Raw genomic sequence first — 144,179 nt, 5'->3', positions numbered from 1 at the left:
AACGACCCGCCCTATAAAACTTTCCCATTAGTTAACCCCTTTAGCGAACCCCTTAAAAAATAAAAATAAAAAACAAAGCAAAAAATAATGATTTATTATCATACCGCCAAACAAAAAGTGTAATAACGCGCGATCAAAAAGACACATATAAATATCCATGGTACCGCTGAAAATGTCATCCTGTCCCGCAAAAAACGAGCCATCACACAGCATCATCAGCGAAAAAATAAAAAAGTTATAGCTCGCAGAATAAAGCGATGCAAAAATAATTATTTTTTATATAAAATAGTTTTCATTGCATAAATCCGACAAAATATAAAAAAACGACCTAAATGAGGTATTGCTGTAACCGTACTGACCCGAAGAATAAAACTGCTTTATCAATTTTACCGCACGCGGAACAGTGTAAACGCACTCCCCCAAAAGAAATTCATAAAACGCTGGTTTTTGTTCATTCTGCGTCCCAAAAATCGGAATAAAAAGCGATCAAAAAATGTCACATGCCCGAAAATGGTACCAATAAAAACGTCAACTCGTCCCGCAAAAAATAAGACCTCACATGACTCGGTGGGTCAAAATACGGAAAAATTATAGCTCTCAATATGTGGTGATGCAAAAACTATTTTTACAATAAAAAGCGTCTTTTAGCGTGCGACAGCTGCCAAACATAAAAACCGCCATAAATAATAAATCAAACCCCCCGTTATCACCCCCTTAGTTAGGGAAAAATAATAAAATTAAAAAAATGTATTTATTTCCATTTTTCCATTAGGGTTAGGGTTAGGGCTAGGGTTAGGGGTAGGGTTAGGGTTAGGGTTAGGCCTAGGGTTAGGGTTAGGGCTAGGGTTAGGGCTAGGGTTAGGGCTTGGGTTAGGGCTAGGGTTAGGGTTAGGGCTGAGATTAGGGTTAGGGGTGTGTTGGGGTTCGGGTTGGAGTTAGAATTGGGGGTTTCCACTCTTTGGGCACATCAGGTGCTCTCCAAATGCGACATTGCGTCTGATCTCAATTCCAGCCAATTCTGAGTTGAAAAAGTCATATGGTGCTCCTTCCCTTCCAAGCTCTGCCATGCGCCCAAACAGTGTTTTACCCCCACATGTAGGGTATCAGCCTACTCAGGACAAATTGCAAAACAATTTTTGGGGTCCAATTTCTCCTGTTACCCTTAGGAAAATAAAAAATTGGGGGCAAAAGTATCATTTTTGTGGAAAAAAATGATTTTTTTATTTTCACGTCCGAGCGTTATAAACTTCTGTGAAGCACTTGGGGGTTCAAAGTGCTCACCACACATCTAGATAAGTTCTGTGGGGGGGTCTAGTGTCCAAAATGGGGTCACTTGTCGGGAGTTTCAATAGTTTAGGTACATCAGGGGCTCTCCAAACGCACATGACACCCGCAGACCATTCCATCAAAGTCTGCATTCCAAAACGTCACTGCCTCCCTTCCGAGCCCCGACGTGTGTCCATACAGTAGTTTTCTCCCACATATGGGGTGTCAGCGTACTCATGACAAATTGGACAACAACTTTTGGGGTCCAATTTCTCCTGTTACCCTTGGGAAAATGAAAAAATTGGGGACTAATTGATCATGTTTGTGGAAAAAATACGATTTTTTTATTTTCATGCCCGGGCATTATAAACTTCTGTGAAGCCCTTGGGGTTTCAAAGTGCTCACCTCACATCTAGATAAGTTTCTTGGGGGGTCTAGTTTTCAAAATGGGGTCATTTGTGGGGGGTTTCCACTGTTTAGGTACATTAGGGGCTCTCCAAAGGCAACATGACACCCGCAGACCATTCCATCAATGTCTGCATTCCAAAACGTCACTACTTCCCTTCCGAGCCCTGACGTGTGTCCATACAGTAGTTTTCTCCCACATATGGGGTGTCAGCGTACTCAGGACAAATTGGACAACAACTTTTGGGGTTCAATTTCTCCTGTTACCTTTGGGAAAATAAAAAAATTGGGGACTAATTGATCATGTTTGTGGAAAAAATACGATTTTTTTATTTTCATGCCCTGGCATTATAAACTTCTGTGAAGCCCTTGGGGGTTCAAAGTGCTCACCTCACATCTAGATAAGTTTCTTAGGGGGTCTAGTTTTCAAAATGGGGTCATTTGTGGGGGTTTCCACTGTTTAGGTACATTAGGGGCTCTCCAAAGGCAACATGACACCCGCAGACCATTCCATCAATGTCTGCATTCCAAAACGTCACTACTTCCCTTCCGAGCCCCGACGTGTGCCCATACAGTAGTTTTCTCCCACATATGGGGTATCAGCATACTCAGGACAAATTGGACAACAACTTTTGGAGTCCAATTTCTCCTGTTACCCTTGGGAAAATAAAAAAAATGGTGACTAAAAGATCATGTTTGTGGAAAAAATACGAATTTTTTATTTTCACGCCGGGGCGTTATAAACTTCCGTGAAGCACTGGGGGGTTCAAAGTGCTCACCACACATCTAGATAAGTTCCTTGGGGGGTCTAGTTTACAAAATCGTGTCATTTGTGGGGGGTTTCCACTGTTTAGGTACATCAGGGGTTTTCCAATTGCGACATGGTGTCCGATCTCAATTCCAGCCAAAAACGTCAAATGGCGCTGCTTCCCTTCCGTGCTCTGCCATGCGCCCAAATAGTGGTTTACCCCCACATGTGGGGTATCAGCGTACTCAGGACAAATTGCACAATAGCTTTTAGGGTGCTGTTACCCTTGGAAAAATAAGAATTGAGGGTGAAAAGATCATTTTTGTGGAAAAAATATGATTTTTTTAATTGTACGGCTTTATGTTATAAACTTCTGTGAAGCCCTTGGGGGTTCAAAGTTCTCACCACACATCTAAATAAGTTCCTTAGGGGGTCTAGTTTCCAAAATGGTGTCATTTGTGGGGGGTTTCCACTGTTTTGGTACATCAGGGGTTTTCCAATCGCGACATGATGTCCGATCTCAATTCCAGCCAAAAACGTCAAATGGCGCTGCTTCCCTTCCGAGCTCTGCCATGCACCCAAATAGTGGTTTACCCCCACATGTGGGGTATCAGCATACTCAGGACAAATTGCACAATAACTTTTAGGGTCCTGTTACCCTTGGAAAATAAAAATTGGGGTGAAAAGATCATTTTTGTGGAAAAAATATGATTTTTTAATTGTACCGCTGTACGTTATAAACTTCTATAAAGCCCTTGTGGGTTCAAAGTTCTCACCACATATCTAGATAAGTTCCTTCGGGGGTCTAGTTTCCAAAATGGGGTCACTTGTAGGGGGTTTCCACTGTTTAGGTACATCAGGGACTCTCCAAACGTGACATGGCGTCCGATCTGAATTCCAGCCAATTTTGCATTGAAAAAGTCAAACGGCGCTCCTTCCATTCTGAGCTCTGCCATGCGCCGAAACAGTCGTTCCCCCCCACAAATCAGGTATCAGCGTACTCAGGACAAATTGCACAATAACTTTTGCAGTCCAATTTCTCCTGTTACCCTTGGTAAAATAAAAAAAATTGAACCTAAAGTATTTTTTTTGGGAAAAAAAGTTAGATGTTCATTTCTTTTTAAATATTCAAAAAAATTCCTGTGACGCACCTAATGGGTTAATAAACTTCTTGAATGTGGTTTTGAGCACCTTAAGGGGTGCAGTTTTTAGAATGGTGTCACTTTTGGGTATTTTCTATCATATAGACCCCTCAAAGTGGCTTCAAATGTGATGTGGTCTTAAAAATAAAATGGTGTTGTAAAAATGAGAAATCGCTGGTCAACTTTTAACCCTTATAACTTCCTAACAAAAAAAATTTTGGTTCCAAAATTGTGCTGATGTAAAGTAAACATGTGGGAAATGTTAGTTATCAAGTTTTTTGTGTGCTGTATGTCTGTGATTTAAGGGCATAAAAATTCAAAGTTGGAAAATTGTGAAATTTTCAAAATTTTTGCCAAATTTCCATTTTTTTCACAAATAAACGCAAGTTATTTGAATGAAATTTTACCACTATCATGAAGTACAATATGTCACGAGAAAACAGTGTCAGAATCACCGGGATCCATTTAAGCGTTCCAGAGTTATGACCTCATAAAGGTACAGTGGTCAGAATTGTAAAAATTGGCCCGGTCATGAATGTGCAAACCACCCTTGGGGGTGAAGGGGTTAAGTAGCAAATTGGCTCTGTCACTAAGGGGTTAATATTAATATATTATAATCATTATATTATTGATAATTATATTATTATGTGTATCACTTAATATTGAGCAAAATTAAGCATGCTGATATTCCCCTATATATCGTTTGAACCCCAATACAGCACCTTCTATCGTGTAAGCCCCCCTTATATATTGCATGAGCCCCACACAGCCTCCCCATATACAGCATGAGCCTTATATAGCCTTCCCATATACAGCATGAAACCCATACAGCCTCCATATACTGTATACAGAATGAGCCGCACACAGCCTCCCCATATACAGTGCTGTGCAAATTAATTGGGACAAAGAATTTTTTTAAGTAAAATCGTAAGTTGGTTACCAGTCAGTAATTCAAACAAGTTTTCACTGCTTTGAACAGGTGTGAGTGCCTGTTCAAAGCAGTGAAAACTGGTTTGAATCACTGACTGGTAACCAACTTACGATTTTACTTAAAAAAAATGCTTTGTTCCAATTAATTTGCACAGCACTGTACAGCATGAGCCCCATACAGCCTCCTCATATGCAGCAGGTGCCTTACACAACCTTCTCATATACAGCATGAGCCCCACACAGCCTCCTCATATACAGAATGTGCCTTACACAGCCTCCCCATATACATCAAGAGCCCAACACAGCCTCCCCACATACTGCATGAGCCCCACACAGCCTCCCCATATACTGCATGAGCCTCACATAGCCTCCCTATATACTGCATAAGCCACACACAGCCTCCCTATATACTGCATGAGCCCCACACAGCCTCCCCATACACAGCATGAGCCCCACACAGCCTCCCCATATACAGCATGAGCCCCACACAGCCTCCCCATATACAGCATGAGTATTACACAGCCTCCCTATATACTGCATGAGCCACACACAGCCTCCCTATATACAGAATGTGCCTTACAACAGCCTCCTCATATATAGCATGTCCCCTACACAGCCTCTCTATATACAGCATGAGCCCCTCACAAACTCCTCATATACAGCATGAGGCCCCCATAACAACTCCTCCATCAATGAAGTCAGCGCGGATGGAGACAGCCAGCGAGCAAGCGCTCAGGAATGGGAGGGCACGGTGCAGCCCGTGGGCAACTGTTTTCCAGCCCCTCAGATGTCGCGGTCTGCAGGCCGGACTGGGATTGCCAGAGAGCCGAATGTGACCCGCGGGCCGCACTTTGCCCAGGTCTGGTCTAAGGGGTAACGTTTCTCATTATAGTGAGTCATTTGCCTGACATGCCGGAATAAGGAGGCTTTTAGGATTGCTACTTCCAATAGGCGGCACTAGAATTGACATCCTCTTCCTCTCTGAAGAAACAATTTGCATAATTTATTTGCACTGATGTGAGTAAACAAAGAAACAATGATATGAGGGGCAATAAACCGTTTAGCGGCCAACGGTCCCTGGGACAGTGGAATATTGTTTGTTTTGTGTTATTTTTTTCATCTTACTTTTATTATGCTCCGGGGTATAGAGACACCGCAGAGCATGATAAAGAAAATTCAATTCATGGAGAATAACTTCACCTCAAATAAAATTTCCTGTTAAAATTTGCTTAATGTGGCTAATTCAAATTTTGCCAGAACCGCTCATCTCTAACATATAATATTGTATTATCCTTGGCAAATAGATGTCAATTGAAAAACACCTGTAATCCTCAACTGGATGCAACTGAGAGGACCAGGTTTCACCAGGAGTCAAGATCTTCTAGAAAGCAAAACCCTTGCTGAATACTGTATCTTGGTTTTACATGTTCTTATGTAATACGGATAGCACAGAACAAATGCAACAACAATCTACGTGCCCCCAAATCATGCTATGGACGTTCTGTAGCTGGAAATTTAATTGAGACAAAGTCATGAGCTTTTGTAGACACCAAGTGGTGGTTCCCCTCTTTTCCGTCTCACGCGCCTTTTCAATCCTTCTCTACTTAATGATGCGGCTAAAGTAATTTGCAATCCGTGTCTACATATCCGCCATTGTATCACATTTCACACAACACAAGAGGTAATGGGCAAAACTCTTTATGACTAGCAGTAGTTGGTCTAGAAATGTTGGAGTGATATAATTGAAGTTCCCGAGAAATAAGCTACAAATATTTCAGAGGGTCATCCAATAGTCAACCAAATTTTTCAACATTTGTAACGTGAAGATCACAATTGACCAGATGTCATCAATACATTTGTCTTGTGTGTTGTATGGAGTGATACACTCCATAGAATTGTACTACAAATTGTTCCTTCCTGATATCTAATGACAATGGAAGACAAAAACAAAGCACCTTCATGAGCGTCCTTGTCTGTGTATAATAAAGGAACAGTGTGGCCTCTCTGGTGATGACAGGTTGATCTGCTAAATTTAATAATCTGAGATATTTAAAGATCTCTGCTTATTTCTTGATTACAGAACAAGTCTTAAAATAATTAATACATGGTAATGAGTTTGTCTATTCTTTGTATTCGACCTTCTAAATCATCAGCACTCGTTTGTCATAATGTCCTTGCCTTTTGTCTTCTGCTAGCTAAGGAAAAAAAGTAAAGTTGAATCTGTACTCAGTGTGCACGCCGCTCAGGCTAGAACCGTGCGTTTCAGTCTTCTGAGTCGCACACTGTACAGGGGTTTTTGAGCAATCGGTGGGGGTTTCAAGAACCCAAACCCAACCAATCTGAATCTGTTGTCATTTGAGGAGAAAAAATATAACTTTTTTTTAAGATAATCTTTAGTTTTTATATAAGGGGTTAAAGTAACACCTTCTGTGATAAATACAAAAAAATACAAGTAACGTTGATTTTAACTTCCATCTAAAGTTCCACCTTTTCAAATAAAAAATGTGGAACATGAAAAAAAAAAGTGTTTCTATATGTTCCTCAGAAGAAATTAGTCATGGACGATGAAAGTTAAGCTACCCACATTCAACTAAACTCTGCCAAATTTTTACCATACCGTTTGCCTTAAGAATTGGCAAAATGTTTTTTTTTCATATTTAGGTGTGGTGTTGCTGTACGAAAGCAAGTAACAAGTAAAAAAAAAATCTTAAAGGGGTTCTCCACTACTAGGACAATCCCTCCTCATTCCCCATGCTTGATCCTGATAAAATAAAAAGGCCTATACTCACCTCCTGTGTTGGTGCCATTCCAGCAGTGTCGGTCCACAGACTCTTGTGCGGTTGTATGTCACGTGACCCTGGCACCTAATCAGTGCTTGCGTTACTGTCCCCACCTTTGGACAAAACTAACAAAAAGAGGAAGTCCGAGCTGCAGCTGACGTGCCCCAGAGGCCATGGGATACTCGGTACCAGGCCGTTCGCCTTAAAGGGATATGTCACAGTGGCAGTGACCCGGTCCGTGGCCTCAGGCGGTCATGTAAACGGGGAGTATTGATTAGGGATAAAGTTTATGTAGTGATTCGTGATGCCAGTTGGAGTGTTCGACTGTAGTATAGCCCGCAATGCAGATGATCCCTGGGGGAGTAGATGGTGATGGCAGTGCAGATGCTTAACCCTCTCCAACCAGGGCTGACCCCCAGAGATTGTGATGGAAGTAGAAGGCATGGAGTAATAAGGCAGGAGACAAGGAATGTCCCTTTATCATTTACTGTAGTTCAGGTGCAGTTCAGAGGAGATATTACAACTCTCAGCAGGTTACAGTCTGCTCTGCAGAATCGGAGTTATCCTTCACTGTGCTGTGACTCAGTGTAAGCTTCCTGCTATTCTAATCCCTTCTGTGACTGAGGCTTCCCAGAGTCTAGAACTTTCCAGTATAGCCTCTACTCCCTGTGTTTTCCTCCTCTGTCAACTTGCAGCTTGGATCCTGTGTGAAGCTCACGTTCATTCTTGCACAATCCTCACTGATCCTAGTTTGCTGCTGTCTTCCTGGGGAAAACACTCCACTGTTGGTTGTATAAACTCACACAGTCTCTCAGCTTACCACCCTGCTCTGAAAACATGGATGGCATAGGGGCTGACTCCCTGATGCTTCTTAGCTTTACTCCTGGAGGGAGCACTTTGCATGGCTTCGAAGAGCGTTCTCCATCTTTCCTCCACCTTCTTCTTCATTGAAAACAACAACTCTCGACTTCTCCCCCTCCCAGTTAGGGCATGTCTGCAAAGCATCAGACAAGTAAGGGAGTGAGGTAAATTGTGTGTGTTATGGTCTCTAGCAGAGAAAGCATAACTCCTATTGCTTATAAAACACATACAAAACAGTACATATTTAACCCTTTTGTAGCGGTAAAGACACAGGGCACCACATTCCCCCTAATTAAAGGTAGCACGTCCTCGGCTACACACTGAACATAAGCATATAACAAAATGACAACACTTTACCTTAGTTGAGTCGTGGATTACAGCCCAAAACCACTTCTGATTGGTTGGATAGTCCCTGAGTGCAGCTGCAGGGCACACAGACCATAATAGAAAATTCACTGCACTGGCTGTTTTAGATGGCTTCCTTCCAAGGCACGATGAACAGGTTTTTCTTCTCAAGTTTAAGAGTCTTTACAAGATTTATTGAAGTAGAAAAAGGCATAGTAACTACTGAAATCTCACATTAGTCCATGTGGGCACAATTTCTTTATCATTTTTAGTAACGTTACCTAAGGCAAAGTTCAATGTAAGTACAACTCAAAACTAACTTATTAATCTTAGAATATTTTTACAAATCATTTCTATAGCGAGAAGAGGTTTGACCCTGTGTGCTACGCAGTGATCTGCGCACGATAGGAATGCTATGCAGCTTCCTACGCATCTTTGAACCTACCATGGGTGCAACAGGTTCACTGTTGACTGCGGGCAATTTTTCTGATTCTTCCACATGCAAAGCGTTAGTGGTTGGCATTAGCGACTCATCGCTTCCAGAACAATTTGGTGTCTCTGGTAAAGACCTTTTTGGGAACACCATCACTGGAACTACCACTGCGTTGTTGACTTCAAGCCAAGAACTAGGGAATTCACGTAGAACAGCGCAAATCTTTGCATCTGTCTTTTCTTTTAACTGAGGATCTTCCTTAGTCTCAACTCTTTCACGCAATTGTGCTGGACATACTTTCAGATTGTCTCTGGATACGGTAGTACACGTTTTTCCGCCATCTTTGGAGATAGTACAGACATTGCTTTTGTCATAGCTAGATGGTTGAATAGTGTAAGGCTGAGCCTCCCATTGGTCATCTAACTTGTGGTTTCTTCTCTTTTTCTTCAGCACCTGTTCACCTGTTGGTAATGGGGTTGCCACAACATGTCTATTAACGTTCCTTTCCTGTTTTTGCCTAGCTTGAGCAAGACTTTCCTCCACACATTACTGAACTTTTTGATACTGCAGTTGTCTTTCTGTATTCCAATCCATCTCCAAATGGCTGGATATGGTTTCAGGAGTTAGGACTCCCATTTCCAGGTCGATGGGGAGTTTACCTGGACATGCACGCATCAAGTAAGCTGGGGCATATCCTGTTGCGCTGGTTGGGATATGGTTGAACATTTCAATCAAATCAGGTAATTTCTCAGGCCATTGGTTCCTTTCTTCCAGTGGTAGGATCTGCAATAAATTGATCACCAGATGATTTAGTTTTTCGCAAAGACCATTGCCTTGTGGATGGTATGGTGTTTTTCTGATCTTTTTACATTCATAGAGGAAGCAAAATTCTTGGAAGACCTCTGCTTCGAAGGCTGGACCTCTGTCTGTCAGCACTTGATCTGGGTAGCCATGGGGTCTGCAGAAATATTCTTGGAATATAGTTGGTAGAGTTCCTCTCAGTAGGACGAATCTTCCAACTGGCATAAGCAATGACTTTCTCCTTACTCTGCTGCACTTGAGATTGGACAGCTCCTAACCCAACATTGCTGGCATCGGTGTGCAGGATAAATGGCTGATCATAGTCTGGATGAGCTAAGATCTCTTCTCCAGTAAGCGCTTTCTTAAGGCTGTTGAAGGACTCATCCAACCTAGCATTCCACTCAATCAGGGGACTCTTGCCTCTGACCTTTTTGGGTTGGCCAACTAGGAGATCTTGAAGAGGGGCTGCCAATTTAGTAAAGTCTTTGATAAAATGTCTGTAGTATCCCACTAGGCCTAGGAATTGTCTGACCTCTTGGATGTTGGTGGGTACCTGCCAGTCATTGATGACAGTCACTTTGTCTGGGTCGGGTGCTACTCCTTCTGCAATCACGACATGGCCTAAATACTGCACTTTGGGCTTTAGGAGATGACACTTAGATGGTTTTACCCTTAAGCTGAAGTTGGACAACGCCTCCAAGACCTCTGCCAGGTGTTACAGTGTTCGTCATAGGTCCTGGAATATACAATCACATCTTCCAAGTACAATAGCACAGTCTCAAAGTTCATATGTCCCAGACAACATTCCATAATTCTCTGAAAGGTTCCAGGAGCACTGCTGAATCCGAACGGCATGTAGTTAAATTCACATAGCCCCATGGGAGTAGTGAATGCAGTTTTTTCTTTGTTTGCCTCAGCAACAGGAACCTGCCAGTATCCACTGGTTAAGTCCAAAGTGGAGAAGTACCTAGCTGATTTTAACGCTGCTAGAGACTCCTCTATGCGCGGTAAGGGGTATGCATCTTTTTGAGTAATTTTGTTGTCTATAATCTACACATGTGCATTGTACCATCTTTCTTTTTGACTAACACCAGGGGAGCTGCCCAAGGACTTTAGCTATCCCTGATTACCCCTGCTTGTTTCATTTCTCTTAGCATACCTTTTGCACGCTGATAATGAGCTGGAGGTACAGGATGATACCTTTGTTTGATAGGTGGGTGATCTCCTGTGGGGATGTTATGTTGAAGCCCTTTTACCTACCCAAAATCCAAGGGATGCTTACTGAAAACCCTCTCGTATTCTTGTACCACCCGCTGCACTCCATTTTTCTGATGTACATTAGTGGAATCGGTGCCAACATGTATCTTTTGGAACCATTCCTCCGTCTGAACAGAAGAGCCATTGCCATCCGTCACTTCTGATGGAGTCAAGGGTTCTACAGCCTGAATGTAGTTATTGCTGACTGTGAATAGTTTGGCTACGGTTGCATAACAGGGCAAGCAAGCTTCCTCCTCTCCACAGTTCAGAACACGTACGGGGACCCTGCCCCTTTTAACATCAACAATTCCCCTGGCCGTCAGCACAGTAGGTCTGCTATCTGAGTAGACTGGTTCAAGGAGGGCTTGGTAGTCCTGTCCTCTGATGCCTATGGCTGCTCTGCACCAGATGAGAGTCTTACTCCTACGGGGAAGCATAATGGAGTGGGGATCTCTCACCCTTACACTACCAGTCTCTCCACCAGTTAACACCACCTGCTGTTGCTGCACAAGGGCCTTGATATCTTTATTGAGCGCATGCTGTTCTTTGTACGGGGCCAACTCGGCTATGTCTTTGAAAATTGTTTAAGTGAGGTCATCACAATTTTGAATCACATTTGTGCCTAATGTTATGAGAGGTTGACACTCTCCTCTTTCCACCTCTACCACCACGAGACCTTGAGCTTTGAGCTCCACTTTCCCCACTTTAATGACAGCCTCTTTGTACCCCACCTGTGTCAGAGGTTGACCATTACTTGCTATTAATGACAAGTCACCATTAGGAAGTTGGGTGAAATCAGCATCAGTCCAATATCTCTGGTACAGTGTGTGAGGCATTGTGGTTACCTGTGACCAGTGTACACGAGCGCAGTGAAGGGGATACCATCCACTACCACGGGTAAAGTGGATGTCCTCCAACATGTTTCTCCAGTTAGTTGGACCAGATTGTCTTACTCCTGGGTGTTGGTCCTCGACCCCAAGGGTCACCCATTTAAAGGACATTCCCTTTCAATATGATCAAACTTATGGCACCGTCTGCAGATGGGTCTCCCAGAAGAGTCAAATCGGTCTGTTGTTCTCCTGCCGGTACGAGTCGGTCGTCACTGATGTTGTGGCATCCTCTTTGGCCGTCGCCATGGAAGATCATCTGAGCTTGATGCTAGCTTGATCCTCTCTGTGGGGGAACAAGTCTGGAGAGTCTGAACAGGTTTACATAGGGCAGCCATACTTTTAGTCAGTTCCTGTACTTGCAGCCGTAAATCTGCAGTAGAATCATCAAATGGAATCTGCACATGCTGTACTGCAGGCACCTGGGGTGAGGATACTGCCCCCTGGTGGTATGTAACTGCTGGATGTTTAACTGGCTCAGTACAGAAATAGGTAGATTCTCTTAAGATACGGATGGATCTGTCCTTAAACTGAACAAAGTCCATATCAGGGTTCTGCAATGACATCATGCGCAGTTGTGCCTTACTGGAATCAGACAAAAGACCCTCAATGAACTGCTCTTTCAGCATTTTGTTCTCATCTCTTACACTGTCTGGATCAATTTGTTTAATGGCCTGCAGCGCCTCCTGCAGGTTAAGAGCAAAGTCTCTAACAGTGTCCTGTGGTTTCTGTCTGCAGCTGAAAAATCGCATCTTTATTTCTGAAGTAGTACGGGTGTCAAAAGTATCCTTTAATTAAGCAAAAATGTCTTTTACAGTCTTTTTATCAGTCGATGGCCAAGATTTAACTTCTCTCTGAGCAGCGCCATGGAGCTGACTTGTAAGTATACTGGCTTTCTGCTCCTCTGACATAGGGTAAATTTCAAACATGCTGCACAGCTTCTCTTTGAAGTCACCTAAGGTGTGCGATTCGCCAGTGTACTGTGGCAGCCATGTCGCACCTGGTATATAAGTGTATAAGGAAAAGAACAGAAGCGCAGGAACCAGTGCACACTCAGCCGAAATGAAAAATACAAAAAGCTTTATTGAACATAAATGCCTGACAGACAAAAAGACATGCAATATAAAAACACAAATAAAATAACAACACGCAAAGGCAGATCAGACCTGACATACTAGGTAGATATAAAATTGACAATTGTACAAATAATAGTGGTTAACAAACCACTGAGTGGACACCGCACATAACAGCATGGGCAAGGAAATAGATCTAACCAAAATTGTATATCGTGCCTCACATATATAAAGATCCTACAAAAAATCCTCACATAAGAATAAACTGGCGTAATGTAATCTAGTTTAATCCAAAATTAAATGCCAAAAAGGATGATATAATAGATCATGTTATATAAACTATAGCTACTGAACAGATGAATAAAGTGCAAAATCTCTATTTGACATGCCCCCTAGCTATGCACACGTGTCCACTCCGCGGTAAATCATGTATGTTATATGCAGTTCCCTGTTGTGAACTCCCTTGCTCGGATTTCTGAGACGAAGCTCCCTCTGCTCCCTCTGGTTGTTACTGGGAGCACTGGAGCTGGCCAGGTGGATGGAGGTTCTCCACCTGATGATGATAATTGGGAATCTGTGATTGCTGGCTGGGAGCATATAATGGAGCTAGCTGCTCTTGAAGGTTGCTGGTGATTTTTTCCTCTGTGTGCATTTGGAGCTCTTTTGTCCCCTGCCTGATGTGCATGTTCAGCTAAGTGATTCTTTTGCTAATCCTTTGCATCTAATCTGGTTGTGTCTTTTTTTGCTTTGCTGCTAGGGTTCAGCATGCTCCCTGCTGGGGGCAGCGCTGGGCCCAGCTTCATATGTTGCAGCTTGTTCAGTCCCCTGTTATGTTAGCATCTTTTTGCTTGCTGCCAGTTTATACCAGAGTGCTGATCTAGCAGGGGTGAGATCGTGTGATCTCAGGTTTTTTTGTATATCTGAAGTGTTGGACTTTTTCAGGGCTTTGTGCGTGATTGCAGACAGTATCTTTTTTTGTCCTGCCATATCTAGACAGCATGGGCCCCACCGTTTGCTCAGTCTGTTTTCTGCCTGTGTTTGTGTCTCATCTTGTCTCACCGACAATATATGTTTGGGGGCTGTCTATTCCTTTGGGGATCTGCTCCGGGGCAGTTTAGATTTCATCTTTCTGTCTTTAGGCTTAGTCAGTCCTCCGGCAGTAACGAAGAGTCCAGGGCATCGTAGGAACGCTCCACGGCTACTGCTAGTTGTGCGGATAGGATCAGGTGTCTGCAATCCGCTTAGTTACCAACCTCTCTGGTCTTCTGGTGGCTTAGCCTGTTCCTGCCATCCTCCTCGGTGACCCATTCATAACAGAATCACCAGCCTAACCGCAGACTCTAGGTTACTCAAAAGAAGGAAAAAATTGTAAAAAAAAAAAAAAAGTGTCAGAATTTTTTTATATGTATTTTTTCCTCTTTTTCTCTGGGGCCGTAAGAGGATTTTTTCTTTAATGGAGACTAAGCAATTATCTGATCGTGTTGAGCAGCTCGCTGCTGAAGTGCGGGGAATTTCTGCCTATCTCGCTCAATCATCTGCTGTAGAACCAAAGATCCCTACTCCTGTTTTCTGGGGATCGGCCTAAATTTTTGAATTTCAAGAATAACTGTAAACTATTTCTTGCCTTGAAGCCTAATTCATCAGGGACCTCGGTGCAGCAGGTTAAAACTGTCATCTCACTGCTGCACGGTGATCCCCAGGATTGGGCTTTTTCTCTGACACCTGGAGATCCTATTCTGGCTAATGTGGATGCGTTTTTTCAGGCCCTGGGGTTGTTGTATGATGAACCTAATACTATTGATCAAGCTGAGACCTTATTGGCATTGAACCAGGGTCAGGATGCTGCGGAGTTATACTACCAGAACTTCCGAAAGTGGGCGGTCCTTACTAAATGGAATGATGATGCCCTAGCAGCTCTCTTCGGAAAGGTCTGGCAGAAACCGTAAAAGATGTTATGGTGGGATTTCCTGTCCCCTCTGGTCTTAAAGACTCCATGTCATTAGCCATTCAAATTGATCGACGTTTACGTGAACGAAAAAAAAAGTACGCGAGAGGTGGTGCTGCCTTTTGAACAAACTTCGGAACCCATGTAATGTGATTGGGTTCTGTCTAGGGCGCAACGTCAAGAGTTTAGAAGGCGTAATAAGTTATGCTTCTTTTGTGGGGACGCCCTCTCATGTTATTTCTGTCTGCCCTAAATGAGAAAAATATTTTGCTCACGCATTTGCGGTGGGCAGTGTACAGCCTAAGTTGCTTTTGGCGGTTACCTTGATCTGCTCCTTGTCTACTTTTTCTGCTAAGGCCTTTGTGGATTCAGGGGCAGCTTTGAATCTGATGGATCTTGACTTTGCCAAGCATTGTGGTTTCCCCATGGTGCCCCTGAGAACCCCTATTCCCTTGAGGGGGATTGATGCTACCCCTTTGGCGAAGAATAAACCCCAGTTTTGGAACCAGGTGGTAATGCAGGTCGCCCCGGACCATCAAGAGAATTGTAAATTTTTGGTGTTGCACAATTTACATGAAAGTATTGTACTGGGTTTTCCTTGGTTGCAAACCTATAATCCTGTTTTAGATTGGAAATCTCTGTCTGTGGTGAGTTGGGGTTGTCAATGTGTTCTTAGTGACACTCCTGTTTTCTCCACCTCTCCCCAGTCTCAAGACGTTCCTGACTATTTGGCTGATTTTTCTGATGTATTTAGTGAGAGTAAGTCCACGTCTTTGCCTACTCATAGGAGTTATGACTGCGCAATTGAGTTAATGCCGGTTGTAAATTTCCCAAGGGTCGGCTTTCCAACTTATCTGTACCTGAACATGATACAATGCGATCATATATCAAGGAATCATTGGAGAAGGGTTATATCAGACCATCCTCTTCGCCTTTGGGTGCTGGTTTTTTCTTTGTGGCCAATAAAAGATGGCTCATTAAGGCCATGTATTGACTATCGTTCCCTTAACAAGATCACTGTTAAATATCAGTACCCATTACCCCTGATTTCTGATTTATTTTCCAGAGTTAAAAGTGCTTGTTGGTTTACCAAACTTGACCTCAGGGGGGTGTATAATCTTATTCGCATCAAGCATGGGAATAAATGGAAGACGGCGTTTAATACTCTGGAGGGACATTTTGAGTACCTGGTGATGCCTTTTGGGCTCACTAATACCCCTTCCGTCTTCCAATCTTTTATGAACAATATTTTCCGGGACCTTGTGGATATGTTTTTGACCATTTATCTGGATGATATTTTGATTTTTTCCAGTGATTGGGATTCTCATGGGGAACATATCCGGACTGTGTTCCGAATTTTGAGGGAAAATACTCTGTACGTTAAAGGATCGAAATGTCTTTTGGTGTACAGAGGATTTCGTTTTGCGATTCATTTTGTCCCCGTCTGCTATTGAAATGGACCCGGCAAAGGTACAGGCTATTAATGATTGGGTTCAGCCCACTTCTCTGAAGGCTCTTCAGAAGTTTTTGGGTTTTGCTAATTTCTACCGTAAATTTATAAGTAATTTTTCTGGTATTTTTAAACCTTTGACGGATTTAACCAAAAAGGGTGCTGATTTGGTAAATTGGTCTCCAGAGGCAGTCTCGGCATTTCAGGAGCTTAAGCAGAGATTCACTTCTGCTCCGGTTCTACGGCAACCTGATGTTTCACTCCCTTTTCAGGTGGAGATAGATGCTTCTGAGATTGGTGCAGGAGCCGTTTTGTCTCAAAGAGATCCGGTAACCTCTAAGATGAATCCCTGTGCCTTCTTTTCTCAAAAATGTTCTCCATCTGAATGTAACTATGATGTGGGGAATTGGGAATTATTGGCCATGAAGTGGGCATTTGAAGAGTGGAGACATTGGTTGGAGGGAGCTAGACATCAAGTTGTGGTCCTCACCGATCACAAGAATTTGATTTATCTTGAATCGGCCAAGCGCTTGAATCCTAGACATGCTAGGTGGGCCTTGTTTTTTACACGTTTTAATTTTGTGGTCTCCTTTCTTCCGGGCACTAAGAATGTTAAGGCGGACGCTCTTCTTGGAGTGTCTTTGCGGATTCTCTTGATGTGACTGAGCTTACTACCATTCTAAATGAGGGTGTAGTTCTTTCCGCCATGTCTCCTGATTTGAGACGTGCCGTGGAGGAATTTCAGGAGGCTAAACCTGAACGATGCCTTATGGGAAAATTGTATGTCCCTGACCAGTGGAGGAAAAGAGTAATGTCTGAAATTCATTGCTCGGCATTGGCTGGTCATCCAGGTATCTTTGGTACCAGAGATTTGGTGAGTCGGTCTTTTTGGTGGCCTGCTTATCTCGTGATGTCAGGAATTTTGTGCAGTCCTGTGGGACTTGTTCTCAGTCTAAGCCATGTTCTCGTGCTAGTGGTTTGTTGATACCCCTGCCGGTGCCCAGGAGGCCATGGACCCATATCTCAATGGATTTTATCTCTGATCTCCCTGTGTCTCAGAGAATGACTGTTATTTAGGTGATCTGTGATAGATTTTCTAAGATGGTCCATCTTGTACCACTCCCAAAGTTCTCATCTTCTTCTGAGTTGGTGCCCTTGTTTTTACAACAAGTGGTTCATTTGCACAGGATTCCTGAGAACATTGTGTTGGACAGAGGGGTCCAGTTTGTTTCCAGAGCTTTTTGCTCCAAACTGGGAATTCAGTTGTCTTTCTCCTCTGCATTTCATCCTCAGACCAATGGGCAGACTGAGAGAACAAACCAGGCGCTGGAGTCCTATTTGAGATGTTTCATAGCTGCTGATCAGGATGATTGGGTCTCATTTTTGCCCTTGGCCGAATTCACTCTAAACAATAGGGCTAGCTCTGCCACTTTGATATCTCCTTTCTTTTGTAACTTTGAGTTTCATCATCGATTTTCTTCGGGGCAGGTAGAAACTTCTGTCTGCCCAGATGTACATTCTGTGGTAGAGAGAATGCAGCAGATTTGGGACCAAGTAGTGGATAAGTTGTCCCACTCTCAGGAAAAGGCCCAACGGTTTTCCAACCGGCATAGGACCATTGGTCCCCGGTTTAAAGTGGGTGATATGGTTTGGTTGTCCTCAAAAAATAAGGTTGCATCTCCAAAATTCAAGCCAAAGTTTATTGGACCTTATAAGATTTTGGAAATCCTTAACCCCGTTTCTTTTCATTTTGCTCTTCCAGTTACTTTTAAGATTCATAACGTCTTTAATAAATCTTTGTTGAAAAGGTTTGTGGAGCCAGTCGTTCCCATGACAGTGCCCCCTGACCCTGTACTGGTTAAGGGTAATTTGGAGTATGAGGTAGAGAAGATATTGGATTCTCATCTGGCTAGATGGAGGCTTCAGTACTTGGTCAAGTGGAAGGGTTATGGCAAGGAGGATAATTCTTGGGACTCTGCTTCTGACATCCATGCCAAGAGATTGATTCGTGCCTTTCACCGGGCCCATCCTGATCGGCCTGGTGGTGTGGATGAGGGTTCAGTGACCCCTCCTCAAGAGGGGGTACTGTTGTGAACTCCCTTGCTTGGATTTCTGAGCCGAAGTTCCCTCTGCTCCCTCTGGTGGTTACTGAGAGTAGTGGAGCTGGCCAGGTGGATGGAGGTTCTCCACCTGACGATGATAATTGGGAATCTGGGATTGCTGGCTGGGAGCATATAATGGATCTGGCTGCTCTTGAAGGTTGCTGGTGATTTTTTCCTCTGTGTGCATTTGGAGCTCTTTTGTCCCCTGCCTGATGTGCATGTTCAGCTAAGTGATTCTTTTGCTAATGCTTTGCATCTAATCTGGTTGTGTCTTTTTTTGCTTTGCTGCTAGGGTTCAGTGTTCTCCCTGCTGGAGGCAGGGCTGAACCCTGCTTCATATGTTGCAGCTTGTACAGTCCCCTGTTATGTTAGTATCTTTCTGCTTGCTGCATGTATATACCAGAGTGCTGATCTAGCGGGGGTGAGATGGTGTGATCTCAGGTTTTTTTGTATATCAGAAGTGTTGGACTTTTTCAGGGTTTTGTGCGTGATTGCAGACAGTATCTTTTTCTGTCCTGTCCTGTCTAGACAGCTTGGGCCTCACCATTTACTCAGTCTGTTCTCTGCCTGTGTTTGTGTCTCATCTTGTCTCACCAATAATATATGTTTGGGGGCTGTCTATTCCTTTGGGGATCTGCTCCGGGGCAGTTTAGATTTCATCTTTCTGTATTTAGGCTTAGTTAGTCCTCCGGCTGTGACGAAGCATCTAGGGCATCGTAGGAACGCTCCGCGGCTTCTGCTAGTGGTGCGGATAGGATCAGGAGTCTGCAATCCGCTTAGTTACCAACCTCTCTGGTCTTCTGGTGACTTAGCCTGTTCCTGCCATCCTCCTCGGTGACCCATTCACAACAGTTACCATCACATAGGCCCCTTAGGTAGATGATACATTAATACATAATGAAAAATTCCAATTAAAATTAACACATCTTTTTTGGCATTTGATTTTGGATTAAACTAGTATCGCCGAACCACGCGCCTTACGGCACGCAAATTTTTGCCTCTAGGACATTATTGCAAGAAAGCTTGCCTGATTGAGTACATTACACAAGAAGGAAGACATGCAGCAAGTCAGCAGGATCTAGGAGCAACATGGCAGATGTGACAACCTACATGGTGAGCTGCAACATGTGATACATGTTCACAGATCGACCAGAAAAAGAATCCAACTTCACCTGCCAGAAGTGTAGATTAGTGGCCCTTTTAGAAGAAAAGGTGCGTGGTCTGGAAAAAAGAATTGCAACTTTGAAACTCATCAAAGAAAATGAAGACTTCCTAGACAGAACAGAAGCATGTCTACTGGTCACAGAAGGTGAAGAAAGTGTCAGAGAACCTCCAAAAGCAGACGAGTGGAAGAATGTGACCAAAAGAAGCAAGAAGACCATAGAGACATCACCAACCACACAACTGACAAACTGATACCAAGGCCTTGCGGAGGATGACGATGGTACACCTAAGGATGAGGCACAACCAGAAAGCAAAGAAGAAAAGGGCACACAGCAACACCCAGAAGTGACAACAAAAAGTACACCAAGAAGCGAAGAAGAGTAGTAGTGGTGGGAGACTCACTACTGAGAGGCACAGAAACAGTCATCTGCTGACCGGATATAACCGCAAGAGACGTGTGCTGCCTCCCAGGTGCGAAGATCAAGGATGTGACCGATAGGATACCAAAGCTCATCAGTTCCAAGGACGTCCACCCATTTCTTCTGATACATGTTGGCACCAATGACACGACAAGGAAGGACCTACCGACAATCTGCAAGGACTTTGAAGAGTTGGGGAAGAAAGTAAAGGAACTGGATGCACAGGTAGTTTTTTCTTCTATCCTTCCAGTAGACGGGTATGGCACCAGGAGATGAAACAGGATCCTTGATGTCAACAACTGGCTAAGACAATGGTGCAGACAACAAGGATTCTGATTCCTGGACCACGGTGTGAATTACCTGTACGATGGACTCCTTGCCAGAGACGGACTACACCTCAACAAACCTGGGAAACACACATTCACCAGAAGACTCGCTACACTCATCAGTAGAACGTTAAACTAGAAGAAGAGGGGATGGGAAGAAAAACGTTAGACACGAACATGAAACCAGATATTATACTGATGAATGATATGAGGTGTGGCAAAGAAGATCCAAGACAACATACTCAGAAGGGAGGTAAGAAAATTTCTAAAACAATCAACAGGGAGGAGATTGGAACAAGGCAAAATTCTCTAAAATGCATGCTCGCAAATGCCAGAAGCCCGACAAACAAGATGGAATAACTAGAAGCAGAAATATCTACAGGTAACTATGACATAGTGGGAATAACCGAGACATGGTTAGATGAAAGATATGACTGGGCAGTTAACTTACAGGGTTACAGTCTGTTTAGAAAGGATCGTAAAAATCGGAGTGGAGGAGGGGTTTGTCTTTATGTAAAATCTTGTCGAAAGTTCACTTTAAGGGAAGATATTAGCGAAGGGAATGAGGATGTCGAGTCCATATGGGTCGAAATACATGGAGGGAAAAATAGTAACAAAATTCTCTTTGGGGTCTGTTACAAACCCCCAAATATAAGAGAAATTATGGAAAGTTTACTACTAAGGCAGATAGATGAAGCTGCAACCCACAATGAGGTCCTTGTTATGGGGGACTTTAACTACCCGGATATTAACTGGGAAACAGAGACCTGCGAAACCCATAAAGGCAACAGGTTTCTGCTAATAGCCAAGAATAATTATCTTTCACAATTGGTGCAGAATCCAACCAGAGGAGCAGCACTTTTAGACCAAATACTATCTAACAGACCTGACAGAATAACAAATCTGCAGGTTGTTGGGCATCTAGGAAATAGCGACCACAATATTGTTAAGTTTCACTTGTCTTTCGCTAGGGGGACATGTCAGGGAGTCACAAAAACACTGAACTTTAGGAAGGCAAAGTTTGACCAACAACGAGTATACTCGCTCATCACTAGTAGTAGTTTAATGGAATGGAGCTAGTTCATTGTGGTGTAAAAAATACCTTTATTAAGAAATCTTTCAGAATTTTGATATTTATTATATCACTTTATGCTTTGTTTTCTTTCACAACTAGGGGGTGTGATCCCTTATATTTCATTTCATTGTACTTTGTTTTTGAAGCGCTTTCAAATTTCTTTAGTTTGTTCTTTACAATGTTCCCTGAAAGATGTTCAGAATGTAATTGTTTGGACTTTTGTTTCCAATTGTTAAATTATAGAATTCAATAAAAATGTACAGTTTAAAAAAAAAAAAAAAATCCAGAAACACTGCTGTTTTCTCTGGGCCAAAGAGGATTTAAAATTGACTGAGGCAAAATGGAAAACTGTTCTCTAGCCCGTTGAATTAAACTTTGACATTCTTTATGGAGTCCTGAGGACTGAAGCGGAGAGGGACCATCCAGCTTGTTATTAGCACATGGTTCCTCCATCTCTGATGGTTGGGGCGGCATTAGTGCCTATGACATGGGCAGATTACACATGAGAGGCGCCATCATTGCTGAGCTTTACATAGAGGTGTAAAGCCCCCATCACACATAGCAATTTTTGTGATGCAACAGCGATCTCACCAGCGAGATCACTGTGTGTGACACTGACCAGCGACCGGCCCCCCTGCCGGTTATCGCTGATCGTCCTGGAATAGCCAGGACATTTTTTTGATCGCTGGTCTCCCGCTGGCCAGCACGCATCGCTGCATGTGACAGGCGGGAGATCAGCGATCAGCGAGCTGGTAACTAAGGTAAACGCAGGGTTTCTAAGCAGCGTGCGTCACTTAGAAACCCGATGTGTTCCTTAGTTACCAGCGCGCTGATGCAGGGAGATGGTAACCAAGGTACACATCAGGTTTCTAAGTGACATGCCCTGCTTAGAAACCCGATGTGTACCTTAGTTACCAGCTCCCTGCATCAGCGCGCTGGTAACTAACGTACACAGCGACGCCGCGCGCTCGGCGTCGCTGGTGCTGATCGCTGGTGAAGCTGTCTGTTTGACAGCTCACCAGCGATCATGTAGTGACTCACCAGCGCGCTCGGTGTCGCTGGTGCTGATCGCTGGTGAAGCTGCCTGTTTGACAGCTCACCAGTGATCATGTAGCGACTCACCAGCGATCCTGACAAGTTGATATCATTGTCGGGATCGCTGGTGAGTCGCTACGTGTGACGGGGCCCTTAGAGCAACATTTGCTCAATCCAAACATCGGCTGTTTTGGGGAAGATCTTGCATAGTTCAGCAGGACAATAATAAACTACTGTACATACTGTGTCAATCACATCACTGCTTCTCAGAAAACGAGTTCAAGGAATGAACAGCCACCTTCAGTCCAGACCTTTCACCAATAGGAAATGGAGCATTATGATACAAAAAAGCATTGAGAATACTACATCAGATAAGAACGGGATGGTATTCCTCTCCCGAAACTCCAGCTATAGTCTTCTCACTTCCTAGATGTTTACAGACTGTGGTGAAAAAAAGAGGGGAGGCTCTACAATGGTGTACATGGCACAGGTTGAACTTATTTCAGATGTGTCGCTGCCATCAATTTCTAAATTAGTTATTTTTTCACATGAAATGGAAAAATGTCCGACGTTCACCTTCTTATCTGTTCTATGTTCTGTTGTGAATAAAATGTGGCTGTAAGAGAGAGATTTCCAAATAATTGAATTCTTATTTCTTTACATTTTCCACAGCGTTCCAACTTTTTTTTAGAATTGGGGTTGTACAAGGCTTAAACTCCTGCTGTGCTGAAATTGTAGAGATCAGTGAGAACCTTATTCTCCTCATTTTAACCTTTTAGATGTCACAGTCCATAGTGTCATAGTTTCTAATCATGTCATCTGTTCGGTTACATAAAGAAAGGGTTCTCTTTCTGCCAACTCCTTCCATCTTTGCTGTAGGAGGATTTAATGAATACCAAAATTAAAAAGTCATCAACCCTACATAGGGTATAACACAGAACTTCAGTCCTTCCAGAGTGTTCCTTTAATGTTTCACAGCGCAGACTATAATGAGTTCTCATACTTTGGTCATGGACACTTATAAGGACCCAAAGGCAGTTCAAGTCTTCCATGATTCAGATTTAAGTGAAGAATTTTAAAATGGTGGTTTCCAACTTCATTGATGACCAGAGTCGTGACAACCAGGGATGGACATATCAGTAATGCAATATATGTGGCCACACAGGAACCCAAGAGGTAAGGGGCTCCACTTTCACCTCTAAACCAGCAAGGACAACAAAGTGTCTCCTTTACCAAAGATCACATGCTTTATCATTGGATGGTTTAGGAATTAGTGACTGTATTCCTGTAGTCTCATGTGGGGAAGAGCAGTTTAAGGTTACTATCTCTGGTGGTCGTCTATCGTGGTAAAGGGCTTCAACCAAAGAAAAAAACGTATCCCCATGTTTTAAAATTAAATTGAGCAATACTTACCCTCCCGGGGACAGTTGTGAGTCTCCTCCACTGCCTGTGTTGCCGGTTTATGCGTGCAATACTGATATCATGTTGCCACCACTGCAGCCAATCTTTGAGGTCAGTGACTCTGCTTTTGAGATGATGCCATGAGCTGCGCAGAGCAACAAACTGAAGCTGGAGGACTGGTATTTCCTGACACCAGAAAACCCCTTTAACAGTAATATCCGGTACAATATTGGAAGGTTATGGCTTAATATCTAATATCGTTATGTTGGGTTATAGGTTAACCATCATGTGGTCTGATATAGGAAGGTCCGTTCTGTCTCCTTGTCTGTCTTTGCTATAGATACTAGTGTTACGCATCCTGGTGGGGGATTTACGGGTAAGGTAACACGCTGACTTCACAGGATGGAAGAAAAAAAAAGTAATATCTCCACTTTTGCATTAAAACTTTTATGATAGCGGAGGATAAAAAAAAATGTAGCAATGTTAATAAAGCGACTTCTTTTACAGTTTAAGAAGCGCAATCCAACAAATCTCCAGCGGCACTTATTTCAACTTCACAGCCTCAAGAAATGGAAGATTAACCTTCTCCATGGCTGAGTGGGATAATATCTATAAAAATATATTACAAGACATAAAACAGGATATTATGGTAAAACTAGAGAGAACAGTTTTATGGACTGTTGACCATCCCAGCTGGCTCTATAATAACCAAGGCGGGTCAACAGTCCATAAAACTGCTCTTTATAGTTTTATCATCTAACTAGAATTACACTATCCACTAACTAAAGTAATAACATAAAAGTACCCAACGGCTATGATCATACTCTGTGCTGCACAAGAACAGTGCAGGAACACACTAGCGTTCCTGGGGAACATATTTCACAGGTTGAGGACCTAGGTTGGAGGCTAGTCATTCACACGTAGGTTTTTTATTAGGATTTTGGAGAAAAATACACACAAAAAGCCAATTTAAATATTCTTTTAATACTCTTGATTTCAATATGGAAATCCTCATTGGTGTTCATATTTTTCTAATTTATTTTTGAAAACCTCGCTATGGAAATAAAATTAAGTAATACGTCACTTCTTTTATATAAATTCCTTGTGACATCCCCGTGCAGCATGTATCAAACAGGGACTATGACACGCCCCTGAGGCCGTGGGATACTCGGCACCGGGCCCGTTGACTTCAATGGGAAATGTCACAGTGGCAGTGACCCGGTCCGTGGCCTCAGACAGTCATGTAAAGGGTTTGGATTGAATGGGGATAACGTTTATTAAGTGATTCGTGACGCCACCTGTGGTTTCTGGCCAGATTGACCAGCGCTGCAGTGTTGCTTCTCTGGGACAGATGCTGTGGTGCAGCTGAGATGTTGAAGCACTCCACAGGTAGAGCTGTAGTCCCAGGGCAATAGAGATGAGTTGGTAGATAGTGAAGTTATGTAGAGAGGAAGATGTAGCAGTGCTGGATGAGTGGCGCAGAAAGAATGCGGAGGACACAGTGGCATGTAGTTCAGTGGCCTTTACTCACAGTTCTGCTGTACACACAGATGCCCACTTCAGTGCTGAGTCCTCCAGGTGAGGGGTCCAGCCAACTTCCAGATAAGTTGAAATGCACCTTTCCCAGTCAGTGTGTGCCTTTCCAGGCCGTCTCCACAAAAATGCTGCTTTTCCCGCCTGACTTCCACTCCAGCACTTCACAGTTATCGTTCTGGGCCAGCAGCTGTGAATCCTGTTCAGACAATGCCTCACCGTTTCTGTGATTCTATATAGCCACCTTTTCAGTCAGAGTAACTGTGGTAGGGGCGATGGTCCGTAAAGTAACCAAAGCTGTCTTGCTAGTGGAACCCTGAAGAATGCGATCTATGCTAGGGGCCGTTCCCTTTGTGACCAGTTTCTCCCTCCACCTGACCTGTAGTCAGCGTGGAGAAGGGACCCACGGGGAGTATGCTCCAGCCGTTTCCCAGAAGAACCTTCTTTCCTAGGGAGCTTCCCTTGTGTTCCAATCCATCCAGCAGCCTCTAAGCAGTAGAGCTGCTGCAGACACGTCCTTCTGTTTTCCCTCCCTCAGAGGGATCTGATCTCACTTTCTATCCTGCTCCCGCTCTAAGCTAAGCTCCGCCCACCTCCCAGCACTCTTTGTGTTCCAAGTAGGGAGCCATAAAGGGTGCTCTGCTACACTACTGGTGTGTGTGGGCTGTGGGTGTTGGAGTCTGGTCGGGTGCATCCACCTTATCTGGTTGTGGGGTACCACACCTCAGGGTGAGGTGCAGTACCTCTGTGGTGACTGGACCCTCAGGGGCACCACAACTGCACAATTCTTGCCATGTATAGTATGTTTAACTTTGAAACTCTGCAGCATTTCTGAGAAATAGCCGCCGAGGACCGAGCAATGCTTGGCATTAGTCCCTGTCCTGTGTCCTGTCTCTGACGGCCACTGGTCTCTCCCTGTGTGCATGTTTAGGGAACAGAGTTCAGCATATATGCCTGAAATTGTGCAGCCAGGGTCTGATACATGCTGTCTATGGATCAGGCAGCATGTATCAGATATCGGGTTACCTTTAAGACACTAGTAGACCCCTAAGGTTTTTTTTAGGCAAATCTGCTTGAGGAAACAGCTCATAGTCTTTTTGTTTAAGAGACCTCGCTGATAGTCCTTTTATCGTTTGTGTAGATGGTGTCTTTTTTTCTATACTTTAAATCTGTATTGGACGCCCTCTGAGGAAGCTGTATATGCAAAATACAAGTTGGTGATGCCACCTGAGGAAGCTGTAAATGCGAAACACGTGCTGGAAATCCACATAAGGAAGCTGTATACACAAAACGTGCGTTGGGGTACTATTCACTCACACATGGGTGAGGATTACATTTTATTTTATGGGAATTACCATCCATATTATGTAATATTCTTTATTTCAATTTCTTATATCTAATGATCATTATATGTATGAGATGTTTCATTTACATCATTGCACTTACTCTTTGATATGTATCTGACTATGTATGGAATTTGTCATTCACATTAGGTGACATTCATTGATGTATATTTACCTTGACATGCATTCATCTACATTCCAGTGCATGTCAGCAATAATTGTCATTGTAAATCCCAAAGTGTTTTGTATGTATGGTATATACTGCATTATAACAATTGCTGGAGATAACATTTATGAGATATTTGTATATTAATTCAATTACTGTTTATACATTTTGCATTAACTATATATACAGGTGCTTCTCATAAAATTAGAATATCATCAAAAAGTTAATTTTTTGCATGGCCTTTTCTTAACAATACTTGTTTTTAGGCACCAGGATTCTCCCTCTGCACGGGGTAGATCCCAAGTCTTATCTCCCTCTGCAGTCCCCCATTAAGCTTCGACCGCATTGGGTGCTGCTCATCAGAGACATCGGTCTCAGCATCTTGCTCAGACTCATGCTGTGCGCTTTGTTACTGCTGGCTCTCCAGGTTCAGCTATAGTAACAAGCAATATGCAGTGGAGAACAGATGTTCCTGGGGCTAAGTCCAGGAATCACCCTACCGGGCATGCTCGTGAGGTGGCGACCTTTCATTGGTGGTCAGTCGTCAGCTGCATCGGTGATGTGGCAGTCCCGCATTGGTCCATGAGCAAGGTCCTGTTCGACTGGTCTTAAGCGCAGTCTTTAAAATGGTCTCTGGGGTGCCCGTCAGTTTGCTAAGATCATTTGCGTTCGTGTGTGTGTGGGTGGAGACTCCGCCGCTATGTCGGCGTGTGAATGTCTAGCTTTCCTTGGCTTGGCCTAGCGCCTGTCTTGGCTGCGTGTGCTGTTAGCACGGCACGGGTCAGTTATGGGGCACAGCCAAACCCACGTGCTTTAACCATTTTGTTTTGGGTATAGCACACACCTCATTTGGTACCACTTGGCGATTAGCTGGGCTTTGTACTCTTGTTTTTGCGCCGCTCAGTGGAGCTGAATTAGTTGAATTTTCGTTGCTACTCAGCGTTTAGTTGAGCTGGTTTTCCTCGGCCAGTGCTCACCCCTCTGAGAAGTTATCAGAGTAGGGTAATCTGCACTCAGTCCACACAGAGTGACGTTTAACCCCGTGTGTTCTGTGTGATCGCTCGCCGCACTGCTCCGCCATTACTCGCTAGCAGCAAGTTTTAACATCTCTGCATGGTGGACCCCGGGTTGCGATCGCACTAAGCAAAATAACTAATAAAGTGCGATCCGCCAACCCTAACATTTGTGCACCTTTTTCTACCACACTTTTTCCTTCCACTCATCTTTCCATTAATATGCTTGGATACAGCACTCCTTATAGCCAGCTTCTTTAGCAATGACTTTTGTGGCTTACCCTCCTTGTGGAGTGTGTCAGTGACTGTCTTCTGGACATCTGTCAAGTCACCAGTCTTCCCCATGATTGTGGAGCCTACTGAAATAGACTAAGGGACCTTTTTAAAGGGAATCTGTCACCTTTTTTTTTGACTATCAGCTGCCCTCTGTTGAGGGCAGAGCAGAGTCCCTGCAGTGCGCACGTGCCAGATCTCTCCCAACGCCTGCGCACTGCAGGACTCTGCTCTGCCCTCGGCAGGGCAGAGCAGTGGGCCTGCGCCGGAGCCACTACAGGAAGGGAAGAAGAGGACGACATTGTATGAAGATGGGTGGAGCCGGACTGGACCGCGACGCCCATCAGACTGGACCGCCCCCTCCGGTGAGTATAATCTAACGTGTTTTTGTTATCTTTCAGGTTTCATCGGGGGCTTATCTACAGCATTATAGAATACTGTAGATAAGCCCCTGATGTCAATGCCAGCAGCTGATAGTAAAAAAAAAAAGGGTGACAGATTCCCTTTAAACGCTTAGGAAGGCTTTGCAGGTGTTTTTTGTTAATTATTCTAATTTACTGAGATAACGACTTTTGGGTTTTCATTGGCTGTAAGCCATAATCATCAACATTAACAGAAATAGACACGTGAAATAGATCACTCTGTTTGTAATGACGCTATATAATATATGACTTTTCATATTGAAGAACTGAAATAAATTAACTTTCTGATGATATTCTAATTTTGCGAGAAGCACCTGTATAAGATAAACTGATCCCTAAAAGGCCTAAAGTTAAAGATGACACATTTACCTTACCGGCCGCGGTGGAGCAGGGTCCCAAGGTCGCTGTTGGAGGAGGCAAGAGTGGAGCGTTGCTGCAAGCCACAGGTTGGGACGGGGGGGTGTTCCGATGTGCGCCGCTGTGGGTGTCCATTGGTGTGGGGGCTCTGCCGACATTTTGTGAAAGCCCAAAGCCCCCACACTTACATGGTTTACTGTGCAGTGGACTCTGCGAAAATGGCTGCCGGGGCGGCACATGCGCGGTCGGAGACCTCAGCGCTGATTGATTATCTGCCTGTGTATATTGATGGCAACGAATATTATAATGAAATAATAAGTGCACGTCTACATGTCCTGTATAGATATTGGCCAGATCTCTTGGTGGATCCAAGGAACCCTAATACTTTTCAACTGGAAGTTTAAACTTGATTTAGCCATAGATACTTCTGCTTGTTTTCCTTGATGGTCTAAAAACTGTTTTGTAACTTTAATTCAAAGCCATGAATAATTTTCCATTTAACTTTTGAAATTTTGCAATAAAATGAAAAGAGAAAAAAAAACTTTCTTCTACTCCACAAAAGATCTTGGAGCCATTCATCACCTGAAGAGAGTCTAGGTACAGAATGACAATTCTTTGTAGCTAGTGTAAACCAGTGGTATCTCAGCCTGTCAGATGTGTTTGTCACTATTTATATCTGCCTTATCTGGCTGTGAGATATTGAACCTGTCCTAGCAATGTCAAATATAATATTGCCTGTAACATTAATAGCCGGAGTACATCCAGCTATCTCTATGTAATCTGCATGTAGAGCATCACTTCATGCTTAGTCTGTCTGTCAGATGAATAATGGATTTATATAGTAACTGAACAAATATGATTTTATCTGTGATTAATGTGGATGCAGATTACTACATAAACCGCACAAGAATTTGAACTTAGATCTAAGCCAAAGAATATATGAGCGAGTCCAAGCATGAAAAATACACATGACTAAATGATTGGACAAACTCTGTCCTTGTGCCATATTGAGCCTCCAAAGACCTCCTTTATGGGCTTGGACAGAAAACCGCTAACTTGAAGATCTCTTTATTGGATTGACTTGGCCATCCAATCATTTAATTAGCCGTAGAAAATCCCTGTAGGGGGCACTGTGGGGAAAGCGAGCAACTTCCTCTTGGCAAAATTGGCTTCAATAAGAAAGTTTTTACAAGTATTTTTGCTTTGGACAATTCCTACTTTTTAGAAGCATCTGTTGTCACAAAGTGTCCTCCATGGTGGGATCTCAAGCGATCAGCTGTGGGGGGGATCTTGGCAGTAAATGTTCAATGTCTTCACAGTTCCACTACAGGAGGAATAAGGCACTGCACAGATCAACGGCTATATAGGACAGGCGAGAGATGAGACGAGCTGCTCCGCATCATCTAATATATTACATTAAAAAAAATAGCTACGATACTGTAGCTTAAAACCGAATCAGAATTGTAGCTCAGTAAGGGCCCCGTTACATTTAGCGATGCACCAGCGATCCCAACAACGATACGACCTGGTCAGGATCGCTGGTGCATCGCTAAATGGTCGCTAGTGAGCTGCCAAACAGGAAGATCTCACTAGCGATGCAGCAGCGGTCGTCACTTACCTGTCAGACGCGGCGATGATAAAGTCCTCCGCCTGGGTCCACACGTCGCCCAGGACGTTCTCACGTGATCAGCGATAGCCAGCGGGGGAGCCGGTCGGAGGTAAGTATCACACATAGCGATATCGCTAGTAATATCGCTGCTGTGTCACAAAATCGGTGACACTTTAGCGATATTGCTAGCGATATCGCTATGTGTAAAGCCCCCTTAAGGCTAGGCTCGTTAAAGGGACAATATTGACTTTTAGGATTGCTAATTCCAGTAGGTGACACTACAGTTCTGGTCCACTTCCTCTTTGAAGAGGCATTTTGCATATTTAATTTCCCAGAGAAGCATTGTATGGCCAATAAGTTCCTTACACTAGGCATGTCAGGCATGTTACTCTCAACAGGAAGAGATGTTACCCCTTAGACCACAGTCGGAGGCCTCTCATCTAGCCAAATCATATCATTTGCTTTGCACTGTGAAGTGGTAAACATCCTGATACACGTGTCCGCAAATAGAGTATCTGGTATGGCTTTTATCATAAGTCATGTGGCAATAGTCATTAAAGGATCAATACTGACGTTTAGGATTGCTAATTAAAGTAATTGGCTCTAGAGTTACTGTCCACCTCCTCTCTGAAGAGGCAATTTACATATTTAATTTAATAGATGAGTATTTGCATGGCCTATAAGTCTCCTTACACTGGTATATCAGGCATGTCACTCTCCACAAGGAGAGACATTACTCCTTAGACCCCAGCTCAGTGGAGAGAATTTATAAATGCTTTAGCACAATATTTCTTGCATCCAAAAGTGGTAAAAGTTTATTGCATGTTGTATTTATGGAAGCAAAATGTTTTTTTCCTTCGTTTAGGTGGGAAGAAGCACTGAACTGTTTGGATACACCAAGTGTGCGCCGAGTGTCTGTGCTTGGTTGGAACAGCCATTTTAAGCTAACAGACTCCCTTTAAAGGTATGGGCACATGACATCTACTGTATTTCAGGTGCCGCAAAACTGCAAAAAAAGGGAACATAATGCAGGTCCATGTAAAAACATTGTTGTTCACATTGTTCAGTTTTTTGATACTTTTTTTAACCTCTTCAGTGTTCAGAAACAGTGAAACAGTGAAGCTGTTAAAAGTAGTAATATGCTCATTTCTTGGGCGGCTTTCACTAGCTATAATTTAAAGTAAATAAATAAAGAAATAAAAATAAATAAATGAAGAGAAAAGGGAGCAAACAAAGCTATAAAACAATTGTATTAATAATTGAACAAAACTGGAAACGGGAAAATAATGGCAAAGGATAAACCTCGCGGGAAGTAGACGTGGGTAAAGATGTATATTTTATACACTTCTGACAACAAGATAATGCAGAATAATGTTACAAATACATCATGTATACATGGAGCTGTAAATCCATATAGATAAAGATATACATATGTATACAGTGGCATGTAAAAGTTTTGGCACCCCTGGTTAAATTACTGCTTTTGTGAACAGTTAAGCCGGTTGAAGATGAAATGATCTCTAAAAGGCCTAAAGTTAAAGATGGCACATTTACTTTGTATTTTAGGCAAAAAATATATATATATATTGTCATTTTTTACTTGTTAAAAATTACAAAAAGGAAAATGGGTCTTTGAAAAAGTTTGGGCACCCTGCATGGTTAGTACCTAGTTGCACCCTCTTTTGCAAGTATCACAGCTTGTAAACGCCTTTTGCAGCCAGGCAAGAGTCTTTCAATTCTTGTTTGAGGGATTTTCATCCATTCTTCCTTGAAAAATGTTTCCAGTTCTGTGAGATTCCTGGCTCGTCTTGCATCCCCTGCTATTTTGAGGTGGTGAGGCCCACATAGCAGTGCATACCACTATGAGCCTCACCTGATTCAAAAGCATTCGCTCCAACACACCCTCTCGTCAAGCCCGGCGAGACAATCATACCCAATATCAATGCTTAAGATGGTTACCTGCTTACTAGATAACAATTTAGAGCTGTTTTCTAGGTTGATCGGAAGGAGCTGAGTTAAGAGGCATCAGAGTTTGGTCCCACTTCTTCATCATTGGTGCAGCAACTATTGTGGACACTTGTGTACTAAGAGAAGAGGGCATTAAAAATTTGAAGAGATGGTGTTTGGTATTTTTCCTAGTCTTAAGGTACTGTCACACTTAGAGATGCACCAGCGATCCCGACAACGATATGACCCGGTCAGGATCGCTGGTACATCGCTAAGTGGTCGCTAGTGAGCTGCCACACAGGCAGATCTCACCAGCGACATAGCAGCGGTCAGCGGTCGCTACTTACCTGTCAGACGAGGCGATGAAGACGTCCTCCCGCCCGCGTCCGCTCGTCGCCACAGCAGGAAGCTGACGACGAGAAATGGCCCAGGCCGTTCTTGCACGATCAGCGATAGCCAGCAGGGGAGCCGGTCGGAGGTAAGTATCACACATAGCGATATCGCTAGCAATATCGCTGCTGCGTCACAAAACCAGTGACGTTATAGCGATATTGCTAGCGATATCGCTTAGTGTGACAGGCCCTTTATGTTAGCGCAGTCTTGCTTACAGATTAGGATCTGTTGTCTTCTAGTACATCTTCTAGTGTTAGCTACAGTAGTATTGTTGCCCTCTCGAATAGTGTTGTTTTCGCCATTGGCCATTCATTTATTCCCTGGACAGAGAGAAGAGCTGGTATCTGGCCAGGCAGTTTGCAGATAACATGATTTTATAAGCAGGCATCAAAAGGGCAAGACCTTTGCTGAATGTACAGGGCTCAAAACATATTCTGTACGTTTTCCTCGATGGTGTAGTGGTGAGGGACTTGGAAGGGCACAATGGAGATTTGCGGTTGGAGTTCACCTCAATCCCATTGAGCTTGAAATATTTTTGTCAGGCCTACAAGATAGGTTAGAGAAAGCGTAATTCTTTTGGGTAGGGTTGGTCAAAAGACACTGTAGGAGTACACTGCTTCCTCCATGGTGTAGTTGTTGCACACCTGGAGGTATAGTTTTGTCACCAGGGCCTGCTGTTTCCCACCGGTGGCCTTTCATAGAATCATAGAATCATAGAGTTGGAAGGGACCTCCTGGGCCATCTGGTCCAACCCCCTGCTCAAAGCAGGATTCGCTAAATCATCCCAGCCTCTCATTGAAGACATCTATTGAAGGAGAACTCACCACCTCTCGTGGCAGCCTGTTCCACTCATTGGTCACTCTGTCAAAAAGTTTTTTCTAATATCTAATCTGTGTCTCCTCACATTCAGTTTCATCCCATTGCTTCTAGTCTTTCCTTGTGCAAATGAGAATAAAGATGATCCTTCTACAATGTGACAGCCCTTGAGATATTTGTAGACAGTTATTAAGTCTCCTCTCAGTCTTCTCTTTTGCAGGCTAAACATTCCCAATCCTGCAACCTTTCCTCATAAGACAGGGTTTGCAGACCGGTCACCATTCTGGTCGCTCTTTTCTGAACTTGCTCCAGTTTGTTGATGTCTTTTTTAAAATGTGGCGCCAAAAACTGGACACAGTATTCCAGATGCGGTCTGACCAAAGAGGAGTAGAGGGCAATAAGGACTTCACGTGATCTAGACTGTATGCTTCTGTTAATACATCCTAGAATTGCATTTGCCTTTTTTGCTGCTGCATCACACTGTTTACTCATATTCAGTCTGTGATCTATTAGTATACCCAAGTCTTTTTCACACGTGCTGTTGCTTAGCCCTCTTCCTCCCATTCTGTATATGCTTTTTTTCATTTTTATTGCCCAGATGTAGTACTTTGCATTTTTCCCTGTTAAAAACCATTCTGTTAGTTGTTGCCCACTGCTCCAGTTTATTTATATCTTTTTGAATCTTATCTCTCTCTTCTCTAGTATTAGCTATCCCTCCTAGCTTTGTGTCATCAGCAAATTTAATCAGTTTACCCTCAATTCCTTCATCTAAATCGTTGATAAAGATGTTGAACAATACAGGGCCCAGGACAAAGCCCTGTGGTAGTCCACTTGAGACATTCTTCCAACTGGATGTGCAGCCTTTTACGACCACTCTTTGGGTCCGATCACTAAGCCAGCTATGAATCCACCTAACAGTTGCCTTGTCCGTTCCATACTTAGTCATTTTTTCAATAAGGATTGTGTGAGATACTTTGTCAAATGCTTTGCTGAAGTCAAGATATACTATATCTACAGCATTTCCCTGATCCACCCAATCAGTGATTCTATCATAGAAGGAAATTAAGTTAGTCTGACATGACTTATTAGTTACCAAAACATGCTGACTCTGTTTAATCACTTCATTCTTATCCAGGTACTGACATACATGTTGTTTAATAATTTGTTCAAAGATCTTTCCTGGTGTAGAAGTCAGATTCACCGGCCTATAGTTGCCTAGGTCCACCTTCTTCCCCTTTTTGAAGATAGGGACAACATTTGCTCTTCTCCAGTCTTCTGGGACTTCTCCTGTTCTCCACGAATTTTCAAAGATTATGGAAAGCAGTTCAAAAATTTCTTCTGCTAACTCCTTCAATACTCTGGGGTGTAATTCATCTGGTCCTGGAGACTTGAATTCATTTAGGTTAGCTAAGTGTTTCTGTTAGGAATCTGGTTTCTACCATGCCTATGCAGGAATCCAGATTCTTACATCTATCTCCAGAGGCTAAGTCCTTTGTTCCATCTTCTGAGCATGCTCACGGGACGAGCTCCCATTGGCGTTCGGGAGTCAGGTGCTCAGGTCCCGCTCCGGATCCTATCGGCTCCTTTTGGAGACCTGGAGATTTCCGGCAGGCCCCGTACGCTATAAAAAGTATGCATGGCCGTTCCGCCATGCGCTAGTATTTTCATACTGCTGCTGTGTGTATGGTGATGGATGCTTGGACTGGTGACTGACTTATTAAGAAACCCCTTCCCTCTGATAATACGTCTGTGTGTGGGATTCAGTCAGTAGCAGCGCTAGCGTCAGCGCGCTCAAGCTCCATCTGTCTCAGCAGCTAGTGTCCTGCATTGCGCTTGCGATTTAGCGGTGCCTTCCTTGCGGCTTAGTGTACGCCGCGCTGCGGTAGCAGTCCTGCCGGGCGTTCGCAGTTGCGACGCCACGCTACTTAGTTCACGGTAGGTCTAGACGGAGTAGTCCTGACGTCTAAGGCTACTCCTGTGACTCTTAATACCGTGTCTGCTTCGCTGAAGTCTGTGACATTGAACAGACTCAGCAGTTTTGTGTGCTTTAAACCAGCAGCTCTGTGACCATAACAGAGCTTGCTTTAGTGCACTGGGTGCAGTTAAACCCTGTGCACATTACCGCCACAGTGCTCTGCCTCTTTAGTAGCGGTTTTTCCATCCACCGCACGGTGGACCCCGAGTGGCGAAGGCACTTTATTTATTTTTATTTAGTGCCTTCCGCCACAACTAACAGTTTCCTCATTATATTTATGTTTATAATTATCCGGATTCTTCTATTCCCTTAATAGGACAGTGAAGAATAGTTGATGTTACATTTCCTTTCTGAGAGAAAACAGATGCAAAATAGGAATTTAAAAGTTCTGCCTTCTCAACATCCTGTCTTACCATTTCATCATTTTCATCCTGTAAAAATCCTATAGCATCTTTGACTTTTCTTTTACTTTTGACATATCCCCAAAATCCTTTATTATTGCTTTTAACATCTCTCGCAAGCCTCAATTCAATGTCAGCTTTAGATAATCTGATTCGTGCCCTGCAGGTTCTGCAGACAGCATTATATTCTGCTTTAGATATGCCTCCCTCTTTCAGAAGAGGGAACATGTTTAAAGCTAAAGTTTATCAGTGGTCATCAGATGCTTAGCGAGTGAGTCATGTGGATGAAATAAAGCTGTGGCCCGTCCTCTAAACCCAACCGAATTGAGGAGTTTGGTTTGCTCATATCAGAGTGTCATGGTTTCATGGCTACCAGGTAGCTCTTTGATGTGGAAGGAGATAAGGTACTCATGCAGTCCTGTTTGTGCAGAATTTTCATAAATTTATGGATGGTTGGCTACAGGACATAGCATTAGAATTATATTACTATATAATGAGTATTATTATTACATTTGCAGGATAATTATGACATATGGTTGCTTTTTTACATGCCAGATAAGCAGGATTTCGAAAACCACAGGTGTCAGACTTTTACTGTAGTTTAGGAATAACCCGCAGACATGAGGAATATGAAAAGACTCTCAATTTATAGCTTAAATGTGTGCAATATGCACAGTGTGGCTGAAGATTTATGGAGAAGTAAGATGATTTTGTCATTACGTTAATCTAAGCCCTTTTGAAGCACCCTTAATCTTCTTTGCCTTGGCTGCTGCTGCCTGGCATGGGTTGCTATGGTTTTATGGTAATGACTGATATTTCTTAGTCTGTATTATACATCAAATAGCTGATCTTAAAGAATTCATCTGTTAGGTAAAGAGAATAGATGAGCAAACCTTTCAAGGTTCGGTTCGGTGAACGTCCCAATGTTCGCCTAACAGGTTCGCCGAACATGACCAAACCCCATTGAATTCAATGCAAGGCAAAATCAAACGCATAGACAAAATCTTAAGGGCAGTAAAAAAGGCTTCCAAAACAGCTCAAGTTAGGGGCAAATACCAGGAAAAGTGCCATCAATTGACCCAGAGTACAAATAGTCTAATTTGGCAGCGTGGATGCATGGGACAGGGCCTGGGACGAGGCTTGGATCAGAATTTCTAGCTTAAACATTGATCAGTAACAGGTGGATGAGTGACATGTGCAGGTGTAGATGTGGTGCTCTAAGAGGTATGCCAAGCTCAGGCAACACACATGAAGGAGATCCAACTTGGAGTTCAAACATTTCCAAAAATTTAAGGCAGACACCAGGAAAAGTGGCATTAATTGACCCACAGTAGAAATTTGATAATGGCACAGCAGCAGTCAGCCATGGGCCATGCATGAGGTATCAGGGTGTGGGCCAGCATTTAGAGCTTGAATTGAAACTTCAATGAAGAAGAGGTGGGTGAAGGATCAGTGTAAGCCTTCGTTGTTGGGAGTCCTGATACCTCATGCAACAGCTGAAACTGGATTTTTGCTCAGCCACACTCAGGTGGCACAAATATCAGCTTGGTAGACTACAAATGTTCTAAAAATTTAAGCATAGTATCACAGGTATTTGACTGAAAGTAAGTACAGCCCTGCTGGTCAGGGAGCCCTACCACAGGCAACACACATTATGAAGAGTCAACTTGAAGTCCAGAAATTTAAAAAAATTATTGCCACACACCACTAAAGTGGTATCAATTTCCCCAGAGTAGAAATAGTATAATGGGTCTCTGACACCCCTTCCACTAATGGCAACACACATTAAGGATACCCAACTTGGAGTCTCCATATTTCCCAAAATTATTGTCACACACCACTAAAGCGGCAAGAATTTTACCAGAGTAGAAACAGTATAATATGCCTCTGACACCACTTCCACAACAGACAAGCCCCTCCAGCATGCACGTGTCCCTGTCTGGGGGGAAGCATCTAGCAAAATTTACTATTGTACTGTGGATCTAACAGAGTGGCAACCCAGTAGTCAGCACTATTTCTAACTCTAAGCATCATGTTGCAGCTAGTGCAGCAAGAAGGCGCTCATGTATCAGCGCTTCTATGAGGTCCAAGTCCATGATGTGTTTATGGTGAGTTAACACTCCATCCCCTCCAGTTAACCACTGACAACAAAGAGGGGATCATTATCCCTTCATTTCCTGACTGTTGTGCACCCATTACCTCTTCCTCCTTCATTTGTTCCTCGGCTCCTGCACCTTCACTAACAGTTTGTTTGGTACCTGGATCCCCCCTCGATAGCTGTAATCCACCCTCCCATGGCATCCGCCTGTGTGAAGACAGTCCACAACTTAGAGATAATGTTATCCGTTCCGCATCCTCCTTTGCTTCCACCTCTTCCTCTGGATCCACCACCTCTTCCTGCAGACTATTCAATGTTGTTTTCAGCATGTAGATTACCTGAATAGGGATGCTTATGATAGCATCATTAGCGCTAACCATCTTAGTAGCCATTTCAAAACTGTGCAGAAAGGTGGAGAGGTCCTTCATCTGTGCTCACCTCCCAAGCGTGATTTCCACCACATCCGTAGTGCGTTGGCCCAGGCTATGCAAAAAAAACATACTGCACCAGGGCTCATCACTGCTGCCACAGTCACTGCAACATGTGCAGAGTGGAATTCCACCATGTTGGTGCATTGCATATCAAACAGTTAACCGGTAGGCTGAAAGACCCCTGTAGCGATATGAGTTGGTGACCTGCGGGGTAGGAACAGCGAAAGTGAGCACACAGCAACTGAGCTTTCTGCAGCAGCACATCCATGCCGAGATAGTGGTGGTGAAAATGCTGTACCACCAAGTAGAGGACTTGAGCCATGCAAGGCACATGTGAGATGTTGCCCAGGCATAGGGCTGCCACCAGGTTCTCACTGTTATCCCACAAACTTTCCTTTGCTTCAGGTTTAGTGGAGACAACCATTGCTCAAACTCAGCCTAGATAGATTTCCACAACTCTTGACCTGTGTGACTGCGATCACCTACACATATTCATTTAAACAGAGCCTTATTACGGTGAGCCTTGGCTGCATAGTGCAGAGGTGGGGGGATTCTCTCTGCACTGCTGGAAAACGTGTCTGATTAAGGGAGAGGTTGAGGGCATAGGTGGATGCTTCTAGAGGAGGTGGAGGAAGCAGAAGCAGTGGAGGAAGTGTTAGATAGAGAGGTTTCTCCAGCAAGTCTTGGGTATTCCAAGACTTGTGGAGCAGCCCATTGCCCTTACCCTGCGCCCAGAGCCAACACAGTCAACCAGTCAGTGAGATGTAAAGTCCCTGCCTATGTTTGTTCATCCAGGTGTCAGTGGTGAAATGCACCCTGGAAGACATATATATTTTTAAGGAACGGGTGATGTTGCCTGCAACATGCTGGTGTAGCGCAGGCTCAGCTTTCTTAGAGAATGGCGACTGGGCAAGTGGTACTAGAGGACTGTGACAGCCATCAGCTTTCAGAAACCGTCTAAATTCACCAGGCAGAAAGGCAGCATTTCCAAGGCCAACAGATGTGAGATGGTGGAGTTTAAGCTCTTAGCTTTGGCATGTGTAAAAGGAAACATTCTTTGAAATGACCACAACTGCGAGACCGAGGGCTGGATGCTCTGCTGAGAGAGGGTGGAGTAGGGTGAATACAACAAAGTGCTGGACTGTGAGTGAGGTGCAGGCGGAGACGTTATTATGATGGATTGAGAAAGATGTGGTGTGCTCGGAGAAATAAAACAGCAGGCATCGCCACTTCCGTAACAGCTGACGGGCTCTCACTCAACCCGATTGTAGTGGGTAAACAAGTAGAGGTTCTGCGGCCAGAGACCTGAGGGAGAACACTTGCCATGGTGACAGAGGAGGAAGTAGCAGCAGATGCTGTTGATGGGGCATTTTAGCGCCGTGAAATTCCAAGATTAAGGCATGTTGTCCAACTTTTGTCTTTACTGAGTCGTTTGTTGCTAAATTGGCAGATAACGTGTGTTGGGTCATGCTTTGCTGTTTCAAAAAAGGCCCAGGATAGGCAATCCTTTCTGTCCCTGTGCACTGCACACTGGTGACAGCTGATGGCCACAGTCAGAGTTGTGACTGAGGATGCAGTGCTTGTTGTGGTTGCATCACTTTGTGTCTGCGGGTAGATGCAACATAACCTCCTCATCTTCCTCCTCCACCTCCTCTACTGAGCTACTCAGCTGCATGCCTCTGGGATCACTACAAGTGGAATCTACAACTTAATCACCATCCTCTCTGTTCTCCCACTCCTCATCTTGAGAGTCACTCTCCTCCTCTTCCTGCCCTGACAGCTCAGTACAATCCACGTGCGCCTCAGGTATTGTGAGCATCGGTGCAGATACTTTCCTCCTCTGGATCTGTGAATCTTCAAAGCAGACCTCTGATGCCCATGAAATAGAATATGTGAAGATTCGCCCATCTGTGATCCCCCACAGTCAGTTGGGTTGCTGGAAAGTTGTGACAAGGGGGAAACAAGGGTAATTAAGGTGCCAGCTCTGAGGCTTGTAATGTGTGAGATATTAAGGTGGAGGAAGAGGAGGAGCGGCCACTTGATGCAGAGCTTGCCATCCAATGGAGCACATGATCTTTCCGGCCCTCATCTATAAGGTGTATCACTGTGCAGCTGCAAAAGAAAGGACACTTCCTTCAGGACATCTTTCTGCAGAAGCCAATAGTAGTATTAACAACAAACTCATTAAGATGTAAAAAATGAGAAAAGAAGGAACTACCAGTAAAATAAAATATTAATTTTTATTGCAATATTTTCTAAAAAACAACAAGTAAAAAACCACTAGATATAGATAGCAAAAGGTACCATAGGGTACCCTGGGCAAATAAGAGAGGGCAAGCAATTAAAAAAATGGGAAATGCGTAATGCAAAATGTAAATAAGGGGAGATGATGGGGGACAAAAAGAAAATAATCAAAATCCAATGCCAATCACACAATGTCCAACCCCATAAAACACCACACTGCCCAAGAATGTCTAACATTGCTGGCTTAGAGGCAGATTAGGTAAAACTGCGTCACCTAGTAAAAAATGTATCCAGAGTACATGTGTTCCAAAATAAGTATTGCAGTGGCCATAAGGAAGACTTAAATCAGTTGATCAGAGACATATAAATACTGGAATAGTAATTACCTAAGTGGTTCTGCCACAGGACCAGAGCCTGAGTGTCCCTTCACCCCTAGAAACCAATAGTAGCCATGTCTGCATCGCTGGTGCACAACCTGAGACTGGAGGTTGGTGAGTATTAGGAGAGTGGAGGACTAGGGTATATTATAATTTATTTCTGGAGGCACAGTTCATTTTAAAGTATTTTTAGTGGCACAGTACAACATATTATAATTTATTCATAGTGCATATTGCCTCTTCACAAGGAAGAGGACTTGATCTTTGGAGTTGCCTATTGAAAGTAGCAATCCTGAAAGTCAATATTGACCCTTTAACAAGGTCTTGCCATATTACTGTACTTAAAATAAGAAGTCAAACCAGAAACTTAGTTTGCAGACACATGTTTCTGGGTGTTGCCCCTCCTCAGTACAAAGCAAGACATCTGATTCATTTATAGAACTCCGTGATTACTATTATATCTTTCAGGAGACACACTGTGTGTTACAATTCATTTTATAGTGCACTGTAAAGAATTAATTTTAGGGGGCACAGGGTTAGTATAATTATTTATTATTATAGCGCCATTTATTCCATGGTGGTTTACATGTGAAAAGGGGTATACATAATAAAAAACAAGTACAATAATCATGAACAATACAAGTCACCTACTGATACAGGTATAATACAGGTTTAATATAATTTGTCTTTTTTAGTGAAAAATAAATATGTAAATAACTATTTACTTTGGGCAACGGTGTGACACAGGAGGCACAGCTTGTGACATTACTTATAGGGCATGGTAAGTGAAGCTATTAATTACAGGAATCATAATGTTCATCAGTTTACAAATCATGTATTCTCATATACAGTAGGATGAGTGAATAGTAGAGTTGGGTGAACCAGAACAGTAAAGTTCGACGCCCGTACTGAGCACCTACTGTTCGGGCATGGACCTTGAACACTGCCTTCACCAGGAAATCCGTGTTAATGTTCGGGTTCGTCACCCCGAACACCGGGTGTTTCTCACTCTGTCATGTGTAAAATCATTACCACTTGTCAGACAGCCGTGGTTCCCAGGCAGCTGCGATAGGAGGTAAAAAGTTTACCTCCGGTCACTGTCATCGGCTGATGGGACTACTACTCCCATTAGCCTATGCCTGCTGCTGTTAAGAACAGTGAGGGCAGGCAGGGGCTGATGTGAGTATAAATAAATAATGGGTTTCCCTGTAGTTTTGATAACTAGTCAGGCAAAACTGACAGAAGCGGGCGAAACTCTCAGCTGTCTGCTTTAGCAAGGCTGGTTATTAAGAATAGAGGGGAACCCACACCAGATTTTTTTTGGTAGTCCCATCAGCTGACGCCAGTGACCGGAAGTAAACGTTTTACCTTAGATCATAGCTTCGGGTTCATGATGTTCCTTTTCTGGGCTGCTGCAGGCTGCTATTTTTAGGCTTATGGGGGGGCAATATCCATGGCTCCTTACCAGCCTGAGAATACCAGTCCCCAGCTGTCAGCTTCAGCTTGACTGATTGTCAAAAATTATTTATTTAAATAATTTTTTTAAAAAATGGAGTGGGTACCCCTCTATTCTTATTAACCAACCAATTTTTTATTTAGTAAACAGGCAGTGGCTGATGAATACTCCCATCAGCCGCGCCTGCTCTCACTGTTATTAATGGCAGCAGGCGTAGGCTGATGGGAGTAGTAGTCCTGTCAGTCTACGCCAGTGACCGAAGGTAAACTTTTTACCTCCGATCGCAGCTGCAGGCCCACGCTGTCATTTGACAGCGTGGGAATCGCGGCTCTCTGATTGGCAGTAATAATTTTACCGCCGATCAGAGGCAGTGCACATGACAGCGTGGCAAACACTGGATGTTTGGGCCCCCTATTCATGTGAATGGGGTTCGGGTCCGGGTACTGTTCTGGAACTTTTTTTTAACTGTTCAGTCGAATCCGCTGGACCCGAACATCCAGATAAAAAGATGTTTGAGAGGTGAAACATAGCTGCAAGAAGTCATGAAGGTCTGGACAAGATGGAAAAGAAAAGAAAGTACAGCAACTGTGTTTCATTAGTGCTGCATTCAGGGCCAGCATTAGGGGCAGGCAGACCAGGCAGCTGCCTAGGGCCCCCACTCCCCCAGGGGCCCCCAGCTAGCGGCACATCACGCAGCCGCTACGGGGCCCGCCGCTAGCGCCGATTCCCCCCGCAGCCGCCACATTGAACTATACCGGCATCTGCCAGTATAGTTCAAAGCAATGATGGAGTAAAGAGCGTCAGCTGACGCTCCCTCTCCCATCATTCCCCGCTCTGCCTCTGACAAGGCGGATGCGCGATGACGTCATTGCACACTCACTGTGTGCCAGGCACTGCAGCCACGGAGACATGAGCTGGGAGCAGCACAGGCACAAGGAGAGGTGAGGATTGTGTTTTTTTTTTAATATAACAGTGAGTACTGGACTGTGGGGCCATTCTCGGGGGGGAGAGGAGATGTGGGCTGTGTTATATACTATGTGGGCTGTGTTATATACCACGTGGCTGTGCTATATACTATGTGGGCTGCGCTATATAGTATGTGGGCTGTGCTATATACTATGTGGGCTGTGCTATTTACTATGTGGGCTGTGCTAAATACTATGTGGGCTGTGCTATATACTATGTGGGCTGTGCTATATACTACATGAGCTGTGTTATATACTATTGGGGGGTATATTATATTCTACTGGGGAGGCTGTGTTATATACTTTGGGGGTATATGATATTCTATGGGGGAGGCTGTGTTATATACTATGGGGGTATATTATATTCTATGGGTAGGCTGTGTTATATACTGCGCGGCTGTGTTATATACTATCTGGCTGTGTTATATACTATTGGGGTACATTATATTCTATGGTGAGGCGGTGCTATATACTATGGGGGGTATATTATATTCTATGGGGGAGGCTGTGTTATATACTATGTGGCTGTGTTATATTCTATGGGGGTACATTATACATTATATTCTATGGGGGAGGCTGTGTTATATACTATGGGGGGTATACTGTATTCTATGGGGGACGCTGTGTTATATACTATGTGGCTGTGTTATATACTATGGGGGCTACATTATATTCTATGCGGAGGTGGGCTGTATTATATTCTAAGGGGCGCTACATTATATTCTATTGGGGGGATGTATTAGATTTTATGAGGGAGGATTGCATCATACTCTTTGATGGGGCTACATTATATTCTATAGGAAGGTGGGCTGTATTATATTTTATTCGAGGCTACATTATATTCTATGGGGAGCTGTATTATATTATATTCTATGAGGGGTGATTGCATCATACTCTAAGAGTGGACCACATTGAGGGGGGCTGCATTATATTCTATGGGGGGTTGCATTATACTATATGTGGGCTGCATTATACTTTATTGAGGACTTTGAGGAATACATTATACTATATGAAGAACTATGGGGTGCATTATTCTATGTGAAGTAAATTGTACTACATGGATGACTATGGCGGTGCATTATACTATATGGGGCACTATGAGGAGTATATTATACTATGAGGACTGAGCAGTGTATTTTAATATATGGAGAACTATGAGGAGTGTATTATACTATATGGAGGACTATGGGAAGTGTATAATACAGTACTATATGGAGGACTAAGTGTATTTTACTATATGGAGGACTATAGGCAGTGTATTATACTATATGGAGGACTATGGGGCATATTGTATTATATGGAGGACTATGGGGTGTATTATATTATATGGAGGACTATGGGGCGCATAGTCAGCAGCACATCGCCGGTGTAAACTGTAGATGTGCTGCTGATAACATGATACTGTATGGTGATCTGTTAGTGATCCATTAATGATTGCACTGTTCCCATCATTCTTTCTCAGATGGTGGAAAGAGGCCGTGAAACAAGTGTTGAACAATTTCAATATTGCGATCACACTTGTTTAGCGGCCTGAACTCAGCGCATGTAACTCCAACCAAAATGCTTCTGTGTGATGTGCAATATGTTAGCATTTGGGGCCCCATTTTGGGGTCCCATTTTAAACTTTGCCTAGGGCCCCACTTTGCCTAAAACCGGCCCTGGCTGTATTCACTTGCGAGGTCAGCAGCATATTGCCCCCTGAAACAATAACCCTCAGCATGTCCTTACCAATTTTAAGGTCAGACTAGGAAATGCAGTCTAATGTGGTAGAAAAGTCTATAGCATGAGTTAAACTGATGTTGTATTTAAATACTAGCTGAAGAGCCCGGCATTGCCTGGGCATAGTAACCAACTGTGATTAGTTATAACAAATTATAATGATTATATGGCACATAAAAACATTTCATATCATATATTCAACACTACAGGTTTGCAACACAAATTAACTAAACGATTACCCAAGTATTGATAGTATTTTTTATTTTCAACTCATTTAAGAGCCTTTTGATAAAGAACATTTTTGGCTTTTCCTTTCGGTGCAAAGATGAACAGATTTTTGGCAGTTCCAACTCTTGAACAGATCACGTAAAGTTGACCATGAGAAAAGCATGGAGATTGCAAATCGATCCCTGCTACTTTCAAGGACTGTCCCTGAGCATTGTTAATGGACATTGCAAATAGCAGTTGAACTGGAAACTGGAGGTGTTTAAAATCAAAAAACAAATCAGATGGAATGAGTGGAATTCTTGGAATGAAAATGTCCTCTTCTTTGGCACATCCTATTTCTGAGCTGAGTATCTAACTCTATCCTGTGTGATAATGTCTGCTGAGCTGTGTACCTAATCCTCTCATGTGTGATACTTTCTGCTGAGCTGTGTATCTAATCCTATTGTGTGTTACTGACTGTTCAGCCATGTATCTAATCCTATCCTGTGTGATACTGACTGCTGAGCAGTGTACCTAATCCTATCCTGTGTGATACTGACTGCTGGGCCATGTACCTAATCCTATCATGTGTGTTACTGACTGCTCAGCCGTGTATCTAATCCTATCCTGTGTGATACTGACTGCTGAACCATGTATTCCTATCCTGTGTGATACTGACTGCTCAGCAGTGTATCTAATCCTATCCTGTGTGATACCGTCTGCTGAGCCGTGTATCTAACCCTATCCTGTGTGTTACTGACTGCTCAGCCGTGTATCTAATCCTATCCTGTGTGATACTGACTGCTGAGCCGTGTATCTAATCCTAGTCTGTGTGATACTGTGTGTTGAGCCGTGTATCTAATCCTATTCTGTGTGATACTGACTGCTGAGCTGTGTATCTAATCCTATCCTGTGTGATACTGGGCTTCCCCTGCAGTCTGTGTCAGAGGGTGGTCTGTGTTGGCACAGTAATAAATTGTGTTATTTCCAGCTTTACAGAAGGATGATAACACCATAGAAATGATAAGAATAATAGGCCTCAGTTACCACAACTGTCTACAAAGAAAACTGTTGCTGATAGCAACCAATCACAGCTCATTTTTCATCTTTTAAACAGCTCTGGGACAGCGTGGCGAGTTTTGAGTGGCGACTTTTGTGTTTCGACTTTTATGTGGCGAGGTTGGTGTATATGTGGTGAAATGTGTGCTGAGGGTGGTATATGTGTTGAAGCACGTGGTAGTGTGTGGCACATCTTGTGTGTGTGTTCATATCCCCGTCTGTGGTGAGTATCCCATGTCAGGGCCCCACCTTAGCAACTGTACGGTATATACTCTTTGGCGCCATCGCTCTCATTCTTTCAGTCCCCCTTGTTCACATCTGGCAGCTGTCAATTTGCCTCCAACACTTTTCCTTTCACTTTTTCCCCATTATGTAGATAGGGGCAAAATTGTTTGGTGAATTGGAACGTGCGGGGTTAAAATTTCACCTCACAACATAGCCTATGACGCTCTCGGAGTCCAGACGTGTGACTGTGCCAAATTTTGTGGCTGTAGCTGCGACGATGAGGATGCCAATCCTGAACATACAAACATATACACACACACCCACATTGAGCTTTATATATTAGATTAGGGCAAAAATCATTTCTGGAGCTTGCAATACCTCAGACATCCATTACTCCAAGTTGGGAAGCTTTTACTCGATTATGATGATGATGTTATTTTTATTTTTTTCTTTAGAAACATCTCTACCAAAGCAACCTAGCCCAGGGTTGCGGACCATGCAGAATTTCCAGGGCACTTGTTTGCCTTGTCCGGAAAAGACTCTGAGCAATTGCCATGCTAATCGGCTGGTGCAATGCTGCAAATTGCTTAGAAGCAGGGTAGGCTTTGGCAGAGATAGGCCTAGAACGGCACAGCTGGACAGTTACTTTGATCCAACCTGGCTTGGTAGCCCTCAAGTAAAGACTGACCACAATTTAAGACCTTTCCAAATAAGCTTTGGATCCTGGCTGTAAGCCATGACCGCCTATAGGACCACACTATGGCTCGTCATTTGTCAGTTATATCTCATAAAATGTTTTAACATCTACTTTTAATTACATGTTGTATTACTTTGTATTACTATATGTGTGAGATCTTCTCAGGCAATTAATAGAGATTGACAGAAGCTACAATTTAACCTATCTTCCATTCTCATTTATGTTAATACTTGCTCCATCGCTGGGAATTAAGTAACATGGTGTCTCGTCATTGCTGTCATGGGTAATTAGTTCTTTTCATAAATTAAAAGGTAGCGTTATTGCATTTACACTTGATTAACATACTGTATGTTCAGGTTAAAAGGAGGGAGACGTGAGCAATTATTTTCCTTCATTAATTACAAAGCAATGCGTGGTATCAGGAATGTTTCAGAAGAATGACTGTAGGTGAAGCAATGGAAGTCATTTTACAGTTTTCTAATGTCAAAAATTTGCTAAATATTTGCAAAATTTTGCCCTCACAATTTACCATACAAAACATCTTTCTTAAAAGTGGATGGGGAATATCAAAAGCCTGTGACCAACCCCCACTTGATAAATTAACTACATTGAATGCCAGAAATCTAGCCCAGAGTTGGCCTAAAATTTTGTGTTTGAGTGTCCAAAAATGCACCAAATTTATTAAGAGGTGTGCACCTATTTCCAAATTTTGTATGTCTTACTTCATTAGGATTGATAAATCCCCTCTTACTGTGTATTGTGAGTTCACAATATTTTTGGAAGAAGCATTGCTGACCAACAGAATCGGTGACTGCGAGCCGGGTTACCAACCACCTTGAAAATTTCCGTAAAGTCTGTAAAATTTGGCCACTTTTATCATCTGTCCGTAAAGCAAAAATTTGATGCATCTAGAAATTTTTTTAAGTTGGAGAAACTGGTGACTATAATTATTATCATTTTAAAATTGACAGTGAATACAGAATTCTGGGCTGAAGAGGAACAGAATAACATCTAAAGGGAACCTGTCAGCAGATTTTCATAATATAAACTAAAGCCACCACTTTATGCGGTCCGGTCCGATGGGTGGTACAGATCTTTGCCTAGTGCCTCCTCTCTCCATGCTTGATGTCTTATGTCATCCACATAGTGCGGTAAATCTTGCACCTGCACAGTGGAATCACTGACCTGAGCAGGCGTACTTTGCTCTGCTGCTACCGGCTTGTGGGCATTACTGGACTTTGCTTCAACTGCGCAGGCGCGGCAGGAAAATGTGACTGCGGGAAAAGAGGAGGTGCCAAGCAAAAACCTGTAACTCTCATCATACTGCACTGCTTAGCATATGACATGGAAGAATTACAAAAGGGATTTCTTGGCTATGCAGAGAAGTTGAGGGCTTATATACAGATTTCTAGACTGTAGACCAAGAGCGGTTAAAGCTGGTGGCTTTAGATTCCTTTAAAAGCTCAATGACTGATTATGGTTTTCCAAAGTGTCCGTAAAAAAATGTTGGCTATTTGAGATTTTATGATAAGCTGTCCAGAAAAAATAAAACATCAAGTTGGCATTCCTTCTGCAGAGATGACCAATGCATCCCAGGTGCAGCCGTCGTAGGGAATCCTGGCAGAAATATGGAGGAGCAGCGGTGAATTGATAGGTCAGTAGACAGTAGGTCAGTAGTAGTTTGTTTTTAGAGCATACTGGGGTCATTTGTAAAAATAAAAAAGGATGGACGACTAGTTCAATTTTTTAAAAAATACCTATATTAAGTGGCATATGTGAGTTAATAGTTAAAGGGGTGTTCCCATCTCCAAGATCCTATCCCAATATGTAGTAGGTGTAATAATAATATTAGCAAATACCTCAAATTAGAAAAGTAGTATAGTTCTTCTGATCCACTATATTTACTTCCTCATGTGCAGACATTGCAGGACCTTAGGTATCCATGGTTATGACCACTAGCAACTAGGTAACTGACTGTCACTATATCAGTGGTCATAACCATGGACACCCAAGGTCCTGCAATGCCTGCACATGAGGAAAAAGACATAATGAATCAGAAGAACTATACTACATTTCTCATGGTGACAGCTGCTATTATGTAGATTAGGCAGTCCATACTATGTCTCTCATTGGGCTTTAGTTGCAGGGTATCTATAGGGTGTGGATACCCCTTTAATGAGCATAATTTCATTTTATATCCAAAATCTATAAATCCTATAATATAATTTATGTTGCTTTTGTTTTGCTTTCATATTTTTATGGCGTTTTATTAAGCAGACATAAAACTAAATTATGTTGAAAGGTCCATATTCTACATTGTGTTTGGATAATAGGAAAAAGCAAACACATATCTCAAATTAACACATTCTCATTATAAGAAGAGGAAAAGCAAGAAACAAGATAATGACATATTCTTCCATCATTATCTTATGAGGCATGAAACAAGAAGTGATGAATTGGAAATGTGAAAAGTGTGCACCATATAAAACATTATCGCCATACACCAAGGCGGTAGAAAGGAGCAATAATATCGAAAACATTAACTGGTCCAGGGTCAAGAATAAGAAATTAAACGAGGGAGGGTTATTGCTCTCCTTTCTCCTGTCAATTTCTACATTCACCATTTCTCTTTTTCGTTATTCATCTTGTCTTAAAGGTTCAGACTTTAAAGGGAATCTGTCACCTATTTTTTTTACAGCTGCTGGCACCGCCATGAGGGGCTTATCTACAGCATTCTGTGATGCTGTTGATAAGCTCCCAATGTAACCTGAAAGATAAGAAAAATGAGTTATATTATACTCACCCAGGGGTAGTCCGGGTCCGGTTTTGGTCCGATGGGTGTAGTGGTCCGGTCCGGCGCCTCCCATCTTCTAACAGTGATGTCCTCTTCTTTGCTTCCCGTCGTGGCTCCTGCGCACTGAAGTACTCTGCTCTGCCCTCAACAGGGCAGGTAAAGTACGCCTGCGCCAGAGCCGCGATGGGAATCAAAGAAGAGGACATCACCGCTACAAGATGGGAGGCGCCGGAACGCGACACCCATCGGACCAAGACCGGACCGCCCCCGGTGAGTATAAGATAACTCGTTTTTCTTATCTTTCAGGCTTCATTGGGGGCTTATCTACAGCATTACAGAATGCTGTAGATAAGCCCCTGATGGCGGTGCTGGCAGCTGATAGTCAAAAAATGGGGTGACAGATTCGCTTTAAAGGAGAAAAAGTCAGGAGCAGATTACTGTATAGAAGGAAACAAGGCATAAAAACAAAGAGAACAACAACAGTCGACACAAAGAAAATCGAAAAAATACGAAAAAGACACAAACATTTGGTGGATGGCCATTCAAAAGAATGTAAGGTGGGCCGAGACAAGGGTATAGACTGCTTACCACTTAACTCTATGGGGACTGATGGTGGCACAAAAAATAGAGGGGGCACAGGGTGTAAGTTAGAACTTTTACTTTGGGCAGTTACACAACTTAGACTCGATCTCCGTATTATAGCCCCACAAAGGAGTTTTCTGGTCTTTTGAAAAAAAAACCCTGTCCCATGCGTAATTTATTAAAACAAACAAACTGTGCATTTCTCATCCTCTCCTGGTCCAACGTTGAGTCTCCGTCACTGCTCCCAGTGTCTGTTATTGTCTACAGTGCTGACATCACGTTGGCATTGGTACTTCCGGTCAGTGAGCTCAGCAGCTTGTGCCTTCAAGTCGAGGTCCTGATGGTGGCAGCTGCTATTATGTGGATTAGGCAGTCCATACTTTGTCTCTCATTGGGCTTTAGTTGCAGAGAAATTAATTTTTCCACCCGTCTATATGATAAAATATTCCATCACTCTACAGTTTTACCGATGCTTGACCTTAAAGTGCTGGATTCAGGCTCTCCATAACTTGGATGCTATCAACACCATCGACATATATGCCCAACCAGACACTGACAGTAAAGCTCACTTTTTGTTCTCGGCCAGTAAATTAGTGTTCTCACCCGCACATATAGCACCTCCATGCATCCCTATGTAAAGAAGAGGGACCGGACCAGGGGTACTTGTCCTGCGTCGGGTCCGGAACTGTCGGGGCTTTCTCCTCTGTTGTTTGGGGGAAAGCTTAGGGACCTGGACCAACCATTGCACTGTACAGCAGGGGGCCTGGCTAAGCAAGGGGAGCCACACCAGCACACGCAAAAACAGTCAGACTTGGAGGGAACAAGCAGTGCGCGGCAGGGAGAGGTTAGTGCTCCATCTCTTGAGCACCGGAATAGCGCAGGCCCGCGCTTGTGCTTCCCTGCGACAACTCACAGAGACTGTGACCAGTATCGTGCCATGTGCCCGTTGGCTCCTGCAATGCGAGCTGCCCATGAGTAATGTGCGCACACCACCTAAGACGGACCGGGTGACTCACCATGAACTGTGCTCTTATTCCCTGGTGTACATCTGTCGGGCCACGTAAAGCTCCGATAGTGTTGTGGACTGTACTGAACCCCACACAGCAGACCCTCGACCAAGGAACCCGTTAAAGACGTCGAGGATATTTTGCTGCCGTCGGATTCAGCTCAACGACGCCCACAGGACAACACCAGATCTACCATGCGCTGACCGTGTTGGCGCCACCGTACACTCTGTGGACTCTCCAGTCAGGAAGCTGTCGGACTGATAAGTTAACCCTTGAGAACTGTTGCTATCTCCTTAATATTCTTTACCTCATCCTATATACCAACTGTTATACCACTGTTATCCTATCTCCTCCCTGCAGGGAGTATAACCCTGTTCAAGTACTACGTTAACTCTTACTCTTCCTCCTGTCCGTTACTGCATCCCACAACCTGCTCACACTTACGCCACTACAGAGTGAGATCATCCCATTTCCATATTGTGACTGTCACTAAAAAACAATATCTACTACAATAGAGTAACTTAGATCCAAAAACCGGACCCTGGTAACTGAAATAAAATTATATACATGGGATCCTTAATCTCCTCACCACAGGACATGTCCACCAAATGTGGTCAATGGAGTCCCCTGCATCTGTAGAGACAATTCAGAGATACCTAAGGAAAAAATCTATTTAATCTGAAGAGCATTTTGCTGCTAGGACTAAAACTAACTTTAGGCTCTGTAGGAGACACATTATACCCATTTTTAAGAGCTAAATTCACATTTCTTGTTGATCCTGTAAGACAGAGTCGTGTCCATGCTTTTTTCCCATGAAGTCATTTACGACCATTAATTATGTTTATGTATAAATATTCCATATAGATTAGGAATAAATTGATGATCTCCAAGGTAAGAAAGGTGGTGAACGTGAAATGGTCAATCTCTGGAGATAAGGCTTACGCTATCGGGCAGGAATAAAGGTTGGGATTGTGTGCATCAGAAAACAGGGGGTTTACCATAGAGGGGACATTCACATGAGCAGACCAGGTGAGCACAAAAGTACGGCCATCACTTTTATTTCTGTCAGCCTCAGGGAAGAAGCTAAGGGTGAAGCGCGCGTCAGGGTGAAAGGGAACCGCTGGACCACCCACACTTTGTGCCCTTCATTTATGCCCGTTGTCACGGCTTCATAGTTTAGGTAATATGTCTTTACTTCATGTGTAACACTGCATCTGGTCATACTTATCCTGCTGGGTTTCATTTTGGATTTGGGTATGGTTATTGAAAGATGCCATAGGCACTTTGTCACTTTATTAACCCCTAATACCCTGTCTTACTGACTTACAGTGGGGCAAAAAAGTATTTAGTCAGTCAGCAATAGTGCAAGTTCCACCACTTAAAAAGATGAGAGGCGTCTGTAATTTACATCATAGGTAGACCTCAACTATGGGAGACAAACTGAGAAAAAAAAATCCAGAAAATCACATTGTCTGTTTTTTTTTCATTTTATTTGCATATTATGGTGGAAAATAAGTATTTGGTCAGAAACAAGCAATCAAGATTTCTGGCTCTCACAGACCTGTAACTTCTTCTTTAAGAGTCTCCTCTTTCCTCCACTCATTACCTGTAGTAATGGCACCTGTTTAAACTTGTTATCAGTATAAAAAGACACCTGTGCACACCCTCAAACAGTCTGACTCCAAACTCCACTATGGTGAAGACCAAAGAGCTGTCAAAGGACACCAGAAACAAAATTGTAGCCCTGCACCAGGCTGGGAAGACTGAATCTGCAATAGCCAACCAGCTTGGAGTGAAGAAATCAACTGTGGGAGCAATAATTAGAAAATGGAAGACAAACAAGACCACTGATAATCTCCCTCGAGCTGGTGCTCCACGCAAAATCCCACCCCGTGGGGTCAGAATGATCACAAGAACGGTGAGCAAAAATCCCAGAACCACGTGGGGGGACCTAGTGAATGAACTGCAGAGAGCTGGGACCAATGTAACAAGGCCAACCATAAGTAACACACTACGCCACCATGGACTCAGATCCTGCAGTGCCAGACGTGTCCCACTGCTTAAGCCTGTACATGTCCAGGCCCGTCTGAAGTTTGCTAGAGAGCATTTGGATGATCCAGAGGAGTTTTGGGAGAATGTCCTATGGTCTGATGAAACCAAACTGGAACTGTTTGGTAGAAACACAACTTGTCGTGTTTGGAGGAAAACGAATACTGAGTTGCATCCATCAAACACCATACCTACTGTAAAGCATGGTGGTGGAAACATCATGCTTTGGGGCTGTTTCTCTGCAAAGGGGCCAGGACGACTGATCCGGGTACATGAAAGAATGAATGGGGCCATGTATCGTGAGATTTTGAGTGCAAACCTCCTTCCATCAGCAAGGGCATTGCAGATGAAACATGGCTGGGTCTTTCAACATGACAATGATCCAAAGCACACCGCCAGGGCAACGAAGGAGTGGCTTCGTAAGAAGCATTTCAAGGTCCTGGAGTGGCCTAGCCAGTCTCCAGATCTCAACCCTATAGAAAACCTTTGGAGGGAGTTGAAAGTCCGTGTTGCCAAGCGAAAAGCCAAAAACATCACTGCTCTAGAGGAGATCTGCATGGAGGAATGGGCCAACATACCAACAACAGTGTGTGGCAACCTTGTGAAGACTTATAGAAAACGTTTGACCTCTGTCATTGCCAACAAAGGATATATCACAAAGTATTGAGATGAAATTTTGTTTCTGACCAAATACTTATTTTCCACCATAATATGCAAATAAAATGAAAAAAAAAAAAAAAATGTGATTTTCTGGATTTTTTTTTCTCAGTTTGTCTCCCATAGTTGAGGTCTACCTATGATGTAAATTACAGACGCCTCTCATCTTTTTAAGTGGTGGAACTTGCACTATTGCTGACTGACTAAATACTTTTTTGCCCCACTGTATTTCTCTACATAAGCAATGCCATGATGCTATCACAGTATTTGCACCAATTTATTATTTAATATTTTTTGCTTAACTTGGAGCTACTTATAGGCACTGGCCCTTTATTTTTGGGTAGGTTTTTCATTGGTCCCCCTACTGGGTATTTTTGTGTATTCATGATTTGTGTCCTTTATCATTTTAAATATTTATTAACAAATGTTAAATTTTAACTTGATATAATATAGGACAGTTCCTTTTGTAATTTTATAATATTGACATAAGGTTATGGTTTGGGCTGTTTGGGATGCATAGTCATTTTACTGTCATCCTTGAATTTTAACACAATATAGAGATTAAGCAGGAACTCTGCAATCGGTAAATCAGCCATTTTTACAGAAGACACCCTTTCTGACCATAAAACTTAGGTCTCCCTAATAGTTGTTACAGGTAACCAGAATTATATTTTTATTAAAAACGAATACCGTAATTATAATTCTGCATACAGTCATCTCCCCAACTTGTGGCAGCAGCAAGTTGCTGTCACCGATAGTGACATGGAGGGCAGGAGGAGCGGTACCTCTAGATAGAATATTCTTGCAACATTCTTGCCACCTACTATTATTTAAGATCAGGGCTCAGCTCTGGTTTGTCTTACCTCCCTCAGTCTCATAATTCAGTGAAAACGATGAAAGGCTTTAAAGGTTCTACACAATTAATTATCAAGCAATTACATCAGTGCCTGTCTCTTTAAAACACTGAGCATGGTATACATTTTGTAAACACCTGATGAAGGCGGCGGATCGTCCCTGAAACGCATTGTGTGTTGAATAAATCGACTTTTCTTATGTGACCTAGGTGTGTGGTGCCCTATGGATATCCACCACAGGTGGAATGTGCTGCAACGCTCCAGGATCGCCGTTTTTCACCGTTTAGCATTAGTGTTGTGCCTGGCAGTCCAAACTACCAGAGGTGAGTTGAATACCTCTTCCCCCACCCCATAAGTGTTGTGACATTATTTCTATTGAGTGCCCTCTCTTTTGAATTATTTTTATGAGTCTCATAATAACTACACATTATTACTCCATTGAATATACAAGTTAAACATACGGTTGACACATTTCCTGATGTGGGAAAAAAGTTTAATGTCAGTGCAAAGTACAAGCCAATCTGTCAAAGCTGTTGCCAGCACTTAGCAAACCCAAAAATGTGTCAGTGCCCTAAATTTCCAGTTTTTAATTTGCGACATCCACATGTAAAGTGGATGTGCACACTTCATGTACGGTGCAGGCTCAGAAGTTGAGCCTGCTCAATATAGCATGGGTCCCAGCTATGATCTTGTTGCAATGGAAGCTAATTCCAGTTGAAGTTCCAATAGTGACAGTGGCAACTAAGAGGTTGAAAATGGGGGGAGGGGTCCCTTTTGACCCCCATCACCCATCTCCTCCAGCAAGATGATTATGTTGCTAATGTCATGGCAATTGGGAGCCTACTGGAGGCCGCCCCCACCATACAGCATTGCAGTGCATCATAGAATCAATAAATTAATCCTTGGCTCAAGTGTCCTTGGGGAACCAATAAATAACATAAATAAAAAAAATTTTCAATTTTTTTTTTTATATTTTAGAAGTTGTTACAATATCTATAAAATCCTCAAAAATAAAAAAGGCATAATTGTTGTATATTATTATTATAATTATTATTATTATTTATTTATATAGCACCATTAATTTCATGGTGCTGTACATGAGAAGGGGGTTACATACAAACTTATAGATAATGTTAACATTAAACAAATTTACAATGACAGACTGGTGCAGAGGGGAGAGGGTCCTGTCCTTGCGGACTTACATTCTATGGGATAGTGGGGAATAGACAGAAGGTTGGGGGTCCAGCAGCTCTGGTGGTGATGAGGCGGCAGCTCAGGCAGTGGTAAGGCGGAGAATGGTTATTGCAGGCTGTAAGCTTTCCTGAAAAGATGGGTTTTCAGGTTCCATTTGAAGGATCCGAGGGTGGTAGATAACCGGACATGTTGAGGCATGGAGTTCCAGAGGATGGGGGATATTCGGGATAAATATTGGAGGCGGTTGCGTGAGGAATGAATAAGTGTGGAGGAGAGTAGGAGGTCTTGGGAGGACCGGAGATTATGCGAGGGAAGATTTTGGGAGAATAGTTCAAAGATATAGGGAGGGGACAGGTTGTGGATGGCTTTGTAAGTCAGTGTTAGTAGTTTGAACTGGATTCGTTGGGGAATTGGGAGCCAGTGGAGGGATTTGCAGAGGGGAGAGACAGGGGAGTAGCGAGGAGACAGGTGGATTAGTTGGGCAGCAGAGATGAGGACTGACTGAAGTGGTGCAAGAGAGTTAACAAGGAGGTCACAGAGGAGAGTGTTGCAGTAGTCAAGGCAGAAGATGAAGAGGGCATGTACAAGAGTTTTAGTAGATTGAGGGCTGAGGAAGGGACGGATTCTGGAAATATTTTTGAGTTGGAGGCGACAGGAGGTGGCAAGAGTTTGGACGTGTGGTTTGGAGGACAGGGCAGAGTCGAGAGTTACTCCGAGCGGATTTCAGGTGCAGGAGAGGGCGAGATGCCATTTACCATAATAGATAGATCGGGTAGGGAAGATACGTGAGATGGCGGAAAGATGATGAGTTCAGTTTTGTCTACATTGAGTTTTAGAAAGCGAGAGGTGAAAAAGGAGGATATTGCTGATAGACACACTGGGATTCTGGACAGCAGAGAGGTGACATCTGGGCGAGACAGGTAGATCTGAGTGTTATCCGCATACAGGTGGTACTGGAAGCCATGGAGCTTTATGAGTTGTCCTAGGCCAAGGGTATAGATGGAAAAAGTAGGGGCCCCAGGACAGAGCCTTGACAGAGCCTTGAGGGACTCCAACAGAGAGAGGGCGGGATGAGGAGATAGTGTGGGAGTGGGAAATGCTGAATGTGCGGTCAGAAAGGTAAGGGGCAATCCAGGACAGGGCAAAGTCTTTGATACCAAGGGAAGAAAGAATCTGTAGCAGTAGGCAGTGGTCGACTGTGTCCAAGGCAGAGGAAAGGTCGAGAAGGAGGAGGATGGAGACCTGTCTGTTAGGTTTGGCTGTGAGTAAGTCATTAGTAATTTTGGTCAGGGCAGTTTCAGTGGAGTGGTGGGGGCGGAAGCCAGATTGGAGCATGTCAAGGAGGGAGTTAGATGAAAGGTGGGAGGAAAGTTGAGCATGGACATGCTGTTCAAGGAGTTTGGAAGCAAACGGGAGCAGTGTATAATATTTAGCCCATACTGTGAATGCCAAAAACAAAAAAAAATCAAAATGTCAGAGTCTTTGTTTTTTGGTCACTTTGTGTCACAAAAGATGGAATAAAAAGAGATCAGAAAGTCACATGCAGCTAAAAAAAAAAACCCAGTGATTGAACATTATCGACCAACAAAGTTGTAGGAGGAGGAAAAACTAAATCAAACAAAGGACCACTGAGACTCTGTTACCCAAGGGCTCGCATACATTTGAAGCCTGTGTCCTGTACTAGTAAATACGGTTTGTAAACAACAGGTCATAACATTCTTCAACCTTAACCGGAGGTTTCCTTTGAAGAGATTTTCTCACCACACACGGCGTAATGATAGGTAATGTTAGCAATTTTTCAGCCTATATGACCCCTGCTGATTGCTAGAAAGGAATGACTGCAGTGCTAGGAAAGTACTGTTCTGATTTAGCTATTAAGTTGGCCATAGGCATGTCGGCCTCCAAAAAAAGGCGAGCGGACGTGACAAGAGCCGAAGGTGCACGACACCTTCTATTAGAGCAATCTACCATTAATGGCTTTTAGTGTGATGACCCCTTCTGCTTTATAGACAGTGGTGTTATATTCTTCCTACTTAGCTCCATGAGGGTTTTTTCCTATTAATCTCATGGTTTATTGATTGCATTAGGACCCGATAACTAAAAGAAGAGCCTTGTTCATGGAAACAGACCATTCACTTTCATTATTTTGGCTTTGATTCACAGGTGAGTCCATATGGAGAGATGCATTCTGCTGCCAGTTTCCTGGCACTTTAAAGGGAATCGGTCAGCAGGATGTCACCACCCCTAAACTATTATATGCACATTTGTGGCATCACACAAAGTGGTCATCTCAATGGGATGTCGGATGTAGAGTGTGTTCCATGCAAATACTGTGATTTCTGTGTAAACTGTATGTTGTAACATATTGTGGTAACTGCTGACAGGCAGCAGTCAAAAGATTAATCTTCCCCCATAGTGACATGTTCATGTGACCCAGCTCTGCTTGGTATGTTGGTATGTAGTAGCTTCTGGAAGGAGCTGGAACAAACTCCCCTGGGCAGCCAACCAATAACTAAAGATGTAAAAGTCACATGTGAGTGGAAGGAGCTAACTCCTGGGAGGTAGTAAGAATTGAATTGGCTGGAAGAGGTCAGCCATTATGTGACAGGAGTGAGAAGAGGAAGGCAGATTGCCAGAGGAGTTTTCTCTCCCCTGACTGCTGGGTATAGAAGGGACTAATAAAAGATGGGAAGCTGACAGCCTTCATATTGCAAAGATTCCTATTGCATCTCTAGGAGGAAAATCTGTCTCAGAGCAGAAGCATAGCTCAGCCCTGAGGAAGAAATAATACACTGATCTAATAAAACAAGTGTCCCACAGTCACCTGTCTGTCTGCATATATGAGTCCATCATCAACTGTGAGAGTAAACGTGAACACCAATTACCTACTATCTGTATATAATTACTTGCCCTGTTTTCACTAGTAAAGATACTGTTCTTTTCAAATTAACACTGCTTCTTCATGATTGGGGATTAGTTGCACAAACCACCATCACCACCATCATCCTCTACTTAAAGAGGAAGCTCTTTCTATATATATCCCTTTCCTTTTATATATTGTGGAACTTTGTGTACAGTCATGGCCAAAAGTTTTGAGAATGACACAAATATTATATTTTCACATGATCTGCTGCCCTCTGGTTTTTATGTGTGTTTGTCAGATGTTTTTATCACATACAGAAATATAATTGCAATCATATTATGAGTAACAAAAGGTTATATTGACAGTTAGAATGAGTTAATGCAGCAAGTCAATATTTGCAGTGTTGACCCTTCTTCTTCAGGACCTCAGCAATTCTCCCTGGCATGCTCTCAATCAACTTCTGGATCAAATCCTGACTGATAGCAGTCCATTCTTGCAAAATCAATGCTTTTATTTTGTCTGAATTTGAAGGTTTTTGTTTGTCCACCCGTCTCTTGATGATTGACCACAAGTTCTCAATGGGATTAAGATCTGGGGAGTTTCCATGCCATGGTCCCAAAATCTCTGTTTTGTTCCCTGAGCCATTTAGTTATCACCTTTGCTTTATGGCAAGGTGCTCCATCATGTTGAAAAAGGCATTGTTGATCGCCAAACTGCTCTTGGACGGTTGGGAGAAGTTGCTCTTGGAGGACATTCTGGTACCATTCTTTATTCATGGCTGTGTTTTTAGGCAAGACTGAGAGAGAGCCCATTCCCTTGGCTGAGAAGCAACCCCACACATGAATGGTTTCATGATGCTTGACAGTTGGCATGAGACAAGACTGGTGGTAGCGCTCACCTGGTCTTCTCCGAATAAGCCGTTTGCCAGATGTCCCAAACAATCGAAAAGGGGATTCATCAGAGAAAATGACTTTACCCCAGTCCTCAGCAGTCCACTCCCTGTACCTCTTGCAGAATATCAGTCTGTCCATGATGTTTTTTCTGGAGAGAAGTGGCTTCTTTGCTGCCCTCCTTGAGACCAGGCCTTGCTCCAAGAGTCTCCGCCTCACAGTGCGTGCAGATGCACTCACACCTGCCTGCTGCCATTCCTGAGCAAGCTCTGCACTGCTGGTAGCCCGATCCCACAGCTGAAACACATTTAAGAGACGGTCCTGGCGCTTGCTGGTCTTTCTTGGGCGCCCTGGAGCCTTTTTGGCAACAAGGGAACCTCTCTCCTTGAAGTTCTTGATGATGCGATAGATTGTTGACTGAGGTGCAATCTTTCTAGCTGCGATACTCTTCCCTGTTAGGCCATTTTTGTGCAGTGCAATGATGACTGCACAAGTTTCTTTAGAGATAACCATGGTTAACAGAAGAGAAACAATGATGCCAAGCTCCAGCCTCCTTTTAAAGTGTCCAGTGGTGTCATTCTTACTTAATCATGACAGATTGATCTCCAGCCCTGTCCTCATCAACACCCACACCTGTGTTAATAGAGCAATCACTGAAACGATGTTAGCTGGTCCTTTTAAGGCAGGGCTGCAATGATGTTGAAATGTGTTTTGGGGGATAAAGTTAATTTTCTAGGCAAATATTGACTTTGCAAGTAATTGCTGTTAAGCTGATCACTCTTTATAACATTCTGGAGTATATGCAAATTGCCATTAGAAAAAATGAAGCAGTAGACTTTGTAAAAATTAATATTTGTGTCATTCTCAAAACTTTTGGCCATGACTGTATGTGTAATTGTGGAGGGAAGGAGGCTCATTGTGACAGAAAGCTGGGATACTGTGAGGCACCTTGTAGATCACCAGGAGCACAATCCTCACCACATGAGGTTACCGCACATTTAGCTCTTTCAAAGACATATTCAACAATACCTATACATTGTCAGTCTGTTCCTCCCTTACTGAGAAATCAGAGCTATGAGAGATCGGAAGCCTCCGTCACTACAGATCTATTCCCCATCTATCACTGCCTCCACTTGCTTGACTGACAGCCTCTATGCTGTGTGACTTAAAGGGGCTGTCCAAGCTAATTTTTGATTTTTTTTACTATGCACATAAAAAATATCAGCTAGGTAATTGTTAACAGAGGCAACTGCCTACCTGTTCTACCTTCTTACCAGCTATTCTTCTTCTGGGCTGCTCTGTTTATGGGATGTGACTGCCGACATCATGCTGATATACAGCCGGCTGCCTGCAGTTTTGCAACGGGGAGCTGGCTGTCAGTCAGCAGCCATGCTCCATCAACAGAGTAGAGCAAAAGAGAAGCCGCTGCTCTACTAAAGTGACATCAGCGGAAGCCATGAATTGCTGGCAGGAGCGGTCTTTGACTGCTCTGTTTTAGCAAAGATCGGCATCGTGCACAACAGGCAGGTAGGTAGCAACTTCCTGCCTGTTAGTTCTTAGGCCTGTAGTAAAGAATATTAAATAGTCCTGAACAACCCCTTTAAGGCAAAGGAATGCTGAGAGGGACGAGAGAGAATCCATTTTGGATTATAAGTTCAGGACATCTCCATCCACTCCTGGAATGTGCCCCCACCCTTGCATTCCGCCAGGCAATAAAAGGCAATGGAATGTTTTTCTTTGATTAACTCCAAGGAACAAGCTCTTTAAAGCTCTTAACACAAGGGTGCGATCTTTTTTTTACAGCTGCAGCCAGCTGGCTCTTTGTCTGACTGAAGCACATGGAGACACCGTTGTACAGCAAGTCACAGCAGGCTCTGAATTATTTAATCTGGAAAATGACCTATAATAACAGAGTGCAATATCTCTGAGCCTAGCCGAGCACATTATTGGAATTAGCATTCCTTTCCCCACAAGCCCATATTATTTAGCCACCTACAAAACCCTGCATTATGGAGTTATAAAGCATAGCTAACAGGAATTACATATGGTAGGCATATTTTGTCTCTATGCACAGATAAAATCCAGCGGAACCCAGTGGCGGCACAACCAACCTATTCAGAGCTTCGGGCGCAAAGTTATGGGCCATCCACGATTCTGGACAGAAAATCTTATTCTCAAACATGGGAGGAGGGAGGCAGCCCAGCCCAGAGGTGGCAGAAGAGTGTGGGAGGGAACAGCCTGGGAGATATACTGTAAGGCAGTCCCTCATTTTGGACTTAGTTTTTCTAATGGCAGGAGGATACGTTAGCTGATGCAGCCAGGAAAGCCTGTAACTAAGATTTGGACCTGTGATCCATCAGCCGCTCCCTGAGGTCACATGCTACATAACATGGTAATTGTAATTTATCTATACCCTATCCTTGTACTACACTTGTGACTGTATACCTGTATATTGTTCTTGTAGATATATACCTGTATATTTCTGGTGCGCCTTTTTGGCAATTAAGTATAAAATTAATCTTGGGCTGCTCTTTTATCTCGATTCACGCATCCCCACGTTCGCACGCTCGGTTGGTCAATTGTATGCTACCCGGATTGGTTTCTGACCCGATATAAGCCTGTTGTCGAACGGGGCTTATGTCGAACGAGGAACTGGTGGCAGAATACCGTATTGTTTTAGTGAGGAACTCTGGCAGTGACGGCCGGGAGGTTTAAATATATATCCCCAGCCTGGACTGGTGATATATATCCCCCTCACTGAGAATGCCTCACTAATTCGTACCTATAAGGGAAGCCTTTCTGTCGACTATTTGCCCTTGGTGCAGTTCCCTGACTGACCTGAAGAAAGTGGTGGTGCCTGAGAGCCAATCCCTGCGGGTCCTTCTCTCCCTCCCTCGAGGTGAGTGAAGTTGATGCCCCCCTTCCCCTGTGAGATCTCTCACAGATGCTAACAATTGACCTATCGCTATAGAATAGTCTGCTGCTCTCAGACTTCCCCTGGAAGTCAGTTACGTTTGAAGAAGGTGAGAGTGAAGCAGCCACTGATTGGCTGCAGTGTTTACCGGACATAACGTCACACAAGCCCCGAGAGGCAGGAACCAACAATGCTGAAACAGTGCGCGCACTAAAGCGAAGTATAGCTGTTGTTTTACATGGGGAAAATTTGGTGATTGAGAGGAGTTTTTCTGAGTAGTGGATAACACCTTTAAGGGAATAAACAAGTTTTAAGAGTACCTGTCTCTTGCCATAACTATGTAATTTTTTTTAACTTGGTGAAAATACTGCTTTTCTCCTGAATCTGAATCTGTCTATTCCTGAGACATGGCCTCCTCTTCCCTGTACATAAGTCTAGTCTCATTAGCTGACAAAGTGTGATCTTCAAAACTCTAATAAAGAGGTGAGGACCACACTCAGTTGACTAAGAAGACTAGATTTACATATATGGTAGACACGACAATATCTCAGGAGCAAAACAAAAACAACGCCAGATTCAGGCAAACAGCAGCATTTAAAACAGATTAAAAATTACATATTTATTTATGGCAAGTGATAGGTCCTCTCTAACCCTTTTCATTTTAGCATTTTCATTTTTTCCTCATCATCTTTAACCCCTTCACCCCCAAGGGTGGTTTGCACGTTCATGACCGGGCCAATTTTTACAATTCTGACCACTGTCCCTTTATGAGGTTATAACTCTGGAACGCTTCAACGGATCTAGGTGATTTTGAGACTGTTTTCTCATGACATATTGTACTTCACTTTAGTGGTAAAAAATTTTTGCTATAACTTGCGTTTATTTATGAAAAAAAACAGAAATATGGCGAAAATTTTGAAAATTTAGCAATTTTCAAACTTTGAATGTGTATGCCCTTAAAACAGAGAAATATGTGGCACAAAATAGTTACTAAATAACATTTCCCACATGTCTACTTTACATCAGCACAATTTGGGAAACAACATTTTTTTTGTTAGGAAGTTATAAGGGTTAAAATTTGACCAGCGATTTCTAATTTTTACAACAAAACTTACAAAACCATTTTTTTTAGGGACCACCTCACATTTGAAGTCACTTTGAGGGGTCTATATAGCAGAAAATACCCAAAAGTAACACCATTCTAAAAACTGCACCCTTGAAGCTACTCAAAACTACATTCAAGAAGATTACTAACCCTTCAGGTGCTTCACAGGAGCAGAAGCAACGTGGAAGGAAAAAATGGACATTTAACTTTTTAGTCACAAAAATAATATTTTAGCAACAATTTTTTTATTTTCCCAAGGGTAACAGGAGAAATTGGACCCCAAAGGTTGTTGTCAAATTTGTCCTGAGTACGCTGATACCCGATATGTGGGGGGGAACCACTGTTTGGGCACATGGCAGGGCTCAGAAGGGAAGGAGCCCTGTTTGACTTTTTCAACCTAAAATTGGCTGGAATTGAGATCGGACGCCATGTCGCATTTGACGAGTGTCTGATGTGCCTAAACAGTGGAAACCCCCCACAAGTGACCCCATTTTGAAAACTAGACCCCCTAAGGAACTTATCTAGATGTGTGGTGACCACTTTGAACCCCCAAGATTATAATGCCCAGGCGTGAAAATATAAAATCCTGTTTTGTTCCCACATAAATGATCATTTAGTCCCCAATTTTTAATTTTCCCAAGAGTAACAGGAGAAATTGGACCCCAAAAGTCGTTGTCCAATTTGTCCTGGGTACTCTGGTACCCCACATGTGGGAAAAAACTGTTTAGGCACACGTCGGGGCTCGAAAGGGAAGTAGTGTTGTTTTGGAATGCAGACTTTGATGGTCTGCTGGCGTCATGTTCCATTTGCAGAGTCCCTGATGTGCCTAAACAGGAAAAAAACCCACATATGACATCATTTTGGATACTAGACCCCCAAAGAACAAATCTAGATGTGCCCCCAACTAATCTAATGTAAATTAGTAGTGCATGGAGGTGTGGTACAATTTGAAGCAATCCTTCATGCACAGGCCAGGTTTTTCGGGGCAGGTGTCGCATTGATAAGTGGTGTCTCTGCGTATTCCTTTTTTGTAACACACTCGACATCTTTTTTGCGGCTTACCTTTTCTTGGGGTTGGCAGGACCACCCCGGAAAATGCTGACCTGGGACAATACGAGCACCTTCAGTTCCTGAAGTACTGTGGCCCGCTCCTTCCTGAGCACCAAACATCATGGCCTTAACCACTACCTCCTGGAACTGAAGGTACGTCGTATCGCTGGGGCATGCACATTGTGACAGCAGGAATGCGTTGAGCATTGCCATTTGGACGATGTGCACGGCCAGCTTTTTGTACCACGCCTTGGCCTTCCTCAATGCATTGTACGGTTGGAGGAGTTGATCGGAGAGATCAACTCCCCCCATGTTTTTGTTGTACCCCACTACACATGTCGGTTTGCGGACCTGTGTAGAGGTACCCCGTACAGTGCAGAGGGTACTGCCATCACCGTGTATGGTGGTCAAGAGATGGACATCTCTCTTGTCCTTGTTCTTGACTACCAGCAGGTGGTCGCTACATTGGGCTCTGCTCTCACCTTTTCGGAGCATCTGACCAAGTAGCGTCTTCGGGAGGCCTCTCTGATTTTTGCGGACAGTACCGCAGGCTGCGGTACGTCGCTCAGAGAGGGATTTGTAGAGTGGGATGCTGGTATAAAAGTTATCAGTGTAGAGGTGATAACCTTTATCCAGCAGTGGGTGCACCAAATCCCACATAATTTTCCCACTCACTCCCAGGAAAGGAGGACACTCAGGGGGTTCAATCCGGGTGTCCTTCCCTTTGTAAACTCTAAACTTGTGGGTGTACCCTGAGGTACTCTCACACAACTTATAGAGTTTGATTCCGTACCTGGCCCTCTTACTGGGCAGGTATTGACGGAATCGCAGCCTTCCCTTGAAGTGAACCAAGGACTCATCCACGCAGATGTCCCTTTGGGGCACGTACACTTCAGCAAACTTTTTGTTGAAGTGTTCGATGACCGGCCGAACTTTGAGCAGACAGTCATAGTCGGGGTCATCTCGTGCGGGACACTGCATTATCAGTATAATGCAGAAACTTGTGGATGGCCTCAAAACGCATCCGGGCCATGACCATTCGGAACACTGGAGTGTTGTATAAAATATCAACACTCCAATATTGCCGAATTTACGGCTTCTTCAGTATCCCCATATGGAGGACCAGGCCCCAAAACTGCGTCATTTCAACTGCGTCTACAGGAGACCAGTTTGAAAATGTTGAACGCGGATTTTGCTCCAAAAATTGACGAGCGTACAAATTAGTTTGCTCCACCATGAGGTTAACAAAATCCTCAGAGAAAAAGACTTTGAAAAAGTCAATTTCTGTGAGGCCGGTGGTGTCAAACTTGATTCCTGATTCTGCCACAAAATCAGGAATCAGTGGCTCGTAATTTTCGGGGGGCGAGGTCCATACGGGGAGCACTGGGTCAGCTGAGGGCATGGTGGGCGCTGCCTCATCTTCTGTCCTGGAGCGTCTGCGTGGCGGTTCCGCAGGACCCGAGGAGGAAGATGAGGAGGGGGAAGAGGAAGAAGAAGAGGATGAAGAATCCGAAAAATAAAGAAAAGTCGGATCGTCATCCAAATCGCTATCAGTGTCGGAGGCAAGTATAGCATATGCCTCCTCCATTGAATAGCGCTGTTGGGATGAATTTGATGACATTTTTGTGTAAATATGGTGCTTGGGTGTACACTTTATTGAAAACTGTATGTGTACGTGAGGGGGGGAGTGATTGGTGTAAACTTTCTGTAAAGAAAAAGCTGTGGAAAAAAGTCTAAAACAGCAGGCCCTAGCTGATAAGTGTCACTTATCAAAACTAGGCTGCTGGATGTGCGCACAGGGTGGCGCAAGGGGGGGTGGAAAAAAAAAAAAGGAAAACGGCAGGCACAAACTCTGATAAGTGAACTGTGTCACTTATCCAAGTTTCGCAGCCGCGGGATGTGTGTACGGAGGGGCTAAGGAAAAAAAGCGAGCTTGAGTGTTGATCGGTGAACTGCGTCACCAATCAACGCTCGGCGGCTGCGCACGGAGGTGGCGCAAAAGTGGGGTGGAGGGGGGTAAAAATAGGGGGAAGGGGGATGGGGGATTGGGGTGGATGAAGAGAGATTGGGCAGGGATCAACAGTTAGGGTTGTAGTTTGGTGGCACAAATGGGGGTAAAAAAAAAAAAGAAAAACGGCAGGCACAAGCTTGGATAAGTGATGTGTGTCACTTATCCAACTTTTGCAGCTGCGGGATGTGTGTAAGGAAGTGGCGCAAAGGGGGCTAAGGAAAAAAAAGCGAGCTCGAGTGTTGATCGGTGAACTGCGTCAAGAAGATAGATTGGGCAGGGGATCAGGGATCAATTAACACTTACAGTTGTAGTTTTCTTTCTTCTTTCTTCTTTCTTCTGCGGGGATTGTGATGCTACAAGCTGTGGCACCACAATACCCAGCACAAGAGCTCTTGCTGCGTCCGACCTCTCTGCAGGAATCCTCAGCTAGAGTGAGGACCCCTGCAGACAGGTCAGACAGGTCAGAGGCAGGTCAGGGGCAGGTCACAGAGCGGTCACATCGCTGCTGTGACCTGTCATTGGTGGGATCGAATGATTACATCAATCCCACCAATCCCTGATCTGCCTGGTGACCATGGCAACTGCCTAGAATCGGAGCTCACAGCTCCGATTACTAGGCAGGTCATGGCCAGGTCACCAGCAGGGCACAGAGCGGTCACATGGTGGCTGTGCCCTGTGGTTGGCGCGATCGCCGATCTAATCGATCGCGCCAGCCAACTCCTGCAGGCTCCAGCCTAGGATTGGTGCTAATATAGCACCGATCCTGGCCGGTACTGGCAGGGCACAGCGGCGATATAGCGCCGCTGTGCACTGCGATTGGCGCGATCGATCAGATCGGCGATCGCGCCAATCCGGGTGCTTTTGCTTTTTGCCGGTGCCTGGCGGCACCGGCTCTAGGATCGAGTACATCAGATCCCAGCCTAGGACATCATTGTTTCAGCCAAGCTGATTGGCTGAAACAATGAGAAATGCTGCGATTGGCTGTTCAGAATTGAACAGCCAATCACAGCGCTCTGGATGCCGAGGGGGCGGGATCGCAGCCCGGGATGCCGACGCCATCTTTGTAAGGTGAGATGGTGTCAGAATTTTAATGCGATCACCGCGACTTTAGTCACGGTATCGCATTAAAGGGCCCAACGTACTATCCCGTCCACGGTCATATGGGCCCGGGGACCGTGGACGGGATAGTATGTCGGATGTCAGGAAGGGGTTAAAGAGCCATAACTTTTTCATCTCTCCATCACAATAAATATATGAGGGCTTTTTTTGATGTTGGACAAGCTGTAGTTTGGAATTACACCATTCATATTATTCTAGATGCACTGAAAAACATAAAAAAAAATTCCAAATGAGACGACGTCATGATGAAAAGGCAAAAAAATCATGACCTGGAAACCTGATTTTCCACCTCAGCGCGATTACCACAATCCCAAACTTGCATCAATATTTTTTCTTTTATTAAAATGATGAAAAAATACAGAATATTGCAAAAAAAATGTTAGCTTTGTATCACCATTTTGCGAGACCCCTAACATTTGTATTTTTCTATTGAGGGGGCTGTGTGAGGGATTGTTTTTTTGCCCAGCAAGCTGACGTTCTTATTGATACCAATTTGAGGTACATACGATGTTTTTATTATTATTACATTTTTTCTAGGGAGATGAGGTGACCATAAAAAGATGCAATTCTTACGTTTTGATTTCTTTTCTCTTTACCGTGTTTACCATACGGATTACCCCTTCACTCCCGAGCTTGTTTTCACCTTCATGACCAGGCCAATTTTTACAATTCTGACCACTGTCACTTTGAGAGGTAATAACTCTGAAACACTTCAACAGATCCCACTGATTCTGAGACTTCTTTTTAATGACATATTTCACTTCATAATAGCGCTACAATTTGTTAGTTAATTAATAACATTTCCTACATGTCTCTATGTCACAAGTGTGTCATGTCCTCCTGGGAGATCTTGGTTTAGGCAAACGTTACTAATTGTGAATCGTAGATCTTCCATTTAGCCTGTGTGTTTTGTTCCTCATATTAAATGGACTTTGTTTCCTTTGGTGCTGAAGAGGTTAACAACTCTTTGTATACTGGTTTGAGACTTGCAGCTCCATCAGAGAGCTACCCCTGACCTTCTAGTTTTCTCTCTCTATAAAACCTGGCCAGACCTTCTCATCCCTGCCTGTTAAAGTTTTGCTTCCTGGTTTGCTGGAGATGGTGTTCTAAAGTTGGAGTTCATAGCTGTTGCTGGAGATTGTTACCTGCTATTTTTGGGTGTATGCTTTCTCCATTATCCTATTCCCATATGGTTTGCACTTTCCTAACCTTCCTTTCCCTTTATTCATCTCTACCCTTGGTGAGTGTTTTTGTATGTATTCATAACCGAAGACCGTCAAAGCGTGACAGTCTAATTTGCCTCAGCACAATTTTCGAAACATAATTTTTTTGTTAGAAGGGTTAAAAGTTGACCAGTGATTTCTATTTTTTTCCAACAAAATTTACAAAACCATTTTTTTAGGAACCACATCACATTTGAAGTGACTTTGAGGGGTCTGTATGACAGAAAATACCCAAAAGTGACACCATTCTAAAAACTGCACCCCTCAAGGCGCTCAAATCCACATTCAATAAGTATATTACCCCTTCAGGTGCTTAACACGAATTAATGGAAAGTGGAAGGAAAAAATTAAAATTAACTTTTGTTCACAATGAGTTTACTTTAGCTAATTTTTTTTTAATTTTCACAAAGGTAACAAGAGAAAATGGACCCCAAAATGTGTTGTGTAATTTCTCCTGAGCACGCCGATACCCCATATGTGGGAGAATACCACTGTTTCGGCGCATGGCAGGGCTTGTAAGGGAAGCAGGGCCATTTGACTTTTTAATGTAAGATTTGCTGGAATAATTAGCAAATGCCATGTTGGATAGCCCCTGATATGCCTAAACAGTGGAAACCTCCCATACGTGACACCATTTTGGAAATTAGACCCCTCAGGGAACCTATCTAGATGTGTGGTGAGAACCTTGTACACCCCCAGGTGCTTCACAGAAGTTTATAACATTGAGCTGTGAAAATACAGAAATCACATTTGTCCTTACACATGTTTTTTAGCCCCAAATTTTGCATTTTCACAAGGGTAATAAGATGGACCCCAAAATTTGTTGAGCAATTTCTCCTGAGTGTGCAGATATCTCATACTGTATTTGGGGGAAAACTACTGTTTGGACACACAACAGGGCTCAAAAAGTGATGCTTTGAAACGCAGACTTTGGTTAAATGGTCATGTCGCGTTGTGAGAGTCCCTGAAGTGACTAAACAGTGGAAAAACCCCACAATTGACAGAATTTTGAAAGCTAGATCCCTCAAGTAATTTATCTAGACATGTGGTGAGCACCTTGAACCCACAAGTGCTTCGGAGAATTTTACAACATTGATCTTTGAATATGAAGAAAAAAATGTTGTTTTAGCCCAATTTTTTGTAATTTTCAAATGGATAGGAGAAAATGGATCCCAAAATTTGTTGGGCGATTTCTCACCGACACCCCATATGTGGTCAAAAACTACTTTTGAGGCAGTGCAAAGCTCAGAAGGGAAGAGGAGCCATATTGGATTTCAGATTTTTGCTGGACTAGTTTGAGGGTGCCATGTCACATTGGCAGATCCCCTGAGCTGCCAGAACAACAGAACCCCCCATAAGAGAACCCAATTTACAAACTACACCTCTCAATGAATTTATCCAGGGGTGCAGTGGTCATATTGACACCACAGGTGGGTCACAGAATTGTATACCATTGGCCAGTGAAGGAAAAATAATGACATTTTTACCTCTCAAATTTTGTTTTAGCCCCTGATTTTACATTTTCACACTGGGAAATGGGTAAAAATGGCACTATAATTTGTCCCACAATTTCTGCTGAATGTAGAAATACTCCATATGTGGCTTTACAGTACTGCTTAAACATACGATAAGACTTGTGAGGGACCAAGAACTATTTACCTCCTGGAGTTCAGATTTTCATAAAATAGTTTTTGGAATCTATATACAAAGCCCCTAAGTACTACAAGAGCAGAATCCCCCCTCAAGTGACCCCATTTTGGAAATTATACCCCTTTGGGAATTTATTTATAGGTGTAATGATGATTTTGACTGCATGGGTATTTTTCAGGAACAAGCAGCGGTGGATGTTGCTTAGTGAAAATTGCAAACTACGTTGTAGTGACCCGTGTGTTGTAGTGACTCGTACATTGTAGTGACCTGTACTTTGTGCCCATCTCATGCACCTTTAAATTAGGGGGGTTCTCATTGGTACAGAAATGCCAAACGTGGACGTTAACTGCAGTAGGAGGGGGCATTTGGATGCACAGAAATTGCTAAATTTGTTTTGGGGGGCGAAGAGCCATTTAGCTTTTTCAGAGCCTTTGTACTACAAGTAACATGCAAGCCCTCTATATTTACGTTAAGAGATGATGGACCTGAGTGGGGACTTGCTTTTTTTTGGATTGCGTTGAAGCTTTTATTGGGAACATTTTACATAACATTTAAGATCATATTTATCCTGTGCTCTATGCTGAGCACATACTTTGGGGTTCCATCTTTGGGAGGCAGAATGAACAAATCAACAGCATGTGAAGAAATGGTTTTATTTATTTTTTACGCCATTTCTCATGCGGTATAAGTGATTAGGCGACTTGACATTGGTATTGTCAAGTATTTACCTCGCACAGGGATATCAAGTATCTTGACTTACCCCCAAAACCCCACCGTGACCATAAAATGACCACCCCCACCTCAGCGCCCACTAATACACGGACACCAATATTTCTTTTGGAATTTTATGGCCACAGCAGCCTTTTATTATAACAATACACAAACAATAAACATTGTATCATAAACAACATGAGTACAATGAAATTAACCCCTGGAAGGAGAAGTCCTTGAAGCCACAAGATCGTGGTGAAATAACCAAATATCGTGGACAACCCCTGACCATTTGCTCCCAGCCGTTACCCCACAGGCTCGGGAGCACCAGCACACCAGTAGATGTTGTCCACAAACTCCTTGGGGATCCGCCCTCTTCCGACGGAAAACTCCCCATCCACCTTTCACCAGATCACGACCACCATACCTTTAAATGAAGGAGACCCTACCCAGAGAGTCTCCCAAACCAATTTCCACCGACTTCAAGGACTCCCCCTCCCCCAAAACCGCCACAACGAGGGGCCTTTGAACACCTCAATGACCCGAGACCCCCACAACCCGCCAAGCGACAGCCTTCTCTATACCCTCCTGAAGGGCAAGGGCCCAAATATCGGAACCCACTGCATTCAAGTGAATCATAGAATCATAGAATCGTAGAGTTGGAAGGGACCTCCTGGGCCATCTGGTCCAACCCCCTGCTCAAAGCAGGATTCGCTAAATCATCCCAGTCAGATGTCTGTCCAGCCTCTGTTTGAAGACTTCCATTGAAGGAGAACTCACCACTTCTCATGGCAGCCTGTTCCACTCATTGATCACTCTAACTGTCAAAAAGTTTTTTCTAATATCTAATCTGTGTCTCCTCCCATTCAGTTTCATCCCATTGCTTCTAGTCTTTCCTTGTGTAAATGAGAATAAAGTTGATCCTTCTACAATGTGACAGCCCTTTAGATATTTGTAGACAGCTATTAAGTCTCCTCTCAGTCTTCTCTTTTGCAAACTAAACATTCCCAAATCCTGCAACCTTTCCTCATAAGACAGGGTTTGCAGACCGGTCACCATTCTGGTCGCTCTTTTCTGAACTTGCTCCAGTTTGTTGATGTCTTTTTTAAAATGTGGTGCCCAAAACTGGACACAATATTCCAGATGAGGTCTGACCAAAGAGGAGTAGAGGGAAATAATGACTTCACGTGATCTAGACTGTATGCTTCTGTTAATACATCCTAGAATTGCATTTGCCTTTTTTGCTGCTGCATCACACTGTTGACTCATATTCAGTCTGTGATCTATTAGTATACCCAAGTCTTTTTCACATGTGCTGTCACTTAGCCCTATTCCTCCCATTCTATATATGTTTTTTTCATTTTTATTGCCCAGATGTAGTACTTTGCATTTCTCCCTGTTAAAAACCATTCTGTTAGTTGCTGCCCACTTCTCCAGTTTATTTAAATCTTTTTGAATCCTCTCTCTCTCTTCTCTAGTATTAGCTATCCCTCCTAGCTTTGTGTCATCAGCAAATTTAATCAGTTTACCCTCAATTCCTTCATCTAAATCGTTGATAAAGATGTTGAACAATACAGGGCCCAGGACAGAGCCCTGTGGTACCCCACTTGAGACATTCTTCCAACTGGATGTGCAGCCATTTACGACCACTCTTTGGGTCCGATCACTAAGCCAGTTATGAATCCACCTAACAGTTGCCTTGTCCATTCCATACTTAGTCATTTTTTCAATAAGGATTGTATGAGAGACTTTGTCAAATGCTTTGCTGAAGTCAAGATATACTATATCTACAGCATTTCCTTGATCCACCCAATCAGTAATACCGTCATAGAAGGAAATTAAATTAGTCTGACATGACTTATTAGTTACAAACCCATGCTGACTCTGCTTAATCACTTCATTCTTATCCAGGTATTGACATACATGTTGTTTAATAATTTGTTCAAAGATCTTTCCTGGTATAGAAGTCAGACTCACCGGCCTATAGTTGCCTGGGTCCACCTTCTTCCCCTTTTTGAAGATAGGAACAACATTTGCTCTTCTCCAGTCTTCTGGCACTTCTCCTGTTCTCCAAGAATTTTCAAAGATTATGGAGAGGGGTTCAAAAATTTCTTCTGCTATCTCCTTCAGTACTCTGGGGTGTAATTCATCTGGACCTGGAGACTTGAATTCATTTAGGTTAGCTAAGTGTTTCTTCACTATCTTTCTGTTTATAGATATCCTGGATTCTTCTATTCCCTTAATAGGACAGTGAATAACAGTTGATGTTACATTTCCTTTCTGAGAGAAAACAGATGCAAAATAGGAATTTAAAAGTTCAGCCTTCTTAACATCCTGTCTTACCATTTCATCATTTTCATCCTGTAAAAATCCTATAGCATCTTTGACTTTTCTTTTACTTTTGACATATCCCCAAAATCCTTTATTATTGCTTTTGACATCTCTTGCAAGCCTCAATTCATTTTCAGCTTTAGTTAATCTGATTTGTGCCCTGCAGGTTCTGCAGACAGCATTATATTCTTCTTTAGATATGCCTCCCTCTTTCCATTTTATAAACATTTTTTTCTTCCTTTTTAGCATGTGCTTAAGTTCTGTGTTCATCCATCCTGGTTTCCTTAAATGCTTCCTATTCTTCCCTCTTTTCAGAATTGTTAACAACTGTGCTTTGAGAATTTCATTTTTCAAGATTTCCCATCCTTCCTGGACATTTTTGTCTTTAAGGATATCCAGCCATTGGATCCCTCCAATTCTCTTTCTGAATCCCTTAAAATCTGCCTTTCTGAAATCTAACCTTGACGTCTGAGTCTTCACAGGTCTTCCGCCTCTAGTTATCCAAAATTCTAAAATAGCATGGTCGCTACCTCCTAGGGTCAAGCCACTTTTACCTCCTCAACCATTTCCTCCCTGTTTATAAGGATTAGATCCAAGGTAGCAGTTCCCCTTGTTTTCTCCCTTACCTTTTGGAAGATAAAGTTGTCAGCAAGAGAGGATAAGAATTTCCTTGACCTGTTAGTTTTGCCCGAGAGAGATTCCCAACAAATGTCTGGATAGTTGAAATCTCCCATGACAACTATGTCATATTTTTTGGAGAACTTGGCCATTTGATGCATAAAGAGTTCATCCATATCTTCAGCTTGCACAGGCGGCCTGTAGTAAATGCCTACAATGGTGTCCTTTCCATTGTTCTGTCCTTGTATTCTTACCCAAACAGTTTCCACAGAACTCCCAGTCTCTGAAGTTTCAATCTCTGTGCAGATATACGCGTTTCTAACATACAATGCAACACCCCCTCCTCGTTTATCAAGTCTGTTTCTTGCAAATAAGTTGTATCCTTCTAGTCTTGTATTCCAATCATGTGTATTGTCCCACCAAGTTTCAGTGATTCCAATGACATCATATTTCTTTTCCTGTGTTAGTAGTTCCAATTCTCCTTGTTTGTTGCCCATGCTTTGTGCATTAGTATAGAAACATTTTAGTTTGTGATTGGTTTCTCTTTCTCCAATATTTTTATTAATTAGATTCTTTCGTCTTTGTTCTTCCTTTCCACTTCTAATAGCAAAGTTCTCAATAGCATTTGTCAGGTGTATGGCTTTTTCTGGTCTTTTGCTTCCCTTCCCACGTTGTTCTAGTTTAAAGCTCTCCTTACAAGTGTAGCAAGGCGACTTCCAAATACCTGCTTTCCAGTCTTCGTAAGGTGCACCCCATCTCTAGCAAGTAGTCCATCGTATAAGTAGTTCACTCCGTGATCCAGAAATCCAAATCGTTGCTGACGGCACCATCGACGTAGCCAGTTGTTCACCTGCAGAATCTTATTCCACCGCCTTGTTCCATGGTCATCCACTGGGAGGATGGAAGAGAAGACCACCTGCGCTCCCAGTTCTTTCACTTTCTTGCCTAAGTCTTCAAAGTCTCTGCAGATGGTTTCCAGGTCATTTCTTGCGGTGTCATTTGTCCCCACATGTAGTAGCAGGAATGGGTAGTCATCTGTAGGTCTGAAGAGTCCTGATATCCTGTCAGACACATCTTTAATTTTTGCACCTGAATACCGTCCGCCAACCAGTAATCGCCCTCACCCTTCTCCAAATCGAAATGTCGCACGGCAACTCCCCCGTTTTTAACTATAAAAGCGGACACTGCTCTATTAACCTTGATCCTGGCCCGATTGACCTTCTCCAACGATCTCATGGACCGCCAATGCCTGCGTGGCACAATCTCCGACCACACAATCGTGACTTCCCGATAAGTCACCCACAACCGCAAGCAATCTTGCTTAATGTCCCTGATCAACTCCCGGAAGGGACGGACAGCCAGATCATTACCCCCAGCATGAAGAACGAGAACGTCTGGTGCCCGGTCCAAACGAACGCACTCTTGAATTTCCGGCAACACCCGACGCCACACCAGGCCCCGAAAACCGATCCACCGCACCACAGCCACCGATCTGGAAATTCCCAACTGTCTGCCGTCAGTCCTGACATCAGCTCTCACCGCTCCCCAGTAAACAAAGGAGTGACCAAATATCCAGACCAGCAGCGGACCCATACCTGAAACACAAAACAACACTCACAGAAACATATCACAAAGAAACTCACCAACTCTTGCAATATCAAAGCCACCCCTTAAACAATATCAACCGGACACACCTCCAACATGCCTTAAGGCCGAATATAACTACGATAACGACTCGACCTCCAACCTCCGATACGCTGAATAAAAGAGGGACCCAAACCGTGCTCAGCTGCCTCAGTCGCCGCACCAATCCGAAAAGAATGCGAAGCAAACCTAGAATCATCCAGCCCCAAAAGCCGAATTGACTTCTTGAACACCGCAACAAACTGATACCGAGACAGACTCCCGCCATCTGCATGACACAGCAAAGATCCACCCAGACTGGGACAAAGGTCCCAAAATCTAGCCAAACAGTGAACCGGGCACATCCCGGAACCAGAGACAACGCAACTCGACGGCCATTCCCAGACTGGTCCGTTTTTGACCTCCGCAGCCAAAATTCGACGCCCTGAGCGGTCAAAATCACATCCCTGGCTAACAACCCACCCACAGACTCTTTATTGTGAGACACGAGTTCCCCAATCCGCAGCGCCCCAAAGAATGCAAAGGAAAAAGCCAGAAGAAACAATGCAACCTCATAACCATCAGCACAAACCGATCCCAAAACCAGTCCCAATTGCTCAAGCATATTAAACGACACGGGCCGCCTTAGATCACCCCGAAAGTGGTGAAAACCTTTCGCCGCCTGTCTTACCAAAAACGTTTTTGTCAAATCCCTGTACCCACGTAATCGAAAACCGAAAGACAGTCCGGCCAACAAACGTGTCACCTTTGCCCGAGACCAACCTTCGTTTGCGCCCTGCCCCAACCATGACAACAACAGACCCTCCTGTTCAAGCCTGGCCCCACTGATGGAGCCAGCCGTAATGACCTCTTCCCACGCACGCCACACATTCCGGTAGGCCTCCCAGGTTTTTGGTGCCAAAGATGAGACGATCAATGACTCAGCGGCTCGTAAGCCACCCTCCACAATTCCTCCGGACAAATCAGACCCTCGAACTCCGCCTCCGGGGCCAAGGAACGAAAATGATCCCACTGCAAGCGAGAAAGAGAGTCAGCTATCTCATTCTTCACCCCAGGCACGTGTGTCGCCGTCACATGCGCATTCAAAGATAAACATACCAGCACCAACTTCTGCAAAACCCTGACCACTGAAGGGGACGATGCAGTAAGACCGTTGATCGCGCACACAACAGCCATGTTGTCACAATTGAAACGAACGCGCCGATTCCGAAACTCCTGACCCCACAAATGAACAGCCACCAGAATCGGAAAAAATTCCAACAACGTGATGTTACGCGCCAACCCCGCCGAAACCCAAGCAGCAGGCCACTGACCGGCACACCATTGCCCACTGAAATAGGCACCAAAACCGAATCCACCCGCCGCATCCGTAAACAAATCCAAAGCATCGTTGCAGACCACATCGGCCATCACCAACGAACGACCGTTATACTTCTCCAAAAAGGACTCCCAAACCACCAAATCGGCCCTGAGCTCCGCCGACAACCTCACAAAATGATGGGGAGCACGCACCCCCGAAGTAGCGCTAGCCAGCCTACGTGAAAAAACTCGACCCATCGGCATCACCCGACAAGCGAAGTTAAGCTTTCCCAACAGCGACTGAAGGTCCCGCAACGATATCTTCCGCAACCGACGTGCGCGAACCACCTCAGACCTCAAATCAAGCTTGTCCTCCAGCAACCAAAATTCCCATTCAACAGTATCGATGACAATCCCCAGAAAAGGCAAACACGTACTGGGGCCCTCAGTTTTTCCGGGCGCCAGCGGAACCCCGAACCGGTCCGCCACCCACTCCATCGCTTTCAAAATCCTAAGACAACGTGAAGAATCCGCTGGGCCAATGCACAAGAAATCGTCCAAATAATGAACTATTGAATCGCAACCAGAAACGTCGCACACGACCCACTCAAGAAAAGAACTAAAAGCCTCAAAATACGCACAAGACAAAGAACAACCCATAGGTAAACACCTATCTACAAAAAACCTGCCTTCCCAGAAACAGCCCAACAACCGCACGCTGTCTGGGTGAACCGGAAGCAAACGAAAAGCTGATTCAACATCAGTCTTAGCCATCAGGGCCCCGCGACCACTCTGCCGGACCCAACTCGCCGCTTCATCAAATGAAGAGTATACCACTGAACAAATCTCCGGATCAATACCGTCGTTAACCGACCTCCCCCGTGGGTAAGACAAATGCTGAATGAGCCGAAACTTATTGGGCTCCTTCTTCGGAACCACCCCCAACGGGGAAACGACCAAATTCGGAAAAGGAGGAGACTCAAAAGGGGCCCGCCATGCGACCCAACGAAACTTCTTTTCGGATCTTTTCCGAAACAACTGACGGATGCTCCAAAGCAGAGCGCAAATTTCTCAAAACTAACGGAATTTCAAACGGAGGATCCGGAATCCGAAAACCCTCCTGAAAACCGGAATACAACAACCCCGCACCTACCCTATCAGGGTATCTACTTAGATAAGGGACCATCCTTTCCAGATTCACTGGAGTCTCCCCCTTGCGAATTACCCCCGCCGGATTTGGACTTCCCTTTTTTAAAACACTTTGATGCCCCATGTGAAGTACCGTTGCAGTTGGAGCAGAGGTGTTTAAATTTACAGTTGGCCCCAAACTTGCACTGGCCGTCATTAAACTGCCAGCAAACCCCCGCCTTGTGCGTCCCCGACTGCCCTTGACCCCCACCACCCGTAGAGCCGGCAGTGCCGCTATTCTGGCTGGTGCTTCCAGCCCCCCCAAGAAAGGAACTCCCAGACTTATTTTGCGCTATCACACGCATCCACAAGCAAATGTCTTTTTGGTCCCAGCGGATAGCCGGACGCACAGCTTTCCTCTGACGAAACTGCTCGTCATACCGCAGCCACGCCTGACCGCCGTAAACTCTATAAGCCTCCCCGATAGCATCCAAATAACAAAATAATGCGGAGCAATTATCAGGGGCCTGTTCCCCAATAACACTCGCCAAGATAGCAAACGCCTGCTGCCAATTTACAAATGTCTGAGGAATCAAGCGCCACCTCCGCTTTTTCTCCTCTTCCTTTTTGCTATCCTCTTTCTTACTTTTGTCCAAATTAAACTTTTCCAGAGGCAATAGCGAAAATATTTCCACGTATTCATCCTTCCAAATCCGCTTTTTCACCTCCTTTTTCAAATGGGCCCCTAACGAACCCTCAAAACACACATACACCTCGCCATGCACACGATCATCCAAATGCACACGACACTCCTTTTCCTTTTCGGTTTGCACCGACACCGGCATACTGACACAAGGGCCTGACGCATTCGCGCCCTGACCCGCCAACCCGCCACCCTGTGGCCCAACCCACGCAGCCACCGGTGACGACCCCACAAAACCCTGCTCCAAACGCAAAAGCAAGCTACGCACATCCGCCAGCATACCACCTACTCCCCCAGCCGACCCTGAACTGCTCAACCCAGCCTCGAACCCACCGCCCCTAGGTTCTGCTAATGAGCCCCCCGCCACCACTGATGAAGACAATAGGGGGTGACAAACAGGGGACATGGACGCATACTCACCAGGCTGCGAGGGGGCTGTGTACCCTCCAGCCGGAAATCCTGGATCCCCTGACGTCTCGTGGACCGCGCGCCTCTCGAGGCCGAACTCACCGCCTTGCCGTTGCTGCCCGGACACCCCCGCAGCCTGAGCCGGGGTAGAAGGCCAGGACCCCCCACCAGAAACAGGCCGCGGTACCTCCGTAAATAGAGGCTCCCGGCCCCCCGCCGAGAGACACTTCAGCCAGGCCATCACGGGGCACCTGGGTGCCCAGGGCCCCCCACGCCAACTGGGAGCCCGACATCGTCCTCCGCTCCCGTCTTCTGGCAGCCGGCCGCGACTCGGCCGGGCTGCACTCCGGACCCCCTGCAACCGCAGGGCTGTGGCACATCATCGGGGGGTCAGGAGCCAGCGCCGCTGCCGGGACCCCGCAGCAGTGCCCCCCTGCACCGATCGGGTCCCCCCAATGCTGGGGGACGGAACAGGCCCTGGCCCTGCCGCCTGGCAGGCCGCCTCACCGCCGGCGACCGAAACGCTGGCTGGGACAGGCCGCGCGGCACGTCGACACCCGCCGCGGCCCTCCGAAGTTCCTGGTGCTGCATGCTGTCGGGCGCGCGCCGGCCCTGCCCCCTTTCCGGCCCGGGGCGAAGGTCCGGACACCGCCGCAGGGCCTCCCCGCCTGCATGGATTCCTCCCAGGCCGCGCTCCCCTGGATGGGGAAGGCAGCGTTGCGCGGCCTGGAGGGTCCCGGGAGGGGCTCCGACGGCGACGAGAGGCCCGCGGCGCAGCGTCAGGGGACAGCCGCTCAGGAGGCCGCGCCCGCCGGGGCCTCCGCTCCCTCACCTCAGCCCGCGCCGGCGCTTCCTGCAGGAGTCCGGCCACCTGCGCCTCCAGCCACCCAGGAGGACGCCCCGCCGCTGCCGCCCGCAGCCTGTCCAGGACCCGGTCCACTCCAGCCATCCGGTAAGTTCTGTGGAACTGCTTCAGGAGCTGGGTACAGGAACAGAGGGCGGGCTACCCCCAGACCCTGCCTTTAATACCCCCTAGCTCCCCCTCCCCTTTAACCCTTCCCCTTCCCTCACTACCTTCCAACCCCCCGTCATGTTGGCCTCCACCCACGCCTCCTCCAGGGGGTTGGGAGACTCACTCCGGCCATTTCTTTATTCTTGGGTTAGTGTGATTACAGTCATTCCAGATTTATATTCTTTTTTCTGTTTGGCTGCTGTAACACACTAAAAGAAGCTATTTTTTGCAAAAAAAACTGTTTTTGCATCTCCATATTTTGAGTGCTCTAATTTTTCCATATTTTGGCTGACAGAGCCATGTATGGGTTTGGATTTTGAGGGACAAATTGACGTTTTTATTGGTACCATTTTCAGGCACATGACATTTTTGACCGCTTTCTATTCCAATTTTTGGGAGGCAGAATGAGCAAAAACCATGTTGGTCCATGTGTGGTAAAATTGGTAAGGCAGCTTTATTCTTTGGGTCAGAACGATTACATCGATACCACATTTATAACATTGTTATATGATTTGGGGCTTTTGCACAATAAAAACCTATCTTACAGAAAACATAATTATTTTTGCATCGCTTTATTCTCAGAGCTATATCTTTTTTACTTTTCCACTGATGAAGCTGTATGGCGGTTTGTTTTTTGAGGGGCAAGATTACATTTTCAGAGATACCATATTTATTTACATTCATCTTTTTGATTGCTTTTTATTCCACTTTTTGTTAGGTGGTATGATGATTAGGCAGTATGATGATTAAGAATCATTTTTTGCTTAGTTTTTATTTATTAATTTTATGGTGTTCACTAAAGGAGTCGACAAGTGGGACAATTTTATAAGTCAGGTTGTTCTGAACCTGGCGACCTGAAATATGTACTTTTTTGTGTTTTTTTTAATAAAAATATTTATTTATTGGTACAGTATATTTTTATTATTATTTTGTGATTTGTTTTTTTAAATATTTATACTTTTTTTCACTTTTTTACTTTGTGGGACTTTCGCTTTTTTTGTAGTCTGATTGCTTGTAAAGCATTACAAAACATGAGTGGGCACTGCTCCTGGCACTGAGTGCCTAGTGTCAGCTGTAAGAATCAGCTGGAAATCACCATGACGTATATATACTGCAAATGTCGGGAAGGGGTTATTTCCATATTTTGATAAATATAACTTACACATGCAGCAATACCAAAAGTTTTTCCTTTATTTTTAATAAAGCAAAAGAGGGGTGATTTGAATTTTTATATTATGTTGCATTTTTTTAAACTTTTTTATGTAATTTTTTTTTAGTTCCCTTAGGGTCTTGGACCTGGGTACCCAGTATATAGTGAAAATCTCAACCTCCTATGAAACTTAATGTGTGGCTGAGTTTCACAGAAGTGCCAAGAGGATAACAACAGGGGCCTTGAGCAAGCCTCTGGGTGCTATTGTGACCCATCAATGCGACTGTGGGGGGCCTATGGGATCCAATGCACTCAAGCAACAGCACACGTTCCATTTACATTAAATGTCACTGCTAGAGATTGACAGCAGCATCTAAAAAGTTAAAAGCTGAGCTGTTAGAGGCAGATCAGCCTGTGTGCAGGGAGCTCAGTTCCTGAAGCCCTTCCACACATGCAATCTCCTTTCCAGGACAGTATATCACATGCTAATGTGGACAGATGTTAATTTGGAGCCTTGCCTGTTGTTTTCCAGTGGTTTTGAGGATCTATGCTCAGAGTCCAATGTCTAAGAGCCTCATTCTTTGATATCCAAAATTTTAGAGGACAATGTTGTCCAATGGGTAAGAAATCTGGCCTTTCGTTTTAATGGTCTGGTTCTTGATGCCTTATAATTTAAATTCCCTGATTCAAGCATAAAAGTTGGTGAATGGTGGAGATCAGAAGCTTCTTTGATATCCATAGTTAGAGAAGAACAGTGTGGGTGTATTTTGGAGCAGAACAGTATGTGTTGTGGGAGATTGGCTCACTCGGCTGCACAGGAAGGTAGAACTTTGTGAATTTTTGGAAATAAAGATGGTTTATGTTGCCTCTCTATCGCACTGTGTGAACACCGCTGCAGTACATATGGTGGAAAATGCGGGCAGTTGGAACTGAGGTATACCCCAGAAAAGCCGCATGTTTGTGATTAAGCCTGCAAAGTTCCAAATCAGACCCATGGACAGTATGGAGCAGAACACTATGTGTGTATTATAGAGCAGAACAGTATGTGTGTATTTCAGGTGCCATCCTGCTCATGACCGAACAGGCACAATAACACTGATCAGAGCATGTTAAGAACAGATGTCAATCACAAGTCTTTGCAAATTGTTTGCCTTCTCCAGTAAATACATGCAAATTAATAATTTAAAAAAATAGTGTATTACAAGAATTCACGCTCAAAAGCAATTACTGGTGGAAATAACTTGTACGGTAAAACATAATACCAAGTGAGTGCCCTTTGGTGAGTAACTGGGTCATTGTGACCTTTTCTCACCAACAGATTTTAGCTGTTTTTGTAATATTTTAATCAAAGAACATGACTTTTCTTACCATTATGTTATTGAATTGATTGCTACATTTATGGAAAAAAAATATTTTTTTACTGCTAAATTGAAGAATAATAAAGGAATATATTAAAGCCCCTTGTTCATGACTATAAAACTATTAGTTTGAAAAATTTGCCTATTGGTAATTTTTGCTTTTTTGTGTATTAGGGATAATAGGATAAAACAAGTCATCTGCTTTGGAAGATGTCGTTTTGTCAGATAGGTCTGCTAAGTCCTGGGCGTAACATTGCTCAGGCCCCCAATGATCAGTTATTTCGATGTTGGATATGTGTAGATGGAGCGTCATCGATGCCACTAACTTCTCAATGCCGAATTGAACAGGAAGCCTACTGATGAGAGAGAGAGTCAAAGATAGGATTTACTTCTAAAGGCCCCGTCACACTAAACGATGTGCCAGCGATCCCACCAACGATCCGACATGATGGGATCACTGGGACATCGTTAGGCTGATCGCTGGTGAGCTGTCACATAGACAGCCTTGGCGATCAGGACCAGCGACGCTGGTTTCTAATGTAAACGTCAAGTATCCAGGAGCCGCGCGACTCCTGGATACCCGCTGTTTACCTTGAAACCAGCATGTACGCCGGTTTCCAAGGTAAACAGCGGGTATCCAGGAGCCACGGCTCCTGGATACCCGACGTTTACAATAGCAACCAGCATCCAGCGTCGCTTATCGCTGGTCTCTCGCTGCCACACGCAGCAATGCGCGCTGGGCAGCGGGAGACCAGTGATCAAAAAACGGCCCAGGCCGCGCGAGCACGGTCAGCGATAACCGGCAAGGGGGCCAGTCGCCGATCCCCGTCACACACAGTGATCTCGCTGTCGAGATCACTGATGTGTCCCTGGGCCTTATCTTGACCAGGGATTCAGTTGCCTGCCCTAGCCTTGTGTCTACACCCTGATGCCCATCATTATGGGCAAAGACACCATTAACCTTCTCCTAGCTCCATTTCACTTCCAATTGGTCTTCTTCGATTTTAGACAACTTTTTCACATATCATACTGGGGAATTACACATGTGGTCAAAATTGTTAGTACCTCTCGTTTAAAGAGAGAAAAACCCACAATGGTCACAGAAATAACTTGAATCTGACAAAAGTAATAATAAATATCAAATTTATGAAAATGAACAAATGAAAGTTCGACAATTGTTTTCATCCATGCTTCCACAGAATTAAAAAAAAAAAATAAAACTCATGAAATAGGCCTGGACAGAAATGATGGTACCCTTAACTTAATATTTTGTTGCACAACCTTTTGAGGCAATTACTGCAATCAAACGATTCCTGTAACTGTCAATGAGACTTCTGCTCCTCTCGACAGGTATATTGTCTCACTCCTCAAGAGCAAACTGCTCCAGTTGTCTTGTGTTTGATCATTATCTTTTCCAGACGGCATGTTTCAGCTCTTTCCCAAGATGCTCAATAGGATTTAAGTCAGGGCTCATAGAAGGACACTTGAAAATAGTCCAAAATTTTCCTCTTAGCCATTCTTGCTTCTTCTGTCTGTGTCCACCACATCACTATTAGATCAGATCGGTCATCACTATTAGATCAGATCCGGTCACGCACAACCCAACGAGCAGCTGGTTGGCAGATGGTTTTGTAAATGAGTATTTTCAGCTTTTTTCCAGACTTTTATCTCCACAACTTCAGGTACTATTTAAACATGTATCAGCTATAGGTAATTTCTCAAAATGTATGCTAGAAGCTACAATCATCATGATTCCCAAAGGAAAGGAGGGGTTAGATAGGGTTCAAAATTTCAGACCGATATCACTGATAAATGGGGACAAAAAATTTTTCGCTAAAATCCTGGCAGACCGCCTTAAAAATATTCTTCCAAAGTTGATCAAAAATGACCAAGTAGGATTTATAGCTGGCAGACAGGCCCCTGATGGGACGTGAAGAATTTTAAATATTTTAAATGTAATCAATTCCTCAAATACTCCTTCTGTGCTCATATCCCTTGATGCCGAAAAGGCTTTCGATAGACTAAATTGGCTATTTCTTAAAAACACCCTCTCTTGTTTTGGCTTTGATAATAAATTTATTAGTAATATTTTTTCCCTTTACCATGAACCTAGTGCCAGAATCTATGTCAATAACCATCTATCCAAGCCTTTTATTATCAGTAACAGAACTAGGCAGAGGTGTCCCTTGTCACCTCTACTATTTGCATTAGCAATCGAGCCTCTCGCGGAAGCCATTAGATCATCCCCATTGATATCAGGAATTGATAAGTTCCTCCCATAAGATTAGTCTGTTTGCAGATGACCTTTTCATATCGGTCACAAATCCAGTCGAATCTACTAATGTATTATCACTTCTAGAAAAGTTTAATAAAATGTCTTTCTTTAAGATTAATTCTCTCAAATCCAAAATTATGCCGTTTAGCATGGCCCGGGAGGATGTAGAATGGGCCCTGCAAAGAACCAATTTCAAATTAGAAGAAAAAAATCTTACCCTATTTAGGAATTTCCATTACTTCCAACTTACTCTCTATAGTGCCAGTAGATATTAAAGCTCTCGAGGCTAACATCTCCAAAGATTTCTCATGTTTTAACTCTTTGGAGCTTACACTTCTGGGCAGGATACTGACAGTTAAATCTATTATTTTGTCAAAAATATTCTATATTTTCCGAGCCATTCCGTTAAAATTCCCTTTAAAGCTGATAGATAAGACACAAAACCTGATTAACCTATTCATTTGGGAAAACAAGAGACCACAAATAGCCAGGAACACTCTTTTTCATCAAAAAATCCATGGGGGCTTGGCTGTCCCAAACATTTGGGCATGCCAACAAGCGTATCTAGCTAAACATAGTCACCAATGGTTTGCCCAAAAGGATCATCCAGCATGGATGGATCTGGAATTGGCGCAAATTAACTATAGTTCATTACGAGATATTTTTTTTAAATATATTCTTGTCTCTTCTCTGAAAAAGCATAGACATCCTCTTTATGATGCTATTTTTGAAGCGTGGAGGAAGTTTGCCAAACTTAAGAAAAATGATAATAGAGTTTCTATTCTTAACAACCTGCCTCTCAAAACGATCACAGTCATACAGTATATGATTGCCCAATACCAAATGCCTGGCCCAATCATAACATATAGAAAATTGGAGATCTCTATGATGGCATACAGTATGTATCAAGTGTTTCTCTTCTCTTAAGCCCCGTTACACACAGCGAGATCGCTGAAGCGGCACCAATTTTGTGACGCAGCAGCGATATTGCTAGCGATATCGCTATGTGTGATACTTACCTCCGACCGGCTCCCACGCTGGTTATCGTTGATCGCGCGAGAACGTCCTGGACCGTTTCTCGTCAGCCACTTCCTGCTGGGCTTCCTGCTGGCGCCGACAAGCGACGGGTGGACGCGGGCGGGAGGACGTCTTCATCGCCACGTCTGACAGGTAAGTAGCGACCCCCGACCGCTGCTATGTCGCTGGCGAGATCTGCCTGTTTGGCAGCTCACTAGCGACCATTTAGTGATGCACCAGCGATCCTGACCGGGTCGTATCATGGTCGGAATCGCTGGTGCATCGCTAAATGTAACGGTACCCTTAAGGACAGCTTTCATTTGCCCTCAGGTGAATTCATGTCTTATTTGTTGATTAGAGATAACCTTCAAAAGTTAATAATCAGTAGAAAGTTAAATTTAGACGTGATTCTCTCATTAGTAGGCAACCCTGCTCTTGAAAGTAGATGGACTCTTAGGCATATTTATCATTGTTTCAATAGAGATACTGTGTTTTCAATGACCAGTTATATGAAAAAATGGGAGTTAGATCTTAGATCACCCATTTCTGAGGAGCAGTGGAAATAAGCCTTTAGGATTTCCAACAGATATACAATTTCTATGGGACTACACGAGGCTCATACGAAGGTAGCGCTCCGGTGGTACTACACACCTACGAGACTATCTCATGTAAGTGTGGATACTTCTCCATTGTGTTGGAGAGGCTGCCATTGCAATGGAAATTTATTTCATATTTATTGGAGCCGCCCCAAGTTACATACACTCTGGTTACAGGTAAAGATGCACGTCAACTCACTGTCCAAAACCTTTATCGATGTCACCCCCCGTATGGCGCTTTTATCCCTAGACCAAGAGGGTATTAGTCCGACAATCAAATTCGTGATGACGCACATATTCCTTACGGTAAAGAATTTTATAGCGCAGTGGTGGAAGAAGCCGGATGCTCCTATTTTCTTGGATATAGTTAACACACTACGCACACATAGTATAATGGAGGAAAAAATAGCTATCAACGCAGGTTCATTGACTCACTATCATTTGAGGTGGGAGGTGTGGAATGCCAAATATAAATGATTTGTTATGTCCTATTTTAAAGTCATGAAGGAATTGTTATCTCCTTCCTTGATGTCATGGATGAATTGTTGTGTCCTATTTTGAAGTCATGAGGGAATTGTTAGGTCTTCCATTTTGTGTTTGAAGTCTGGTATATGATGGTAATAATTCTTGTTGGTAATTGTATGATTTTACTATTTGTAAAATGGAGATCTCTTTTGATCCCTTTCCCATTTCCCTTCCCTTTTAAATTGTTAAACTTTAATAAAAATTATTTGAAAAGAAAACAGTGACTGGGGCGGCAATAGTCCGGCTCCGTACACGGTGTACCTCCCATTGCCGAGAACGGCAGCTCAACTCATTATCATTTTTTTTCCCTTTTAATAATCATTACAGAACGGTAAACTTTCATATTACGACAAACAAATGAAACCTATTATCTTCCATCCCTTTTAATATTATGCAAACTTCACAGCGAGCACTACGTGTTCCCAGACTAAGACATTTCTTCGTAGCGGTCTAAGCACGCAGAAAGATGCATTTGCACAAATTGTTCATCTATTACCGTCTTTTCTAACAGCGCACTGCCTTTTTTTTTTTTTTTTTAAACTTCCGTTTGCTTTTTTCCTTAATGGAAAAGCACTCACGTAAACCAAAAAAAAAAACGAACGATCAAAGCATTCCATCCCATCTTAATTCTAAATATCTTTAATTATGTTCTTCAGATCGGCTTCCCCTCACAAATTGTGTCCAATAATTTAATTGTTAATAAAAATTTAAAATAAAAATTGTGGGGAAAAAAAAAAAAAATTGATGCCAATTTCTTTAAAAAAAAAAAAAGGCACCTTGATTATATCAGTTTATTGCAGTGAATACATTTATATCCTCTTCAGTTCCTGGGACGTCTTGTACTTTTAGGACTAATTAGATTAGAGTTAATGTATACTTGGAAAGGAAAAATTTTGCTGACACACCAGAGATGATGATCCTATATTTGTGCCATTAAGACATAACTGACAGAGCATGCCTAATGATCTATGGTAGTATGCATGAGATTATGTAAGGAAACAATACTACGCTTTCCCCAGGTGGATAGAATTTGACATTGTATCTGTAAGTAAGTTTGTGCACAAAATATGAAGTTTCTTAAAAGAATCGGTCACCAGGTTTTTGTTACGTAATCCATGAGCTGCATGATATAGGGGCAGAGACCCTGATTCCAGCGTCATTTTGATACTATTTTCTAGTTCTCTGAATGTTGCGCTATGTGTAACCCCAACCACACCACTGATTGACAGCTTTCTGTGTACACTGTGCATAGGCAGAGAGCTGTCAATCAGCTGAGCAGTGGGGGCGTAGTTGGACTAGTAGGCACGAGACACCTAGTCCTGTAGTGATAATCTCCTGCAGATAAAACAATTATTTAATTGAAGCAGCAACATAATATAGTAAGGGGACACATCACTGGAATCAAGGTCTCTGCCCCTACGTCATGCCGCTCTCAGATTACAAGGCAGAAATATGCTGACAGATTCACTTTATGACCTCATGTGCAGTAATCGTTTGACTGCATATTTTTATTAATTTGAGCATCACAGTTCCACTCATTCTGGAACAGTTTTCCTTTTCCTGCTTTGATCTCTTGTTTGAAAATTATGCCCAGCGGAAATAGATAATAACATTCCCTTTAACCAATTGGGAACATCTCTCAGTGGGCGTTTGCTTTTCCTCCTCTAACACTGGCCAATCAAAACACAACAACGCCCACAGGGAAGATCTTTAGATTTTAAGTGAGTGCTAAAGGGAAATTAACACTTTCTAAGGAGACACTCAGGGAACATTATTTGATTTGAGGGAGCACTCAGTGGGCATTATTATGGCAAGAGGAATACTTGCCATGCTCTAGGATATGGGAGCCCACTCTATGCCACTGACAGGAGGTAACCGATAAGCAACAAAATAGCAGCGCTGTATATAGTTTTGATTATAACATTTAAAAAACTACTATTGTCAAAAAATCATATAAATCCTGCTGTGTCCTTCAGCGTCCAGAGTAGATCAACAATCACAAGATCACTTTTCTGACTCCATAGCTAGGCTACGAGGGTGGGGTGCTCTTGAGACACCGCGTCTAGGCTGTCTCTTTGTGCCACTACTCACACGAAGAGATTTCATCAGATAGCTTGAAATGACTGCAGGAGGCAGTAAAAAGGTTTATTTTCAAGCTGAATTCTTGTTATGCAAAATTACAGTAGATAAAAAAGACAATTCTGAACCAGAGCTGAAGATGTGAAGTTCTAAGGTGGCAGATAGAGTTGAGCGACTTTGTTCGGAACGGGTTTCGTGAAGCAAAATTTGTTTCAGATGAAACTGGTCCGACTAGGGCAAAAAAAAAGTCTGAGTTTCGTCCGAAACCCGACCCCAATGCAAGTCAATGGGAAATAAAAGTTGGCATTGAGCAGATGACATTCATCCACTCAATGCCGACTTTTATTTCCCATTGACTTGCATTGGGGTCGAGTTTCGGAAGAAACTCAGACTTTTTTTGCCCTAGTCGGACCAGTTTCATCTGAAACAAATTTTGTTTCACGAAACCCGTTCCGAACAAAGTCGCTCAACTCTAGTGGCAGACATTCAGAGAATGAGGAAGAAGAAGGGTTACTGACATCAGAGCTAGGGAGGCAGACAAGGAGAGAGGGAGGACAAACTTCTAAAAGGGAAACCTTACTGCATAGCAACACAAGAATAAAATATAATTCTATATGACTCCCAAGTCGTGGGACATGACAATCACACCCATTACATTCATATGCAGCACTGGGACAAATATGTCATTTTTAAAGGGGAAGTTCAAAAATTTTATTTTAGGACCCTTTGAAATAACAAATACAAACGATGTACTGCTCAGGTAATGGACAACAGCGACCATATAACAAGTGGTACACAATGATCGGATAAAGAGCATCTTACATAATCTATGCCATATAGTAAATTGACATACATAAGTTACAAATCAGTGTAATTTTCATACCTAAAAATTCTACATCGGCATGGAGGCGCGACCAATAAGAGAAGAATCTGTCTTTGCTGTCACCCTTATGAAAGAATTTACTGGCATTCACTGCTATTTTTAAAGGGGTTGTGCAGGTTTTTCACAATAGTTCGAGCACGTTTAGTTGGACTGTGGCTGGGAGTATGCCTATCTGCATACTTGCAGTCACTTGACGGCTCGTTTCACCGGCGGCATTGGTGAATCGGCACAGTGCACATCGCAAGTGTGGAGTCACGTAGAGTGACTGCAGACTTCATGGAAAACCTGCACAACCCCTTTAAGATTTATCCCTAACACAGAAATATGAATAGAAGAGGCAGTAAACACTATTTTTCTGAATGTCGAAAATAACATGAGCAGCCCTTGAGCAGACGTAACAAGAACATTGGAATGCATTTCGGGATGGTACCCAGTTTACATTACATATAAATGTAGTGTGGGTTAAAGGTTAATCTAACTCAGCTGTATATGGCTTTATTATTAGTGTCTATTTGTGTGACTTCAAATATTCTGCAGAGCTTTACAACTGAGAGATATGGAACTACAAACAAAAGCATACAGCAGCATCTGTAAGAGCTAAGATGAATGCAGACATTGAATACATGAAATGTAATCTGCCTTACTATAGAAGATACTTATAGAATCCTTGACTCTGAGCTCTCCTTCAAACCACATATGCAAGCCCTTTCCACTTCCTGCTGACTCCAACTCAAAAGTATTTTCCAAATCCACACATTCCTTAACCAAGAATCTGCAAAAACCCTCATTATCTTCCGCCTTGACTACTGCAATCTCTTGCTCTGTGGCCTCCTTCTAACACTCTCACACCCCTCAAATCTATCCTAAACTCTACTGCCCAACTAATCCACCTGTCTCCCGGCGCTATTCCCCTGCCTCTCCCCTTTGTCAAATCCCTTCACTGGCTCCTCATTATCCAAAGACTTCAGTTCAAAACCCTAACCATGACATACAAAGCCATCCACAACCTGTCTTCTCCATACATCTGTGACCTCGTCTCCCGGTACTTACCTACACGCAACCTCCGATCCTCACAAGATCTCCTTCTGTACTCCCCTCTTATCTCCTCTTCCCGCAATCGCATACAAGACTTCTCCCGCACATCCCCCCTACTCTGGAACTCTCTACCCCAACATATCAGACTCTCGTCTACCATGGAAAACTTCAAAAGGAACCTGAACACCTACCTCTTCTGACAAGCCTGTAACCTGCAGTAACCCTTGCTCCACCATACTGCTGCATGATCAGCTCTACCCTCACCTACTGTATCCTCACCCATCCCTTGTAGACTGTCTGCGCTCGTGAGCAGGGTCCTCTCTTCTCCTGTACCAGTCGGTAACTTGTGCAAAATTATTGTTTTTAATTATGTCTACCCCTTTTCACAATGGAATAAGTGGCGCTATAATAATAAACAATAATAATAATATGAAGGTAATTAGCGCATAAATTGGCCAATTCATGAGAGCTCACCAGCCAGGACATGGTGACCTCGAACTCTAAACCTAGCATTTATCAAACATGCTAAGAGCATGTATGATAAACATATTACTGTATGGAGTACTTGTCCAATGTTTTAAGGCTTTCTCGTCCTATCTCTATTGCTGAGCTGTGAACTCTGACATCCTCTTGCTGTCCTAGAACTCCAATGCAAAAAAACTTAAGGTTCTGGGTTAAATGTAAAGAAAACAAGAATGGAATGATTTGGAAATCATTTTTAACCAGGGAGACGCATGTTTGATAAAAATTAGGTTTAATGTCCTAACAGATAGGTTGCCTTGTCATGGCTGATGGGCTCTCATGAATTGGTCAATTTCTGTGCTAAGTACCTTCATTTTTATAAGTCCAGTCTATACAGCAGTGATGCAGTTTACATTTCGTGTTTTCAATGTTTGCACTAGGGTCCAGAATTGAAGTTTCTACTTCTCCACCCATGTAGCTACAGGTCTTAGGTAAATAAACCAATCTTTCTGGTAAATGATGGACTCCCTCACACAAGCCCTGTTTAATGCAGTCTATCATTTACCAGATTAAACCTTAGCTTCAATGGAGCCTACCTGCAAGAATGTATGGGATGAGTACTTGGCAGAAAGGGTAAAACAGGACCTGTTATCACTCCGGACATGTCTCTTTAATCAAATACTTGAATTCCACTTTAAATAATTCTGAAACATCTTTTTTTCTGACCTCTGTGATGTGCCATTCTTCTGTTACGCCTTCCTAGAAATTTCTTTAAAAAAATTGACAACTAGGCGTTATCACCACCTTGTCAAAGAGGTGTGTCTTCACATAGGTTGATACTGGTAGCATACATGAGACAGTGTCAGAGTGGTCAGGGACACCCCCCTCCAGTTGTCGAATTGTAAGGAGGTGGCGGGGAACCTCACATGCCTTCTTTCTCTTGGTCACTGTTCGCACAATCGCAATTGGCACCTCCTGGTTTATTAATGTTCTCATATACTGTGATGTCATGTATTGAAATGTGAAAGTACTGTTTATAAGATTAGGGCTAGTATAGGAACTTAGATAGTATGGGACATTAGTGGGGTAGAATAGAAGGGGGTACATTAGTGATAGAGAACATCATAGGACATAGTAGGAGATAGGCAGCACAAGGGTTAAGTTAATGGGAGGGACAGCACAGAGCAGGGAAGTATAATCAGGATACTTCCTGATTATACTCAAAAGCCCATGTAACCTGCTCAAGCGCAGGACATGTGAGCACGAGTAGAGCAGAGTATTGCAGGACATGGGTAAAAAGCAGTAAGGAGCCCCAGGCGGAGAAAAGTGCGGATGGGCACTGGCTAGATAGGATCATCTCCAAGCAGGATCCGGGGTCTAAGATCGGGGTGGGAGCAGCTTAGATGGCTTCCCGGCAACCTTTCCCTATTGGAACCGGACGAGGGGCTGACAGGGAACTGGTGACAGGGGAGGCACAAATGGGACTCAGATTGTTCAAAGCACAGATGGAACATGGATTGTTCAAGGAAGCAGATGGGACACGGATTGTCCAAGGATACAGGTGGGACACACGGATTGTCCAGGGATGCAGGTGGGACACGGACTGTGGACTGTCTGAGGAGATAGCTGAGCTTGCAGAGAAAGGGAAATAATAATAATAATAATAATTTTATTTACCTATAGCGCCGACATATTCCGCAGCACTTTACATTTCAGAGGGGACTTGTACAGACAATAGACATTACAGCATAACAATAATCGCATAGATCATAACAGATACCAAGAGGAATGAGGGCCCTGCTCGCAAGCTTACAGTCTATGAGGAAAGAGGGAAGACACGAAAGGTGGATGGTAACAATTGCTTTTATTGTTTGGACCATCCCTAGTGTAGGAATCGGGTGTTCCTGTGATACTGCATGAATCAGTTAACAGTCTAAATATGTAACAGTACAGACACAGAGGGCTATTAAATGCATAAAGCATGTGAGGACATGATGTGAGGAACCTGGTTATGGTTAAAAAAAATTTGAATGAGCCACACAGGGATATTTAGGCTAATGCGTTGAGACGGTAGGCCAGTCTGAACAAGCAAACAAATGGAAACTGATAGAGAAGATGGAGCCTGTCTGGACGGCAGGGAAAGATATGAAGATAACTCTGTGTTTGCCATATTCTGCCTATGTGAAGAAAGTACTGCTGTACAGTAAAGTTGTGTTGTTTGAAAAGACTTGTAACTCTGGAACGTTTTGTGAAGCTGAAATAACAGAGTCCCAGGGAACTCCAGCAACAGAAGTGAGTACTCTGCTGCACGCATCACACACACACTACAGAAAAGACTTTGTATTTCCTCTGTAGGGCGCCAGGGTGAAGACTTCAGCTCGTTGCCATGACTACCACCCTGGATGCCTTACAGAAGTTTTCCTAAATTTCTAATGGGAATATTAGAGGAAGAGTACAACGCAGAGCGCTAAGAAAAAACGCTTCAGAATAGATATTTTGCAGAGAATACACATATTTGCTAAAACAGTCATTTTCGGAACTGAGTGAATCTTTTAAGAGAAAAGAGGTTGGGAAATATGAAAATGTTATGACAGCATTGCTGCCCATACCCAGTGATGAGTTCTTATGTTAAACACTTTTTATATATTTTTTACATTTTTCATGTCACAATATAAAAATAAGTCTAGGAATAAAGTAATTTGCACGGTGGCCACTGAGATCTGAAAATAGACTAACGCTTCCCATCACTTCTCTTGAGCTTTGTATCTGGTGACTTTATCTGCAGTCATATCATTATTATAAACGTCAGGATTGCGATGACAGATAAATCTAATGTAACAGTCGTGACGGCTTCAGAGCAGTAACGATGAGTTACTACATTGGATTTTAAGTGGATGGTGGAAAGTTGACAGATTTAGAGCAGGAGAATCCTAACAACTGCAGAAGATAAAGTTTCTAGAGACTCTAGAGACTTTTATTGTGTTGGTGCTGGCTAACCTGCAATGCAGAGTCTACCGTTTAGGCCCCATACACAAAGGGTCGTATTTATAACTAGGCACAGGAGGGCATGTGCCTAAGGTGGCAGGGAGGAGGGGGCAGCACTTTATAGGTAATAAATCATTTAATCTCCTTTTAAAACATGCCATCAGATAACTGTTTTACTATCTAGCGGCAGCTGGGAAGGAGGGAGTGGGACCTTGGCAAACTTTGAACGCAGAAGAAAGCCTGAGCTCAGGTCAACGCAACGCTGCTGGCATGGAATGTCGGACCCCAATCTGGCTGTTAGCAGTGGAGTGAGCAAACTCAGTATCGAGCTGGTAGGTAGTGCCCTATACAATGGCAGGTCACAGAAGAGGAGATAATGTCTGCAGAGTTCTGCTCTACATGATGTATGCCCATCATGCAAGAGCCACAGCGCCCCCACCCTCTCAACCTCCTCCAGTGAAGTCCTTCTGGTACATTCTACAGAGATCTAGACCTCAGACATCATCAGGTATATTGCGTAAATAAAAAGTAGGTAAATGTATGGGTGCATTATGTATATGTTAGAAGTAGTAGGACTATAAAGGAGGAGTGAAGGCTGCAACTCCCGCAGGACGGCCATTCATTGAGTGGAGATGACCTGTACATACTGTAGGTTGTCACCTCTTCTGTGAATCAGAACCAAAGACATTGCTGAAGTAAAATGCACAATTGGACAGTGATATTTTTTCCCTTCTGTGAAAGCTCTTCCACACTGCACTAGTTATCAGATGCAAGCCTTCAGAATAGTATATACATACACACATGCCTGTATTTATGTGATTAAAGGGGGCATCTGGGACTTTATAAAAAGCAAAAAGTCACATACCGCTCCTGCCAGGGATTCAAAAGCCTCTGCTGCCATCCTGTCTACACAGCGGAGGCTTTTTTCCGCTTCGCTCTGTCGACGGTTGGGACTTCCGACGTCATTCTGATTAACAGCCAGATCCCTGCTGCCTACAGCCGTTTCACACGTCTTGATATTTCTGGTACCGGAAAACCAGCACCGGAGATATCAATGTTCGTGTATATGTGTGTGTAATACTTGTGGCATAAATGTGGCAACAGTGTACCACCTGTGTGTTGCATCATTACCGGCGCCTGGGAAGCAGCGGTACATTTAGCGCTGTTCCCTGACTCCAGGTGCCGAAGACGGCTCTCATCATTCTCCCCTGCCCTGCCGGTGATTTGTCCGAGAGGAGAATGTTGAGAATGTTAAATAAATAATTTTAAAAACAACATGCCCCCCTCATTTTTGACAACCAGCCTTGCTAAAACAGACAACTGGGGGCTGGTATTCTCAGGCTGGTAAGGGGCCATGGAAATTACCCCCGCCAGCCTAAAAATAGCAGCCCACAGCCGCCCAGAAAAGCATTAGATATGTTAATTCTGGTGCTTTGCCCAGCTCTTGCCACTTGCCCTGTGGCTGTGGCAAGTGGGGCTCATATTTGTGTTGTTGATGTCACCTTTGTATTGTCTAGTGACATCAAGCCCACGGCTTAGTAATTCATTTCTCAACTCAACATGGACAAAACAGAATTCATCATCTTTCCCCCATCTCACGTGACCCCCCCTACGAACCTATCAATTACAGTAAATGACTGCCCACTCTCCCCAGTCCCACAAGCTCGCTGCCTCGGAGTAATCCTTGACGCTGATCTCTCCTTCAAACCACATATCCAAACCCTTTCCACTTCCTGCCGACTTCAACTCAAAAATATTTCACGCATCCGTTCATTCCTCACCCAAGAATCTGCAAAAACCCTAGTCCATGCCCTCATCATCTCTCGCCTTGACTACTGCAACCTCATGCTCTGTGGCCTCCCCTCAAACACTCTCGCACCCCTCCAATCTATTCTAAACTCTGCTGCCCGACTAATCCACCTGTCCCCCCGCTATTCCCCAGCTTCTCCCCTCTGTCAATCCCTTCACTGGCTCCCAATTGCCCAGAGACTCCATTACAAAACCCTAACCATGACATACAAAGCAATCCACAACCTGTCTCCTCCATACATCTGTGACCTCGTCTCCCGGTACTTTCCTGCACGCAACCTCCGATCCTCACAAGATCTCATTCTTTACTCCCCTTTTATCTCCTCTTCCCACAATCGCATACAAGATTTCTCTTGCGCATCACCCCTACTCTGGAACTCTCTACCACAACATATCAGACTCTCACCTACCATCGAAACCTTCAAAAAGAGCCTGAAGACCCACCTCTTCCGACAAGCCTATAACCTGCAGTAACCACCGATCGACCAAACCGCTGCACGACCAGCTCTACCCTCGCCTACTGTATTATCACCCATCCCTTGAAGATTGTGAGCCCTCGCGGACAGGGTCCTCTCTCCTCCTGTACCAGTTATGACTTGTATTGTTTAAGATTATTGTACTTGTTTTTATGTATACCCCTCCTCACATGTAAAGCGCCATGGAATAAATGGCGCTATAACAATAAATAATAATAATAATAATAATAATAATAATAATTTCTCCCTGTCAAATACCATTCTATTAGTCACTGCCTATTAATCAAGCTTATCTAGATCCTTCTGAATCCTTTCTCTGTCTTCTCTAGTATTAGGGTACCGTTACACCTAGCGATGCACCAGCGATCCCGACTAGCGATATGATGCAGTCAGGATCGCTGGTGCATCGCTGGGTGGTCGCTAGTGAGCTGCCACTCAGGCAGATCTCACCAGCGACATCGCTGGGGACGGGGATCGCTACTTACCTGTCAGACGAGGCGATCCTGCATCCTCCCGCCCGGCTCCACGCGTCGCTCGTCATCACAGCAGGAAGCGCCGCAGGAAGTGACCGACGAGAAATGATCCAGCAGCTTCTCGCGCGATCAGCGATTACCAGCGGGGGAGCCGGTCGGAGGTAAGTATCACATGCAGCGATATCGCTAGCAATATCGCTGCAACGTCACAAAATCGGTGACTTTGCAGCGATATTGCTAGCAATATCGCAGTGTGTAACGGGGGCTTAAGCTATCCCTCCTAGCTTTGCATTGTCTGAAAATTTGATTAGTTTACATTCAGTTCCCTTATCTAGATCATTTATAAAAATATAATAATAATAATAATAATAATAATAATAATAAATTTTATTTCTGCAGCACCGACATATTCCGCAGCACTTTACATTTCGGAGGGAATTTGTACAGACAATAGACATTACAGCATAACAATAATCACATAGATTATAACAAATACCAAGAGGAATGAGGGCCCTGCCCGCAAGCTTACAGTCTATGAGGAAAGAGGTAGACATGAAAGGTGGGTGGTAACAGTTGCCCTGATTGTATGGACCAGCCATAATGTTAAGTGTGTAACAGTACAGACACAGAGGGCTAATGGATGCATAAAGCATGTGGGAACATGATGCGGGGAACCTGGTTATGGTAAAACTTTTGGCTGTGCCACACAGGGATAGATTAGGTTAATGTGTTGAGGAGATAGGCTAGTCTGAATAAATGTGTTTTCAGGGCACGCTTAAAATTGTGGGGATTGGGGACTAATCGTATTGACCTGGGAAGTGCATTCCAAAGAATTGGCGCAGCACGTGTAAAGTCTTGGAGACGGGAGTGGGAGGTTCTGACTATTGAGGATGCTAACCTCAGGTCATCAGCAGAATGGAGGGCGCGGGTAGGGTGGTATACTGAAACAAGGGAGGAGATGTAGGGTGGTGCTGAGCCATGGAGGGCTTTGTGGGTGAGGGTAATAAGTTTATACTGAATTCTGGAGTGGATGGGTAGCCAGTGTAATGACTGGCACAAGGTAGAGGCATCGGTGTAACGATTGGTGAGGAACATGATCCTGGCTGCAGCATTCAAGACAGATTGGAGAGGGGAGACTTTGGTAAGAGGGAGACCGATTAGAAGAGAGTTACAATAGTCGAGATGAGAATGAATAAGAGAAACAGTAAGAGATTTTGCAGTCAAAAGTAAGAAAAGGTCAAATTCTAGAAATCTTTTTGAGGTGCAGATGACAAGAGCGAGCCAGTGATCGAATGTGGGGGGCAAAGGAAAGCTCGGAATCAAGTATGACCCCAAGACAGCGGGCATGTTGCTGGGGAGTAATAGTGGAGCCACACACAGAAATGGCAATGTCGGGTATAGGTACATTAGTAGAGGGAGGAAACACAAGGAGTTCAGTCTTTGACAGGTTCAGTTTCAGATATAGTGAGGACATGATGTTAGACGTAGCGTTTAGACAATCGCCGGTGTTTTCTAGAAAGGCTGGCGTGATATCATGAGAAGAAGCGTATAATTGGGTGTCATCAGCATAGAGTTGGTACTGGAAACCAAATCTACTGATTATTTGACCAATAGGGGCAGTGTACAAGGAGAAGTGGAGGGGGCCTAGAAACGATCCTTGAGGAACCCCAACAGTAAGGGGAAGGTAAGAGGAGGAGGAACCGGCAAAAGATACAGTAAAGGAGTGGTCAGAGAGAGATAGGAGGAGAACCAGGAGAGAACGGTGTCCTTGAGGCCAATGGAATGGAGCATAGTGAGGAGGAGCTGATGATCCACAGTGTCGAATGCTGCAGAGAGATCCAAGAGAATTAGCATGGAGTAATGACCATTTGATTTAGCTGTTAGTAGATCATTAGAGACTTTAGTGAGGGCAGTTTCAGTAGAGTGTAAGGAGCGGAAACCAGATTGGAGAGGGTCGAGATGAGAGTTATCAGAGAGATAGCGGATAAGACGGGAGTGGACCAGGCGTTCCAGGAGTTTAGAGATGAAGGGAAGATTAGAGACAGGTCTATAGTTAGCGGCACAGTTTTGGTCGAGGGATGGTTTTTAAGTAGTGGATGTATGATGGCATGCTTAAATAAGGATGGAAAGATACCAGAAGAGAGTGAGAGGTTAAATATTTTAGTTAGGTGAGGGGAGACAGCAGGGGAAAGGGACTGGAGGAGATGTGACGGAAATGGGTCACTGATGCTAGTGGTTGGACCAGAAGATGCAAGGAGCCTGCTTACTTCTTCTTCTGTGACTGGTTCAAAATCAGAGAGTGAGCTAGATGCAGTGGGGGAGGGAGGACAGTGCATGGTATGAGGTGATTGGGAGATAATTTCCTGTCGAATCTGGTCAATTTTTTCTTTGAAGTAATTGGCCAGATCGTCAGCTCGGAGCTCCGTGGTTGAGACCTGTATTCTTGGGTTGAGTAGAGAATGAAAATTGTCAAAGAGACGTTTCGGGTTATTGGACAGTGAGGTGATGAGGGTGTTGAAATAGGTTTGTTTGGAGAGGTGAAGGGCAGTGTTGTATGTTCTAAGCATAAACTTATAATGGATGAAATCTTCGTGTAGATTGGATTTTCTCCACAGACGTTTGGCGCACCGGGAGCACCGCTGCAGGAAACGTGTTTGCCGGGTGTGCCAGGATTGTCGCCGTCTTTGTTGTGGTGTTCTATTTATAGCGGGTGCAAATTCATCCAGGGCACTTTGAAGTGTTTCATTGTAATGCTTCAGTGCAGAATCAGGACATGAGAGGGAGGAGATAGGGGCCAATGAAGACTGCAAGTTCTTCATAAGCTTCTGGGTGTTAATAGCCTGTATGTTTCTTTAAGTATGGACAGTGGGGGTGACCTGAGCAGCCTGGCAGTTCTTGATAGAGAATGAAAGAAGTTTGTGGTCAGAGAGCGGGAGAGGGGAGTTTGCAAAATCATCCACTGCACAAAGCTGAGAGAAGACCAAGTCGAGGGAGCACTGGGGTCAGGTCAGAGCCTTGTGGTACTCCACTTGAAGCACTCCTCCAATTGAATGTGCAACCATTTATCACCACTCTTTGAGTACGATCACTGAGCCAATTATGAATCCACCTAACCGTAGCCTTGTCACTCCCATACTTGGTCATTTTTTCATTAAGGATAGTATGAGATATTTTACAAAATGCTTTCCTGAAGTCGAGATATGCTATTTCGACCGCATTTCCCTTATCCACCCAGTCAATAATTCCATCAAAGAAGGAAATTATATTAGTGTTGCAAGACTTGTTTGCTGCAAACCCATGCTAGCTCTGGTTAATTACTGTATTCTTACCCAAGTACTTACATACATGATGTTTAATCATTTGTTCAAAGATGTTTCCTGGTATAGAAGTAAGGCTCACTGGCCTCTCAAACGGAGAGTCTTAATGAATAGTTGTCATGGGAGATTTCAACTATCCAGACATTTGTTGGGAATCTCTCTCAGGCAAAACTAACAGGTCAAGGAAATTCTTATCCTCTCTTGCTGACAACTTTATCTTCCAAAAGGTAAGGGAGAAAACAAGGGGAACTGCTACCTTGGATCTAATCCTTATAAACAGGGAGGAAATGGTTGAGGAGGTAAAAGTGGCTGGGACCCTAGGAGGTAGCAACCATGCTATTTTAGAATTTTGGATAACTAGAGGCGGAAGACCTGTGAAGACTCAGACGTCAAGATTAGATTTCAGAAAGGCAGATTTTAAGGGATTCAGAAAGAGAATTGGTGGGATCCAATGGCTGGATATCCTTAACCCCTTCACCCCCAAGGGTGGTTTGCACGTTCATGACCGGGCCAATTTTTACAATTCTGACCACTGTACCTTTATGAGGTCATAACTCTGGAACGCTTCCATGGATCCCGGTGATTCTGACACTGTTTTCTCGTGACATATTGTACTTCATGTTAGTGGTAAAATTTCATTCAAATAACTTGCGTTTATTTGTGAGAAAAATGGAAATTTGGCAAAAATTTTGAAAATTTCGCGATTTTCCAACTTTGAATTTTTATGCCCTTAAATCACAGAGATACGGCACACAAAAAACTTGATAACTAACATTTCCCACATGTTTACTTTACATCAGCACAATTTTGGATCCAAAATTTTTTTTTGTTAGGAAGTTATAAGGGTTAAAAGTTGACCAGCGATTTCTCATTTTTACAACACCATTTTATTTTTAGGACCACATCACATTTGAAGCCACTTTGAGGGGTCTATATGATAGAAAATACCCAAAAGTGACACCATTCTAAAAACTGCACCCCTTAAGGTGCTCAAAACCACATTCAAGAAGTTTATTAACCCTTTAGGTGCGTCACAGGAATTTTTTTGAATATTTAAAAAAAAATGAACATCTAACTTTTTTTCATAAAAAAAATACTTCAGGTTCAATTTTTTTTATTTTACCAAGGGTAACAGGAGAAATTGAACTGCAAAAGTTATTGTGCAATTTGTCCTGAGTACGCAGATACCTGATATGTGGGGGGAACGACTGTTTCGGCGCATGGCAGAGCTCAGAATGGAAGGAGCGCCGTTTGACTTTTTCAATGCAAAATTGGCTGGAATTCAGATTGGACGCCATGTCACGTTTGGAGAGTCCCTGATGTACCTAAACAGTGGAAACCCCCTACAAGTGACCCCATTTTGGAAACTAGACCCCCCCAAGGAACTTATCTAGATATGTGGTGAGAACTTTGAACCCACAAGGGCTTTACAGAAGTTTATAACGTACAGCGGTACAATTAAAAAATCATATTTTTTCCACAAAAATGATCTTTTCACCCCAATTTTTATTTTCCCAAGGGTAACAGGACCCTAAAAGTTATTGTGCAATTTGTCCTGAGTACGCTGATACCCCACATGTGGGGGTAAACCACTATTTGGGCGCATGGCAGAGCTCGGAAGGGAAGCAGCGCCATTTGACGTTTTTGGCTGGAATTGAGATCGGACACGATGTCGCGTTTGGAAAACCCCTGATGTACCAAAACAGTGGAAACCCCCCACAAATGACACCATTTTGGAAACTAGACCCCCTAAGGAACTTATCTAGATGTGTGGTGAGAACTTTGAACCCCCATGGGCTTCACAGAAGTTTATAACATAAAGCCATACAATTAAAAAATCATATTTTTTCCACAAAAATGATCTTTTCACCCTCAATTCTTATTTTTCCAAGGGTAACAGGACCCTAAAAGTTATTGTGCAATTTGTCCTGAGTACGCTGATACCCCACATGTGGGGGTAAACCACTATTTGGGCGCATGGCAGAGCTCGGAAGGGAAGCAGCGCCATTTGACGTTTTGGGCTGGAATTGAGATCTGACACCATGTCGCGTTTGGAAAACTCCTGATGTACCAAAACAGTGGAACCCCCCCACAAATGACACCATTTTGGAAACTAGACCCCCTAAGGAACTTATCTAGATGTGTGGTGAGCACTTTGACCCCCCCCAGTGCATCACAGAAGTTTATAACACCCGGGCGTGAAAATAAAAAATTTGTATTTTTTCCACAAACATGATCTTTTAATCACCATTTTTTTATTTTCCCAAGGGTACCAAGAGAAACTGGACCCCAAAAGTTGTTGTCCAATTTGTCCTGAGTATGCTGATACCCCATTTGTGGGAGAAAACTACTGTATGGGCACACGTCGGGGCTCGGAAGGGAAGTAGTGACGTTTTGGAATGCAGACTTTGATGGAATGGTCTGCGGGTGTCATGTTGCCTTTGGAGAGCCCCTAATGTACCTAAACAGTGGAAACCCCTCACAAATGACACCATTTTGTATACTAGACCCCCCAAGGAACTTATCTAGATGTGTGGTGAGCACTTTGAACCCCCCAGTGCTTCACAGAAGTTTACAACGCCCGGGCGTGAAAATAAAAAATTCGTATTTTTTCCACAAACATGATCTTTTAGTCACCATTTTTTATTTTCCCAAGGGTACCAGGAGAAATTGGACCCCAAAAGTTGTTGTCCAATTTGTCCTGAGTATGCTGATACCCCATATGTGGGAGAAAACTACTGTATGGGCACACGTCGGGGCTCGGAAGGGAAGTAGTGACGTTTTGGAATGCAGACTTTGATGGAATGGTCTGCGGGTGTCATGTTGCCTTTGGAGAGCCCCTAATGTACCTAAACAGTGGAAACCCCCCACAAATGACCCCATTTTGAAAACTAGACCCACTAAGGAACTTATCTAGATGTGTGGTGAGCACTTTGAACCCCCAAGGGCTTCACAGAAGTTTATAATGCCAGGGCATGAAAATAAAAAAATCGTATTTTTTCCACAAACATGATCAATTAGTCCCCAATTTTTTCATTTTCCCAAGGGTAACAGGAGAAATTGGACCCCAAAACTTGTTGTCCAATTTGTCCTGAGTACGCTGACACCCCATATGTGGGAGAAAACTACTGTATGGACACACGTCTGGGCTCGGAAGGGAAGCAGTGACGTTTTGGAATGCAGACTTTGATGGAATGGTCTGCGGGTGTCATGTGCGTTTGGAGAGCCCCTGATGTACCTAAACTATTGAAACTCCCCACAAGTGACCCCATTTTGGACACTAGACCCCCCACGGAACTTATCTAGATGTGTGGTGAGCACTTTGAACCCCCAAGTGCTTCACAGAAGTTTATAACACTCGGACGTGAAAATAAAAAAATCATTTTTTTCCACAAAAATGATATTTTTGCCCCCAATTTTTTATTTTCCTAAGGGTAACAGGAGAAATTGGACCCCAAAAATTGTTTTGCAATTTGTCCTGAGTAGGCTGATACCCTACATGTGGGGGTAAAACACTGTTTGGGCGCATAGCAGAGCTTGGAAGGGAAGGAGCACCATTTGACTTTTTCAACTCAGAATTGGCTGGAATTGAGATCAGACGCCATGTTGCATTTGGAGAGCCCCTGATGTGCCCAAACAGTGGAAACCCCCAATTCTAACTCCAACCCGAACCCCAACACGCCCCTAACCCTAACCCTAGCCCTAACCCTAGCCCTAACCCTAACCCTAGCCCTAGCCCTAACCCTAACCCTACCCCAACACACCCCTAGCCCTAACCCTAGCCCTAACCCTAATGGAAAAATGGAAATAAATACATTTTTTTAATTTTATTATTTTTTCCTAACTAAGGGGGTGATAACGGGGGGTTTGATTTACTATTTATGGCGGTTTTTATGTTTGGCGGCTGTCGCAAGCTAAAAGACGCTTTTTATTGTAAAAATAGTTTTTGCATCACCACATATTGAGAGCTATAATTTTTCCGTATTTTGACCCACCGAGTCATGTGAGGTCTTATTTTTTGCGGGACAAGTTGACGTTTTTATTGGTACCATTTTCGGGCATGTGAAATTTTTTGATCGCTTTTTATTCCGATTTTTGGGACGCAGAATGAACAAAAACCAGCGTTTCATGAATTTCTTTTGGGGGGGTGCGTTTACACCGTTCCGCGTGCGGTAAAATTGATAAAGCGGTTTTATTCTTCGGGTCAGTACGGTTACAGCAATACCTCATTTAGGTCGTTTTTTATGTTTTTGTCGGTTTTATGCAATGAAAACTATTTTATATAAAAAATAATTATTTTTGCATCGCTTTATTCAGCGAGCTATAACTTTTTTATTTTTTCGCTGATGATGCTGTGTGGTGGTTCGTTTTTTGCGGGACAAGATGACGTTTTCAGCGGTACCATGGCTATTTATATGCGTCTTTTTGATCGCGCGTTATTACACTTTTTGTTTGGTGGTATGATAATAAATCATTATTTTTTGCTTCGTTTTTTATTTTTATTTTTTAAGGGGTTCGCTAAAGGGGTTAACTAATGGGACAGTTTTATAGGGCGGGTCGTTACGGACGCGGCGATACCTAATATGTGTACTTTCATTGTTTTTTTTTTATTATTTCCAAAAAATGGATTTATTGGGGGAATATTTTTTTTTTTTCTAATTTATTTGGCGATTTTTTTTTTAATTATTTTTACACTTTTTTTTATTTTTTTTTTTACTTTATTAAATAGTCCCAGGTGGGACATCACTGTCCTGTGACAGATCGCTGATCTGTCACATCACAGATCACTGTGACAGATCAGCGATCTGACACAGGCACTGCAGAAGGCTTCCTCATGCCTGCGCTTTGCAGGCACTGAGGAAGCCAGCTTCCGCAGGCCCCCGTCGCCATCTTGGATTCGGGGGCCTGGAGGAAGGGAGTCCCCCGCAGCAGCGCTGCACATTGCGCTGCCGTGGGGGGCTCAGGGAAGCACGGAGGGAGCCCCCTCCCTGCCGATGCTTCCCTTTAACCCCCGGTACACCGTGATCGTGTTTGATCGCGGTGTGCAAAGGGTTAACGTGTCGGGGGCGGTCCGTGACCGCCCCTGACACATTGTGCCGGGTGTCAGCTGTGATAATCAGCTGACACCCGGCCGCGATCAGCGGCGCTCACCACGTGGGCGCCGCTGATCGCGCCGACGTACTATCCCGTCCCCGGTCATACGGGCCCGGGTACCGTGGACGGGATAGTACGTCGGATGGCAGGAAGGGGTTAAAGACAAAAATGTCCAGGAAGGATGGGAAATCTTGAAAAATGAAATTCTCAAAGCACAGTTGTTAAAAATTCCGAAAAGAGAGAAGAATAGGAAGCATTTAAGGAAACCAGGATGGATGAACACAGAACTTAAGCACATGCTAAAAAGGAAGAAAAAAATGTTTATAAAATGGAAAGAGGGAGGCATATCTAAAGAAGAATATAATGCTGTCTGCAGAACCTGCAGGGCACAAATCAGATTTTCTAAAGCTGAAAATGAATTGAGGCTTGCAAGAGATGTCAAAAGCAATAATAAAGGATTTTGGGGATATGTCAAAAGTAAAAGAAAAGTCAAAGATGCTATAGGATTTTTACAGGATGAAAATGATGAAATGGTAAAACAGGATGTTGAGAAGGCTGAACTTTTAAATTCCTATTTTGCATCTGTTTTCTCTCAGAAAGGAAATGTAAGATCAACTGTTGTTCGCTGTCCTATTAAGGGAATAGAAGAATCCAGGATATCTATAAACAGAAAGATAGTGAGGAAACACTTAGCTAACCTAAATGAATTCAAGTCTCCAGGTCCAGATGAATTACACCCCAGAGTACTGAAGGAGATAGCAGAAGAAATTTTTGAACCCCTCTCCATAATCTTTGAAAATTCTTGGAGAACAGGAGAAGTGCCAGAAAACTGGAGAAGAGCAAATGTTGTTCCTATCTTCAAAAAGGGGAAGAAGGTGGACCCAGGCAACTATAGGCCGGTGAGTCTGACTTCTATACCAGGAAAGATCTTTGAACAAATTATTAAACAACATGTATGTCAATACCTGGATAAGAATGAAGTGATTAAACAGAGTCAGCATGGGTTTGTAACTAATAAGTCATGTCAGACTAACTTAATTTCCTTCTATGACGGTATCACTGATTGGGTGGATCAAGGAAATGCTGTAGATATAGTATATCTTGACTTCAGCAAAGCATTTGACAAAGTCTCTCATACAATCCTTATTGAAAAAATGACTAAGTATGGAATGGACAAGGCAACTGTTAGGTGGATTCATAACTGACTTAGTGATCGGACCCAAAGAGTGGTCGTAAATGGCTGCACATCCAGTTGGAAGAATGTCTCAAGTGGGGTACCACAGGGCTCTGTCCTGGGCCCTGTATTGTTCAACATCTTTATCAACGATTTAGATGAAGGAATTGAGGGTAAACTGATTAAATTTGCTGATGACACAAAGCTAGGAGGGATAGCTAATTCTAGAGAAGAGAGAGAGAGGATTCAAAAAGATTTAAATAAACTGGAGAAGTGGGCAGCAACTAACAGAATGGTTTTTAACAGGGAGAAATGCAAAGTACTACATCTGGGCAATAAAAATGAAAAAAGCATATATAGAATGGGAGGAATAGGGCTAAGTGACAGCACATGTGAAAAAGACTTGGGTATACTAATAGATCACAGACTGAATATGAGTCAACAGTGTGATGCAGCAGCAAAAAAGGCAAATGCAATTCTAGGATGTATTAACAGAAGCATACAGTCTAGATCACGTGAAGTCATTATTTCCCTCTACTCCTCTTTGGTCAGACCTCATCTGGAATATTGTGTCCAGTTTTGGGCACCACATTTTAAAAAAGACATCAACAAACTGGAGCAAGTTCAGAAAAGAGCGACCAGAATGGTGACCGGTCTGCAAACCCTGTCTTATGAGGAAAGGTTGCAGGATTTGGGAATGTTTAGTTTGCAAAAGAGAAGACTGAGAGGAGACTTAATAGCTGTCTACAAATATCTAAAGGGCTGTCACATTGTAGAAGGATCATCTATATTCTCATTTGCACAAGGAAAGACTAGAAGCAATGGGATGAAACTGAATGGGAGGAGACACAGATTAGATATTAGAAAAAACTTTTTGACAGTTAGAGTGATCAATGAGTGGAACAGGCTGCCACGAGAAGTGAGTTCTCCTTCAATGGAAGTCTTCAAACAGAGGCTGGACAGATATCTGACTGGGATGATTTAGCGAATCCTGCTTTGAGCAGGGGGTTGGACCAGATGGCCCAGGAGGTCCCTTCCAACTCTACGATTCTATGATTCTATGAATTAGAGTGTTTGGGTATAACTCAGGGATCATTAAGCATAGTATTAGGCAGTTAAAAGAAATGTTGAAGCCGAAATATGAGGCATTTCTAACACCTATACAAATTAAGAATATTGTGTAGCCCCCTACTAAGTATTGGACACAACATTGGCTTCAAATAGAGTAAATTGATTCAAAAATGAGCACTATGAACCCAGAAAAATCATAAAAATATGAATCTTTATTAAATTACCACAAGACATACATCTAATATATAAAGCTCAATGCTCAATGTGGGTGTGTGTGTATGTATGTATGTCCGGGATTGGCATCTGCACCGTCGTAGCTACAGCCACAAAATTTTGCACAGTCACACGTCTGGACCCCGAGAGCGTCATGGTCTATGTTGTGAGGTGAAATTTTAACCCCGCGTGTTCCAATTCACTGAACAATTTTGCCCCTATCTACATAATGTGGAAAAAGTGAAAGGAAAAGTGTTGGAGGCAAATTGACAGCTGCCAGATGTGAACAAGAATGATCGCGATGGCACCAAAGAGTACCGTATATACTCGAGTATAAGTCGATCCGAGTATAAGTCGACCCCCCTAATTTTGCCACAAAAAACTGGGAGAACTTATTGACTCGAGTATAAGTCTAGGGTGGGAAATGCTCCATAGATTATTCCCCCATATGCTGCCCCCATAAGAAGCTCCATAGATTGTTCCCCCATATGCTGCCCCCACAAGAAGCTCCATAGATTGTTCCCTCATATGCTGCCCCGATAAGAAGGTCCATATTGTTCCCCCATATACTGCCCCATAAGAAGCTCCATATTGTTCCCCCATATACTGCCCCCATTAGAAGCTCCATATTGTTCCCCCATATACTGCCCCATAAGAAGCTTCTTAGATTATTCCCCCATGTGCTGCCGCTGCTCCTGCATGTAAAAATAAAAAAAAATGACATACTCACCTCTCCGTCGCTGGGTGTCAGATACTCCCCTGTCCTGCGTCCATGGCTGCTCACCGCTATCTGCCACGTCATCAGTCAGTGACGTTCAGACTGCAGGGGGCGCGGCGTGCACTAACCACGTCACCGCGCCCTCTGCTGTCTGAAGTCACTGACCGATGACAGACAGCAGCAAGCAGCCATGGACGCAGGGCAGGTGAGTATCGCTGTACTTACCCGTCCTGACGCTGTCTCTTGAGCCCCCAGCTTCTCCGCGCGCTCTCTTCCTGCCTTCAGCGGTCACGTGGTACCGCTCATTAAAACTCATGAATATGCGCATATTCATGAGTTTTAATGAGCGGCACCACATGACCGCTGAAGGCAGGAAGAGAGCGCGCGGAGAAGCTGGGGGCTCAAGAGACAGCGTCAGGACGGGTAAGTATGACCTGACACATTCGCCCCCTCCGACCCCCTTTGTATATGACTAGAATATAAGACGAGAGGGGGACTTTCAGCCCAATTTTTTGGGCTGAAAATCTCGACTTATATTCGAGTATATACGGTATATATCGTACAGTTGCTAAGGTGGGGCCCTGACATGGGATACTCACCACACACGGGGATATGAACACACACACAAAATGCGCCACACACTACCACGTGCTTCAACACATAGACCACCCTCAGCACACATGTCACCACACATACACCAACCTCGCCACATAACAGTCCAAACACAAAAGTCGCTACTCAAAACTCGCCACGCTGTCCCAGAGGTGTTTAAAAGATGAAAAATGAGCTGTGATTGGTTGCTATCAGCAACAGTTTTCTTTGTAGACAGTTGTGGTGACTGAGGCCTATTATTCTTATCATTTCTATGGTGTTATCGTCCTTCTGTAAAGCTGGAAATAACACAATTTATTACCGTGCCAACACAGACCACCCCCTGACACAGACTGCAGGGGGAGCCCAGTATCACCCAGGATAGGATTAGATACACGGCTCAGCAGTCAGTATCACACAGGATAGGGTTAGACCCATGGCTCAGCAGTCAGTATCACACAGGATAGGATTAGATGCACGTTTTTTTATGTGCAATATAATCATTATAATTTGTTATATCTAACCACAGTTGGTTACTATGCCCGGGCAATGCCAGGCTCTTCAGCTAGTAGCATATAAAGTTAAAAAAGTGGGAAACCCAAAAAGACACCACTACCCACATGTACACTAAAAAATAGGTTGCACATGTCTCAAGAACGCCAATAGTCCCTCACCAGACATTACATAGCTATGTGAGGACGCCACTAAGGCACGATAATCACAAACTTAATGGCCAATAGTCATATACAAATGATACAAATAGTGCAAAGCTGAGTATTTACCTCCTGTTGGTGATGGTGCCAGCCCCAACGCACCTTTCGGACTACAGCCTTCTTCCGGGGGAAGAACTTGAGAGATATTTTAGTTCTTAGTCACTACGAAAAAAATGATCAAAAACAACTCCCATTTATACAGCCTGACAAAGCAAAATGGGGATGCACGCCATGTGGAAAATGTGTGGCATGTCCAAATATTGAATGTGCGACCACATTCTCGGCCTCAGATGGCAGCAAGAATTATAAGATTACTCAATCCAATACATGCTCAACCAAGGCGGTTGTGTACTATGCCCATTGCCCCTGCGGGAAGATCTACGTAGGGCTTACGACCAGAGCCTTAAAAATACGGCTTAGGGAGCATGTTCGGGATATTCTTGCTGCCAAAGAGGAGACATTCATTGACCATTTGCGCACATTGCCAAGGCATTTTAAGATGTACCACCAATGTGACCCCAAAGTTCTAAAAGTAAGAGGTATTGATAGACTCTTACTAGGTATTAGAGGAGGGGAAGAAAGTCGGCCTCTAGCACGTTTAGAGACCAAATGGATCTGGACTCTAAAGACCATGTATCCACAGGGTCTTAATGAAACCTACAGCTTCGTTCCATTTCTTTGATGTGTCAGGGTCAATTTTTATCTCACCTTGTTTTTGTTTTTATTAATTTTATCTTGTTTACTTTCAATTTTAGAGCATGTCTGGGCAAGAAGAATCTGCTTGGAGGATATTTCATTTGTAGATCAATCAGCAAGTCTAGCACACAGATTCACCAGCAGAGGCTATAGCAAACAGTGCATCAGAGATCTAAGAGGGCCAAGAAAACCATTAGGAAGAATCGGGATTACTGGCCTGGAGTAGGAACTGTGCTGTGTGCTGGAATTACCTGATATAGAGACCTTTTCATTGCTTCCAAGCATGACATCACCCTTCCTAGGAGGAATGTAATGCCAATGTGGCGACCATACTCCTGGGGGCGCCACATTGGTCACTTCTCAAAACCATGCCTCGTCATTTTAAAGCATGCCACAATTCTAATCCTAAAGGCCTCATCTTTATTTGTATTGATCAGGTTGAATTAGGTATAAGAGGGGCAGATATAAGCAGACTTTTAACCCAGTATGAAAGCAGATGGATATATAAGCTGGGCACCTTGACACCACTAGGCCTAAATGAAAGCTTTGGTTTTAATTCCTTCCTGTAGCTGTACTTTGGGGTCAGATTTTAAGGGTTTCAATTCATTGTTTTTGGCATTTGTCTACTATTCTCTGATACTTACCATAGGACATATATTCGTATCCAATGCATCATGATTAGTGATGAGCGAGTATACTTGTTGCTCGGGTTTTCCCAAGCATGCTCGGAATGTGGGAATTCCTAACAGGCATTCCTCACATGTATTCAGGCTGTCCAGCAGCCGCAAATCATGCAGCTGCATTGACAAAAACTAAATCTCCGAGCATGCCAAAATACTCAGAGGTCACCTGAGCATGCTTGGGAAAATCCGAGCAACGAGTATACTCGCTCGTGACTAATCGTGACTTATTTTCTTTGATGATATTCTCCGGGTCGGACCATTGCCATTAAGAACATTCGGGAATCACCAGGAGATCTGGCTGCAGCCAACAGACCTTAGAAAGGAGGAATGTGAAGCCATCATTAGTTTTTAATGAAAGGAAAAAACAGAAAAGGAATAACAGCATAATAAGAACAATCTCTCACTTGTTTAGACGCTAATTTACAGTTTCTCACGCATTCTGCAAACGGATGAGGACCTACTTTTATGTAGTCAAAGTTTGTTTTCATATACGTACTGGCTCCTCTATTTTCACCAACATTGGAGTGTGTTCTTCACCAATTATATTTTAGTTACTTTTTTGCCCTTTCAAATGCAGTAATTTCTATTTCCCTTCCCCCACCCCTCCCATAGTTGCTCATGTAATACCCCCATAGATATAGTTCTAATACATTTGCCCTTCACTTGAACGTGTGAGTGGAACTCTTGATATTAATGGATGATAATTGATCTTCTGGGATCAATAAGTAATCCTTACTTACAATCTCCACTTTAATGCATCTCTTTTATGCATCCAGAGTGGTTTTAAGTACCTTGCATCCCTCCCCTATGAATTCACCTTTATTTTATTTATCATGATGTACTGGACATTGCTTGTCTAAAGTCTAAATTATTTGTATACTTTATTTGTTGATCTGCCATGAACGGAATACTTATTGTCCCCTTTTATCCCCCCTCTCCATCACCCTTTCCCTCCTCCCATCCCTGCCATTAATATAGCAGCCCATCACGCTTCACACATTTGGATGTACCTTCTCGTGGTTTCCTATTGATTCACTATGAATTGTTTACACATTGTCCCTGTTACCTCCTCCCACTAATGTGATCAGTACAGCAATCTATCACTTCTTACACCCTTAGATCCACCTTCTCCTGACTCCCAACTCCTGACCAGCCTGGTCTTTTTTGTTCTTTCCTCAACGTCCTGCACGTGCGCCGGGTCTGGTCTCATCTCCGACCTCTGGAAGCGCTCTTACAGGTGACCGCTGTGCATTCCACTGCGCTTCACATTGCGCAATTCCAGAAGTCCCTTTAGCCATAGGGGGCTGAGACCTGGCTGCATACACGAATAGTACGTCTTGGAAATATCCACTGATGCGTCTAGGTTATTAGCACAATCGTACTTAATATGCAATGGCACCCTAGACCCGCCAAGCCCCCAGAAGAAGCATTTTGCGAAACGGGGCTCGTCGGGTGTGAGGAGAATGCAACCAGCCTCACAATATCACTGACCCGGTACCACTCTCCAATAAGTAATAACTTATATTACATGGTTCTAAAATTATTCATTATGGATTTGTGTTTCATAGGGTCCATGGGTCCATGAGGAGAGGGGAGTTTCTTGCCTTGGGTGTTTCTAACTAGTGTGGTATAGTACAGAGCCCTACGGCACTCACACACCAACCTTGCTGCACTCCCGGGATTTCTAAGTGGAGATATTATATTCAATACTAGTGTCCACTATATGGCATCTACTGTATTTAGCAGTCCTCTGAAACCTCAGTGTAAGCAGTATACCTTGTGCTCACTGCTGTTCTGCTGTCATTATCTGCTGGACAGATTAATCTCTCTGATATTGGTTTACATCTTCATCAGCTAGTCCCACCTTTCTCCCATCCCTCTACCTTATCAACTAAGGGTATCGTTACACCTAGCGATGCACCAGCGATCCCGACAACAATATGACGCGGTCAGGATCGCTGGTGCATCGCTAGGTGGTCGCTAGTGAGCTGCCACTCAGGCAGATCTCACCAGCGACATCGCTGGGGTCGGGGATCGCTACTTACCTGTCACACTAGGCGATCCTGCGTCCTCCCGCCCGCGTCCACGTCTCGCTCGTCGGCGCCACAGGAAGCCCAGCAGGAAGTGGCCGACGAGGAATGGTCCTGGAGCTTCTCGCGCGACCAGCGATAACCAGCGGGGGAGCCGGTCGGAGGTAAGTATCACATTCAGCGATATCGCTAGCAATATCGCTGCAACGTCACAAAATCGGTGACTTTACAGCGATATTGCTGGCGATATCGCAGTGTGTAACGGGGGCTTTACGCTATCAATTGCTGCTTTCATCCCCTCTTTTTTTGGAGGCTCCATTGCCCTGTCTTTTTAACTGTTTTTTTTTTTAATCTATTTTGTTGATATTTAATAAAAAATAATTGTTTTGACATAGTTAGAATCGCTTCTTATCTTTATGGTATCTAGCCATATTAGATTATGTTGATTTATGTATTGTGAAGTGTCGAAAGCCTACTAATTTTGGACATATGGGAATGACTTGTTTAAGAGAGGTAAAGTATTCCAGAAGAAAGGTGCAGCACATGAGAAATTTTTATATGAACTTCATTTTACCTGTCTTTGCTGTGCTTGTCTCGCTCTTGAATTTCTATTTTTACACATTTTATTAATAAAAAGAGACTTAACACAAAAGGAAAAATATTACTGGATATAAGTATTGAACACCACAATGGATAATCGACTCACATTCAATATAACACATAAGATGAAAAGCCCTGATGGATCTCCTCTTTGTGTGTACTTGATAATTACCTGTTACTTATAATCTACACATTAACTCAATTAATGTAAATGTCACATTTTACACCGTGCACAAGGGTGACCAAAGAAAAGTGCTCTGTAATTAAGCACTTTGCAGTGCGGGGGAGCAGTGGAGATGATGCATGCTGTTGAACATGGAAAATGAAAGCTTTGTATTATAGGACCCTTTGTTCTGTTGCTTCTCGTAATTTTTCATTTCAACCTAAAGAAAATGTTTTATTTTTTTGGCTCTATGATGTATAAATGTATAGAGACTGTCAAGGATATTGCACACGTTTTGTTGAGTTTGATCTGACACTTGTTTTTGGCTATTTTTTGGCTTCTGGATCCAAAAGTGACCCCAGGTTTTCTGGTTTTCTGGATTGCAACAAATTTTTAAGCTACAAGATTCCCTTTTTTGTCTCAAAAAACACCCACAATATACATGTAATGAAAAATAATGCAAAAAATAACCTAAATGTAATGTTTATTTAAAGCTATTTTGTTCATGCAAAGGATATATTGTACTGTAAAGCCCCCGTTACACACTGCGATATCACTAGCAATATCGCTGTAAAGTCACCGATTTTGTGACGTTGCAGCGATATTGCTAGCGATATTGATGCATGTGATACTTACCTCCGACCGGCTCCCCCGCTGCTCATCATTGGTCGGGCGAGAAGCTCCTGGATCATTTCTTGTCGGGCGCTTCCTGCTGAGCTTCCTGTGGCGCCGACGAGCGAGGCATGGACGCGGGCGGGAGGACGTCAGGATCGCCGCGTCTGACAGGTAAGTAGCGACCCCCGACCCCAGCGATGTCGCTGGTAAGATCTGCCTGTGTGGCAGCTCACTAGCGACCACTTAGAGATGCACCAGCGATCCATATCGTTGTCGGGATCGCTGGTGCATCGCTATGTGTAACGGTACCCTAAGTTGTAAAGTTAGGTAGTAATTAAGGTAAAAATTTACGCTTTTTCCCGGAAGGTTCAATATGTGGACAATCTTGCTTGATGCTCCAACAATAGTCATCCATATGTACATCACATCTACCCTGATACCGTACCTCCATGACCTTGAAATCGTGGTGGAATTGTTTAACTTGTTCATCACTCAACGCATCAAGGTTTTCAGAGACGTTAGCGAGATGGCTATGAAGAAAATGCACCTTGATGATCATGTTGCAACCAAGCATTTTGTAGCTCTCCAAGAGTTTCTGGACATTTTTAATGTAATTGTTTACTTGTGTATTTCCTAGAAAGTCCATAACAATGACTTTGAATGATAACCAAGCATTCTTTTGAGTTTTGACATTGTCATGAGAAAATGCTCATTTTTGATGAGCTGCCGAATCTGTAGGTCATCAAACACGCCGGCCTTCTCCTTCAGTTGGCAAAGCTTTATCGAATTGCTTCATGAGACTCAATTTCATATGCAGAGATGGGAAAATAATGTTTTTTTATGCCAAGTGGCTTATGTAGAATGGTTGGGTCACAAGGTTTGAGGTCAGATCTTAGAGGCCAATTCCTCTCAAGCCAATGCTTCCCACTTCCCACTTCCCAAGCCAATGATGTCCCATATGAACAGAAAACAAGGATACTTGGTGTATCTTCGTTGCTGACCAAGAATTAAAGATACAATTTTAAGTTCAGCACATATGATCCGTCTGTGTTTGTGCTATTCCACATCTAAATGACTCTGTTTATGTCTCTGTATTCTTCACGAAGAGAAACTGAATAGCCAATCTGGACTGCACCAAATAAATTGCCGTTGTGGAGGTGGACACCCTTGAAGCTCCGCTTTGAGCTATTGATGAATGGTCGCCATTTATTTGAGTTATAGATTGGAATTCCCAATGCGTCAGTTAAGCCATGGATGTTATGGCAATGCACAGAGCCACTGTCACTTCTAAAGTATTGCAGAAATGCGCTTTCTCTGGATGGAGAGTAGGATACCGTTACTCCTTTTTCAAACAAATTTTTCTTATTCTGTCTAGATGCTATGAGTTCTGAAGCCTTTTTTGTTAGTCCCAATTCTTGTAACAAGAGACATCCTCAATTTCAAAATCTTCAACATTGATGTCACTTTGTTCTTCACCATGATGTTGTTATTGAAAAGAGGGTAGTTCAAGGAAAACTGGCTCATGAATTTCAGCTGACTAAGGCGCTGGATGCATAGCTGATGGTAGACTAGGAAAATCAATTTTATATTTATTTGTCATATTATATCCTGATTTTCACAAAATAACAGTCACTGGAATGATGTTTTGGCTCTAGCCAAACGTTAGGTATGCCAAGTGACATCTTATATCACACGTTCCCTTCATCCACATCCGTAAACTCTATTCACACTGCTTGTGCACCTTGTGATGGGCCGAAGACTTATCTTGATTACCAAGTTTTACTTTGAAATATGCAAAATAGGCTGACTGACAAATGTGCTGAGGATTGTTCTTTCCCTGGGAAGGGTGAAACTGCCACTAATATAACATAAGGGATCAGTGCTGTTTAGGTAATTACGACAAGAAATAGCAGAGATAGACATGATCTGAAAGAAAGGAAATAAATGTGTAAATAAATTCTGCTAACCCCTTGTATACAGACTTACAAAACACATTTCACCATATATCGCGGCACGTAACCTCTCGCCACACTGTCTCACTCACAAGTACTGTACCTGAATAGCCGAGACAAATATCAATCTGTTGCCAGTCACCAAGGTTGTCCTCCACCACTAGGAGAGCACTTAGTACTACCGTTGTTCCAGCCTAGAGTAATCGCATTAAGATAAGCTGTAGAGAAAAAACCTGACATGTGTAGTGGAGCGCTTACTGTGTGTGTTGGGAACACTCGCTTGGCAATGGGATTAAAACACACAGGACTGTTTTTTTCACACAAATAGTCTATCCGGTTTATTTCCAGAGCATAAACCGCACCACGAACAGTCCATTACATATATCAACGGAACATAATAAACACCGACGGTCTGTTCCAATGGCAGATACTTCTCTGCCATTATTATAACCCCCTTCCTGGAGTTACCTTCCTGGAGCTCCTGCTCTACATGCTGACTCTTTGTCAGACCTCTCTCCTGAGGAAGCTGCCATATGGGGAACACTGTCCTTGCGACCAGGGCACTCCCGACAGTCCAAACCCTCAGGACGGTAGCTTCCCCCACGCAGTGCCGTCCCAGACTCTGCACATACCCGGCCTCTCCATGTGCTCTTCAGGAAGTCCACTCCTAGGACCTTCCAACACACAGGCCTGTCCTGTCTTGCAGGACCTTAGAACACAACCCATGTGACCAGACCTCAGTCACATTATATCACTGTAGCCACCCGCATAGATGGGAGGTGTGTGTGGTTAGCCAGTCCCACCCAGCTTTCCGACTAACCCTGTAAGCCCCCTTAGTATAAACAAAAACAAGGCTCATAGGACTACAGGTCCCAGAGCAACATTACTGGCTTACAGCACAGAGGACCCCCTCTGTGACACATACCGGCAATTTACAATGACGCCGGTCACTGTCTCACCATCACAGTTTCGCCTCTTTGCGTATCCTGAGGAGAACATACAGTGCCCCTAGCTAAAACAGGGATCACTGCCTCAAACATGCTAGAAGAAAACTAACCGCAATCTTGAGGTCAGCATGCCTATTTTAGTTTAAATCATCAGAAAAATCGAACTCAACAAAAATTACTGTATTTTTTGAATTATAAGGCACACTTTTTCCCCAAGAAGAAAGGGGGTGCTTCTTACGATCCGACAGTAGCTTACCAGGATGGGGGGTGGCTGAGGTGAAGTGGGGGTCACTGCTTCAAGAGATCTCATCTCCCGAGATATCAATCTGCACATGCGCCACCTCCGTCAGCCATTATCCCAAAGCCCACCACAGGGAAATCAATGGGAAGGAGGATTCCGCTCAGTGCCGACATCTTAGAAGAGCCCAGAGCCCGTAGCCTCACAGTGCCAGGACAACCCTTCTTCTTGCCGCTGCCGACCTCCGGAAGCTGCAGCCATGTATCCTGTGATCCCACTCCACCGTTGCCGACTCCCCCCCCCCCGGTAAGCTACCTTAAAATGGGGCTATAAGACACATCACCAATTTATTTACAAAACATTTTTTTCCTATTTTCCTCCCAAAAATTTGGGGTGCGTCTTATGGTCCGGTGCATCTTATAGATTGCAAAATACAGTATGTTTAAAATTGTTTCCCAGTGATCAGATGTACTCAGATCTCTGCTGTGAGTCTTGGGCAGCACCACTGCCTATTTAAATCCCCAGCAGCTCACTCCACTCTTAGCTGCCAGCCATAACTTGATACTACCCAGGTCTGTTGCTTAGTCTTAGCTCTTGTATCCTGAAGCTCTTGATGTTCAATCGCTGACCCCCGCTCTTTTTATGATTACCCGACTATCTCACAATTCTTTCTCTGACTTTGACTTCCCAGTAACGAACCGGCTTGATAACCCTGCCAGCCCACTCCACCGGCCAGAAACTACTCCATGGATGCAACTCAGGGGGCCCTACATAAGTTCAAATCTCTGCATAGGGATTAAACTGTGGAGGCCATGGCTGTCCTGCGACCTGCTAAATGGAGTGACCTGTGCAAAGCCTGTCTATGGAAGCCCTATTATGAGCTGCCAGGCTTTCACTTTCAGTGCACCTATAGGCTTTATCTTTTTCACTGTAGCACTCATGAAATAAAGAAGATTTGCATTTTTTTCACCTTGGATGTGCTGGATCACTTTATTCATTCCATTAAAAAGATTAGACCAACAACTGTGCAGCCAGAGGAACATACAAGTGGAGATGTGATTATATCTGTTTGTTACAGTGCACCACTACGCACAAATTTTATCGAAATAATACATTAAAGGGCTTGACTTATTTATAAAATCCATCATAGGGAAACTATTAGGAACTTTCTGCTTCTCATTCTGAGGGCAGCATAATATTGGGGCAGAGACCCTGATTCCAGCATAATGTTACTTACAGGGCTTCTTACCATAGTGTGGATAAATTCACAGGTTTATCTGCTGCAACTCTGCTAGTCCTCTCTGGTGAGCTCCTCCTAACCCTATCTATACATAAGCTAAAAGACGGCAGTCAGAGGTGAGGCGTAGGCATAGCTGCAGGCTGCAGCTCATAAAAATTAACAGCTACATAGCAGAAGCCCATCACTGAGAGGACTAGCAGAGCTGCAGCAGATAAAAATGCCATTTTATAAAACTGCCGCAAGCTGTAAGTGACAGCCTTAGAATTTTTAGATATGTCTTTACTAAAGGGGGTTTCTCTGTCTAGGTGATCGGGATCTGAATTAGAGTGGAGAACGCTCTGGATTACTAATCCTGTTTTGGGCTAAACATAAAATCTATTGATGTGAATGCAATCTGTATAATGCTTAATTACCCCTGTGGCAGTACTGCAGTGAAGTAGTCCAGTAATCAATGGAGATGTTCTTTTTATGTTCCAGGGGTCTGAGGTGGAGGCTGATGCGGTGACAAGATCTATTATTATTCTTTTGGGTATGTCTGATTATAACGTATCTTTATTTTCTCACTATTGATTTTATCCTTTATGCATTACATTGCACCAAATATCTATATATCTAACTTGCAGAGTTGCATTGTAATTAGCTTTGTGTACATATTGTAGAGATCGGTACTCACTCGGCTGCCACTGAGGTAGGCACAGGAAGCGGTATTGCTAAAATGTCCAGGCAAGTTTATTTAAACTGCATAAACCACTCAGGATAGCAAAACAAAAGAAGAGCCTTTTCTGGCACAAAATGAAAGCATAACATAAAAAGTCCATACAATACAGCGGGTCCGCCCGCTCAGGATAGAGTCTGACTCTTTAACAAAGACAGGAGATCCACACATCTCCCGCTCCAGACACTGAATGAGGCAATTGGCCTCCATTTTATTATCCAATCCAAGCCCCTGAAGTTATGTGAGAGATATGAAGATATGTGAGCAGCCGTTTCCACCCATTTCTTAAGACCGCTCGTAAAACCTGGCCCTGGAACGGCAGCGCAATACGTGCTGGAGCATACTTCCGAGTTCACATCACTGCAGCTAATAGCCGCAATGACACATATCTCCCTTTCAGGACTCATCCGGCAGCCATCTTACAATATATATATATATATATAATATATATCACTGGATTAAATATTCCATTTGTAAATCTTTATTCATTACATAGTGGAATGTGCTGAGCACAATAAAACATAAAAATGATCAATGTAAATAAAACGTAATATTCCATAGAGATCTGGATTTGGAATGATACTCAAAATCAAAGTGGAAAATCAAATTACAGGCTGATCCAACTTCAGTGGAAATGCCTCAAGGCAAGGAAATTACAGTGCTTTGCAAATTAATTGGGACAAAGCATTTTTTTAAGTAAAATCGTAAGTTGGTTACCAGTCAGTAGAGTTGAGCGAAACGGGTCGAACAAATTCAAAAGTCGCCGACTTTTGGCAAACCCAACCCTAGGATGAGGTCGGCCACGAGGTCGGCGACTTACGCGCCAAAGTCGCGTTTCAAAAGTTTGTTTTGCGCTCTTTTTCAGCCAATCAGGATCCACGGACACTGTGGGCAACGTGATGACATAGGCACGGGTCACCACCATCTTTCAGAAGGGCATGCAAGTGATTGGCTTGCTTTGGTGGGCGTCACAGGGGGTATAAAAGGGCGTGCACGCCGACCGCCATCTTACTTCTGCCGATCTTAGTATAGGGAGAGGTGGCTGCTGATTCTGTAGGGAGAGCGTTAGGCAGGGAAGAAGACAAAAAAACTGCTTCTGCTGCTAGCGATTTGGCCTGCACAACACACCAGTCACTGTGTGTGCAGTGCAAGGGGAGGCTATATAGTGGTGTATCAGTGGTGTTGGTTGTTGGGCTGCCTTTTATGGCTTCCTGACAGGCTGGCATTGCTGTTTACCCACTGCTCCGCAAACTGCTTTTTTAAAAGCAATCCCAATTTTTTTTTTTTGTCCTGCTGAGAAGAAAAAAAAACTGCTTCTGCTGCTAGCAATTTGGCCTGCACAACACACCAGTCACTGTGTGTGCAGTGCAAGGGGAGGCTATATAGTGGTGTATCAGTGGTGTTGGTTGTTGGGCTGCCTTCTAAGGCTTCCTGACAGGCTGGCATTGCTGTTTACCCACTGCTCCGCAAACTGCTTTTTTAAAAGCAATCCAATCTCCCTTATCCTCTAGTCACTTTTGTCACAGCTGTGCCATCGAGCCTGTCACATAGCGCTCAGATATTCATTGGGCCTCACACAATCCAAAAGTGTCCAGTGTCCAAAAGTGTGTGCAGAGATTCAAAATCTCCCTTATCCTCTAGTCACTTTTGTCACAGCAGTGCCATCGAGCCTGTCACATAGCGCTCAGATATCAGTGGGCCTCACACAATCCAAAAGTGTCCAGTGTCCAAAAGTGTGTGCAGATATTCAAAATCTCCCTTATCCTCTAGTCACTTTTGTCACAGCAGTGCCATCGAGCCTGTCACATAGCGCTCAGATATCAGTGGGCCTCACACAATCCAAAAGTGTCCACTGTCCACAAGTGTGTGCAGAAATTCAAAATCTCCCTTATCCTCTAGTCACTTTTGTCACAGCTGTGCCATCGAGCCTGTCACATAGCGTTCAGATATCAGTGGGCCTCACACAATCCAAAAGTGTCCACTGTCCAAAAGTGTGTGCAGAGATTCAAAATCTCCCTTATCCTCTAGTCACTTTTGTCACAGCAGTGCCATCGAGCCTGTCACATAGCGCTCAGATATCAGTGGGCCTCACACAATCCAAAAGTGTCCAGTGTCCAAAAGTGTGTGCAGATATGCAAAATCTCCCTTATCCTCTAGTCACTTTTGTCACAGCAGTGCCATCGAGCCTGTCACATAGCGCTCAGATATCAGTGGGCCTCACACAATCCAAAAGTGTCCAGTGTCCAAAAGTGTGTGCAGATATTCAAAATCTCCCTTATCCTCTAGTCACTTTTGTCACAGCAGTGCCATCGAGCCTGTCACATAGCGCTCAGATATCAGTGGGCCTCACACAATCCAAAAGTGTCCACTGTCCACAAGTGTGTGCAGAAATTCAAAATCTCCCTTATCCTCTAGTCACTTTTGTCACAGCTGTGCCATCGAGCCTGTCACATAGCGCTCAGATATCAGTGGGCCTCACACAATCCAAAAGTGTCCAGTGTCCAAAAGTGTGTGCAGATATTCAAAATCTCCCTTATCCTCTAGTCACTTTTGTCACAGCAGTGCCATCGAGCCTGTCACATAGCGCTCAGATATCAGTGGGCCTCACACAATCCAAAAGTGTCCAGTGTCCAAAAGTGTGTGCAGATATTCAAAATCTCCCTTATCCTCTAGTCACTTTTGTCACAGCAGTGCCATCGAGCCTGTCACATAGCGCTCAGATATCAGTGGGCCTCACACAATCCAAAAGTGTCCACTGTCCACAAGTGTGTGCAGAAATTCAAAATCTCCCTTATCCTCTAGTCACTTTTGTCACAGCTGTGCCATCGAGCCTGTCACATAGCGCTCAGATATCAGTGGGCCTCACACAATCCAAAAGTGTCCAGTGTCCAGTGTCCAAAAGTGTGTGCAGATATTCAAAATCTCCCTTATCCTCTAGTCACTTTTGTCACAGCAGTGCCATCGAGCCTGTCACATAGCGCTCAGATATCAGTGGGCCTCACACAATCCAAAAGTGTCCAGTGTCCAAAAGTGTGTGCAGATATTCAAAATCTCCCTTATCCTCTAGTCACTTTTGTCACAGCAGTGCCATCGAGCCTGTCACATAGCGCTCAGATATCAGTGGGCCTCACACAATCCAAAAGTGTCCAGTGTCCAAAAGTGTGCAGATATTCAAAATCTCCCTTATCCTCTAGTGACTTTTGTCACAGCAGTGCCATCGAGCCTGTCACATAGCGCTCAGATATCAGTGGGCCTCACACAATCCAAAAGTGTCCACTGTCCAAAAGTGTGTGCAGATATTCAAAATCTCCCTTATCCTCTAGTCACTTTTGTCACAGCAGTGCCATCGAGCCTGTCACATAGCTCTCAGATATCAGTGGGCCTCACACAATCCAAAAGTGTCCAGTGTCCAAAAGTGTGTGCAGATATTCAAAATCTCCCTTATCCTCTAGTCACTTTTGTCACAGCAGTGCCATCGAGCCTGTCACATAGCGCTCAGATATCAGTGGGCCTCACACAATCCAAAAGTGTCCAGTGTCCAAAAGTGTGTGCAGATATTCAAAATCTCCCTTATCCTCTAGTCACTTTTGTCACAGCTGTGCCATCGAGCCTGTCACATAGCGCTCAGATATCAGTGGGCCTCACACAATCCAAAAGTGTCCAGTGTCCAAAAGTGTGTGCAGAAATTCAAAATCTCCCTTATCCTCTAGTCACTTTTGTCACAGCTGTGCCATCGAGCCTGTCACATAGCGCTCAGATATCAGTGGGCCTCACACAATCCAAAAGTGTCCAGTGTCCAAAAGTGTGTGCAGATATTCAAAATCTCCCTTATCCTCTAGTCACTTTTGTCACAGCAGTGCCATCGAGCCTGTCACATAGCGCTCAGATATCAGTGGGCCTCACACAATCCAAAAGTGTCCAGTGTCCAAAAGTGTGTGCAGATATTCAAAATCTCCCTTATCCTCTAGTCACTTTTGTCACAGCAGTGCCATCGAGCCTGTCACATAGCGCTCAGATATCAGTGGGCCTCACACAATCCAAAAGTGTCCACTGTCCACAAGTGTGTGCAGAAATTCAAAATCTCCCCTGCCCTATAGACACCTTGTACCTTGTTTTACATTACTATATAGTTTGTTGGATTTTGTCTACCAAAAATGAGGAAGGCTGGTGGAAGAGGCCGTGGAATTGGGCGGGGGTTGGCAGCTGGTAATGATGGTGTTGGTGGTGGATCTGATGGTAGTGGCAAGAGCAAAATAGGACCGAATGCAGGAGGTGCTGACCCTGCGTCATCGTCTGGCTACATAAGGCCTCGAACGCTTAGTTTTCTAGGAGTTGGCAAACCGCTTTTAAAGCCAGAGCATCAGGAAAAAGTTTTGTCTTACATTGCTGACTCAGCCTCCAGCTCTATCGCCTCCTCTTCTTCAGTTGTAAAAAGTAAAAGCACTGAGTCGTCATTGGAGGCTCATGTTCATGAACCACACCTTTCCTTGTGTCCTTCACCCCAACCAAGATTGAAGGATGACGCAGGCCATACTACTGATTACTCCATGGAGCTGTTTTCACATACCATGCCTGGATTATCAAGTCAAATGGTGAATTACCCAGGCCAAGATGAATCTGACATGGAGTGCACTGATGCACAGCCGTTGATGGATGATTCTGCTGGTACATTCACTCAGAGCACTACATTGTCCTCGCAGTGTACAGAGCCAGATTCTGACCCTGATGAGACTCAGGTGCCCCTTCCCGCACACTATACCACCATACACGGTGACACAGAGGAAGGTGCACATGACATAGAAGAGGAGGTGATGGATGACCCAGTTGTTGACCCAGATTGGCATCCATTGGGGGAAGAAGGTGCTGCTTCCAATAGCTCAGATGAGGAGCATCCACAGCAGACATCGACATCACAACAGCTGTTATCTGGCAGGCCCGGAGCACTCCAAAGACAGGTTCCAAACATCAAAAGAGTTGCTGGACAGCTTGTCCAGAGGGTCAAAAGATCACAGCGTGCTAGGCCGCAAAATGTCTGCCAAAGTAGGAAGAGTGCAGTGTGGCACTTTTTTGAACAAAATCCTCATGATCAGGCCAAGGTTATCTGTAAGAAGTGCGCAAAGACCTTTAGCCGAGGGAAAAATCTGAAAAATTTGAATACCAGTTGCATGCTTAGACATTTAACCAGCATGCACTTGCAAGCGTGGACACAACACCAAACCTCAAGTGCCACATGTGCAACTGATCACAACGAAGGTAGTCAGCAACGCTACATTGTTTCCCCCACTGTAAGCCCACCGGTTAGCACAGCAGCAAATGTTGAGGTGTCGTTGCAAGACCACAGCAGTCAGGGAATCCCACTGTTATATCAACGAAATACTGATTCTAGGCCATCAGAAAGAACACCAACTCCATCACCATCATCAACCCTCTCTCAGTCCGCCCTGTCCACCGCTACTTCCACCATATGCAGCTCTCAAGTCCAGCTCACCCTCCCAGACACTATGAGTAGGTCAAGAAAGTACTCAGTCTCTCATCCGCGTACACTGGGTTTGAACGCCCACATTGCCAAACTAATCTCGTTTGAGATGATGCCCTTTCGGTTGGTGGAAAGCACAGCTTTCCGCGAACTCATGGCCTATGCAGTACCACGCTATGACCTACCCAGTTGCCACTTCTTCTCTCGCAAAGCCATCCCAGCCCTCCACCATCATGTGAAAGACCGCATTGTCCATGCACTCAAGCAGTCAGTGAGCAGAAAGTTGCACCTCACAACTGATGCATGGTCCAGTCGGCATGGCCAGGGCCGTTACGTGTCCATCACTGCGCACTGGGTTAATGTGGTGGATGCAGGGTCCACAGGGGACAGCGGTGGTGGGACAGTGCTGCCTAGCCCACGGTATAGGAAAAAGTTGGCTGTAGGCGTTCGACCCTCCTCCTCCTCCACCTCCTCCAGAAGCGAAAGCTCGTCCACAGAGCGCAGTCGTACGAGCACTCCATCTGCAGCTGCCACTGTTGCACACGATGTGTCCCCCTATCGAGCAGCTAGTGGAAAGTGTCAGCAGGCTGTGTTGCAGATGATGTGTTTGGGCGACAGACACACCGCCGAGGTGCTGGCCGAGTACTTGAAGCGACAAACTGAGTCATGGCTGGGCAGTGTACATCTTGAGGCAGGCAAGGTAGTTAGTGATAACGGCCGTAATTTTGTGGCAGCCATAGCCCTTTCAAAACTCAGCCACATACCTTGCTTGGCTCACACCTTGAACCTGGTGGTGCAGTGCTTCCTCAAAAATTATCCGGAGTTAACAGCCCTGCTCCAGAAGGTGCGAAGACTGTGCACGCACATCCGCCGGTCGTCTGTACACTCCGTTCGTATGCAGAAGCTGCAGCGATTGCTCCACCTTCCCAACCACCGCCTCATTATCGACATTGCAACAAGGTGGAACTCCACCCTGCACATGGTGGAGCGGCTGTGCGAGCAGAGGCAGGCCATAATGCATTTGTGGGAGGATACACGGCCAGGCACTTTGAGAGCAGACATGGAGTTGACAGGTGTGCAGTGGTCGAAGCTGAAAGACCTTTGTAAAGTCCTTCAGTGTTTTGAGGAATGCACACGGCTGGTAAGCACAGACGACGCCATCCTAAGCATGAGCATCCCACTTATGCGTCTGCTCATGCAAACTTTGACGCACCTTAAGGAGCAGGCGTCTGCAGCCAATTTTGATGAGGAGGAAGAGGAGGAGGGAATCCTTGATGACATTCAGCCATTGTCTGCTCAGGGACCTCTCCTGGACGAGGTGGAGGAAGAAGAGGAGGAGGAGGATGATGGGGATGATTACTTAGGGGAGGAGGATGCATCTCGTGGGGCAAGTGAAAATGGAGGAGAAGTGAAGTGCCAGAAGACTGGAGAAGAGCAAATGTTGTTCCTATCTTCAAAAAGGGGAAGAAGGTGGACCCAGGCAACTATAGGCCGGTGAGTCTGACTTCTATACCAGGAAAGATCTTTGAACAAATTATTAAACAACATGTATGTCAATACCTGGATAAGAATGAAGTGATTAAACAGAGTCAGCATGGGTTTCTAACTAATAAGTCATGTCAGACTAACTTAATTTCCTTCTATGACGGTATCACTGATTGGGTGGATCAAGGAAATGCTGTAGATATAGTATATCTTGACTTCAGCAAAGCATTTGACAAAGTCTCTCATACAATCCTTATTGAAAAAATGACTAAGTATGGAATGGACAAGGCAACTGTTAGGTGGATTCATAACTGGCTTAGTGATCGGACCCAAAGAGTGGTCGTAAATGGCTGCACATCCAGTTGGAAGAATGTCTCAAGTGGGGTACCACAGGGCTCTGTCCTGGGCCCTGTATTGTTCAACATCTTTATCAACGATTTAGATGAAGGAATTGAGGGTAAACTGATTAAATTTGCTGATGACACAAAGCTAGGAGGGATAGCTAATACTAGAGAAGAGAGAGAGAGGATTCAAAAAGATTTAAATAAACTGGAGAAGTGGGCAGCAACTAACAGAATGGTTTTTAACAGGGAGAAATGCAAAGTACTACATCTGGGCAATAAAAATGAAAAAAGCATATATAGAATGGGAGGAATAGGGCTAAGTGACAGCACATGTGAAAAAGACTTGGGTATACTAATAGATCACAGAATGAATATGAGTCAACAGTGTGATGCAGCAGCAAAAAAGGCAAATGCAATTCTAGGATGTATTAACAGAAGCATACAGTCTAGATCACGTGAAGTCATTATTTCCCTCTACTCCTCTTTGGTCAGACCTCATCTGGAATATTGTGTCCAGTTTTGGGCACCACATTTTAAAAAAGACATCAACAAACTGGAGCAAGTTCAGAAAAGAGCGACCAGAATGGTGACCGGTCTGCAAACCCTGTCTTATGAGGAAAGGTTGCAGGATTTGGGAATGTTTAGTTTGCAAAAGAGAAGACTGAGAGGAGACTTAATAGCTGTCTACAAATATCTAAAGGGCTGTCACATTGTAGAAGGATCAACTTTATTCTCATTTGCACAAGGAAAGACTAGAAGCAATGGGATGAAACTGAATGGGAAGAGACACAGATTAGATATTAGAAAAAACTTTTTGACAGTTAGAGTGATCAATGAGTGGAACAGGCTGCCACGAGAAGTGGTGAGTTCTCCTTCAATGGAAGTCTTCAAACAGAGGCTGGACAGACATCTGACTGGGATGATTTAGCGAATCCTGCTTTGAGCAGGGGGTTGGACCAGATGGCCCAGGAGGTCCCTTCCAACTCTACAATTCTATGATTCTATGATTCTATGTTGGCGTGGCAAGGTCTGGTACAGGGTTTGTGCGTGACTGGAGGGCTGTGGATTTGCCAGAAAGTGCTCCTCCACCCAGCACTCGCAGTGCATCATTGACACCGGGAACATTGGCCCACATGTCAGATTATGCCTTGCGGATCCTAAAAAGGGACCCCCGCATTGCCAAAATGATGAACGATGACGACTACTGGTTGGCCAGCATCCTGGATCCACGCTATAAAGGCAAATTACAAAACATCATGCCACAGGAGAACCTTGACCTAATATTGGCTAATAAACAAGCAACTCTGGTAAATCGGTTGCTTGAGGCATTCCCAGCACACAGCAGCGGTGATGGTTCTCACAAGAGCCGTACGGGCCGGGGGCAGCTTGGCAGAGGTGTTCGTGGTGCACACAGCAGAAGTGGCGTTGGAGACAGGGGTTTCATGACAATGTTGTGGACTGATTTTTCAAATACCGCTCACACAACTGGTAATACTGCATCGATGGAAAGTGACAGGAGACAGCAGTTGTCAACTATGGTAACAAACTACTTTTCCTCCCATATCGATGTTCTCCCACACAGGTCATTCCCCTTTGACTATTGGGCCGCTAAACTGGACACCTGGCCTGAATTGGCCCAATATGCCTTACAGGAGCTCGCTTGCCCAGCTGCAAGTGTGCTATCGGAAAGAGTCTTCAGTGCAGCTGGATCAATCCTGACAGAAAAAAGGACCCGTCTGTCAACCCAAAATGTGGATGATCTAACCTTCATTAAAATGAACCACGCATGGGTTTCCAAGGATTTTGTCCCACCTTCCCCTGATGACACATAGGGTGACAGAAAAATGGCTTGCTTTGGTCCACCTCTTCCTGGTACTTCACCTATTTCGCCTTTTGCATCAGCTGAATGTCCAACATCAACATATGCCACTTTCTAAAACTCCCTAACTGTGCTGCCTCCCCCCCATGGCCGGGGTCACCACCTACCGCACGACACCGTGCGAGTGCCGTTGCCCTGGACAGGTGGGTAGGCCGACTCTTGGGCGCGGGCACTGGCACAGGGTCCCTCATAGTGCAATCAAGTGTCTCTGACGGTGGTGGTGCACACCCGCCGTCAGACACACCGCTGTACTATGAGGAGCCTGCCTCCAGATGTATAGACATATATTTTGAATGTGTATGCTATCCATACATGTTATCTGGGGATACGGTACCCTTTCTAACCTTTGTGCAATCACGTGCAATCCATACTGGGCCTAACACCGTCTGAGCCTGCCTCCTGATGTATAGACATATATTTTGAATGTGTACGCTATCCATACATGTTATCTGGGGATACGGTACCCTTTCTAACCTTTGTGCAATCACGTGCAATCCATACTGGGCCTAACACCGTCTGAGCCTGCCTCCTGATGTATAGACATATATTTTGAATGTGTACGCTATCCATACATGTTATCCAGGGATACGGTACCCTTTCTAACCTTTGTGCAATCACGTGCAATCCATACTGGGCCTAACACCGTCTGAGCCTGCCTCCTGAGACATATATTTTGAATGTGTACGCTATCCATACATGTTATCCAGGGATACGGTACCCTTTCTAACCTTTGTGTAATCACGTGCAAACCATACTGGGCCTAACACCGTCTGAGCCTGCCTCATGCTGTATAGACATATATTTTGAATGTGTACGCTATCCATACATGTTATCCAGGGATACGGTACCCTTTCTAACCTTTGTGCAATCACGTGCAATCCATACTGGGCCTAACACCGTCTGAGCCTGCCTCATGCTGTATAGACATATATTTTGAATGTGTACGCTATCCATACATGTTATCCAGGGATACGGTACCCTTTCTAACCTTTGTGCAATCACGTGCAATCCATACTGGGCCTAACACCGTCTGAGCCTGCCTCATGCTGTATAGACATATATTTTGAATGTGTACGCTATCCATACATGTTATCCGGGGATACGGTACCCTTTCTAACCTTTGTGCAATCACGTGCAATCCATACTGGGCCTAACACCGTCTGAGCCTGCCTCCTGAGACATATATTTTGAATGTGTACGCTATCCATACATGTTATCTGGGTATACGGTACCCTTTCTCACCTTTGTGCAATCACGTGTAATCCATACTGGGCGTGAGAACGGCTGGCGAGCTGTTAAGCAATCTACAGCACCTGTCCAGACAAGTACAGGGATTCCCTAGAGAGGAGACTTATTTGATTGTTTTCAATGTTGGGACAGCAATTTTTGGGGAGCACTATACTCTGGAGAATGATACATGGGGCCCACCATACACTGGAACATTCCAAAGGTGGACATCAGACACTGGAGCAGCATTTACAGGGCCCATTATACACTAGAGCATTAGAAATGGGGCCCATTATGTTTGGAGCATTATTTGGGCCCATAAGACAGTGGAGCTTCATCCATGGGGACCAACATATACTGTAGCATTATGTGGAGCTCATCATATACTGTTTCAAACATTATATGGGACCAATGATTCTGTATGGAGAAATAGATGGGCCTCGTCATGAGATGTAAAAAGTGAGGTATTTTTCATTGTACTATACCGCTATTTCTCTGCCGTATCGGAGCATGATGAGTTGTGGTATGTGTTAAAGGGGCGCTCTTTCGCCCAGGGCACATGAAAACCTGGAACCAGCCCTCCCCCCCCACAGTTTGTAGCCAAATAACCCCCATTTTTCAGTGCGTAACTTGTATTATGAAGTTAATTAAGGTTGACAAGCTTAAGAAAGAAGAATTGATGCTTTTGGCATTCAAATGGGCACTGTAGGTGTGTTTCCTGTCCTCCTCTCACTGCCGACTTTTATTCCCCATTGACTTACATTGGGTTTCGTGTTTCGGGACGACCCCGACTTTTCCCTATAATCGGACGATCTTGCTCGACCCGACTTTTGGAAAAGTCGGGTTTCACGAAACGAAACGCGACCCTAAAAAACCAAAAGTCGCTCAACTCTACCAGTCAGTGATTCAAACCATTTTTAACTGCTTTAAACAGGTGTGAGTGCCTGTTCAAAGCAGTTAAAACTGGTTTGAATCACTGACTGGTAACCAATAGTGTTGAGCGATACCATCCGATACTGAGAAATATCGGATCAGATTGGATCGGACCGATACCCAAAAAGTATCGGGTATCGCCGATTCCGATACCGGAAGTCCCATGCAAGTACTGTATATACTACAATCATACAACATACATACATACTACATACTACAAACATGCTACATACATACAACACACATACTACATACAATACATTCATACAATACATACATATAGACATACAGTACATATAACATAGAGTACATACTCACCATCACTTGTCACTTTGTTCCCCGAAGCCAGTGTCATCTTTAAAAAAATATTAAAATAGCAAACAAGTGATATACTCCCTGATCCGCAGAAATCCACGAGTGTCCCACGATGATCTCCCATGGAGAACAGCAGCATCAGCTGATGCCACCGCTCTCTACGGGCCCCAGGAATACAATGATGGGCCATAAAGTGAGACTAGGGACTTTTTTTTACAGTGGCGGAGGAATACAGTGCGGAAGGATACCTACCTCCCGTCATTGTATTCCTGGGACCCGTAGAGAGTGGTGGCATCAGCTGATGCTGCTGTTCTCCACGGGAGATCGTTGTGGGACACTCGTGGATTTCTGCGGATCAGGGAGTATATCACTTGTTTGTTATTTTAATATTTTTTTAAAGATGACACTGGCTTCGGGGAACAAAGTGACAAGTGATGGTATGTACTCTATGTTATATGTACTGTATGTATTGTATGAATGTATTGTGTGTAGTATGTATGTAGTATGTATGTTGTATGTATGTTGTATGTATGTAGCATGTTGTATGTATGTTGTATGAATGTAGTATATATGAAGTATGTATGTAGTATGTATGTATGTATGTTGTATGAATGTAGTATATATGTATGTATGTTGTATGAATGTAGTATATATGTAGTACGTATGTAGTATGAAGTATGTATGTATGTTGTATGAATGTAGTATGTATGTATGTATGTTGAATGAATGTTGTATATATGTAGTATGTATGTAGTATGTATGTTGTATGAATGTAGTATGTATGTAGTATGTATAAAGTATGTATGTATGTTGTATGAATGTAGTATATATGAAGTATGTATGTAGTATGTATGTATGTTGTATGAATGTAGTATGTATGTAGTATGTATGTATGTTGTATGAATGTAATATATATGAAGTATGTATATAGTATGTATGTATGTTGTATGAATGTAGAATGTATGTAGTATGTATGTATGTTGTATGAATGTAGTATGTATGTAGTGTATATAGTATGTATGTATGTTGTATGAATGTAGTATGTAGTATGTATGTATGTTGTATGAATGTAATATATATGAAGTATGCATATAGTATGTATGTATGTTGTATGAATGCAGTATATATGTAGTATGTATGTAGTATGTATGTATGTTGTATGAATGTAGTATGTATATAGTATGTATGTATGTAGCATGAATGTAGCATGTATGTAGTATGTATGTATGTTGTATGAATGTAGCATATATGAAATATGTATATAGTATGTATGTATGTTGATGAATATAGTATGTATGTAGTATGTATGTATGTTGTATGAATGTAGTATATATGAAGTATGTATATAGTATGTATGTATGTTGTATGAATGTAGTATATATGAAGTATGTATGTTGTATGAATGTAGTATATATGAAGTATGTATATAGTATGTATGTATGTTGTATGTATGTAGTATGTATGTTGTATGTAGTATGTATGTAGTATGTAGTATGGATGTAGTATGTATGTTTTGGGTTTTTTTTGTTTTTTTTTTACATTCAACACATTAGCCGGATGATGGGACTACTACTGTCCCATCATTGGGTAATGTGTCAATCACTGTCATTGTAGCAGGCATCGCCCGATGGGACTTGAAGTCCCATCGGACGATGCCTGTACACACACAAGCCCCTCGGCAGGCCCGTAGAGACCCCCGACTGCTGGCACAGGCCCCCGGCAGGCCCGTACAGACCCCCGACAGCCGGCACAGGCCACCGGCAGGCCCGTACAGACCCCCAACAGCCGGAACAGGCCCCCGGCAGGCCCGTACAGACCCCCAACAGCCGGCACATGCCTCCGGCAGGCCCGTACAGACCCCCGACAGCCGGTACAGGCCCCCGGCAGGCCCGTACAGACCCCCCACAGTCGGCACAGACCGCGCATCATGATGCGCACAGACCGCGCATCATGATGACATAATTTCAGCAGCCAATCACAGCCACAACAGTGGCTCATTACATTATGGGGACTTCCGATTCCAGTATCCGATATTGAAAAAATATCGGTACTCGGTATCGGAATTCCGATAGAGCGAATATCGGCGGATACTCGATATTTGCAGTATCGGAAGGCTCAACACTAGTAACCAACTTACGATTTTACTTAAAAAATGCTTTGTCCCAATTAATTTGCACAGCACTGTATGCTGCATAGTGAGTCTGATCTCCACGTGCCTATATGACCTCCCTATAACACCTGGGCAAGCTCCTAATGAGGCGGCGGATATTGTCCTGAGGGATCTCCTCACAGACCTTGATCAGTCAACTTCTGGACAGTCTGTGGTGCAACGTGGCGTTGGTGGATGGGGTGAGACATAATGTCCCAGATGTGCTCGATTGGATTCAGGTATGGGGAAATTGGAAGGCCAGTCCATAGCATCAATGCCTTCATCATGCAGGAACTTCAGACACACTTAAGCCACATGAGACCTAGCATTGTCATCCAGCAAAAGGAACCCATGGCCCAATACTCCTCCATATGGTTTCACAATGGGTCTGAAGATCTCATCCCAGTACCTAATGGCAGTCAGAGTACCTCTGGCTAGCACACAGAGGGCTGTGCGGCCCTCCTAGGAAATGCCTCCCCACGCCATTACTGACCCACTGCCAGACCGATCATGCTGGAGAATGTTACAGGCAGCAGAAAGTTCTCCACAGAGTCTACAGACTCTGTCACGTCTGTCACATGTGCTCAGTGTAAACCTGCTTTCACCGTGAAGAGCACAGTGTGACAGTGTTGAATATGCCAATCTTGATGTTCTCTGGCAAATGCCAATCACTCTGCATGGTGTTGCACTGTAAGCTCAACACCCACTTGTGGGGGTTGAGCCCTCATACCACCATCATGGAGTCTGTTTCTGACAGTTTGAGCATACACATGGATGTTAGTGGGCTGCTGGAGGTCATTTTGCAGACCTATGGCAATGCTACTCCTGTTTTTTCTTGCACAAAGGAGGAAGTAGTGGCCCTGCTGCTGGGTTGTTGACCTCCTATGGCCCACTCCATGTTTCCTGGTTTACTGGCCTGTCTCCAGGTATCTGTTCCATGCTCTGGGCACTGTGGTGACAGACACAGCTACCCTTCTTGCCACAGCTCGCATTGATGTGCCATCCTGGATGAGCTGCATTATCTAAGCAACTTCTGTGGGTTGTAGCCTCATGCTACTGTGTCTCTAGGTGTGAGAGCAATGACAAAATGCAAAACTAACCAAAACACCAGCCAAAAAGTATGAGAACAGAGAAATGGTCTGTGGTCACCCTCTCCAGAACCACTCCTGTATAGGGGTTGTATTGCTACTTGCCTGTCATTTCTACCTGTTGTCTGTTCCATGTGCACAACAGCAGGAGAAATTGATTTACAATCAGCGTTGCTTCATAACTGGACAGTTAGATTTCACAGAAGTGTGATTGACTTGGCGTTACATTATGTTGTTTAAGTGTTATCTTTATTTTTTTTAGCAGTGTATATACAGTATGTGGCTATACACTCCTTTCATTAATACTCCTTGTATTCTAATCTTGTTTTCATTGTTTTGCATTGCTCATCAGCCTCCTCTTATTTTAATTGTTTCTTGTTTTTACCATTAACTTTTAAGTTCTATTTTTATTATGTAGTTGTTTCTGTCTCAACACAATACGTATTGTGTATATTTTAATTTTGTTTGATATTTTATTAAATCGGAACAAGACCTATATGATATATTCTTTTTCTGTATCAACCTGTACTTTTCAGAGGTAAGAGTATACTAACATGTGGTGTGTTTACTTGTATTTTTACCAATTCATTCAAATGAGTGAAAAATGCAGCCAAAATGCTGAAACATTGGACATTCTGCGTTTCAGCAAAAATGCAGCATGGCTCAAAATACGTGAGAGCAAAGAAACAGCGTGTGCATGAGATTCCAGAAAAACACTGCGCATTTTATGCATCAAACACTGGGTAAAAAATCAGAAAAAATTCTGAAAAAAAGAATGCACAACATAGCACTAAATTGGCACTTAGATGGTGTTAGAGTTGGCGGATTGCACTAAATAAAGACATATAATAGAGTGCAATCGCAACCCAGGGTCCATCGTGCAGAGATGTAAAACCGCTGCTATAGAGCAATGACGGAACCAAGACAGTGAGCGATTGCTAGATCACACAGTGTTAGACGCCACATCGTGTGAACGATAAACAGAGTACCCTGCTCAGTTGCCTCACAGAGCGGTACAGAACAAAAGAGCTCTGAGTGCTATACGCTGTTAAATGTCACAGAGACAGCAAATATGACACTAGTTTGGGTACCCATCGCTCCCATCAGGGAAGTCTAGGCTGGTGGTTGTGCTTGCTCTGAAACTCAGCTGTGCTAACCACACACATGATCGGAGTCAGAGGCAAAGCCAAGCAGGAGTTGCCACCCTAAACTAACCTGCCTAGACACACAATCACCACTATAAGAGCGGCACACGTGCACACAGAGTGGTAGCGTATCCACTCACACGCACAATCACAAATGACACTAGCGTGCTGTCGTGCACCTCTGAGAACCTTTTATACAGTAGGCTCAAGTCCAGTCAGACAGGACCTTGCCCGTGGACCAATCCGGAGCTGCCACATCACCAGATCAGCTGACAACCGACCACCAATGAGAAGGTGCCAAGTCACGGACATGCTCAGCACGGTGATCTCTGGACTTAGACTCAAGAGTGCAGGACTGTCCCCGAATATCATCCAAGGGCACAGCACGAGCCTGAGCTAGACGCTGGGACTGACATCTACAGTGCTGTGCAAATTATTTTGGACAAAGCATTTTTTTAAGTCAAATTGTAAGTTGGTTACCAGTCAATGATTCAAACCAGTCTTAACTGCTTTGAACAGGCATTCAAACCTGTTCAAAGCAGTTAAAACTGGTTTGAATCACTGACTGGTAATGACCCCACCTGGACCAGGGTGTTTATGACTCCCAACTTCCTGTTGGGAGTTGCGGGTAGAGTTGAGCGAAACGGGTCGAAAAATTTCAAAAGTCGCCGACTTTTGGCAAAGTCGGGTTTCATGAAACGAAACCCGACCCTAGGATGAGGTCGGCCACGAGGTCGGCGACTTACGCGCCAAAGTCGCGTTTCAAAAGTTTGTTTTGCGCTCTTTTTCAGCCAATCAGGATCCACGGACACTGTGGGCAACGTGATGACATAGGCACGGGTCACCACCATCTTTCAGAAGGGCATGCAAGTGATTGGCTTGCTTTGGTGGGCGTCACAGGGGGTATAAAAGGGCGTGCACGCCGACCGCCATCTTACTTCTGCTGATCTTAGCATAGGGAGAGGTTGCTGGTGATTCTGTAGGGAGAGTGTTAGGCAGGGAAGAAGAAAAAAAAACTGATTCTGCTGCTAGCGATTGTGCCTGTACAACACACCAGTCACTGTGTGTGCAGTGCAAGGGGAGGCTATATTGTGGTGTATCAGTGGTGTTGGTTGTTGGGCTGCCTTCTAAGGCTTCCTGACAGCTGCATTGCTGTTTACCCACTGCTCTGCAAACTGCTTATTTAAAAGCAATCCCATTTTTTTGTTTTGTCCTGCTGAGGTACTGAGCTGCAAACTGCTTTTTTAAAAGCAATCCCAATTTTTTTTTTTGTCCTGCTGAGGTACTGAGCGTGCATTTTTTCACACCATACAGCGGTGTACGCTCCTCACACAGTACCGTGTAACGGCTGTTATCACAGCCACAGTGAAGCTATCTGTGTCACTCTGTGAGAATAAGTCGAGGACATGTTCCGTTCTTACAGACCTGCACTCTAGGGAGATTCCTACTCTGCCCAATTCTACATACACCTTGTAGTTTGTGATACACTAGCCAATTTCTGCCTGTGACATAGCGCTGTGATATTCAGTGGGCCTCACACAATCCAAAAGTGTCCAGTGTCCACTAGTGTGTGCAGAAATTCAAAATCTCCCTTATCCTCTAGTCACTTTGGTCACAGCTGTGCCATCGAGCCTGTGACATAGCGCTCAGATATTCAGTGGGCCTCACACAATCCAAAAGTGTCCAGTGTCCACAAGTGTCTGCAGAAATTCAAAATCTCACTTATCCTCTAGTCACTTTGGTCACAGCTGTGCCATCGAGCCTGTGACATAGCGCTCAGATATTCAGTGGGCCTCACACAATCCAAAAGTGTCCAGTGTCCACAAGTGTCTGCAGAAATTCAAAATCTCACTTATCCTCTAGTCACTTTGGTCACAGCTGTGCCATCGAGCCTGTGACATAGCGCTCAGATATTCAGTGGGCCTCACACAATCCAAAAGTGTCCAGTGTCCACTAGTGTGAGCAGAAATTCAAAATCTCCCCTGTCCTATAGACACCTTGTACCTTGTTTTACATTACTATATAGTTTGTTGGATTTTGTCTACATTTCTACCAAAAATGAGGAAGGCTGGTGGAAGAGGCCGTGGAATTGGGCGGGGGTTGGCAGCTGGTAATGATGGTGTTGGTGGTGGATCTGATGGTAGTGGCAAGAGCAAAATAGGACCGAATGCAGGAGGTGTTGAGCCTGCGTCATCGTCTGGCTCCATAAGGCTTCGAAGGCTTAGTTTTCTAGGAGTTGGCAAACCGCTTTTAAAGCCAGAGCATCAGGAAAAAGTTTTGTCTTACATTGCTGACTCAGCCTCCAGCTCTCTCGCCTCCTCTTCTTCAGTTGTAAAAAGTAAAAGCACTGAGTCGTCATTGGAGGCTCATGTTCATGAACCACACCTTTCCTTGTGTCCTTCACCCCAACCAAGATTGAAGGATGACGCAGGCCATACTACTGATTACTCCATGGAGCTGATTTCACATACCATGCCTGGATTATCAAGTCAAATGGTGAATTACCCAGGCCAAGATGAATCTGACATGGAGTGCACTGATGCACAGCCACTGATGGATGATTCTGCTGGTACATTCACTCAGAGCACTACATTGTCCTCGCAGTGTACAGAGCCAGATTCTGACCCTGATGAGACTCAGGTGCCCCTTCCCGCACACTATACCACCATACACGGTGACACAGAGGAAGGTGCACATGACATTGAAGAGGAGGTGATGGATGACCCAGTTGTTGACCCAGATTGGCATCCATTGGGGGAAGAGGGTGCTGCTTCCAATAGCTCAGATGAGGAGCATCCACAGCAGACATCGACATCGCAACAGCTGTTATGTGGCAGGCCCGGAGCACTCCAAAGACAGGTTCCAAAAATCAAAAGAGTTGCTGGACAGCTTGTCCAGAGGGTCAAAAGATCACAGCGTGCTAGGCCGCAAAATGTCTGCCAAAGTAGGAAGAGTGCAGTGTGGCACTTTTTTGAACAAAATCCTCATGATCAGGCCAAGGTTATCTGTAAGAAGTGCGCAAAGACCTTTACCCGAGGGAAAAATCTGAAAAATTTGAATACCAGTTGCATGCTTAGACATTTAACCAGCATGCACTTGCAAGCGTGGACACAACACCAAACCTCAAGTGCCACATGTGCAACTGATCACAAAGAAGGTAGTCAGCAAAGCTACATTGTTTCCCCCACTGTAAGCCCACCGGTTAGCACAGCAGCAAATGTTGAGGTGTCGTTGCAAGGCCACAGCAGTCAGGGAATCCCACTGTTATATCAACGAAAGACTGATTCTAGGCCATCAGAAAGAACAACAACTCCATCACCATCATCAACCCTCTCTCAGTCCGCCCTGTCCACCGCTACTTCCACCATATGCAGCTCTCAAGTCCAGCTCACCCTCCCAGACACTATGAGTAGGTCAAGAGAGTACTCAGTCTCTCATCCGCGTACACTGGGTTTGAACGCCCACATTGCCAAACTAATCTCGTTTGAGATGATGCCCTTTCGGTTGGTGGAAAGCGCAGCTTTCCGCGAACTCATGCCCTATGCAGTACCACGCTATGACCTACCCAGTCGCCACTTCTTCTCTCGCAAAGCCATCCCAGCCCTCCACCATCATGTGAAAGACCGCATTGTCCATGCACTCAAGCAGTCAGTGAGCGGAAAGGTGCACCTCACAACTGATGCATGGTCCAGTCGGCATGGCCAGGGCCGTTACGTGTCCATCACTGCGCACTGGGTTAATGTGGTGGATGCAGGGTCCACAGGGGACAGCGGTGGTGGGACAGTGCTGCCTAGCCCACGGTATAGGAAACAGTTGGCTGTAGGCGTTCGACCCTCCTCCTCCTACTCCTCCTTCTCCTCCAGAAGCGAAAGCTCGTCCACAGAGCGCAGTCATACGAGCACTCCATCTGCAGCTGCCACTGTTGCACACGAGGTGTCCCCCTATCGAGCAGCTAGTGGAAAGCGTCAGCAGGCTGTGTTGCAGATGATGTGTTTGGGCGACAGACACACCGCCGAGGTGCTGGCCGAGTACTTGAAGCGATAAACTGAGTCATGGCTGGGCAGTGTACATCTTGAGGCAGGCAAGGTAGTTAGTGATAACGGCCGCAATTTTGTGGCAGCCATAGCCCTTTCAAAACTCAGCCACACACCTTGCTTGGCTCACACCTTGAACCTGGTGGTGCAGTGCTTCCTCAAAAATTATCCGGAGTTAACAGCCCTGCTCCAGAAGGTGCGAAGACTGTGCGCGCACATCCGCCGGTCGCCTGTACACTCCGTTCGTATGCAGAAGCTGCAGCGATTGCTCCACCTTCACAACCACCGCCTCATTATCGACATTGCAACAAGGTGGAACTCCACCCTGCACATGGTGGAGCGGTTGTGTGAGCAGAGGCAGGCCATAATGCATTTGTGGGAGGATACACGGCCAGGCACTTTGAGAGCAGACATGGAGTTGACAGGTGTGCAGTGGTCGAAGCTGAAAGACCTCTGTAAAGTCCTTCAGTGTTTTGAGGAATGCACACGGCTGGTAAGCGCAGACGACGCCATCCTAAGCATGAGCATCCCACTTATGCGTCTGCTCATGCAAACTTTGACGCACCTTAAGGAGCAGGCTTCTGCAGCCAATGTTGATGAGGAGGAAGAGGAGGAGGGAATCCTTGATGACATTCAGCCATTGTCTGCTCAGGGACCTCTCCTGGACGAGGTGGAGGAAGAAGAGGAGGAGGAGGATGATGGGGATGATTACTTAGGGGAGGAGGATGCATCTCGTGGGGCAAGTGAAAATGTTGGCGTGGCAAGGTCTGGTACAGGGTTTGTGCGTGACTGGAGGGATGTGGATTTGCCAGAAAGTGCTCCTCCAACCAGCACTCGCAGTGCATCATTGACACCGGGAACATTGGCCCACATGTCAGATTATGCCTTGCAGATCCTAAAAAGGGACCCCCGCATTGCCAAAATGATGAACGATGATGACTACTGGTTGGCCAGCATCCTGGATCCACGCTATAAAGGCAAATTACAAAACATCATGCCACAGGAGAACCTTGACCTAATATTGGCTAATAAACAAGCAACTCTGGTAAATCGGTTGCTTGAGGCATTCCCAGCACACAGCAGCGGTGATGGTTCTCACACGAGCCGTACGGGCCGGGGGCAGCTTGGCAGAGGTGTTCGTGGTGCACACAGCAGAAGTGGCGTTGGAGACAGGGGTTTCATGACAATGTTGTGGACTGATTTTTCAAGTACCGCTCACACAACTGGTAATACTGCATCGATGGAAAGTGACAGGAGACAGCAGTTGTCAACTATGGTTACAAACTACTTTTCCTCCCATATCGATGTTCTCCCACACAGGTCATTCCCCTTTGACTATTGGGCCGCTAAACTTGACACCTGGCCTGAATTGGCACAATATGCCTTACAGGAGCTCGCTTGCCCAGCTGCAAGTGTGCTATCGGAAAGAGTCTTCAGTGCAGCTGGATCAATCCTGACAGAAAAAAGGACCCGTCTGTCAACCCAAAATGTGGATGATCTAACCTTCATTAAAATGAACCATGCATGGGTTTCCAAGGATTTTGTCCCACCTTCCCCTGATGACACATAGGGTGACAGAAAAATGGCTTGCTTTGGTCCACCTCTTCCTGGTACTTCACCTATTTCGCCTTTTGCATCAGCTGAATGTCCAACATCAACATATGCCACTTTCTAAAACTCCCTAACTGTGCTGCCCCCCCCCATGGCCGGGGTCACCACCTAGCGCATGACACTGTGCGAGTGCCGTTGCCCTGGACAGGTGGGTAGGCCGACTCTTGGGCGCGGGCACTGGCACAGGGTCCCTCATAGTGCAATCAAGTGTCACTGACGGTGGTGGTGCACACCCGCCGTTAGACACACCGCCGTACTATGAGGGGCCCAGTGCCAGTACCGACGCCCACGAGTGGTCCCCCCTTGCTTGGGCAGGGCCCCAGCATTTGCAATCTTTACCTCTCCCTGCTCCTCCGTTGTGTAGTCTGGGCCGTCAAATCCATACTGTGCCTGACACCGTTTGAGCCTGCCTCCTGATGTATAGACATATATTTTGAATGTGTACGCTATCCATACATGTTATCTGGGGATACAGTACCCTTTCTAACCTTTGTGCAATCACGTGCAATCCATACTGGGCCTAACACCGTCTGAGCCTGCCTCCTGATGTATAGACATATATTTTGAATGTGTACGCTATCCATACATGTTATCTGGGGATACGGTACCCTTTCTAACCTTTGTGCAATCACGTGCAATCCATACTGGGCCTAACACCATCTGAGCCTGCCTCCTGATGTATAGACATATATTTTGAATGTGTACGCTATCCATACATGTTATCTGGGGATACGGTACCCTTTCTAACCTTTGTGCAATCACGTGCAATCCATACTGGGCCTAACACCGTCTGAGCCTGCCTCCTGATGTATAGACATATATTTTGAATGTGTACGCTATCCATACATGTTATCTGGGGATACGGTACCCTTTCTAACCTTTGTGCAATCACGTGCAATCCATACTGGGCCTAACACCGTCTGAGCCTGCCTCCTGATGTATAGACATATATTTTGAATGTGTACGCTATCCATACATGTTATCTGGGGATACGGTACCCTTTCTAACCTTTGTGCAATCACGTGCAATCCATACTGGGCCTAACACCGTCTGAGCCTGCCTCCTGATGTATAGACATATATTTTGAATGTGTATGCTATCCATACATGTTATCTGGGGATACGGTACCCTTTCTAACCTTTGTGCAATCACGTGCAATCCATACTGGGCCTAACACCGTCTGAGCCTGCCTCCTGATGTATAGACATATATT

Source organism: Dendrobates tinctorius, unplaced genomic scaffold (genome assembly GCF_039654945.1).
Source record: "Dendrobates tinctorius isolate UK_male_01 unplaced genomic scaffold, ASM3965494v1 ptg000075l, whole genome shotgun sequence".
Lineage (NCBI taxonomy): Eukaryota > Metazoa > Chordata > Amphibia > Anura > Dendrobatidae > Dendrobates > Dendrobates tinctorius.
This window is presented reverse-complemented; position numbering follows the sequence as displayed.